This window comes from Oncorhynchus mykiss, chromosome 7 (assembly GCF_057628025.1).
Source record: "Oncorhynchus mykiss isolate SJ-2025 chromosome 7, ASM5762802v1, whole genome shotgun sequence".
Classification (NCBI taxonomy): Eukaryota; Metazoa; Chordata; class Actinopteri; order Salmoniformes; family Salmonidae; genus Oncorhynchus; species Oncorhynchus mykiss.
Genome location: NC_143028.1, coordinates 13,053,838 through 13,198,016, shown reverse-complemented (window position 1 = coordinate 13,198,016; position 144,179 = coordinate 13,053,838). Strand labels below are relative to the sequence as shown.

At 43.1% G+C, this 144,179-nt stretch overlaps 8 protein-coding genes and 1 long non-coding RNA gene across 13 annotated transcripts in view; 6 read left to right on the top strand and 3 right to left on the bottom strand.

Annotated features, from left to right (window-relative positions):
- Positions 1-33,231: 33,231 nt before the first annotated feature.
- Positions 33,232-34,068, bottom strand: LOC149982320 (uncharacterized). The gene is made up of 2 exons (XR_016497103.1): positions 33,895-34,068; positions 33,232-33,640 (listed from the first exon to the last, which is right to left on the bottom strand). It is a non-coding gene; the product is annotated as an uncharacterized LOC149982320 (long non-coding RNA).
- A 4,317-nt stretch (positions 34,069-38,385) lies between these two features.
- LOC110527433 (ras-related protein Rab-9A) lies at positions 38,386-51,893 on the top strand. The gene is made up of 4 exons (XM_021608698.3): positions 38,386-38,631; positions 45,056-45,216; positions 47,123-47,160; positions 47,699-51,893. Exon 4 carries the CDS (start codon positions 47,781-47,783, stop codon positions 48,384-48,386), a length of 606 nt encoding a protein of 201 aa, XP_021464373.2. The 5' UTR covers positions 38,386-38,631; positions 45,056-45,216; positions 47,123-47,160; positions 47,699-47,780; the 3' UTR covers positions 48,387-51,893.
- tceanc (transcription elongation factor A N-terminal and central domain containing) lies at positions 38,388-42,434 on the top strand. Of its 2 annotated transcripts, none has more exons than XM_090240324.1 (2): positions 38,388-38,631; positions 41,113-42,434. In XM_090240324.1, the coding sequence occupies exon 2, from the start codon at positions 41,124-41,126 to the stop codon at positions 42,252-42,254; it is 1,131 nt and encodes a 376-aa protein (XP_090096450.1). In that variant the 5' UTR covers positions 38,388-38,631; positions 41,113-41,123; the 3' UTR covers positions 42,255-42,434. The 2 variants fall into 2 exon arrangements, with proteins under 2 accessions (XP_090096450.1, XP_021464372.1); XM_021608697.3 differs by lacking the exon at positions 38,388-38,631 and adding an exon at positions 40,657-40,804.
- Positions 51,894-52,520: 627 nt separating the features above from the next.
- Positions 52,521-87,751, bottom strand: LOC110527431 (neuronal membrane glycoprotein M6-b). 4 transcript variants are annotated; one of them, XM_021608696.3, is made up of 7 exons: positions 87,580-87,751; positions 59,669-59,855; positions 59,292-59,451; positions 58,441-58,609; positions 57,865-57,938; positions 57,541-57,606; positions 52,521-55,688 (listed from the first exon to the last, which is right to left on the bottom strand). In XM_021608696.3, exons 1-7 carry the CDS (start codon positions 87,581-87,583, stop codon positions 55,545-55,547), a joined length of 804 nt encoding a protein of 267 aa, XP_021464371.1. In that variant the 5' UTR covers positions 87,584-87,751; the 3' UTR covers positions 52,521-55,544. The 4 variants fall into 4 exon arrangements, with proteins under 4 accessions (XP_021464371.1, XP_021464369.1, XP_090096451.1 ...); XM_021608694.3 differs by lacking the exon at positions 87,580-87,751 and adding an exon at positions 77,040-77,489; XM_090240325.1 differs by lacking the exon at positions 52,521-55,688 and adding an exon at positions 56,022-56,827 and having other exon boundaries at positions 87,580-87,722.
- An 833-nt stretch (positions 87,752-88,584) lies between these two features.
- Positions 88,585-90,750, bottom strand: LOC110527430 (gem-associated protein 8). The gene is made up of 4 exons (XM_021608692.3): positions 90,648-90,750; positions 90,327-90,372; positions 89,776-90,172; positions 88,585-89,567 (listed from the first exon to the last, which is right to left on the bottom strand). The coding sequence occupies exons 2-4, from the start codon at positions 90,327-90,329 to the stop codon at positions 89,308-89,310; spliced, it is 660 nt and encodes a 219-aa protein (XP_021464367.2). The 5' UTR covers positions 90,330-90,372; positions 90,648-90,750; the 3' UTR covers positions 88,585-89,307.
- Positions 90,751-92,619: 1,869 nt separating this feature from the next.
- On the top strand, positions 92,620-98,576 carry LOC110528804 (motile sperm domain-containing protein 2-like). The gene is made up of 9 exons (XM_090240323.1): positions 92,620-95,090; positions 95,409-95,452; positions 95,962-96,084; positions 96,251-96,348; positions 96,534-96,624; positions 96,714-96,810; positions 96,971-97,100; positions 97,250-97,352; positions 97,682-98,576. The coding sequence occupies exons 2-9, from the start codon at positions 95,450-95,452 to the stop codon at positions 97,691-97,693; spliced, it is 657 nt and encodes a 218-aa protein (XP_090096449.1). The 5' UTR covers positions 92,620-95,090; positions 95,409-95,449; the 3' UTR covers positions 97,694-98,576.
- A 1,298-nt stretch (positions 98,577-99,874) lies between these two features.
- LOC110527429 (ubiquitin C-terminal hydrolase PSMD14) lies at positions 99,875-114,852 on the top strand. Its single transcript, XM_021608691.3, has 11 exons — positions 99,875-100,054; positions 100,772-100,821; positions 102,631-102,702; positions 102,810-102,929; positions 103,051-103,121; positions 103,371-103,521; positions 113,231-113,338; positions 113,469-113,543; positions 113,828-113,953; positions 114,493-114,555; positions 114,670-114,852. Exons 2-11 carry the CDS (start codon positions 100,774-100,776, stop codon positions 114,766-114,768), a joined length of 933 nt encoding a protein of 310 aa, XP_021464366.1. The 5' UTR covers positions 99,875-100,054; positions 100,772-100,773; the 3' UTR covers positions 114,769-114,852.
- Positions 114,853-116,416: 1,564 nt separating this feature from the next.
- On the top strand, positions 116,417-120,348 carry LOC110527428 (T-box brain protein 1). Its single transcript, XM_021608690.3, has 6 exons — positions 116,417-116,989; positions 117,246-117,400; positions 117,497-117,618; positions 117,901-118,053; positions 118,196-118,257; positions 118,835-120,348. Exons 1-6 carry the CDS (start codon positions 116,460-116,462, stop codon positions 119,445-119,447), a joined length of 1,635 nt encoding a protein of 544 aa, XP_021464365.2. The 5' UTR covers positions 116,417-116,459; the 3' UTR covers positions 119,448-120,348.
- An 8,864-nt stretch (positions 120,349-129,212) lies between these two features.
- LOC110527425 (sodium-driven chloride bicarbonate exchanger) overlaps positions 129,213-144,179 on the top strand; it is a 37,240-nt gene continuing 22,273 nt past the window's right edge. Inside the window, exons 1-2 of the mRNA XM_090240321.1 lie at positions 129,213-129,654; positions 131,601-131,657. Of these exons, the coding sequence (XP_090096447.1) occupies positions 129,607-129,654; positions 131,601-131,657 (105 nt within the window). The 5' untranslated portion in view covers positions 129,213-129,606. The remainder of the gene's footprint in view (positions 129,655-131,600; positions 131,658-144,179) is intronic.

Genomic DNA, 144,179 nt, shown 5'->3' with positions numbered 1-144,179 from the left:
AACCCAGGAGTGAATGTGATGTTACGTCGTTGGCCCAAACATTGCTCAATGATATGTGTTCATGTTGATCTCTATCTAGGTCGAATATGTTTCAGTTGGTTCTGTCTGCTGCCTCTGGAGATGGTCAATAGTGTAGTGATGACGAATAGGGACACATAAAACTGTCTTTTTTTTTGTTGGCTCATTTTCTATGATTCATCTCTTGCCAGAGCCCTTGAGCCAAAAGGTTGATAGCTTTCTTATTCGCGTGTCAAGTCTGATGTCATCGTTCTCAGCATCTTATTTCGTTGACTAAGACACTAGAAAACTAGACTTGAAAACTAGACTTGTGTGGGCTGTTTGGATGACACAAGTGTTGAAAGACATGTATTGGACAGTATATTATTGGTCTCCGGAAATGTATACATACAACGGACTACAACGCCAGAGGCCATCCATGAGTCATGTGGCTGGAATCCGCAGGAGGGGGAAACAGCGCCACTGACTGTCCCACCACCGTTGTTATAGTTTTGTTGCTGAGCTGAGGAGCGTCGCACATCATAGTACTTTTTTTTTGCAGTACATACAGTACATATTGTGCTCTTCTATCAAGTGTACAATAATGTCAGAGGGGGAAAACTGTGTTTGTTGTTTGCATTACAAGAACTAGGGGTACTTTGCTGTTGTAATATCGTAAACGGACGTGGCTGTTTCACCGTTAAGGATTCCAGCTGTAAGTCACGCACACATGAGAAAGAAAACATTTTCCTTTCTATATTTGAGATGGAAACCCTTAGGAAAACTGTATACAATGACATCACGGTGTCCAAATGAATCTGGGGTTCTCTGCCAGAAGGAGGAGTCAACCACAGAAACCTCCGGATGCATTTGGCTGTGTGTGTTTGTGGGGGGTTCAAAGGTTAATGATGAGATAACTGTCAGTCTGGTTAATACGCATGACTCCTCCCTAACACCTTATAGGGAATGTGTTTGTTCTGAGCTTCCATTTTGAGCGCGAAGGCCGGTGTGGCTGCGATAGCGTCTTCTGGTACGTTGATTATGCAAACAGGTCAAGGTCAGTACAAACGCAGAATCTACAACAGCAGACACATTTCTCCAGCACAAGGTAACCAATCCAGGAAGTTGGTCCATAATCACGGGAGTGGGAACTAGCTGTAGTGGAGTGCATGCAGAGTCAAGGTGAACAGCACGGCTATGCTGTGAATATGGTTATTAGTGTATATGCAGTGAGGAAGCTGTTTTTTTTGCTTTCTGACTAAACCAGGTAGAATTGTGAGAAGGATTGTAGCATTGCAGCAAGTACATAATGTCTCACACACACACACACACATACATACACACACACACACACACACACACACAGGCTGTGTTGCATGAACGATTTTAAAAGGTGACATTAGCAGATATTTTTCTCATTAACTGTCAGGTTGTAGAGGTTTATTGAAGTTTCACATAAGTCTTGAAACAGGAGACAGGGGAGCCATTGGAAGACAAATAATTATGTAATTTATCTCCTAGTTCCTCTTTCTCATCTCTAGCTACATAAAGGGGATGTTTATGATTATATTCACACATTTATAGAGCCCCGCCCACTCTTCAAACACATGCACACACGCACTTAAGCACGGACACAAACGCACCAACACGCCATGGGTATGCCATGGCAAGGGACCAAGAGGGCCCATTGTCCTCATTACCTCAAATTAAGTCACCAACGGTAGGCTGTACGACAACCTCGGCGCCCAAATAAGGATGGGCCTCCAGACCCAGCTAGCACAGTGGATCTGGGTCGATTCCGGCTGAGAGTCATACTCGGCTGATGTCATGTGGCCCGAGTTTGGGCCACCTTCGGCAGTATTACTTATGGCTAGGATGTGGCGATTGAGTTCGGGGCCAATTCCGGTGTTCGTTATCTGTCCCAAATATATTACTTGGGACTCGGGCCGATTGAGGCTAGTCTCTGGCAGATGATTACACGGGCTGCTTTATATAATTAACATTTCATTATTTGTTTTTCCATATTTTGCTGGTTCGAGACCAGTGTCGGCTGTGCCCAGGAAACCCATGAGGCGATGCATAATTGGCCCAGCGTCGTCTGAGTTAGAGGGTTTGGCCGGCCGGGATGGCCTTGTCCCATCGCGCTGTAGCGACTCCCGTGGCGGGCCAGGTGCATGCACGCTGACACGGTCACACAGGTGTATGGTGTTTCCTCCAACTGAAATTTTTTTTGTTTTGTGGATGGGTATAATTTGTATGTACACAATGTATAATAGTAATATTTAAAATTAGTAAATTGGGTCATTTGTTTACATTTATTAAAGTTGCATTGGGCCGCTTCTGGGGGGATTCTGGTAAGATACCGGTAAAGTGGCTGAATTCTGGTAGATGGAAACGGCCCGATATACTTGGGCCGATTCTGGGCAGTCATTCATTTGGATTCCGGGCCGAGTCCGACATCTGATTCTGGGCCGATTCAATCAGTTCCGGCCCCCCCGGAACACAAATGAAGATGTTGGATTTGTCTTAGACTATGTTAATCTACAGTAAGGTCCTGCTAAGTCAATATTTATCCTGCTTTTATAAGCATAACCAAATTGATAATTGGTATATTTTGTTATCTAGGACAGCCTCTTATTACACTTAAGGACATGTACGTGCGCATGTGCACACAGAACGTACACACAACGTTTATGTACTAGTTTGCAGGCATCTTTTTCAGCCACATGCTGTTTTTTCTTAGGCGAGTGAATTCTATTATTGATCCACACAGACTTAGTGGGAATTGTCCATAGAGCTGGACCCGACTTAACCACAGAGGACATTCAAGGACATGTTCTCCTTAGAAATGTGTCTGTTGCTGAAATTAAGTTGGAGTTTGCAATTGTTTGAAACACACTGTATGTTAACTTTAATCCATAATGAATGGGGTTTGCTGACTTCATGCTTTTTATCAGGAGGATCAGTGAGAATTGTCTACTCTTGTCTGTCAGAAGGCCGGCCAGTTAATTAAAGTTAATTAAAGTTAAAGTTTTCAAAAGAACCTAAGAAATATGTTTACCAGCATTTGAAAACTGCATATACCCACAAGGCTGCTATATGGTGTGGCTGAAATAATGCACTCTCTCTCTCTCTCACTCTCACTCTCACTCTCTCGACAATCCTTCTGCTGCATGGGCCGGGCACCAATCACAGCCAGGTCTGGTTAAGCTTCCTCCGTTCTCACCAGAGGACTGAATGTTCTCTCTTCCTCCATCACAGATGAATGAGGCCTTTTGTCAGCTCTGTCTAAACAACAACAAGGAAGAGGTCAAGGATTTCACTTCCTCTCAGGGTATTTCAGCTGAACAGTTTAAAAGTAACAGGAGCTATTCGAATACAGTTTGGCAATTGCATTATATGATGTATGTTGTGTCCTCCACTGAAAATGAACACATTGAATGCTGCTTGTTTTAATAATACCCGAGAAGCAAAAGACACTCAAGTTCGAAAAGTCAATGTGGGGTCACATCAGGGTGATGGGGTGGAGTCACCCTCAAAGACGCCAGTGTCGTATGAGGCAAAACAGGAAGTTACACAGCAGTGGAGCTCCAAAATGGACTCTTTGTGTCTCTTTTTTTTTTCTTCCCTTATCACTGCCCATCTCCTCTCAGATCCTAGAGTGATTGCCTGGGCCTCAGTGCTGTCTCCATGGCAACAGACCAGCTAGTCCCCTCAGGATGTGTTGATGATGTACATCTCAATCTGATAGCTGTGATAGGCCTGGGGGCAGTAGAGTATTTTGCCTGACCTAGTGGAACAATCATTTCAGGTGTGAAACTGTCTGAATTCTCTTCAATATGAAATTATTGTTAGATCAGTGTAATAGGGTTGTTTGATAGGACAATTCAAGAATTTCCCATCTCTGATATACACCGAGTGTACAAAACATTAAGAACAGCTGCTCTTTCCATGACATACTGTAGACTGACCAGGTGAATCCAGGTGAAAGCTATGATCTCTTATCAATGTCACTTGTTAAATCCACTTCAATCAGTGTAGATGAAGGGGAGGAGAGTTAAAGGAGGACGTTTAAGCCTTGAGACAATTGAGACATGGATTGTGTCTGTGTGTTTTTCAGAGGTTCAATGGGCCAGACAGAAAATGTATGTGCCTTTGAACAGGGTATGGTAGTAGGTCCCAGGCGCAGCAGTTTGAGGGTGTCAAGAGCTGCAACGCTGCTGGGTATTTCTCGCTCAACAGTTTCCTGTGTGTGTCAAGAATGGTCCACCACCCAAAGGACATCCAGCCAACTTGACACAACTGTGGAAAGCATTGGAGTCAACATGGGCTTCAATCCCGAGTGGCACAGCGGTCTAAGGCACTGCATCTCAGTGCTAGATGAGTCACTAAAGTCCCTGGTTTGATTCCAGGCTGTATCACAAACAGTTGTGATTGGGAGTCCCTTAGGGCGGCGCACAATTGGCCCAGCGTCATCCAGGTTAGGGTTTGGCCGGGGTAGGTCATCATTGTAAATAAGAATTTGTTCATAACTGACTTGCCAAGTTAAATCCAAAAATGTAAATACAAATAATCCATGTGGAATGCTTTTGACACTTTGTAGAGTCCATTCACTGAAGAATTGAAGCTTGTTCTGAGGGCAAAAGTGGGTCTAGTCACTGTATACACCGTACACCATCGCAATATGTTAATTCACCTTGTTAGCAACATTACCATTAGGCCTATCTATGAGTCATTGACTATGAAATTGATAAGGCAATCTACTTTAGGCTGGAACTCATTCTCCCACGATACAGTAGCCATGTAGGCCAATCTGATATCAATGTAGATAAGAGTGGTTGACGGTGCCTGACTCCGTGCACCAGAGGAGGCTGGTGGGAGCAGTATGAAATGGTATCAAACATATGGGAACTACATGTTTAACTCCGTTCCATTTATTCCATTCCATCGCAAGGAGCCCATCCTCCTATAGCTCGTCCCACCAGCCTCCTCTGCCATACATGTATTCAGAACAGTTGTGAAACCAATGATTTACTTGATGTCAGGGTGTGGCTGATACTGAAATCTTTAGATTTGCAACTATTGGTGCTGCACTGATAAGGCATTGCTTAACTTCATGAAGATTGAACACAGGAGGTTGGTGGCACCTTAATTGGGGAGAACGGGCTCTTGGTAATGATTGGGGCGGAATAGGTGTAATGGTATCCAATACATCAATCCCATGATTTCCATGTGTTTGATTCCACTCCATTTACTCCGTTCCAGCCATTACTATGAGCTGTCCTCCCCTCAGCAGCCTCCTCTGTGTTTGAATAATGCACAAGGTGAATCAGATAGGATCTTTCCCATGTGGAAAACCTGCTAGCATGCACGTGTTCACGCTACATTTTCTACAAAACAGGACATTATCTGAATCCTGCCTGCTCATCAAGATTACATGGACACAAAGCGAGTAATGTGATTGAGTACTTTGTTTCTCTGAGAGGTTTTGTTGATTTGAGGTTGGTCCTCCTCTAGACTTCCTGAGCTCAGGTCTGTGTGACTGTGAGCTTGAGAAGCCCCTGTGGTTCCTCTTTGAGTGAATTTAAAACAATACATGTGTCTGAAGTTCTGTTGTCTCTGCACAAGGAAGTCGGCTTCAAGGAGCTGATTATACTTCCTGTTTTGGATGAGATTCTTTGGCCACCTAGCAGCCTACTGTTCTCCTTTTGGACCAGTTTCCTCCTTGTTTGGAATTTGGTATTTTATTAGGATCCCCATTAGCTGTTACAAAATCAGCAGCTACTCTTCCATGGGTCCACACGAAACATGACATAATACAGAACATTAATAGACAAGAACAGCTACATTTTTTTAAAGGCACATGGAGCCTACATATCAATGCATACACACAAATGATCTAGATCAAATAGGGGAGAGGCGTTGTGCCCTGAGGTGTTGCTTTATCTGTTTTTTGAAACCAGATTTGCTGTTTATTTGAGCAATATGAGATGGAACGGAGTTCCATGCAATAATGGCTCTATATAATACTGTACACTTTCTTGCGTTTGTTCTGTATTTTGGGGACTGTGAAAAGACCCCTGGTGGCATGTCTGGTGGGGTAAGTATGTGTGTCAGAGCTGTGTGTAAGTAAGTTGACTATGCAAAAAAGAAGAAGTGATGCAGTCATTCTCCCCTCAACTCTTCGCCGAGAGAGACTGGCATGTATAGTATTAATATCAGCCCTCTGATTACAATGAAGAGCAAGACGTGTCGCTCTGTTCTGGGCCAGCTGCAGCTTAACTAGGTCTTTCCTTACAGCACAGGACCACACGACTAGACAATAATCAAGATTAGACAAAACTAGAACCTGTGGGACTTGCTTTTTGGAGAGTACGTGTCAAAAAGGCAGAGCATCTCTTTATTACAGACAGACCTCTCCCCATCTTTACAACCATTGAGTCCATATGGTAAATATCACAAGGAAAACCACTACAGAGGTGTGGCTTGGTGACTCAGTCGGCTCATGCTGGGAGGAAGACACTGTTGAACGGCTGTGTAGTCGACTGAGCATTGGCCAACACTCTTCGGAACTTCAGATACTTAAGTCTCTTGTGACAGAGTGGGTCAAACATTATAACATTATAATCAAGTAGCTGGTTGTTGGTGCCGAGATAACAAATACTCAATTGCCCCACATGATAAAAAAAAATGGATTTGCAGGGACAAGAGTGGGTCAAAACAAATGGTGCACTCTAGGGTTGCCGATGACAGTACTGCGTGTACCACTACAAACGAGCGTCCAGCATGCATCTGTTAATGTATTCATTTAGCATGTGTTAATTAGTTTAAAAGAAAGTCAACAAGGGTTGCCCGGGGGAAAGGAATCCAAATACATTGAGCTTCGGCGGGTGAAACGGACATGTGTCTCCCTCTTCATCAGAGAGGTCTTTGGATGGACGTGTGCCTGCATTCTCCCAACCCCAGGGGCCGGCCTCTCGCCAAACTCTATGCCCACCCTCTTTGCTTGCTGGCCTGGCGCATGACCCTGTCTGGCACCTGGTCCCACGGGCCGGGCTCCAAACTCCCCCACGAACCCGTGTTCCCTTTTCCCAGCTCCCCCCATGCCCCACATCAACCTCATTCCAATGTAGGCACAGTGCCAGACTGTCCCCAACTACAATAGGCTACCCACTCAAGCATAGATAGAGAAAGGAGAATGCAGAGCGGACACAGTCGAGTTATGAAGGGTCCGGGCACTGAGAAAATGTTTCCTTGATTGGGTCTTTTGTATAATTACTTTTTCAATCCATTCATATTAAATCAATTTGGCTTGGGGGGGGGGGACAGAGAGAACAGGGAAGCATCCGGATAAGGTTCAGTGGAGTAGTATAATAGGAATACGGGAGGAACCGGGAATAAGGTGGAAGAGACAGAATAAGAACAGAGAATGAGGTGGAATAGAGGGAATAAAGTGGAGGAGAGGGAATGTCAGCCATGGAGCATCCTATAGGGAGGCGTTGCAACAGATATTTCAACCCAGGCACCTCATAGCACAAAGGAGATAGATGAGACAGAGGATCAGGTCTGACGGCCTGTCTGTCCCCCTGAAGATAGCTGATGCTGCACCTGTCTGTGCAGTCAGTTGAGTGGAGTGTTGGGAGGCCTCAGCCGTAGGCTACACAGACAGTGTTATAACTATTTCATCTTTCAAGTCCCCCCATGACTTCCGGAGATACATTTTCAATCAGAATAAGCTATTCTGATATTCTAGAGGTCGTATCAGTTGACAACTGAAGTCGACTTGAGTGGTCGGCCGCATACCGACTCATTGAGCCAAACATAATTGAAGCGTTTCAGGTCAACTTTGAGTGAATCCCAGAGAGCACAGCCTTTGCGGATTTCCCCCTTCGGTTCTATAATTAAACTGAGTGTACTTCTCTGTAGACTGGCTGGGGATACGCTCCTTGTTATGAACATTCATTTGCATCCAGTTCATACGGGAAATGTGAGGGGGGAAACAAGAGGATTATCTGAGAGAGAGCGACAGAGAGAGAGAGAGTTTGAAGAAAGAAAGAACGGCCTCCTTCCCTCCAAACAGCATTCTTCCAAACCTCCAGGTTCTCTCTCAGAGAGGTCAGACTTGGGGTTCCTTCCCAGAAGTGGTCCCACCCTCCACAGCTCTCCATAACAAAGCTCTGGAATACTGATTAGGATAATACTGAATTATAATGTATTTAAGGACAGGATCATACAAACATTTGGGTTATATTACTACACTACGTGTACTATGTGGAAAAGAGGAAGTGTGGACCAATGTTAAATCAAAACAAACATTCTACACTGACAGTGATCTCAACCATCTGGTGAGGATTTGTGATTTTGCAACATGTAGTTGCTACCGCACTAGACTGTCTTCACCCGACTCAATCCAGTTAAACTGGCTTGATTATGAAGGTTTCATCATGTGTTTCATGTCGATTTCATAATGTGTTTCTATGTTTGTGCACACCTATGGGCGTTTATTAGTCTGTTTGAATTCCCAGTAGCCATTTGCAGGTACTTTAGCAAGAGCTATACTCGGCCTTGTCTCAGGATAGTAAGTTGGTGGTCGGTCGTAGATATCCCTCTAGTGGTGTGGGGGCTGTGCTTTGGCAAAGTGGGTGGGGTTATATCCTGCCTGTTTGGCCCTGTCCGGGGGTATCGTCGGACGGGGACACAGTGACTCCTGACCCCTCCTGTCTCAGCCTCCAGTATTTATGCTGCAAAAGTTTGTGTCAGGGGGCTAGGGTCAGTCTGTTATATCTGGAGTATTTCTCCTATCTTATCTGGTGTCTTGTGTGAATTTAAGTATTTTCTCTCTCTGTCTCTCTCTGTCTCTGTCTGAGGACCTGAGCCCTAGGACCATGCCTCAGGACTACCTGGCCTGATGACTCCTTGCTGTCCCTAGTCCACCTGGTCGTGCTGCTGCTCCAGTTTAAACTGTTCTGTCTGCGGCTATGGAACCCTGACCTGTTCACCGGACGTGCTACCTTGTCCCAGACCTGCTGTTTTCAACTCTCTAGAGTTGACAACTGACATTTACTCCTGAGGTGCTGACCTGTTGCACCCTCTACAACCACTGTGATTATTATTATTTGACCCTGCTGGTCACCTATGAACATTTGAACATCTTGACCATGTTCTGTTATAACCTCCACCCGGCACAGCCAGAAGAGGACTGGCCACCCCTCAGAGCCTGGTTCCTCTCTAAGTTTCTTCCTAGGCTCCGGCCTTTCTAGGGAGTTTTTCCTAGCCACCATGCTTCTACACCTGCATTGCTTGCTGTTTGGGGTTTTAGGCTGTGTTTCTGTATAGCACTTTGTGACGTCAGCTGATGTACGAAGGGCTTTCTAAATACATTTGAGTGATTGAGCTAGTTTTTAGCAACAGCTAATATGTGCATGTTTCGTGTGTGTGTGTGTGTGTGTGTGTGTGTGTGTGTGTGTGTGTGTGTGTGTGTGTGTGTGTGTGTGTGTGTGTGTGTGTGTGTGTGTGTGTGTGTGTGTGTGTGTGTGTGTGTGTGTGTGCTTTTATTGGTTTGTTTGTTTGTTTGTTTTAGAGCCACAAGCATTCTGAGCCTGTGGGCTGGACTGGTCAGTTAGTCAGGAAGCCTTTTTCCTTTCAGGGAAGTCCCTCCCGTTCACACTTTTCACCTAATGTGTGTAATGGTTAACCTCTTGGCAGGCTGGGTCATACCAAAATTCCCTTAGGTGCTTTTACAGAGCCTTGTGTGGTGTTCCAGTAATGTAAGGTTGTACATCCAGGCTGTATCACATCCGGCCATGATTGGGAGTCCCATAGGGCGGTGCACAATTGGCCCAGCGTTGTCCAGGTTTGGCCGGGGTAGGCCGTCATTGTAAATATGAATTTGTTCTTAACTGACATGCCTAGTTAAATAAAAAAATAACAAAAAATCTAACATACTGATTTTATGAGGTACAACTAGCTTTCAGGGCAAGACCTCATCCAAGATGTCCATAAAAAAATAGATTGTGTAAAACAAATCTCCTTGAAGTTGAGTGCTTTTTGGTAACGGGGTTGAAAAGGCCTCAGTTACAGTATGTTGACACGAGATTCCAATAGCATCACAAAGAGGGTACTTTAAACAGCAGAGAGGTGCTAGACCAACACTGACCAATAGAATAGAATAAAACCGAATAGAATAGAATAGAATGAGAGCTGTGGAAGTGCATTGGCACTTTTATCGTCCCAGGGCCCAAGAGTGGACGTCAACATGTTTATGAGGACTCCGATCTCCATTTATTCTAACAGTCTCATGGCAGATATATAGATGAGATTAGCCAAGTCACAACAAGAGCCAAAACAATACAGTCTCTATCTGTCTCTATCAGATGGGCACTATGAGATATTGAAACAATAGTCTAATGTTATGGGCTAGCTGGCTGGTAGCCAGTCGCCTCTGACATTCCTGCATTGTGCAGTCAGATAGATGGAGATAGACCCACTGACCATCCATTCAGACCCATTAAGAACCCAATCAATTTGCACAGGGACGGGAAGAGCGCTGTTAAATGTGTCCACTCAGTGTCACATTCTGGTGGTGATGGCAGTATTGGGGTGGATGGGTACAGCTAGAAGGCTGCTAGAGCCCAGAGGGGTCATTGAGTCAGTTGAGTGTTCGGTTCAGTAATATAGGGCAACTGGTGTTGCTATAGCTACAATAGCAATGTAATTTCAGTCTGAATATAAGTGAAACAATTCCATGTTTAAACTGAAGCTAAGAGCCTTGTTTTCTACCATGTCTGGGAGTTTGGACGTTGGTGTCTGGAGGTTTACTATCTTTAGTTTTAATATGCTCCTCAAGAGTAGTCTTTAAATATACATGTCCCAGAGTGTTATTATCATCAAATATCGAGACAATGCCAAGTGGTTCTTATGAATATTTCAGATCTAATCAAGGGAATTCGGGCGTGTGTGTTAATTACTTTGCGCTCTTCCACTCATCTGAGCTGGTGTTCAAGCACTTCTATTTTGACATGGCATTCCTTTATGAAGTGTGAAGCGTTTCATCCTGTACCATGACAGATAGACCTACAGCAGGATGCAGGGAGGCACACTTCACACACCATAAATGTCACTCAAGATTCCAAACGTCCTGAGGGTTTAGAATTGGGTGGAAACAGACGGGTTACATAACAGACAGGCTGGATCCAAGAGCCTGAGGCATGGTATGTTAACTCTCCCTAAAGTCAAAATATCCCCCTTCAACTCAGCTATTCTGTGAATAGCATTATAATACATTACACAGTAACTTGGACGCTGTAATGTAAAGCGTTACCAAAGTGGAAAATCGTCACCCTTTTGAATGAACTGTTAACCCAAGTTGATGGGCCTTAGTTTTCAACAATATCATATGACTACCTACTTATACAGTATAGCCTGGCTAGGGCCTGGTGTTTTTCTGACCCATTTAAAAAATATATATATTTAACTAGGCAAGTCAGTTAAGAACAAATTCTTGTTTACAATGACAGCCTACCCCAGCCAAACCCTAATAATGCTGGGCCAATTGTGCGCCGCCCTATGGGACTCCCAATCACGGCCGGTTGTGATACAGCCTGGAATCGAACCAGGGTCTGTAGTGACATATCTAGCACTGAGATGCAGTGCCTTAGACCGCTGCGCCACTCTGGAGCCCAAATGACCTGACAGGAAGATAATTGTATTTAAGTCTATAGAAAGACCCTTTGTGAGGAGGAGCATCAGCTAAACATAGTACATCTAGTTATAGCTATAGCTAATCTGACGTTCACATTTTACCAAGCTTAATTTGACAGATGGAAGGGATGTCTATTTTCCACAAACACACACACACACAAAGGTGTTAATTGCAGTGACTGGAGGCCATTCACACCTATGACAAGGTGTGGAGGAGGAACCCTGTAGGAAACAAGGTGTGGAGAAAGGGAAAGGGGGATACCTAGTCAGTTGTACAACTGAATGCCTTTAACTGAAATGTGTCTTCCGCATTCAGCCCAACCCCTCTGAATCAGAGAGGTGCGGGGGGCTGCCTTAATTGACATCCACCTCTTTGCCAAGGAACCCTGTAGGAAAATAAGGTGTGGAGAAGGAACCCTGTAGGAAAATAAGGTGTGGAGAAGGAACCCTGTAGGAAAACAAGGTGTGGAGAAGGAACCCTGTAGGAAAACAAGGTGTGGAGAAGGAACCCTGTAGGAAAACAAGGTGTGGAGAAGGAACCCTGTAGGAAAACAAGGTGTGGAGGAGGAACCCTGTAGGAAAATAAGGTGTGGAGAAGGAACCCTGTAGGAAAACAGGGTGTGGAGAAGGAACCCTGTAGGAAAAACAATGTTGTAAAGAGATAAAAGAAGGGAAAGGTCAGAGGAAGTGATGTAATCTCCTTAGGCATAACGAGGACAAGCCTGTTTTCATGGGAACTGCTGTGAGAGTAGTACTGTTTTGGTTTGCCCTGGTAAGGTTCCAATCTTTTATGTCTCTGCCATCTTATTTCCTACCTCACAGGCCAAATGTGACACAAACATCCCTCCTTCCACCCCACACCCCCCTTGGCGCGGTGATACTTCTAGCACGGCCTTGGAGAAAATAATCCCATTGCAAATAGGAATCAAAATGCAGTTAAGGTTAGACTACACCTCAAAAGTGTCATTCAATGGATGTGCAAGTTTTCCCTCTACAGTGATAAAGGAGAACAGATGGCCTGTCATCAATATCAGTTCTAAGTTACTAGAGGCCCTGAGGTTTCCCTGACCATGTGACCGGACCAGGAAACCCAAACAGAAGTAACAAAGGAGAGATGGAGACTAACCAGGTGACATGAGACTAACGCTGACTCAGAAACTCACTGTGACTTTCTTCCCCCTATTGGAGATGTGGTTAATCTTCTTTCTCTGCTCAGTGTTTTATCTACTCAGTGTTTTCTCAGCTCAGTGTTTACTCTGGCCTGTGGCGAGGAGAGGAGAGCGGTCTCCTTGCCTAATGATCTACATCACAGTGGTTAGGTTATTAATAGCGGAGCGGTCATGGATGATGTCAGTGCAGTGGTGGAAAACATTGTGCTCTCTCTGCTGAGCGAGAGACTCAATGGGGATGGGGTATACGGCATTGGGCGTTGCCACGGCAACCTCAGTGGGCAAATTCATTTCCCAGGTCATCAGGGCAATTGAATTAAAATAAGTTGCTACGAGGGAGCATGTCATTTTGATGACATGAGCATACGGTACGCAAATCAACTATATTGGTCAGTCAGTATGCTGGTAGAATGTTCTGGACTCACAGGGCTCAGGAGTGCAAATCACTGTTGAGGAATTTCGAAGAGGAACTTCCCTCTGGCTTCCCTCCTCTGTTTTAGCTGTCTCTGGCCTAATCTGGGATAGTGTCCACTTTGTAGCAGGCTTTACTTACAATTTTTTTTTGACCGTTGGCATCTTATCATGCAAAGAGTTGGTTAAATAGCTATATATTATCATTGTGAATTCCTCAGGAGGGGAAGAGGGGGAGTACAACCAGATCAGTGTATGTCTTCTATTAAGAAAAACAATGGATAACCAATCCCATTATCAATTACAAACATTTTATTACAAAATATATTTTACAAAGGAAGTGATGGAAATTAGATTTAGTTGTTTAGCGAATAGTGAACAGATTTCATTGGGGTTGAATTAGTAGCCTATATCTTTATATGTATCAACCCGGTGTTGTCATGGAAATTGATATTGAGCCAACATACAACAGATGGCATGTGAAATCAGTGGCATCCTTTCAACACACTAGCTTGCAGGAGTGCGTTACTTTTTTAGGCCTAACTTAGTGGAAATAATTGGACAGTAGTTGTACCAAGGTTATTTTGCTGGACATGCTGGGTCAGTGTTTCCCATACCATTGTACTGTAGAGTCGAGGCTCTCCCTTCCACTACCTAGCTCTGTTCCCCCTGCCTAAAAGTATTTGACTTCAATTGTTTACAATTGAAAAGATCTGTGAATAAGAGGCCCTGGACGTTGGTGTGGGGGGCCTAGGAATGGAGAATGACTGTTGTTGTACAGTACCCAAAACGTCCAATTGTACAGCCCCCTCAATACACACACACATACACACACACTTTTGCCTGGCTCTGGACACATACCAGATATAATTACTAACATTCCACCCCAAATCCAGGCCTAAGTCTCAGGTTAAAGCTTCAGCAGGACTTCCACCATTCCACTGACGTCCTCATAGTCCCCTATATGGAAGTGGGAGACTTGTACAATTAAAGTTAGGTCAGCACAATACCTACAGTGGGGCAAAAACGTATTTAGTCAGCCACCAATTGTGCAAGTTTTTCCACTTAAAAAGATGAGAGAGGCCTGTAATTTTCATCATAGGTACACTTCAACTATGACAGACAAAATTGACAAGAAAAAATCCAGAAAATCACATTGTAGGATTTTTTATGAATTTATTTGCAAATTATGGTGGAAAATAAGTATTTGGTCAATAACAAAAGTTTATCTCAATACTTTGTTATATACCCTTTGTTGGCGATGACAGAGGTCAAATGTTTTCTGTAAGTCTTCACAAGGTTTTCACACACTGTTGCTGGTATTTTGGCCCATTCCTCCATGCAGATCTCCTCTAGAGCAGTGATGTTTTGGGGCTGTTGCTGGGCAACACGGACTTTCAACTCCCTCCAAAGATTGTCTATGGGGTTGAGATCTGGAGACTGGCTAGGCCACTCCAGGACCTTGAAATGCTTCTTACAAAGCCACTCCTTCATTGCCCGGGCGGTGTGTTTGGGATCATTGTCATGCTGAAAGACCCAGCCACGTTTCATCTTCAATGCCCTTGCTGATGGAAGGAGGTTTTCACTCAAAATCTCACGATACATGGCCCCATTCATTCTTTCCTTTACACGGATCAGTCGTCCTGGTCCCTTTGCAGAAAAACAGCCCCAAAGCATGATGTTTCCACCCCCATGCTTCACAGTAGGTATGGTGTTCTTTGTCCTCCAAACACGACGAGTTGAGTTTTTACCAAAAAGTTATATTTTGGTTTAATCTGACCATATGACATTCTCCCAATCTTCTTCTGGATCATCCAAATGCTCTCTAGCAAACTTCAGACGGGCCTGGACATGTACTGGCTTAAGCAGGGGGACACGTCTGGCACTGCAGGATTTGAGTCCCTGGCGGCATAGTGTGTTACTGATGGTAGGCTTTGTTACTTTGGTCCCAGCTCTCTGTAGGTCATTCACTAGGTCCCCCCGTGTGGTTCTGGGATTTTTTGCTCACTGTTCTTGTGATCATTTTGACCCCACGGGGTGAGATCTTGCGTGGAGCCCCAGATCGAGGGAGATTATCAGTGGTCTTGTATGTCTTCCATTTCCTAATAATTGCTCCCACAGTTGATTTCTTCAAACCAGGCTGCTTACCTATTGCAGATTCAGTCTTCCCAGCCTGGTGCAGGTCTACAATTTTGTTTCTGGTGTCCTTTGACAGCTCTTTGGTCTTGGCCATAGTGGATTTTGGAGTGTGACTGTTTGAGGTTGCAGACAGGTGTCTTTTATACTGATAAGTTCAAACAGGTTCCATTAATACAGGTAACGAGTGGAGGACAGAGGAGCTTCTTAAAGAAGAAGATACAGGTCTGTGAGAGCCAGAAATCTTGCTTGTTTGTAGGTGACCAAATACTTATTTTCCACCATAATTTGCAAATAAATTCATAAAAAATCCTACAATGTGATTTTCTGGATTTTTCCCCCTCATTTTGTCTGTCATAGTTGAAGTGTACCTACGATGAAAATTACAGGCCTCTCTCATCTTTTTAAGTAGGAGAACTTGCACAATTGGTGGCTGACTAAATACTTTTTTGCCCTACTATAAATGTGCATTACTGATGTGCATAGTTCCTTTTCAATCGTCCAATAAGATAACCACAAAGTACAGTACAGTGGGAATTATCAAGTAACTATTATGTGTCATGCTGTCAGTCCAGTCTCTCGTTTTACTGTATAATTGCTTTACATTTCTAGGAGTCTTCAAATCTAAATCTAATGCTTTCAATTCTTACTCCCTTCAAGGAAAGAATACAGTGAAAATACATCAATATATTATTTTCTCTGTCTCTCCTTGTACAGTATTAGCTTACCCATGGTGGGAAAGTCCAGCATGCCATTTTCTGATTGGGGGCACCAATGCCGAGGAAAACAGCCAACCAATGAAAGGACCCCCTGCAGGGACAGCTGCCGTGTCATTCAAATGAACTGAGGACATTTCTGCTCATCATGACTCTCTCTCTCTGTGTGTGTGTGTGTGTGTGTGTGTGTGTGTGTGTGTGTGTGTGTGTGTGTGTGTGTGTGTGTGTGTGTGTGTGTGTGTGTGTGTGTGTGTGTGTGTGTGTGTGTGTGTGTGTGTGTGTGTGTGTGTGTGTGTGTGTGTGTGTGTAAAAACAATGTGTGCGCGTGTGTGTAAGTGAAAAAGAGAGAGAGAGATGGAGAAAGAGTCAGGGGGAAGCATAGCGAATTTGACCGATTGAAAATTGATGCAGACAGTTTGTTTTTCCAACATAATGGAGCATGAACACAGTGATAAATGTCACTTTTCAACACTCTTTCAGTGTTCTTTCATCACTCTTTGTAGTGCCATCTGAGGCCACAGGCTCGTTCCCTTGTTTTCGGGGGTAGGCGTTCAAATGGGAATTTTCCTCTGGGAGGCCTGAGTGGAACACATTCATCACATGGGCTCCAATCTCTCTCTCTCTCTTCTCACTTCTGACTTTTGGTCTCTCTTTTCTCTTGCTCTTTTCCTCTCTCACCCCATGTAGCACATTTGGTTCCTTGAAAGATGTGGGAATTAAGCCATGAGTTTCCTGACCATTAAAATGTTTTTCTAAACGTTCTGAGAACGGAAGTGAAAATGTCAACTGTTCTGGGAGCGTACATATTTAGGTTGCATGTAGGTTCTGAGAACATTTTTCTATGGTTCACTGAAAGTTTTCCTGAGAAATTGTAGGTTATTTGACCTTTAATAACACTGCTAGCATAATTTGGGTTAACTGTTTTGAACTCCAAGCACAGATAGAAATTCAATATCGATTAGGCATTAATCATGCGAACACATTCATTTTTTTATTGTAGCATGTTGTCTGTGAGACTCAAATCTCTGATATTCTGTTCTCTAATCAGTCCACTGCGCCACCAGGATGGAGCTAGCAAACATGTTATTTTTTATATACATACAATCATGTTCATGTTTGCCTATTTAAACAGACTCTATATCAAAGGAAACAAGCACTCATAAACATCAACAAACCTGAACACAAGATAGAGGATAGAGAGAGTGTAATGAATACTCAGGGAGAAAAAGGTGTAGATTCACGCACAGATGTTTATTAGGCCTTCACAGAAGGCAGGAATTGTGGTCGCAGGCAGGCAATGGTCAAACACAGGTAGGAAGTCAAAAACAAACAATACCTCACAACCATACAAACAGAAAGAACTGAACTAAATAGGGAGCTGATGAGATCAGGTGAGAAACAAACAGGTGAAATCAATGAACAAAAATGAAAGACAGGAATATATTCCAGAACACAAAGAAACAGGGCTACGTTCAAGAACACAAAGAAAAAGAACACAAGGTTGACTAAGAAAAAGAAAAGCAGAACCTTACAGGGAGTTTTGTTGATGCTAAGAATGGAATGTATGTTTTTGAATAACATAAAGTGTTTTGAACGCTACTCGTGTTTTCTTAATGTTCGAAGAACATGCCTTTAAACAGAACAACAAGCAGGAAACGTTATACTTAAGTACTGGAATTCCCACAGAAGAACGTTGTTTCTTAATGTTCTCCGATTGTTCTGAGAACACGAGTTTAAATAGAATCACGAGGGCACATGTAGAAAACGTTATGCTGAAGGACTGAAATTCACACAGAAGAATGTTGTTTCTTAACGTTTCTTAGAACCATGAGGAAACCTGTAGTAAACGTCATGGGAAGGTTGTATGCAAAATAACTATAGGACAACCAAGCTCTAAGAAACATATGGTTCTCAGAACGTTATATGCTAGCTGGAGCTTTGCTCTTTCCAACTCCAACACTCCAACAATCAACTCCAACATTCATCTTCTGCACACCTGTTTAATTGCTCAATTGTAATTATTTCGCCACTATGGCCTATTTATTGCCTTACCTCCCTTATCTTACCTCATTTGCACACACTGTATATATACTTTTTTTCTCTATTGTGTTATTGACTGTATGTTTGTTTATTCCATGTGTAACTCTGTGTTGTTGTTTGTGTTGCACTGCTTTGCTTTATCTTGCCCAGGTCGCAGTTGTAAATGAGAACTTGTTCTCAACTAGCCTACCTGGTTAAATAGAGGTGAAATTTAAAAGATTAACTCTCTCTCTTCCCCCCTCTCTCTACTCTCTCTTCCCCTGTCTAGTTATTTAGAGTGTTAGCACACACACAGCCATATTAGGATGTGAAAGAACATGACCTTTTATCTGCACAGAAATGTCTCAATTCAGCTCCTTATCTCCCAGTACTCAGTGAAGATGATAACAGATCCTTCTGGCTGGGTACAAGAGCCAGCGCTGTGTTTCAGTGAGAGGGGAGGAGAAGAAAGGAGAGTGAGAGAGAGAGAGAGAGAGAGAGAGAAGAGAAAGCAAGTGAGCGAGATGGATAGATATTATTCCATTAGGCACTAATATTAGAAACCAAGGAAAAGAGATCACGGGAGGGGTCTGAGCCTGCATTTCATGCCAAAACCTTGTCTCCTTCCTTCTTCCCTCCCTCCTCTTCACAGATCTGATAAGACAGGTTAGGTCAAAGCAACATGGATGAAATTAGGTTGATCTAAACAGTGAGGAAACTCTCTTGTCATTGTACAAACAAACAACAATCCTACTATAATGCACTGTATACCATATCAACAGTGTTGTAACCCACAGCCCCAGAGATAAAACCTCTGCTGACATCGTTACAAGTAGGCTGAGTCACAAATGGCACCCTATTCCCTATATAGTGCACTACTCTTGAGGACACCGCCATGGTAGCCCACTGTCCCTAAAATGGACAGGTTGTACAGATCCGTTTGTTGACTTTCAGAATACTAAGGACAGCCCACATTCTTTAGCTCTGACTTCATTGTTTAAACCTACAGTGATTGGTTTAATGTTTAGACACGTGACCCCACTCTATACTAGCTTAGAGAAAAATCTTGGTGCGAAGTGTGCCACAGCAGCTGTTATTTTGTAGTGCAGTCGCAAGCAGCAGAGCATGTTTGGATTAGAGGGAGAGCATTTTACTGAAACCATGAGGCAGCATTTCATACCTGAAAGGATTGGATGGGTTTAACCTGTTAATGATGATGGTCTCTGGTACAATATTACTGAAATGGTGTACTGTGGCCATCACAAATGTTCTCTTGCATTCCATGAACATGTTATATTAACGAAGGTGCAACCAATCCTAGTCACTTTTATGCAGTAGCCTATCTTTATTCACAAACTCCTCTCCGTGCACACGACTGAAAAATAAACACAAAGGGAGAAGGAGGAGGAAGAAGAGGAGGAATGGAGGGAGAACTGAAAACACTAGCCCTCATGGCTGACCCTTGTCCACTTCTGCATTCACCACTGCAGAGGAAGTAGGAGCAATGACCTCCTTTCGCGACGATGAACGCCACGGGTCCTCTACTACCCAGAACCCCTTGTGCCTCCTGTCGCGGTGATGAACATCATGGGTCCTCTACTACCCAGAACCCCTTGTGTCACAGCAGGCGGTAGAGCTACAGGAAGTGTGAGCTAGGGGGTCATACTGGGTGAACACTTCAGATGGACTGACCACAGGGTACACAGAGATGTGTCCTTCATGTTTCCTGTTTGATGATTGTCAGCAAATGGACTATAGTTTGAGTTAGGTTAAAGGGTGGTGTTTTGCTGTGTTAGAGTGGATCGCAGGATTGCAATATTCTGAGGCCTGGACCCAGTAGTCATGTGATGAACACTATTTAATAAACCCTTAGTGCAGCTTCAAAGTTAGAACCCTCCCTCAGACAAGTCAGCAAGGTAATAGAGGAGGAAATGGCAGACGGAGACAGTGGAGTGTTTCTCGTGTGTCCTGTGCAGACGGGCTGATTCTCTCACATGGTCATGTGAAGAAAGGCTGGCTGGTGTATTGCACTGCCAGAATTTGGGTTCGCACAGGGAATAGTGTCAGACTAGCTCAGCGGAGTAGTGTGTAGTGTGTGTGTGTGTGTCCTATTGTACCTTGTACCATATCGCTTTTATTTTCACTCTCTTAAAACTTCGGTACAAAACTCTTGTCCTCGAGACACAGCCACAGTCTGTTAAAACAGGCCTGGAAAAGCAGGTGTGTGCGCTCTCTGGCTAAGCAGGGCCATTAATTGGTCAATTAAGAAACAGAGGGAAACCAAACCCAGCGGGACTTTGGCACTCGCGCACTTAAGTTGTGCCCCTCTGCCTTAAACCATCCTACCCCCTCCTATCCCTTAGGTCAGTCTGCCAGTAAAGACACAACTTCAAAGCTGTCGCTATTAATCTAGTTGACGGCTCCGAGTTAACTGAGGTCAAGAATCTTTCTTAGGTATGCAGTGACCTAACCTGAAGCCATGTTATGACATAAAACACACTGTAATTCTTGTGCTTTTTAAGATGCCAGATCCTGATAACGCAGGGTATGTTATTCTTAAATCCTTTAAGTCCTAGGCTGGGCAGATGCCCCTTGGTCAGGCTTGGGTTGATAGGCTACTAATGCTACGCTAACTAATGCTAAGTTCGTCTTCGTTTGATAAAAACCTGCTGTGGAATTTTGGCTCTCTGGAGCTTCCTTCCTTCCTCTCCGCCATTATGCTAAATATGGCCTGGGCTTGCCACATATGCTGAAATATGAAGCTGTGTGTGTGTGTGTGTGTGTGTGTGTGTGTGTGTGTGTGTGTGTGTGTGTGTGTGTGTGTGTGTGTGTGTGTGTGTGTGTGTGTGTGTGTGTGTGTGTGTGTGTGTGTGTGTGTGTGTGTTCACTATGTTTACCCCGCTGACTATGAGATATGACCCCAGCCACGTACTATGAAATGGATGACATTATCATTTCTTTCTCTTTTCCCCTCCTTTTTGTACCTCTGTCCTGCATTTTTACATGTTCTGTATAATGTAACTCTGTTATACTGGCCAGGGAGATAGTGAACCTTTGCACTGCTCAGAGAAAAATGTTCTGTTTTTTCCCTTTTCAACTGTGCAGCCAGCTGCTCTGTTTCACTAGCTTTCATTGTGTGAGTAGAGAACGTCAACAAGAAATAGACATGTTTTTATTTTGGGCAGAGTTTTCATTAGGAAAATGGAGAGTGTTGACTGGGTTTGGGGAAAAGGGACCCTTCAACTAGTCTTGTACAATGTGTGTCTGTCGTTGGATATTTAGACAGATACTACTTCTAAATTTGGTTGTGCATCAGCAGTTTTTCTTTTGTTATGTCAGTCACTGACAGTCACTCAATTAGCCTGGTCAGCTAACAATTTTTTGATTGGTAAGTTAGTCTAGCCAGCTATCTAAACTTAGTAGTAATCATGTAGTAATCATGGCTGAATACCAACCGCATGGCATGATTTGATTTGATTGATTTTACCTCCAGGAGGCCCACATTGATTTTATTAGTCACACTCGCTCAAAAAAACCTCAGATATCATTAACATGTCAGAAGTCGTGGTAAAATGTGTAGAATTGCAGATAATTGGCTTTAAAACTGCCAAAATTACTCTCTGCCCCATTGCAAAATGTGTAGAATGTCAGCAAACTTGCATTAAAACTGCAACATGCTCCTGTGGTTGGTGGTTGCATTAATATACACAGTGGGGCAGAAAAGTATTTAGTCAGCCGCCAATTGTGCAAGTTCTCCCACTTAAAAAGATGAGAGAGGCCTGTAATTTTCATCATAGGTACACTTCAACTATGACAGACAAAATGAGGAATCACATTGTAGGATTTTTTATGAATTTATTTGCAAATTATGGTGGAAAATAAGTATTTTGTCACCTACAAACAAGCAATATTCCTGGCTCTCACAGACCTGTAACTTCTTCTTTAAGAGGCTCCTCTGTCCTCCACTCGTTACCTGTATTAATGGCACCTGTTTGAACTTGTTATCAGTAAAAAAGACACCTGTCCACAACTTCAAACAGTCACACTCCAAACTACACTATGGCCAAGACCAAAGAGCTGTCAAAGGACACCAGAAACAAAATTGTAGACCTGCACCAGGCTGGGAAGACTGAATCTGCAATAGGTAAGCAGCTTGGTTTGAAGAAATCAACTGTGGGAGCAATTATTAGGAAATGGAAGACATACAAGACCACTGATAATCTCCCTCGATCTGGGTCTCCCCGCAAGATCTCACCCCGTGGGGTCAAAATTATCACAAGAACGGTGAGCAAAAATCCCAGAACCACGCGGGGGGACCTAGTGAATGAACTGCAGAGAGCTGGGACCAAAGTAACAAAGCCTACCATCAGTAACACACTACGCTGCCAGGGACTCAAATCCTGCAGTGCCAGACGTGTCCCCCTGCTTAAGCCAGTACATGTCCAGGCCCGTCTGAAGTTTGCTAGAGAGCATTTGGATGATCCAGAAGAAGATTTTTGGAGAATGTCATATGGTCAGATGAAACCAAAATATAACTTTTTGGTAAAAACTCAACTCGTCGTGTTTGGAGGACAAAGAATGCTGAGTTGCATCCAAAGAACACCATACCTACTGTGAAGCATGGGGGTGGAAACATCATGCTTTGGGGCTGTTTTTCTGCATAGGGACCAGGACGACTGATCCGTGTAAAGGAAAGAATGAATGGGGCCATGTATCGTGAGATTTTGAGTGAAAACCTCCTTCCATCAGCAAGGGCATTGAAGATGAAACGTGGCTGGGTCTTTCAGCATGACAATGATCCCAAACACACCGCCCGGGCAACGAAGGAGTGGCTTCGTAAGAAGCATTTCAAGGTCCTGGAGTGTCCTAGCCAGTCTCCAGATCTCAACCCCATAGACAATCTTTGGAGGGAGTTGAAAGTCTGTGTTGCCCAGCAACAGCCCCAAAACATCACTGCTCTAGAGGAGATCTGTATGGAGGAATGGGCCAAAATACAAGCAACAGTGTGTGAAATCCTTGTGAAGACTTACAGAAAACGTTTGACCTCTGTCATTGCCAACAAAGGGTATATAACAAAGTATTGAGATAAACTTTTGTTATTGACCAAATACATATTTTCCACTATAATTTGCAAATAAATTCATTAAAAAATCCTACAATGTGATTTTCTGGATTTTTCTTTCTCATTTTGTCTGTCATAGTTGAAGTGTACCTATGATGAAATTGACAGGCCTCTCTCATCTTTTTAAGTGGGAGAACTTGCACAATTGGTGGCTGACTAAATACTTTTTTGCCCCACTGTGTATATATATATATATATATATATATATATATATACAGTTGAAGTCGGAAGTTTACATACACTTAGGTTGGAGTAATAAAAACTTGTTTTCATCTACTCCACACATTTCTTGTTAACAAACTATAGTTTTGGCAAGTCGGTTAGGACATCTACTTTGTGCATGACACAAGTACTTTTTCCAACAATTGTTTACAGACAGATTATTTCACTTATAATTCACTGTATCACAGTTCCAGTGGGTGAGAAGTTTACATACACTAAGTTGACTGTGCCTTTAAACAGCTTGGAAAATTCCAGAAAATGATGTCATGGCTTTAGAAGATTCTGATAGGCTAATTGACAACATTTGAGTCAATTGGAGGTGCACCTGTGGATGCTTTTTAAGGCCTACCTTCAAACTCAGTGCCTCTTTGCTTGGCATCATGGGAAAATCAAAATAAATCAGCCAAGACCTCAGAAAAAAATGTGTAGACTTCCACAAGTCTGGTTCATCCTTGGGAGCAATTTTCAAACGCCTGAAGGTACCACATTCATCTGTACAAACAATTGTTGTGTCTTTGGCTATGCCGGATTAATTGATATGACATGCTATTCTATAAAATAATTTCTCCGTAATTAATATGACCTGATTGAGCTAATCATGTAAATGTAATTAACTAGAGAGTCGGGCACCACTAAATAATATTTATGGAGCTGTTATCTTCCGAATAATCTCTTAAAGACCTAGTAATATTTTACATCAATAGCAGTCAATATCAATCGTCATCTTAATTCAGTCTCATCTGAAAGTTGTAAATGATTTAATCTGCACGAACCCTGGCTAACAAGTTGAATCAGCAACACAAAATTGGGTTTAATTATTTATTTACTAAATACCTAACTAATCACACAGAATTACACATACACACAATTAATCATAACTTGATTACAAATTACGTCATAAAGGGAAACATCCCTAGCGGGCGGAACAGATATGACAGCTGGTTACACAAAAGAAAAGGGCTGGGTTGGAGTAAAAGAGCGGGAAGACTGAGGAACAAAGGGAAGAAGCTGGGCTATCGTAAATACCGTATCTTATGCATTCTAATTTACCGCCCATTTGGAAAAGGAAAATGCAATAAATATTTACTCTGAGCTGTGCTGCAGTAGGTTGGTGGTAGATGGAAGGCCGTGTTGCCAAACCAAGTCCTTTGTCCTTTGAATAATGTCTCTGGTGGTCAATTGGATAAGTTGTAGTAACGTCGTTGTGTGATAGACAGGATACTCTCTGTTCCTTCCTAACCCTTGTTTGCAGCAGCTGTTGCTAACTCAACGGCTAGGAGGTATCACTTCTATAGTGAATAAGAGTTCAAAGTTCATACCATTCTCAACCAAAGCTCATGCTGATGTTGGCTTCGTTCTGTAGTTATTATCTGAACCATTCTGACGTAGGACCGTCGTCCTCACATCATCGGAACAGGAAGTTATGTTGTCGTCAAGGGCTTATATAGGAAGGGAGAGGAGGGCGTGTTTGAAAAATTTTATAGCCCATGTCCCTTCACAGGGCGGGCCACTGATTGAGCAGCCCTATCTTATGAAAATCCAAATCTCTAATTTTAGAAGCTAAAATCACATTTCATCCCATCACAAATAATTTAATATTCAAACATTTAAATTGAACAACAATTCCATGTGAATCCGATAACTCTGATGTGTAGACTTTCCACTGTAGAGTTTATGTCATCTTATTATTGATGAGAATGTCTCAGATGACAACCGAACTGACATCATATTCATTAAGTACCACCGCATATGTTAAATTGTTCGGATTACCAGAATATAATTAATTTCCCCCCACCTACTGATGTTCCCAGAATCTCTATGTTAACCAAGTGTTTTGCAAATGTAACCTCAGTAGGGTAGAGAGAGGAAAAGGGGGGGAAGAGGTATTTATGACTGTCATAAACCTATCCCCCAGGCCAACGTCATGACACAATAGTATAAACACCATGGGACCACGCAGCCATCATACCACTCAGGATGGAGACACGTTCTGTCTCCTAGAGATGAACGTACTTTGGTGCAAAAAGTGCAAATGTGAAGATGCTGGAGGAAACATGTAGAAAAGTATCGATATCCACAGTAAAACGAGTCCTGCTATATCGACATAACCTTAAAGGCCGCTCAGCAGCCACTGCTCCAAAACCGCCATAAAAAAAGCCAGACTACGGTTTGTAACTGCACACGGGGACAAAGATCATACTTTTTTGGAGAAATGTCCTCTGGTCTGACGAAACAAAAATAGAACTGTTTGGCCATAATGACCATTGCTATGTTTGGAGGAAAAGGGGGAGGCTTGCAAGCCGAAGAACATCATCCCAAACGTGAAGCATGGGGGTGGCAGCATCATGTTGTGGGGGTGCGTTGCTGCAGGAGGGACTGGTGCACTTCACAAAATAGATGGCATCATGAGGGAGGAAAATTGAAATTGAAGCAACATCTCAAGACATCAGTCAGGAAGTCAAAGCTTGGTTGCTATTGAGTCTTCCAAATGGACATTGACCCCAAGCATACTTCCAAAGTTGTGGCAAAATGGCTTAAGGACAACAAAGTCAAGGTATTGGAGTGGCCATCACAAAGCCCTGATAAGAATCCTATAGAAAATTTGTGGGCAGAACTAAAAAAGTGTGTGCGAGCAAGGAGGCCTACAAACCTGACTCAGTTACACCAGCTCTGTCAGGAGGAATGAGCCAAAATTGAACCAACTTATTGTGGGAAGCTTGTGGAAGGCTACCCGAAACGTTTGACCCAAGTTAAACAATTTAAAGGCAGTGCTACCAAGTACTAATTGAGTGTATGTAAACTTCTGACCCACTGGGAATGTGATGAAAGAAATAGAAGATGAAATAAATCATTCTCTCCACTATTATTCTGACATTTCACATTCTTAAAATAAATGGTGATCCTAACTGACCTAAGACAGGGAATTTTTACTAGGATTAAATGTCAGGAATTGTGAAAAACTGAGTTTAAATGTATTTGGCTAAGGTGTATGTAAACTTCCGACTTCAACTGTACATACATACATTTCCATTTTTCTCTGCCCCACGGGCTTGGACCTGGGACTCTGGCCCCTGCATTAATCAGGCCCTGCTCATATGATCTGCCTCGTCTAACTAGTTTATATGCAGGCTACTATAGACCTGCATTAACACTTCTCCTTAAACATGAGATGTTGATTTCTCATTTGCTCATCTCAGTTCCTGTTTGGCAATGAGGTGAGGTTGCATGTGAAATGTTCACAGGGAAGTGAGTGAGAGAGGCTTCTCTAAATGAAACTTGTCACTTCTACGCGATTCCCTGAAATTAGCAAAGTGACAAACAACTGATGGTTGTGCCAATGAGGGGAGTGAACAGAGAGATCAGAGATCAGACAAAACTTCATAACTGGCTCTGGTGTTTACGGTTCCAGACACTGATCTCGGTCCATAGATATGCAAGAGAAGTGAGGATTGGTACAGTGGGCCTACATCCTACCAATACTGTACATCCAACCCATTGTCCCATCTACTCAAAACCAACCCCAACAACATGTCTGATTGTCTAAGTTTAACATGTGTTCTGTCTGTTTACTAGTCCTTTTTGGAGACAGATGGCCTTAACACTGGGTCAGAGGTTAAGTATCTATATATTTGTGAAAGAGCTTGAAGGGGTTACTGGTTGTAGAGGGTGAGACGTGAAGTGTCTTTGGATGTCCTCCTGAGTTGTTTTATAACCCCAGAGGGCTAAACTCCCCTTACCACACACCATACACACACACACACACACACACACACACACACACACACACACACACACACACACACACACACACACACAGCAGCTGTGTTTGGTAGGCCTGGTGCAGGAGTGGAACATCTTTGAGGGTCTTTCCTCAAGACACTGAAGGAAGAGAGAGTGAGAAGGCTCTCCTCTTTGTTTATGCCTTTGCCACATGAGCAAGCAGGAATATAATGTGCTCATAGAGTGGCTAGGAGGTGTGTGTGCGGATGGAGTTGCATTGAAGACAAGCCAAACAACTTCCTGTCATGTATTGTCATGTTGTGTCTTGTTTCTGTCCTTTCCCTTCACCCTGTCTCCCTCTGCTGGTCGTACTCGGTTACCGTTTCTTTCCCTCTTTCCCCCAGCTGTTCCTTGTCTTCTCTGACTACCTCATTCACCCCTTTTCCCACCTGTTCCCTTTTTCCCTCTGATTAGGTCCCTATATCTCTCTCTGTTTCTGCTCCTGTCTTTGTCGGATTCTTGTTTGTGTGTCTCATGCCTGAACCAGACTATCGTCGTGTTTGCTGCTACCTTGTCCTGTCCTGTCGGAATCTGCCTGTCCATCTGAGCCTACGTGTGTTTCATCATTAAAGAAACTCTGTTTTGTTAATTCGCTTTTGGGTCCTCATTCACGCACCGTAACAGAAGAATCCGACCAAGAATGGACCCAGCGACTTCGGATCCTCTCCACTCAGCCGTCGAGATCCAGGGAGCGATGCTAGGCAGACACGAGCAGGAATTGTCTGCTGCTCGACATGCCGTTGAGACCCTGGCCACCCAAGTCTCCAACCTCACAGAACAGGTTCACCATCTCCGCCTCGATCCACCGGCCACTTCCAGGGCTTTCGAATCTCCGGAGCCCAGAATCAATAACCCGCCGTGTTACTCTGGGGAGCCCACTGAATGCCGCTCGTTCCTCACCCAGTGTGATATTGTGTTTTCTCTCCAGCCCAACACTTACTCCAGGAGCACTGCTCGTGTCGCCTACGTCATATCTCTCCTTACTGGACGGGCTCGTGAGTGGGGCACGGCAATCTGGGAGGCAAGGGCTGAGTGTACTAACCAGTATCAGGACTTTAAGGAGGAGATGATACGGGTTTTTGATCAATCTGTTTTTGGGGAGGAGGCTTCCAGGGCCCTGTCTTCCCTATGTCAAGGTAATCGATCCATAACAGACTACTCTATTGAGTTTCGCACTCTTGCTGCCTCCAGTGGCTGGAACGAGCCGGCTTTGCTCGCTCGTTTTCTGGAGGGTCTCCGCGCAGAGGTAAAGGATGAGATTCTCTCCCGGGAGGTTCCTTCCAGCGTGGATTCCTTGATTGAACTCGCTATTCGCATTGAGCGACGGGTTGATCTTCGTCACCGAGCTCGTGGAAAGGAGCTCGCGTTCTCCGTTGCCCCCCTCTCCGCATCACTACCATCTTCCTCTGCCGGCTCGGGTGCTGAGCCTATGCAGCTGGGAGGTATCCGCATCTCGACTAAGGAGAGGGAACGGAGAATCACCAACCGCCTCTGTCTCTATTGCGGTTCTGCTGGTCATTTTGTCACTTCATGTCCAGTAAAAGCCAGAGCTCATCAGTAAGCGGAGGGCTACTGGTGAGCGCTACTACTCCTGTCTCTCCTTCAAGATCCTGCACTACCTTGTCGGTCCATCTACGCTGGACCGGTTCGTCAGCTTCCTGCAGTGCCTTAATAGACTCTGGGGCGGAGGGCTGTTTTATGGACGAGACCTGGGCTCGGGAACATGACATTCCTCTCAGACAGTTAAGGGAGTCCACGGCCTTATTCGCCCTGGATGGTAGTCCTCTCCCCAGGATTCAGCGTGAGACGCTACCTTTAACCCTCACTGTTTCTGGTAATCATAGCGAAACCATTTCTTTTTTAATTTTTCGTTCACCTTTTACACCTGTTGTTTTGGGCCATCCCTGGCTAGTTTGTCATAATCCTTCCATTAATTGGTCTAGTAATTCTATCCTCTCCTGGAACGTCTCTTGTCATGTGAAATGTTTAATGTCTGCTATCCCTCCTGTTTCCTCTGTCTCTTCTTCACAGGAGGAGCCTGGCGATTTGACAGGGGTGCCGGAGGAATATCACGATCTGCGCACGGTGTTCAGTCGGTCCAGGGCCACCTCTCTTCCTCCACACCGGTCGTATGATTGTAGTATTGATCTCCTTCCGGGAACCACTCCTCCCTGGGGTAGACTATACTCTCTGTCGGCTCCCGAACGTAAGGCTCTCGAAGATTATTTGTCTGTAGCTCTTGCCGCCGGTACCATAGTCCCCTCCTCCTCTCCCGCCGGAGCGGGGTTTTTTTTTGTTAAGAAGAAGGACGGGTCCCTGCGCCCCTGCATAGATTATCGAGGGCTGAATGACATAACAGTGAAGAATCGTTATCCGCTTCCTCTTATGTCTTCAGCCTTCGAGATCCTGCAGGGAGCCAGGTTTTTCACTAAGTTGGACCTTCGTAACGCTTACCATCTCGTGCGCATCAGGGAGGGGGACGAGTGGAAGACGGCGTTTAACACTCCGTTAGGGCACTTTGAATACCGGGTTCTTCCTTTCGGCCTCGCTAACGCTCCAGCTGTCTTTCAGGCATTAGTCAATGATGTCCTGAGAGACATGCTGAACATCTTTGTTTTCGTTTACCTTGACGATATCCTGATTTTTTTCACCGTCACTCCAGATTCATGTTCAGCACGTTCGACGTGTCCTCCAGCGCCTTTTAGAGAATTGTCTTTTTGTGAAGGCTGAGAAGTGCTCTTTTCATGCCTCCTCCGTCACATTTCTCGGTTCTGTTATTTCCGCTGAAGGCATTAAGATGGATCCCGCTAAGGTCCAAGCTGTCATTGATTGGCCCGTCCCTAAGTCACGCGTCGAGTTGCAGCGCTTTCTCGGCTTCGCGAATTTCTATCGTCGTTTCATCCGTAATTTCGGTCAGGTGGCAGCCCCTCTCACAGCCCTTACTTCTGTCAAGACGTGCTTTAAGTGGTCCGTTTCCGCCCAGGGAGCTTTTGATCTCCTCAAGAATCGTTTTACATCCGCACCTATCCTTGTTACACCTGACGTCTCTAGACAGTTCATTGTCGAGGTTGACGCGTCAGAGGTGGGCGTGGGAGCCATTCTTTCTCAGCACTCCTTCTCTGACGACAAGGTCCACCCTTGCGCGTATTTTTCTCATCGCCTGTCGCCGTCGGAACGTAACTATGATGTGGGAAACCGCGAACTGCTCGCCATCCGCTTAGCCCTAGGCGAATGGCGACAGTGGTTGGAGGGGGCGACCGTTCCTTTTGTCGTTTGGACTGACCATAGGAACCTTGAGTACATCCGTTCTGCCAAACGACTTAATGCGCGTCAGGCGCGCTGGGCGCTGTTTTTCGCTCGTTTCGAGTTCGTGATTTCTTATCGTCCGGGCTCTAAGAACACCAAGCCTGATGCTTTATCTCGTCTCTTCAGTTCTTCAGTAGCCTCCACTGACCCCGAGGGGATTCTCCCTGAGGGGCGTGTTGTCGGGTTGACTGTCTGGGGAATTGAGAGGCAGGTAAAGCAAGCACTCACTCAAACTCCGTCGCCGCGCGCTTGTCCCAGGAACCTTCTTTTCGTTCCCGTTCCTACTCGTCTGGCCGTTCTTCAGTGGGCTCACTCTGCCAAGTTAGCCGGCCACCCTGGCGTTCGGGGTACGCTTGCTTCCATTCGCCAGCGCTTTTGGTGGCCCACCCGGGAGCATGACACGCGTCGCTTCGTGGCTGCTTGTTCGGTCTGCGCGCAGACTAAGTCCGGTAACTCCCCTCCTGCCGGCCGTCTCAGGCCGCTTCCCATTCCCTCTCGACCGTGGTCTCACATCGCCTTAGATTTTGTCACCGGACTGCCTTCGTCAGCGGGGAAGACTGTTATTCTTACGGTTGTCGACAGGTTCTCTAAGGCGGCTCATTTTATTCCCCTTGCTAAGCTTCCTTCTGCTAAAGAGACGGCACAAATCATCATCGAGAATGTTTTCAGAATTCATGGCCTTCCGTCAGACGTCGTTTCGGACAGAGGTCCGCAATTCACGTCTCAATTTTGGAGGGAGTTTTGCCGTTTGATTGGGGCTTCCGTCAGTCTCTCTTCCGGCTTTCACCCCCAGTCTAACGGTCAAGCAGAACGGGCCAATCAGACTATTGGTCGCATCTTACGCAGTCTTTCTTTTCGCAACCCTGCGTCTTGGTCAGAACAGCTCCCCTGGGCAGAATACGCCCACAACTCGCTTCCTTCGTCTGCGACCGGGCTATCTCCTTTTCAGAGTAGCCTCGGGTACCAGCCTCCGCTGTTCTCATCTCAGTTCGCCGAGTCCAGCGTCCCCTCCGCTCAGGCTTTTGTCCAACGTTGCGAGCGCACCTGGAAGAGGGTCAGGTCTGCACTTTGCCGTTATAGGGCGCAGACTGTGAGGGCTGCTAATAAGCGTAGAACTAAGAGTCCTAGATATTGTCGCGGTCAGAGAGTTTGGCTCTCCACTCAGAACCTTCCCCTTAAGACCGCTTCTCGCAAGTTGACCCCGCGGTTCATTGGTCCGTTCCGTATCTCTCGGATCATTAATCCTGTCGCAGTTCGACTTCTTCTTCCGCGATATCTTCGTCGCGTCCACCCGGTCTTCCATGTCTCCTGTGTCAAGCCCGTTCTTCGCGCCCCCGCTCGTCTTCCCCCCCCCCCCCCCCATCCTTGTCGAGGGCGCACCCATCTACAGGGTCCGTAGGATTTTGGACATGCGTCCTCGGGGCCGTGGTCATCAGTACCTAGTAGATTGGGAGGGGTACGGTCCTGAGGAGAGGAGTTGGGTTCCCTCTCGGGACGTGCTGGACCGTGCGCTGATCGATGATTTCCTCCATTGCCGCCAGGTTTCCTCCTCGAGTGCGCCAGGAGGCGCTCGGTGAGTGGGGGGGTACTGTCATGTATTGTCATGTTGTGTCTTGTTTCTGTCCTTTCCCTTCACCCTGTCTCCCTCTGCTGGTCGTACTCGGTTACCGTTTCTTTCCCTCTTTCCCCCAGCTGTTCCTTGTCTTCTCTGACTACCTCATTCACCCCTTTTCCCACCTGTTCCCTTTTTCCCTCTGATTAGGTCCCTATATCTCTCTCTGTTTCTGCTTCTGTCTTTGTCGGATTCTTGTTTGTGTGTCTCATGCCTGAACCAGACTATCGTCGTGTTTGCTGCTACCTTGTCCTGTCCTGTCGGAATCTGCCTGTCCATCTGAGCCTACGTGTGTTTCATCATTAAAGAAACTCTGTTTTGTTAATTCGCTTTTGGGTCCTCATTCACGCACCGTAACACTTCCCCGCGACATACGCACAAAACAAAGCTCTTCCCTACTACACACATACTATAGCCCAATTGACGATTGACCCAAGAAACTACATCAAAAACTGAAGAACCAGTCCAACTGAACGCACTCTCCTCACCTTCTGTTTCTCCCTCTCTCTCATTCTCCCTTTTCTCTCCCTTCATACTCACTCCCCTTGTTTTTCAAAACACTCTTTTACCCCCTCCCTATTCACTATCTTTCTTCTCTTATTTCACTGTGCCCGCCCTGTTAAGTCACGTGACTGTCTACTGTTTTTTCCTTTCTTCTTCTTGCATGTTTGTCTATCATGCATGGATCTGCCTGTGGAGGGGGAGAGGGGAGGAGAGGGGGAGAGGAGGGGCGCTGGGAGTATAACAGGGGCCCAAGGAATGCACAGTTGGGAAATCTGCAGGGGAGGAAGAGTGGAGGAGGGGGGGCTGGGGGTGCTGAGAGATGGAGGGAGGGGGCAGTTGAGTAGCGTCCTACACACACCACAGACCAAAGAATCCTCACTGTGGGATATCTGGTTTTTATGCGAAATCAGGCAATGTAAATCATTACCATAAAACACAAGGGGTGGGGGGGGGGGGGGGGGTACATTCAGTCTTTGTCCTATCCTCTTGGGAAAAGTAATATATATACAGTTCCAGTCAAAAGGTTGGACACACCTACTCATTCAAGGGGTTTTCTTTATTTTTACTATTTTACATTGGAGAATAATAGTGAAGAGATCAAAACTATGGAACAACACATATGGAATCATGTAGCAACCAAAAACAAATCCAAATATATTTTAGATTCTTCAAAGTAGCCACCTTTTGACAGCTTTGCACACTCTTGGCATTCTTTCAAATAGCTTCACCTGGAATGCTTTTCCAACAGTCTTGAAGGAGTTCCCACATATGCTGAGCACTTGTTGGCTGCTTTTCCTTCACTCTGCGGTCCAACTTATCCCAAACCATCTCAATTGGATTAAGATCGGGTGATTGTGGAGGCCTGGTCATCTGATGCAGCACTACATCACTCTCCTTCATGGTCAAATAGTCCTTACACAGCCTGGAGGTGTGTTGGGTCATTGTCCTGTTGAAAAAACACAAGATAGTTCCAGTAAGCGCAAAACAGATGGGATGGCAAATCGATGCAGTAGCCATGCTGTGCCTTGAATTCTAAATAAATCACAGACAGTGTCACCAGCAAAGCACCCACACCTTCTCCTCCATGCTTCATGGTGGGAACCACACATGCGGAGGTCATCCGTTCACCTACTCTGCAAATCACGAAGACACTAAAAATGTCACATTTGGACTCATCAGATCAAAGGACAGTTTTCCCACCTGTCTAATTGCTTGTGTTTCTTGGCCCAAACAAGTCTCTTCTTCTTATTGGTGTCCTTTAATAGTGGTTTCTTTGCAGCAATTCGACCATGAAGGTTCACGCAGTCTCCTCTGAACAGTTGATGTTGAGATGAACGCTGAACTCTGTGAAGCATTTATTTAGGCTGCAATTTCTGAGGCTGGTAACTAATTAACTTAACCTCTGCAGCAGAGGGAACTCTGGGTCTTCTTTTCCTGTGGCGGTCCTCATGAGAGCCAGTTTCATCTTAGCGCTTGATAGTTTTTTAAGTAATTGTTTTTTTTTTACCCCTTTTTCTCCCCAATTTCGTGGTATCCAATTGTTTAGGAGCTACTATCTTGTCTTATTGCTACAACTCCCATACGGGTTCGGGAGAGACGAAGGTTGAAAGTCATGCAATACACAAAGTCCTCCGATACACAACCAAGCCGCACTGCTTCTTAACACAGCGCCATCCAACCCAGAAGCCAGCCTCACCAATGTGTCGGAGGAAACACAGTGCACCTGGAAACACACTGCGCCCGGCCTGCCACAGGAGTCGCTGGAGCGTGATGAGACAAGGATTTTCCTACCGGCCAAACCCTCCCTAACCGGGCAACGCTAGGCCAATTGTGCGGTCGCGGCCGGTTACGACAGAGCCTGGGCGCGAACCCAGAGTCTCTGGTGGCACAGCTGGCGCTGCAGTACAGCACCCAGGAGGCCTGCACGACTGCACTTGAGGAAACGTTCAAAGTTCTTGACATTTTCCGAATTGACTGACCTTCATGTCTTGAAGTAATGGTGGACTGTTGTTTCTCTTTGCTTATTTGAGCTGTTCTTGCCATAATTTGAACTTGGTCTTTTACCAAATAGGGCTATCTTCTGTATACCAACCCTCCCTTTGTCACAACACAACTGATTGGCTCAAACGCATTAAGAAGGAAAGAAATTCCACAAATTAACTTTTAACAAGGCACACCTGTTAATTGAAATGCATTCCAGGTGACTACCTCATGAAGCTGGTTGAAAGAATGGCAAGTGTGTGCAAAGCTGTCATCAAAGCAAAGGGTGGCTACTTTAAACAATCTAAAATAAAAATATATTTGGATTTGTTTTTGGTTACTACATGATTCCATATGTGTTATTTCATAGTTTTGATGTCTTCACTATTACTCAACAATGTAAAAAAAATAGTAAAAATAAAGAAAATCCCTTGAATGAGTAGGTGTGTCCAAACTTTTGACAGGTACTGTGTATACAGACAGCTACTTTTCAATCGGTATATTCTACAGTCGTCATAAACAGCTTCATGCATCGAATGCAAATATAATATTATCCAAGAGCTCCTGCAAAATATTAATTTTGTAACACCTTTATGTGTGCAAATTCTAATATGTTCAAGTACACTGCCCACAAAAAGTATTTGAAGTCCAAAAAACACACCCCCTACCTATACATATCATGACTATAAAATGTGCTTGCATTCTAAAGTGACTAGAGTAACGGGCCAATTCAAACCGTAATACAACAACCATGTTACTTATAGTGGAATAGTTTATGACACACAGGGTGTGACCTTACAAAACAAAGTGCCACTGTCAGACTTCTTATCAGACCATGGTTATCCATCACACCTGTGTACACACAGTTAAATAAGTAAATGTGTTACCACAACTGATAAAGTTCCTTCTATGTCACACCCTTCCCTTGGAATACATATGAGGCTAGACTTCCTGTTCTCTTCAAGTTAGGAGAAGTGAAGGTTGTGTAGTAAGAATAACGGTTTAGAGCGTTGGACCAGTAACCGAAAGGTCGCTGATTCGAATCCCAGAGTCTACTAGGTGAAAAAAATATGTTGATGTGTCCTTGAGCAAGGCACTTAGCCCTAATTGCTCCTATAAGAGTGTCTGCTATATGACTAAAATGTAATGAATGTAAGCGATTGAGTGTGGGAAAAGTATTGATGCAATTTGCAGCAACAGTAGACTGTGTGTCTGTTGAAACAATAAGGATGCCTGTGGTCTCACTACGGTTGGAGTATGCCAAATAAACATATGCCTGATAGTGTTGGTGAACACAATACACACAGTACCAGTCAGATTCCGCCACTAAAGCATTTCATTCATACCACATCACAGTGACCATGAATCAACCGTAAACCTCCAGATACATCATATGACGAGCAGGGTCAGGCATTGGAGGCATTACCTTTTTTTTGTACAATATTTTATACATTTCTTCAAACAATATAAAACAAACACACGCAAACAGACGCATACGAACATCAACGACATCACACCTACTGACACACAAACCCCCCATCTCCAGCACCCACATCAACCTCTGCCACATGGTCTGAAACGGTGCCATTTTGTTTCTCTCTAACGCCCACGCACTTTCAACATTTAGATAATAAAGCATTTGACCTTTCCATTTTATTAACGATGAAGGATTTGGTTGATTTCCAATTTTTAAGTATACGTTTTTTCAAGATGATTGACGAGAAAAGTATTATCCAAGCCCTCAGGCATTGGAGTCATTACCAACTTAATTTGCAGGCCCTTTTGGACTTATATGTAGATAGATATCTCTAGGCATTGTGGGATGACGTGGGCGATTGTGACTACAAGGACCCTGGTGGGCTGTGGCTTCCCGTGAGACCAATCATCTCTCCGATGTGAGTTCATGGGAAAACAATGTGATGAGTCACCACAGTGGCAAATCGTAAATACACTGTACAGCCAATCCGGTGGACATGTGTTAAAAACCACAGCAGTGGCTGAGCAGAAACATCATCAATTTTTCCTTCCCAGAAAATACCTTACTGTGATCCGAGGCCTACGGTGAGCAGGAGGGATCAAAATACGTAATTCAAACAATGTGAGAGTGGCAGAGATAAGTACTTTCGCTAGTAAGTGCAATCATTCCCATTCACTTGACAATGGAAAGGCAGTAAGCACCTGTATATGTGCATTCAGTCAAGAGAGTAATGGAATATGTTAATCAAGTGTGCAGCACACTTGAAATTAGTCATACTTTCACCCAGATTTCCCATGGACTGTTTTGATATCGTCATCTGAAATATGGAACATGCTGTAGAGCAGGGGTACTCAACTCTTACACTACGAGGTCCTGGTTTTCTGTTCTACCTGGTAATGAATTGCACACACCTGGTGTCACAGGTACAAATCAGTCCCTGATTAGAGGGGAACAATGAAACAATGCAGTGGAACTGGCTTTGAGTTCCAGAGTTGAGTTTGAGGGCTGTAAGAGCCCCAATGCAGCTTAATACAAGCGGAAAGCAGACACAGTAGTAATAAATAAATAAAACACAACACACTGTACCAGTTACTGCACGGTCGGAACTAGAAGCACAATTATTTCGCTACACTCACATTAACATCTGCTAACCATGTGTATGTGACCAATGAAATTTGATTTGATTTAACAACAACAAAGTAGGACAGGAGACATCTCTTTCTCAGATACTTCTAGATTAAAAACAATAATGTCTCTTATCAGACTAACTGAAACGTCACCCCAGCTCAGACATAACAGTCCATAGTTTAGTCTCGCTGGCTGTTTGTGGAGTCTCATATACTGAGGCATGGGAGTTTGGGTGCGGGGGGGTCAAACATACAGTAACAGATAGGCGGTCCAATAGTATCCTGAGGTGATGTACTCATGTCTCGTGAGACTCTTTGTTAGTAAACACACAGATGCGTAGAGTTCAGGCTAGGCGAGCAATAGTGAATCCCGTGGGATAACTAAATATGTCACACACACTAACCCACCCCCTCCCCATCCCTGTTGTCTGTCTGCTCTCAAGGTCACTGTGCGTGCGTTTGTGCGCGTGTGTGTTGGCCGGGATAGTCAGCCTCCCTCTCCCTTCCGGTACACTGTGTTGACTGCAATACTGACTGAATCCATCTCTCCAGTCTCTCCTAACAGACTGATGCAGAGATGATGCAGTTATAGCACTGCTGTAAGTGAGTCTAACGTGAACTGGCTTAACAGACATCGTGACACATTCATCATAGACGCAATCCCTTCACTAAATTTGATTAACAAATAACATACATCCTTTTCAGAATAAGTGGCATTTTTAAAAAAAAGTATGACTACTGTAAGAGTACTTAGCAAGATGGCAGCAGGGGGAAATGAAACATTTATGGGAGGTACCTTGGTGCAGGCAATGGTAATATTTGGGTGTAAGGGATGGGGGCTTGGGGTCTTGGGGACTGGCCACATTCCTTTTCTACCTGCTCATTCTGTATGAGAATCTTCATACTTTAAAACAAGTTCCCTCCTTATGAGGTGTCAAGCAGAGACATTGGATGTGGTTGTGTGCGATGGAGGAGGAGACAACGTGACAAAGCAGATTACGCCATCACGTCTATCTGATCAAATCAGAAGGCAGAGAGCGCCTCCTTGTGGCCATAACACATCTGAGCGTCATCATCATCACTACGATCTGGTAAAATTCCATTCCCATGTACAAGGAACGCACCGAGTACAGGGAGGACGGACTGCGGCAGCGGGCCAAGCAAGTCATTCAATAAGATCCAAAGGAGCCTGGTGCGAGTTTTTAGGAAGTCCTGTCATTCCTGGTTGCAGTTAGATCAGCACACTGGGGCCAGTCATTGTTGTGGTAGACCTACAGCTGGTTTTCCCCTTGACTAATCAACAGACCATCCTGACTCCACCCATCTCCTTCCCCATATTGTAGCATGATAAGGGTGAGTTTTAAAGTTTTCTGAGAATTACGTTTTATTCCCCACTGATCCTTTGTATTTAAAAAATATATATTCATACACAACCTCTGTATACCTGTCTACCTGCTGTAAACAGTACAAAAGGCCTAAACATATAGGAGTGGCAAGATTTTGTGAGAAGATTATGAGTATTGTAACTATCACCTGCAAGTAGGCTTTCAGAGAAAAGGTGAAACTCTCCCTTAGTTTATTGAAAAGGTCACCTTGTATTCATCAAATTAAAAATAGAGCTAAATCCCCACAACACAAGAGCTCACTATACCAATGACATGTTCCCAATACCTTTAGTCTGCTTACCTTCTATGGCCAATGGGTGTAGCGCTAGAGCAGGGATTCCCAAATTTGGTCCTGGGGCACCCCCTTGGGGCACCTTTTGGTTTTGCCCTAGCACTACACAGTTGATTCAAATAACCAACTCATCATCAAGCTTTTAATATTTGAATTAACTGTGTAGTGCTATGGCCAAAACCAAAACGTGCACCCAGGGAGGGCCCCAGGACCGAGTTTGGGAATTGCTGCTATAGAGCATAACTGCATGAATATAAAAAATATATTTTTCTTCAATGCAAACGACGATGTCATGGCAAAACAATGTAAAATGTTGAAGTCAGTGTGTTTTTGTTACTTTTATTGATTTATTATACTATTTTCGTTTTTGTTCTTTTACATTTTTTTGAAGTCAGTGTTTACATGCAACCCATTCTCTGTTAACGGACTAAATGCATTGTGCACAGCTGCTTATGTAATATAGACCAGGTAAGTTATACCATTAAACACACTGCCCATGCAATAATAAAGGTTAAATAAAATAAATAAAATAAAAATTATAACATTTGAATAATATAATATATGCCACATTCACACAGTCAGTGTGTTAAACTTTATCCTGGATAACTTAACAAGATAAATGTTTGTGTTGCATTTGTATTGGCAGACAAATACGGGTAGGTCTATAGTTAGAGCAGTAGGCCTTACTAAGGTGTGACATTCTACAGGTTTACTTAAACCTGTACGATGTCACACAAACATTTACCTTCCTTCTTTATGTCATACCAAACAGAGTATAGCTCAAATCCTATTCATCTAACACCGATCCTCATGCCTATTCTACTTTAGCCATTCTACCATTTGCTTGGCGGCAAACTTGCTAGCCACAATTTCACAACCCAAATGGCATGTGCCCATTTCCACAGTTCTCCCTCAACTTGCTAACTTTATTACATAACATGAAGTTATTCCATTTCACAACTGACAGACTTGCCTCCTCTTGCTTGTAAACTTCCTTTACTTAGCTTTCATCCATTGGCTGCATTGCAGAAAAAGTAACTGGTTTTAGCACTATTGCTTGAGCGCATGCTCCAACATGTCATCTACTGTCCATGAACAACTCCACAACAAAGCAACAAACACTATTATGGCTGACCAAGGTGTGACCTCAAAATAATACTTTAAAACAATGTGATGTGGGTAGATATGGCTTTATTTATATAATATGAATTATTATTATTTATTTTCTACCTAATACATTTTTCCACCTAGCCTACAATATATTTTATATAATGGAAATGTAAACGTACATGGCAAAATGTCACATGGACATTATTACAATCAAAGAAAATATTGACAAGATAGTCTAGTGAACGCTCTAACAATGGAAATGTTCCTCAGACTTGGTAGCAGGCAGGAGGAGTCACGATCAGGTGGGACCATTCTAGCCAATGAGAGGGCAGATACACGCGTGTGACCAGGCAAAACTCCAAAAATAAAATCGTTGTTTTTTTGCCGAAATTCCATGTGCGTCCACTAATATCAATACATTCGTAACAAAATAACAATTACGAAACTTATATTCACTCAATTAAGATTCACGTAGCAAATTATATATTAATTATTTTGTTTTCGCAAATTCAACACTCTCATTGACCTCCATACAAAAATGTCTCACCTCACGTATTATTTTCGTAGACAGATTTTGGGCGGAGTAAATCCTCTCGCGTCGCCTCTTCCTCTGTGCTACAATGTTGCAACAAGAGACAGTTGGACCCCGCAAAACAAAACAAATATGGCGGCTGACGGCTTAAGAACTGCAATTCGATTCGAGTTGTAGGCTGCGCTGTAATTTTCGAACCGAAAAGGGGTATGAATAACGTTTAGTGCTTTTAAATTATATTTGGTGTGATAGAATTTAGCTAACATATTGCATCAAAGCTTCCGTTTCCCAACATACATGTTAGTGTAGCCCGCCCTGAAGTGCATTAGCTGCATTTTAGAATCTGGTTTCAAAATTCTGTTCAAATGTGTCTGCCACACTTCAAAGCATTGCATAAAAAGATGTATTAACTGCAGAAATGTTTGTAGACCCAAGGGTTTCGGATGACAATATCATGACCCTACAAAAGATGTAGCCTAAATGGCATTTACATATTAATGTCTTTCTCCCGCCAGTCTCTAAGAATATGACCACCATGGACACAAAACAGATCACTCATCATGCTCTTCAAATGGACAAATTTAACAGGGCAGGTAACTATGGCAACATTATGCCTCTCCTCACCGCCCTTGTTAATGCCTGTGTGACTTGTGAGCAGCTGCAAGGCACAGACATTGTCAGGGTCCTTTACAGACTCCTCAAAACCTGCTCAGACAATTCAGTGAAAAAAACAGCCAAGCACCTGTTGTCAAAATGGAAGAAACTCTACAGTCACCCCTATCATATCTCAAAGGAGAATGGAAGTGAAGAAGAATTCACTGTCATTGGAGAGAGTATGCTGGCTGATAAAGCGTGTCTGGCAGGCAGAGGTGGCCTAGCTGCTGGTGATGCTAGTAAACCAGTGGAGTTGGGTGTGGTTTTCCATACTGGGTCAGAGGACAGAACACTCAAAAATGGGACCAAGTGTGGGAGAGCTAAGGGAGAAGGGTTGTCATTGTGGCAGGCAGCTGGTGATTTGTCTTCGGGGTCAATTTTGCCCACCCTCTCAAAGCAGTCAGAACCTCCTGCCACCACTTCCCTGGATACCCCTCCCCTCTGTAAGGATTCCTCTGATTCGGGTTTGAGGACAAAGTGCATCCAGCTTCTCCATGGTGCCCTCGATCCAGAAACTTCCAAGGAAGCAGAGGGGAAGACTGCAGATCTGGCCCGCGTCATAGAGGTGCACATCCACGCGCTGCACCGTGCAAACCAGGCCAAATACAAGGCCTGCATCAGGAGTAAGGTCGCCAACCTAAGGAACCCCAAAAACGGCCACCTTCGGTGTGGTCTCCTGGGCGGCAGCCTGGGGCCGGAAGTCTTCGCCGGGATGTCTTTGGAGGAGATGGCCAACGAGGAGCTCCAGCGGCTGAGGGAGGAGTACTCATCGCGGGGGGTGAGTGAGAGGCAGCTACCCCAGGGGGTGGAGGGGACGCCCACCCAGAAGCTGCGGTGCAGGCGGTGCGAGGGGTCGGACTGCAGAGTGACGCAGGTGTCCCGGAGCACTCTGTTTCTGCCGGCGTGGGTCCGCCAGGCCACCGCAGACCAGGATGCCATGACCTTTGTGACCTGTAGCAGGTGTGGGGAGCAGTGGTACCACAGCGGCTGGGTGTGCCTCTGATAGGCCATCCTCACCACACTACATGTAAAATGCCTGCTTTGTTTTTGTTGAGATTCTGTTGAAATGGCTTTACCCTATCAAACTGAATAATGTCATGTTTTAATCACAGAAATAAAGGTACATTTTACCACATGATTATGCAATACATTGTCATTAAACTTGCTGCACTACATACTGTAATACAAATGTGGTTCTCTTTCTTTTACTATTTATTTCTCAATCTGGCATTAATATGTACTGTGTGTTTAGCATGGGGTCTTTCTGTGTGTGAGAACAGAAGATGTTGACATTTCTGTTGAGCTGCAGATTAAGACCCATGTGGCCTTCCTGTGGCCACGTGACCCTGTGAGCAGCACAAGGAGCATGTGACCCATTAATCAGCCCAAGATACAGCTCTGGCAGGGTCATGTCTAGAAGGGATACAGTTTATGTCAAAAGTTGATTTTTACTTTAGCTAACCCTTTTCCTGACCTAAACTGAATTATCCTAACCTGCTGCGTAAATTCTCCTAACCTGCTACGAAAAGTCAATTTTGAGATAAACCGCCCTCCGGCCGGAGGTTTGCTGATCTCCCATGATCCCTCACTTTCTAGCCCACAGCCAGTGCTAATGACTCAGGATCCCATCATTGTGATGACAGTGAAGTCTTAGAATTCCAAAAAGATCCATGCTAGTTGGACAAAGTTGGCTAAATTAGCTATTCTCTGTAGGCAGTGATAGTGGTTCGGGAATATATGGAATGGTAGCAGTATTTTGTTTTACATAAGATTATAATAAATGGTTATATTGTTAAATAATCAAATAAAATAAAAATGTATTTGTCACATACACATGGTTAGCAGATGTTAATGCGAGTGTAGCGAAATGCTTGTGCTTCTAGTTCCGACAATGCAGTAATAACCAACGAGTAATCTAACCTAACAATTCCACAACTACTACAGAACGGCATAGGCAAGATGCAGTAGATGATATAGAGTACAGTATATACATATGAGATGAGTAATGTAGGGTATATAAACATAAAGTGGCATTGTTTAAAGTGCTAGTGATACATTTTTACATCAATTTCCATCAATTAATATACCCGTTATATTAATGAATGTTAAAGTTATATTAAATGGGTATATATTTCATTGAAATGGCCATTGAACAGTAGGAATTATTGTATATGACTTGTTCTCATCAGTGTTTTTGTAATGCGTCTGTACATTAGAGATATCTGTATCGGAGTCATTGGAGATAACATTCTGTTTTATCAACTGAATTAAGTTTGTGTTTCACTATCAGTATGTCATGTGTATTTTCAAGGAGTGTCTTTTCCAAAGTCCATGCAGTTCCCTATCTTATTGATAGTCTCCCTGTTTATAGCCTTTAACTTTTCAATCATTGTCTGGTGACTTTCTTTGAGAGACACACACATGCATGCTCAGGCAGTATGTGTGTAATGCACATGGTGATACTTACAAACATAGACACACCTTTACAATCATTCACATTCACACTGTTTAATACATTGTGTGTGCAGGCTTTTCTGCCCACTCCCACACTGATAATATTACAATAGATAAACGTTATCAAGTGGAAAGTCCACATTCTCATATCTTTCAAAGAGCATACTATTGCTGATACTGTACATTGAGGTACAGCATAATGAAATGTAGGGGAGAGTGGGGTAAGTTGGTTGAAAAGGGGTAAGTTGAGCCACCCTTGTTTCTAGGCAAACCATACACAAAATTTATATTTTTACCAAATATTTAGGGAGAGGCCATCCTTTCATGGAGTCTGTTAAGGAAGAAACTTGGAAAAAGTGGCAGGCAAGTTATTTGCAAAAAACAGATTTTCACCAAGTTATAGGAATTTGTGTTAGAGGTTTCATGATTATTGTATCTAAACCAAAGTAGATCATTTTAAGATTGTTCTATACATCAGTTGTGGTCAATATGAGGTCCTAAACCTAGTATGAAATTGCATTATTGTAGCTGTGTGGGCTAAAATAGTCAAATGTTTGCCTTGGGGTAAGTTGAGCCAATGGCAAGTTGAGTAAATTGAAGTGTTTTGTTCCCAGGCGTAATGCAAGGCATTATCGCTGGCATATGAGATAACAACAGGGCCTGGTCTGGTAAAAGTGTAAAATAATAATAATAATTGTTGTTTGTTAGGTGTTAAGCCTGTGTTAAAATATGCTTAAAATTATGAAAGGATACAAAGTTATTGTGATTCTGTTGAATTGTGTTTGGGAAATAAATATAGACATGGTTTTAAACATTTGTATGCGGCTTAACTTACCTTCTCCCGGGGCTCAACTTACCCCATACTACAATTTATCCTCTTAAAATCTGATTTTAAACCAAACCCTAACCTTAACTACACCGCTAACGTTATGCTTAACCTAAATTAATATTTAGACTTTTGTGGCCAATTATGACTTTGTGGTTGTGCTTTGTAAACCGTATTCTTGGCACAACGGGGCTTGGCTATCCTTGACAAAGTGCAGTGTTTGAGTGATTGACTGTGTCATCGACTAAAATATTGCTATAACATATGTTGTAATTAAAAAACTATCCATTGCATTGTAAGATCTGACATGTGTATGCAACTCCTGGGCAGAGGAAAGCGGCCATTGTATAGAACGTTACAGGGACGTCATTACAATATTGCCAGAGATGTTTTGTATGGGAATTGCAATGGCCACATTCAAATGCCATGACGCATCAGTGTTTAGAATGTCAATTTTCTGCTATACTTTTTCAGTAGTGAAAGCACCATTACACACACATTAATAGCTTCCTTTATCCATTTAGCCCACAGTAGGCGTGACAAACGATCGGTCATATGAGCGTCAGTAGCGCTCGAGCAGTCCTGCCCAGTAGCGCCAAGTCACCGGGAAACCTCGGCCGCTCGTAAGGATTTTGCAAAGGGATGGAGCGGTATGGCGACGCCGACGTACATTATAAACATCAAGGTACAGTTGCAACCAATTGATACTTTTCGTAGCTAGATATTTCAGACTTTCACATTTAATGGAAATTCTATTTGTTTACCAGTTAGCCTAGCCAGCTACATGAAGCCAGCTGATGTTTAGGCTTCGCGCATGATCTCACAGACTACGTGGTTCATGGCAAGCGAGCAGTTCGAGACAACTGGGAACTGAAAAAAGAACGAGGTCAAATCAGTCAGTGATCTTCAGGTCGGAATGTCGGAGCTCTAAGAAAGATGCCCAAGTCTCCGAATTGTAATTCCGAGTTGGATGACCGTTCAAACGATTTTGTTCTCCAGTCAGAGCTCGTTTTTGCCTAGTTGTCTTGAACGCATTGAAGTCAAGGATGTCCGAGTTCCCAGTTGTTTTTGAACGCGTATATTCATTAGCAGTCTTTATTCCTAATGTTTGTTTGTTATTTAGACCGTGGGAGTCCGCTATACTTACTCCATATGACAGTCTTGTTGTGTACCTGCTAATCAGCCTACTACCAAAGCAAGTTTGTTTCCAATAGCCTATACCGTCACAGAGCTATAGCCTACGTCCCTTTTCAGATCATCCTAGCGATGGATATGTCTTCACTTTTATCTAAGTGTGTCATCAAACAAAGCACAAACATTCCAAGCTTCTGCGCATGTTCTATCCAACCAAGTTCTCTGTTGGCTAGTGATGGAAGTTATGCTGGGGATAGGACCAGAGTGTCTTGTTCTACAAATCTATGGTAGGATATTTGAATAGGGCTCTTTGTTGAATAGATAGAGCATTACCATAGTTACATAAAGGTTACAAAAAATACCATTGATTACAATGCTGATAATGCTCAAACATTTTTTTTATTTAATTCGAACCTGAACAGGAGGCCTACTTCCCCTTTAAATCTTGTGACTGGTGAGAGCCAGTGCTGATATGGGCACATGACTCTCTCTCTCTCTCTGTGTGTGTTTTTCAGTGAACCACAGCTGCAGAAAGGCAGCATAACAAAGGTGCAGTCAGTCAGTGTCCTCCCTTGTCCAGATATATTCCAGCACATTAATTTCACTGTAGTTGGCTGAGGCAGCTAACAATAGGCAAGAGTCTTTAACCAATTTGACTAACAAGATGTGCGTCTGTTACCTATGTCTCTGACCTATTTGGGCTGATTAGCCCATTTCACTACCCTTTTGGATGTTATTATATCATTATGGAAATGGATAGAGGGCTAGAGAAGATTTCTTAAGTAGTTAACTCCATTGACTAAAGGTCAGTGGTGCAAGTCATTTCAATTTAACGGCACATTGTTTGTCACAGTATTTGTGGCTGCTGAACACTACCTCAATCAGAGACAAGGCATTGATCGATTATGTGATGGATAGCCATTGAGGTGGTGATAAGCTCAGATTTCTCTACTCATTCTAACCCCTTCATCACCAACCAGATAACAGTTGGAGCCCCGTTAAAATCGTCACTCTGGAAAAGGGCTTCATCAGGTCTCACAGATGTTAGGAATTGGATGATCGGATTTTCTATTTCTTCTCTTTTTAAAAAGAAACTTGAAATATAATTAATAGAATTGCAAGTGGGTTGACCCACTTGGTCTCTTGGACTAATTGGGGTCTTTGTTTGTTAAAGGATAACATTCGTCTTTACTTTCTCAGCAGCCTGCAATGTTAGTCATTGCTTAACCCTTCAGTGTGTTACTGTATTAACAACCAAGGCCTACAACAACCTGGAATTTTAATACCCATACCAGACATCCGTCAGACTAATAGAGTTGAAATGAACGACATTCACTCAAAGTACAGGAACTTAAAGTCCTCATTAAATGCACGCCATGGAATCCTTTGACATGTTCATGTAGTTCATCATCGTCATGGTATTAACCTAACATCATACCTTCTGTTTTTTCTAACAGGTGCTGAATTAGGCTATGGTTTGCCCTGATACATAACGGTAAGAAATGACGTGTTAAGAATGTATTACTGTCACTGTCTCTTCTTGTGTCCTTACACAATGCTTTCTATACTCTACTGTGCTGCTGTATTGTAGTAGACTAAGCTAAGTTTTAGGCCTAGTTTAGGCCTAGGTCTGCTGTACTGTACAGTCGGCCAAACTCACCCCACGTGTTTAATGCATCATGTCTGCTCTGAAGCCAAGCATTATGCAGACAAAACGTTCTTGTGGTGTGTGGCCTGTGGCCACAGCTTTGCTCATGTGATTCTCTAAGAGATGGTCACCTGATCATTGTCCATGTGACACATGCTGAGAATATTACAACTCCTACAACAGTTAATGTTGGCAGGAAAATGTTATGTCTTCATTGGTTAAGATATCAACTACTAGACTGTATAACATTGTGACTGATTTGACTTTAGCTGACTACAGATGAGGTTGTTAATCTGTGTCACATGTTATTTTATTTTCTGACTGTTAACAGAGCAATCAATCAGTTGATTGATTAAACTGAATGACTATGTCATCTATTTGTCAGGTAACAGCAGCGCTTCCCAGACCCCCCCCCCCCCCCCCCCCCAAGCCAGCTACTCCACCAACCCTTCAGCCCAGGCCCAGCCATGACAGCCAAGTCGTCCCTGCTCAAGGTGATCCTCCTTGGGGACGGAGGCGTGGGCAAGTCCTCCCTCATGAACCGCTACGTCACCAACAAGTTTGACACGCATCTCTTCCACACCATTGGCGTGGAGTTCCTAAACAAGGAGCTGGAGGTGGACGGGCGCACCGTGACGCTCCAAATCTGGGACACGGCGGGCCAGGAGCGCTTCCGCTCCCTCCGGACACCTTTCTACCGTGGCTCCGACTGTTGTCTCCTAACCTTCAGCGTGGATGACAACCAGAGCTTCCACAATCTCAACAACTGGAAGAAGGAGTTTGCCTACTACGCTGATGTCAAGGAACCTGAGAAGTTCCCATTCGTGATCCTGGGTAATAAGTTGGATGTGCCAGAGAGGCAGGTTTCGGGCGAGGACGCACGCCAGTGGTGCCGCGACAACGGCGGCCACCCGTACTTTGAGACGAGCGCCAAGGACTCGACCAACGTGGCGGCCGTGTTTGAGGAGGCGGTGAGGAGGGTGCTGGCGCAGGAGGAACGGGGGGAGCACCTCATCCCGACGGACACAGTGGACCTGCACAGGAAGCCGCGCTCTGGCGCCTCCTGCTGCTGAGGAGATGTAGGGTTGATTACCTTTATTTGACTCTTAAAGGCCCAATGCAGCTGTTTATTTCAATTTGAAATGCAAAAAAAATATTTCTCAAGCAAGAATTTTGCTAAGACTGGGAAAACTAGCTGTTTATTGGAAGAGGTTTGGAACAGTTTTTGTTATTGGTATATTAACCAGTCTACCGAACAGTGATGTCACCATTGAAAGCTGAAACTCCCATCCATGCAAACCTGCTGATTATAATGTCCTGTGTAGATTGTATTTTCAACCACCAACTATCAGGAAATAAACTGATCAAATTTTTTCACAATTTTACAGTGTTTGTTTCATCAGCTGTTTATACAATATGGTATGAAACACAGGAAAATTAGAATTTTGACTGCACTGGGCCTTCAAAGAGACAGCCTTCAAAGAGATCATTGTATTTGAACTTCTGCTGCCCAACTCTGGCCGTAACTTGTGAGTTCTGATGATACCAACGGCCACTTGGTTCAAGTTCTCCTTTTTAACTGTGGTTAATGCTTTTGTTCTGCTCTGTGCTCCTCCCTTGGTTTACCCGACTGCATGTGCACGCATACACACAGCCTGTTCATGGCATTATACACACCCAACCCACTTAGGCTATATAAGTTTTATCATACACTGGAGTGCTCATAGTTGGGCCTGCTATTTGACATTCCTTTGCGCTGGCGAGTGTGTTTTATCAGTGACTACTATGATCAAGAGATTACTTTGTTCTGCGCTTGTCCTCCAGCAATCAAGTAATGACTAAATATTTACATTTTTAGTCATAGCAGACACCCTTATCCAGAGCAACTTACAGAGTGAGTGCTTACATTTTATGTACTTTTTCATACTGGTCCCCCGTGGGAATCAAATTCACAACACTGCTGTTGCAAGCGCCCTGCTCTACCAATTGAGCCACATGGGAAATACTACATTGTCATCCCATCTATTAAATGGGCTGAATGTGCCAAATGTATATTAATATTGTTGATTGTTTAAAATAATCGTATTTTGTATTAACGTTAGTGGTGGTAGTCAGTACACAGACTGACTGAACTACAGTATGTGTTGGGGGGAAAAACCAGAGGGTTCTGTCCAGTCTACATCATTGTACAAATGGAAAGAAAATTTCAGTCAAACCCATTTCTCTGATTATTCTCACTTGATGGGCTGATTTTAGATTTTAAACCCACTCAACCCAGCCATGCAAATTTTGGCTGTATGAATTCGAAGCCGTTCATTGGCTGGATTGCGTGCTCTATAGAGACCAACGTATGTCCAGCCTTCATAATGACCAAAATAGCTTTAACATGTTTAATCTCATCCAATTTCCAGATAAACTGTCAAAAGCCTTTTTATAGCCATGTTAATGTGTGTTCGTTAGGAATGTCAGGGCACTGAATGAAGCATGTAGATTGGTCTTTTAGCTACAAAAACATTAGCTTTAATTTATTTAAATGTATTTAGTCACTCACTACGTGAACTAGTGCACCTGATGCCTCAGGACGTAAGTGCATTAGCTAGCCTAACTGTTTTCGGAGAGTTTGGAAATGAGGCTTTTTAATGTTATGTTGCCTGGACCTGGACTAACCATTTAGGAATTGAGCAGCAAATCCCGGGCCAATGCGCCACAATTTATTATAGTAGGCTATAGGCTGACTTGTGCCATCATGAGTTCTGTGTACTATAGCCCCAAAGAAACCAGTCGTAAATGCATACCAGTTGTTTCTATGTTTTGCTGTAAAACAAGAACAACCATGACACACTAAAAACTGTAGGCCTATTATACTTTTCTTTTTATGTAAAAAAAATATTGTTGGTTATTTGTCAAAAGACCCCCAATAACAGTGATGTTACCAGTATTCAAATGCGAACCAGTAATTTCTACAGCAGGGTTCCCCAATTGGTAGCCCACGGCACACCAAGTTTTCTGAGCATATACAGTACCAGTCAAAGGTTTGGAGACACCTACTCATTCAAGGGTTTCTCTTTATTATCTACATTGTAGAATAATAGTGAAGACATCAAAACGATGAAATAACACATATGGAATCATGCAGTAACCAAAAAAAGTGTTTAATAAATCAAAATATATTTGAGGTTCTTCAAAGTAGGCACCCTTTGCCTCGATGACAACTTTGGACACTTGGAATTCTCTCAACCACCTTTCCAACAGTTTTGAAGGAGTTCCCACATATGCTGAGCACATGTTGGCTGCTTTTCCTTCACTCTGTAGTCCAACTAGATCATCCGTTCACCTACTCTGCGTCTCACAAAGACACAGTGGTTGGAACCAAAAATCTAAAATTTGGACTCATCAGACATATTTCCACCGTTCTAATGTCCATTGCTCATGTTTCTTGGCCCATGCAAGTCTCTTCTGATTGTCCTTTAGTAGTGGTTTCTTTGCAGCAATTTGACCATGAAGGCCTGATTCACACCATCTCCTCTGAACAGTTGATGTTGAGATGTCTGTTATTTGAACTTTGTGAAGCATTTGGGCTGTAATTTCTGAGGCTGGTAACTCTAATTAACTTATCCTCTGCAGCAGAAGTAACTCTGGGTCTTCCTTTCCTGTGGCGGTCCTCATGAGAGCCAGTGCTTGATGGTTTTTGCGACTGCACTTGAAGAAACTTTCAAAGTTCTTTAAATTTTACAGATTGACTGACCTTCATGTCTTAAAGTAATGATGGACTGTTGTTTCTCTTTGCTTATTTGATCTGTTCGTTCCACAATATGGACTGGGTCTTTTACTAAATAGGGTTATCTTCTGTATACCATCCCTACCTTGTCAAAACACAACTGACTGGCTCAAATGTATTAAGGAAAGAAATTCCACAAATTAACTTTTCACAAGTCTTAATTCTTAATTGAATTGCATTCCGTGTGACTACCTCATGAAGCTGGTTGAGAGAATGCCAAGAGTGTGCAAAGCTGTCAGAGGCAAAGAGTGGCTACTTTGAACAATCTAAAATATATTTGGATTTGTTTAACACTTTGTTTACATGATTCCATGTGATATTTCAAAGTTTGGTGTCTTCACTATTATTCTAGGATGTAGAAAATAGTAAAAATAATGAAAAAACCTTGAACGAGTAGGTGTCTCCAAACTTTTGACCGATACTGTGTATAATATATGTATAGTTATTGTTTTATTGTTGCATGTAAGACTGTAAAAACACTGGCAAATCAGCTCCAAGTGATTTTTATTTTGTAAGTCTTCCAAAGTATTCCCACGCATTATAGAAAGATGCATGTAATCGTATACAAATGTAAGCAAGGTTTGAAATGTAGGGTTTCGTCAAATATTCGATCTTTGGACTTTGGTCAATTTGCAGTCTAAAAATAATTTCTTTTCTGGCCCCCTGACCATCCGCTCAAGAACAAAAATTGTCCTGTTCCAGTGTCTTGCATTAAAACATGAACCACCCTGAAACACTATCAATACAGTCTTAAAATGTTTGTGTGTGTGTTGAAATAAAAAGTTGGCCATTTTTTAACCTATGTTGAAGTAATGTGCTCCATCTGTGGAGTGTGTTTGGTCTTCCACTGACCACTGTACTGTCGGTCAACTGTAGGCCAAATACACTGCTATCCTAATTTGTGCGGACCCCCTTCTTGGGGTGTAGTGGAAAGTTGCCCCTAGATGCAGATCTTGGGTCAGGTATGTATTTCCCCCACTAATGGTTACATTTATGATTTGGGGAGGGGGAGTGGATCCTAGATCTGTACCTAGGGGAAACTTCACCGCGGCGCTTTCCTTGGTTTTAACCAATAGCTTTGGACTACCATTTTAGGAACGGAACAATGCTAAATTTTTCCACCAGGTGGACTCAGCATCTCACAAAACTCTACAAAGACAACACCCCAAGGTTGTCCCATCACTGTGGTTGAGGTTGAGCACTGGGGCACAACATTTTGGAATGTTCAGATAGAAATAGGCTATGTAGAACAAACATGCCTCTCTGATACATAGAATAAGGAATCACATCAGCTATATAAATGGCATTTCTATCTGCAACATTCTACAATGTTTGGCAACTGAACTGTTCAAAGCATATATATCATTCATCCCATTGTGTGTGTTTAACAGGAAGTCCAAACTTGTAAGAAAGCGACAGAAAGCAGCTCTTTCACGATAAAATATCGGTTTTACTAGAGAAGGTTACAAAAATCATCACTATACAGGAGTCATATAACTATTTAAAACTTTAAAAAGAAAAACAATGAAACAACTACAGGGTCTACAATGTCATCAAGGTACAATGGATATCTTTTAAAAAAAAGAGTTGAGTGGGGGCAAACGCTGCCTACCATAGTTGTCAGTACAATTGACTACACATCACCTGAAAAACTGCAAAGACACAGTCATGTCGCCTTCATGCAATAACGAGGAAACGACAACACACCCTGACTGACACGCATCTTATATGAAACAGCACATGCCCTTGCCTACATCAACCTGGTGGCAAAGCACACTGTATTATATCAAACATAACACACATGGGAATATAGTCCTTTTTTCAGTATTTAGACGTTTGCACACGTGGACAATACCGACATGCCTTTTCATATGAAAGTTAAATAAATCATCGTTTCACTGGTGTGAGGAAGATAACTTGGGACTATAAGGTTCTACTTGCAAAAAGATGATTCTGAGATAATTGGCTTTACAGCTTCGAGCCCTCGTTGGTTTGAATGGGGTCAGCCATTTTTTTTATCTTGTATTCTTTTGAATTAGTTTGAACTTACCCCAATTCATGTTATTTAGAGTATACTGTATGTAGGTAGAGAACATTGAACAGAACAAGGCTGTGTCACTAACTCAATTTAGACTAAAATGCAGATAACTTATAGTCCGAAGCACTTGAACTACTCAGTGATCATTATTATAGAATAGGTCATGATAATCAAATGATATCTGGGGCGGGGGAAAAGAAGATTCATGACTTGTTATATTGTAAACATCCAAACGGCATCTGTTCATATAACAGGCCTAAAAGTATGACAGATGAGTCACTTTCATTTGGCTTGCCAATGTAAAATAATTACAAATAATGTCAAAGACAAGTTATTCATTACTTTAGCCCAGGGAAAGATTCAGCTGCCTAAAACTGATAAAAAAAAACATTGAAAACCATTTTGTACATTTTTTTTCTTCACATTTCAAAATGTATACAATACAAGCACCACTGCCATCATGACTGTATTTGCTTCCTTCTCACAACATACCGTTTTAAAAGATGTCACATTACTATTATATTTAATGCAGAACAAGTCATTGGATGCTAAACATATACTCCAAAAGGAAACATTTACATATTGATAATCAAAGGTAAAATAGCATGGTAAAACATTGACCGTGCTCTCCACATTCAGGAGATGTCAGTCAATAGAACTTCCTTTGGGGCGGTCCGTATATTTACAGGTGAACTTCACCCCTTTAAGGGTTTACTTGTCTTGAGGAAAGTGAATGTATGATTCCAAAAACCGGGAGGAGAAAGAAATCCACCCTTCACAGTTGTGTACAATGAACACAATGAACAAACATTGGGCCTTTTGTTATGTTCACTTCAGCTGTGGCATTGCCATGTAACAAGTGTGTGCTTAATCAGTGAAGTGTTAGCCTGGTCCCAGAGCTTTTTTTCGCTGTCTTGCCAACTCCTATGGTCATTATCATGCCAAACATAGGAGCTATAAAGCACAAACAGATCTGGGACCAGGCTAGTGGAGTTTTTATTTTGGTTTAGTACCTGAGGTATGTATAATGTATCACTTACAAACAGAACAAGGCAATCTGACCTTGAGTGTTGGTTAGTCCTGTGGGTTTAGAAGCAATGCCGTTTCCAGAGAAAAACTGCCATACAGAGGGCTAGGTGGAGGTTCACTAGCCTGGTCCAAGATCAGTCTGTGCTGTCTTGCCAATTCCTATGGTCATAATAACACGACAATGACCATAGGAGTTGGCAAGACAGCACAAACAGATCTGGGACCAGGCTAGATGTTTCCCTTGCGGGTCAAGGTAATGCGTTAACACTGCAGACAGCTGCTGACAGAACTGCTGCTTTAGGCCAACAGTCACATTAGTGAATGTGTCCAATCCGGTTAGGGTACAGCACACGTTTTTCTCCTCAGGCCAAAATGAAGAATTACTTAACAGAAATTGCTGGGTGTCAACAAAGGATTGGGAAAGTTAACGTAATAGTAGGACTATATTCTATGAGAGGCACCCTGAGATGCTGTGTATGTAATGTTTACATGGGTTTTGGAAGTCTACTTTACTTCTTTATATTTTTGATACAAGCATTACCATAAAAAAAGCAAAAAACTAAATCAGGTAAAACAGGGTTGCGATAAGATAACCAAAGGAGAAAAATACCAGAAATAAGAGAAGACCAGTAGTATATAAAAAAAAAAAAACATTCATACATACACATTCGCACAATATATTCATATATATAAAACACCAAAGAAACAGGACATTTTGTGGCACGCTTCCTCAGGAGTTGTGCAGACAGTGACCTTGTTGTGAGGCGGTTATTCGCTGTGTTAGTGCTGGGCTGTGATTGACTCAGAGCAGTTAGGCTATGGCAGCAGGGTTGCGCTCAGTAACGGTCCAATCGAGAGCAAACGGGAAGAGGTACCACCTAACCTGAGCTCATCCAATAGGAACTTCTCATATACCTGTTCGTTTGCTCCTGTTTGGACAAAGGACATGATTCAGATTTGAGAAAAGTGTGCTCAACTCAGACTTGACTCAACTTGTCCATTGATGTTAATGGAAGACATGGGCTGCATTTCATTTACACAGGCAGTCCAATTCTGATCCAATTCAGTCCAATTCTGATTCTATTATCCATTATATCCAATTCCAATTCTATTTTGTTCACTAATTGGTATTTTGACCAATCAGATAAGCTCTGAAAAAGAGTTGATGTGAAAAGATATGATTGGTCATAGGACCAATTAGTGGGAAAAAATAACAGATTTGTGCTCCCTGTGTAAACGTAGCCAAAGTGTGAAAATTTGAGTTGAGTGAACATATCTCAAGTCAGAACACCGCCCATAGTGAAGGAGACCCAGGTGTTGGTTTTACCCAGAAGGGGGTTGGAGGTTAGGTTTGAGGAAGTGTGTGAAGGGGTGGTTGGCCGGTTCTTATGAGTAAGAGGAGTTGAGACCCTCCTTGGAGCCACCTTCCTCCACGTCGTCGTCCTTTGTCTTGATGTCCTGGTACTCGTTCTGGTTGCAGGAGCTCCTCAGGTAGGCCCAGTTTGCCGACAGGATCATCAGATAGTGGATCTGTGTGGGGAGGGGGGAAACAGAGAGAAGAGAGGAAGGGAGAACAGAAATAGGGAGGGAGGGAGGGAGGGAGGGAGTGAGGGAAAGTGCACAGGGTGGTGGCCAGTGAGAGGGTTAGTTAGCCAAAGCGAACTATATAAGTAGAAGACACATATCATGTTGACCAGTCTACCAGATGTCAAATGAGACATATTAGCATTGCTTCTGTACAATGTCAGTATTTTTTGGTTAGGTTGGCTAGGTTAGTATTACTAAATGACAAAAAAACAAGTCAGTGGGGATTAATTTTATCCAAACAGTCACTATCCTAAAAAGAGAAGACAATGGTCTTGGTTTTCCTTCACATTTTATGTTTATTTAGCATAAACTAAAAAGGCACAACGTCTTTCATAACAAATACCACAAAAAGAGACTAGCCTAAACAGGCTAAAAAAGACTAACTTCAAGCTAGACAGTTGGAATTTGGGGGAAAGATATTGAAGTCTCATTGAAAAGAAAACTATATCCTTCGATTAGAATAACTACAGAATATTGTAGTAATCTGAAGCTAGATACAGCAACACAAATATTCCCTTCTTCTTACACTGGCGTTGTCCCTTTTGTATTGCTAATCTATCCGTCCTCAATGCTCTGTGCCTGCTCTACTTGAATGAACGGGTCAGCCTAGCCATCGCCTTGACTGGTGGTCCCACATGGTGCTGTACTCATACTGTACTGGATCAGTACTTCTAGGCACATATCCTGTCTGGAGAGAGAATGTGAGGGACCTCAGCCATGTTTGCTAATCATGCACTCACTAGTCCCTCAGTGTGGTTCAAAAGGCGTGTGTGGCAATAGGCTTGGACGCAAAGGCACATAGATCTATCTGTATTACGTTGACAGTCGCACACATTTTCTCTACATGCTGCAGTACATACTCTCCTCCCCACCATCTCGCTCTTTCTTTCTCTTCATCTTTCTTTCTTTCTTCCTTCCTTTTTTTAACTATCTTTCTTTTTTTTTTGCTCTCTCACTTTCAATCATTTCTCTCATTCTCGCGCTCTCTAATACGGCTCGGAGAACTTTGTGGAGTGGCGGTTGCCGTGGCTCATAAACTTGAGAACAGCGTAGTTATACGTGGTGGCCATCATGTAGATCAGCTGGGAGGGAGAGATGAGAAGACAGACTGGGGTGAGAAACAAAGTCAATGACCAGGAGGCCTTTGGGTGGTCAGTGCTGTTCTTGGGGTGGCATCTCGCTAGATTGTGCAGTACTGTACCTTCATATTGCATGGATCTACATCTACAATCAAAGTTAGACTGCCACAGCGCACACAATTTCAGATGGCCGTCTATGTGCTGAATCTTCTCACACGCACTAATGAGCAATCCAAGTTTGGTAGAGTAGCTGAAAGACCTTATTAAGCCCTGTTGCCTCAGTGGAGAGCATGGCCTCATGACCCCATTACTGAGTTCAACTAGCCATCACATAATGACAACCACACCGATGGGATAAAACAACTGAATTATTTGCAAAAAAAATGTATGTACAAATCATTAGCTCCACCTATGAAGACATGCAGTTCTTGTTCTATCATCTCTGGTACAAAATACTGTATGGTCAGAGTCTTGTGAGGCATTCCTCTTAATTGGCCACAAAGTAAATGTGTGTTAGGCCAGATGAAAGAGCTCCTGGCTATGTCAGTGTGTGTCCAGCCAGAAGCTATAGGGCAGACTTACACCCTCATGAAAACTGAGTCAGAACCATGAAGCGTGGAGGAGGGATTACCATGGCAACAGATCAGTGTACCATGGCAACGCATGCAAATTATTCAAACATGGGGAATTTGGGATATAGGGCATCCAAAGCTTACCAATGCAATGAGGGTGGCGCCTGCCCCAGCACACGCAACAATGTACAGGTGGAAAGACAGGTAGAACTGGAAAACATGGAGACCGATCTCTGGTTAGTGATGATACTTTGATTGACACAATCAGCCTCTGTATAATTGCAATACAGTGATGAAGAATGTTCTATTTTTGCGCTTTTGACAAATGTATAAAACATGTTTGTTTTTTTCCCCCAAAAAAGTAGTGAATAGGAAGGTTTATATGATATTCCTATTATATGAGGTTCATGAAGGTTCATATGATGTGCATAAAGATTTACAGGAGGAGGAGGGGGTTGCCGTTCTTACCTCACTGGTGCTACAGATGTCTCCTAGTGTAGATCCGCAGGCTTTTCCGGGTGTCGCATTCCATGGAATAATACCTAGACAATCAGGAACAAGATATATCAGTTAGGACCAACAGACAGGCCCTATTCAGCGCAGTGGTCAATCACTTCACTTGTACAACATTTGTTGGAAAAAACAGTTGAGTTGACCTCATGTGATAGTAAATGTTAACTGTTTATAACATCTGCCATTTAAGTGGACAGATGGTGATGGCGCACTGCTTCAGGGTGATGGTAATAGTTATAAACATGTCATAGATATCGATGCCGTAAATGACTTAAACACCCTATAGATATTGACATGTAAAGGCTAAGTGTTATCAGCACCCGTAGCGAAGGCATAATGTTAATAGGATACATCCTACCACTGCCAAGTGGATGTATGTCACACATTAGGCCCTTATGCAGGGCTATATCGGGATGTGACAAATCTATACATGGGCGTGTTCTGCTGGATGCTATAGGCAGAACTCCATACTCCAACCAGGTTGAAATGTTACTACACGGACCAGTGTGTGTGTTACTTAGTGACACTCACCGTACTGCCTGACGTCCACACAGATGGAGTCAGGATCGGTGATGTTGGCCATGGGGGACTTCATGGCAGCACAGGTAGTCCACATGTTGTAGAAGAGGAAGACGGGAATGGCTGAGAAGCCAAAGATCCCCAGGAAGGCCAGGCCCAGGATATACGTAAGGAACACAAACTGATGAAGAGGGAGAGGAGCTAGTGACATAATCACCCTCGTCGTAATCCCCATCGTTGTCGTCGTCATCATCATCATATAAGCATTTCACAACACCCGCAATAACATCTGCTAAAAATGTGTACGTGACCAATGCAATTTGATCATCATCGTCAGTTATCATCATCATCATCCTCATCATCCTCCTCGTTGTCTTGATCATCATCAACCTTGATATTGAAATCTACTGCTATGCCTAACATAACACTGTACTATGTATAAGTATCCATCAGTACGACCTAATGACAGAGGATATTTATAACCAAGCTCGTCATCATCTTCATCACCATATCGTCATCCACATGTCCCTGATACATGACACAATTCTGGTTAGAAGGGTGGGAAGATAAAAACGTTTCATCCGACGTTAGCTTGACGACACTCAGGAGGATACAACCGTCCTCATAGCAGCCTTAAAGGCTGATGTTACTGAACATCTGCAGCGATTACACTCATCAGGCTAGAGAGTACAAACTGTGCCAGTTACCCTCCAGGGTGTGTGTGTACAGCTGTATGTGTGTAAACGCATGCACGTCATGAACGTCATGTGTGCGGTTGTACGTGTGTGCGCATGTATGCATGCACGTGACTGTATGTGTGTGTGTATGTATTCATGAGTGCAATGTGTGTATTCATGTCTCACCGTGGCTGTGATGCAGCGGCCACACACGGTGGTCTTGAACTGGCTCTGCAGCTCCTTCTTGACGGCGCTGGTGGTGTAGAAGCCCTCAGCCAGCAGGATGATCCCATAAACAAAGAAGAAGGAGGCAATGCCGTAGATGACGTACTGCATGGTCTGGATCCTGCTCGGACGGATACAGTAAACAATGTGAAAACGGGCACATTCATATTGAATAACCTGGATAAGACTTGTTCAAAGACATATACCTTAACAATCTGTAAAGGTTGACATATAGGTAAAGACATATAGGAGATGCAACAGAAAAAATTAGTTCCCTTTCTCTCACACACACACACTCTACCACCCGACCCCCCCGACACACACAATACACAACTTACACGATGGTGAGGGTGGCGTGGTCAGTGGTGATCTGAGAGAAGTGATTCTCCAGCATGGTCAGTGTGCCGGTCAGCGCCACGTGACCACACCCGCAGAACAGAGCCACGCCCGAGAAACAGAGGATGGTGGCCACCAGCGAGGCGTAGGGCACGCCGCCCAGACACTTGATGCAGCATTCGAAGCAACCTGCAGGGGGAGACAGAGAGCACCTTGCTTAGCTACACAGTTGGTCAATGTTTTTTGTTGTTGAGCTACATTAGCCTATAACTTGCTACATTATAATGTAGGCATACATTGGAACTATACTATGTAGGTTTTTTGTCCTGGAGAGCAACCGTCACTGCTTAATTAATCATGAATTAGTGAATTCATAAATGCTAAATGTGATCCGATTTAGCACCCCATGTCATATTTGACTGAGAAAGGGATTCTGTGTGGAGTAAACAATACTTTGACAGAAACAACCAAGTCACATTTACAGTAAAGTTGACAGATACAGTAGTGTCACTGTCTCCAACCAAGAGCCACAAGATGTCTTCTCTTCATTCATCTTACCATATCGGAACCATTTTCACTTCATCATTGCAACTTTACCAGTTAGAATTGGCACGCTCTGGCTCCCAGGAGTGTTAAATATTACATGTGCTCCGTAGTACAAGCTCCTATCTTCCAATCTACTCCCCCCAAAAAATCCCTTTCCTTTGTCTTCATAGAGAAACATTCACAAAGCACTTTTGACCAATGGCATGAATAATGCACCGTCTAATTCTAAATGAATCCCTTTTAACCAATGGCATAAATAATGCACAGTCTAATTCTAAATAAATGATTGCTACTTATTGTCAGAGCAGTGGTTTCTGGGCCACAGGCAAACAGACCTGGGCTGTGTTCATTAGGCACCAAACGGAAGAAAACAGACAAACAGGGAGGGACTACCTGAACTTGTTTTCATTTTCAGCTTGTTTTCGTTTTCCGTTGCAACGCGTTTTCCTATGGTGTGCCCTAATGAATACCACCCAGATGTGTGGAACTGCCGATAGGTCAAATCCTCCCCAAGATCTCCTATTGGATGTTCATAGAACGTATACAGAACCAATGCTAACCAGTGGTAGCAACACGAGATTCTATCATTAACCTTTGACTTCACATATTGCTAGATTAGATCACTGACCAGTCCTCTGTGCACAGCACCCAGTCATACCATCTAATGGACACTACTAGTTCAACCAAGGCAGGATGAGAGAGTTATGAGGGTTATGCTATATTGAATGATACTGTGTCATATGGTGAGTCAACGGTACAATGCTTTGCCTACGGCAGCTACAAAACCAAAACTCTACAGTGTAACCATGACTTCTATTCTTTTTTGTTTTGTTTCAAGACCATTCAATCTGACGTGGCATTGGCAGTGCACAGTGATAAGCTCACAAAGAGTTACGGGCAGGGTTGTAATGAAGGACCATTGTGGGAGGCAGTAGAGCGGGTTTGACAGTGCCATGGTTGCTGGTTCCTCGGAGAAGGAGGCAACAGCAGTGTTGTTAGAGGGGAAAAGAGAGAACGAAGGAACCAAAAATGAGAAGAAAAAAACCATTGCACTGAAGACAAGTGTTCAGGCTTATGTAACTGCGCATTATAAATAGCTCTGCATTGCAAATGTTGGAAGTTACTCTGGGAAGATTTTGCACTCCCTTACATGTGCCACTGTTTCCATGACAACCTGCTCCAATTGGCATCTCTCACACTAATTACAGACCGGCAAATTTCTTCAGGAGTGTTATGGCTCTTTCTTTTACAGTTATTCCTCCAAATAAACAAATCCATTGTGATTTCATATTTTCAATTTTGGAGGATGTACCCATAGTTTATTTTTTAAATTCAATTTATGAGGCTGAAATGAATGTCGGGACAGACTTCTCACTGAAAAGAAGGGGCCTATAGGCTATTTCTATAGTGACGGGTGACCGTTTCTATAGTGACGGGTGACAGAGTTGACTGTTAATGACATCCACATGCCAACATCAATGGAATCCCATAATATCCGGCAAAGCATTTAGTCGCCCTCATTAGTGTTGCTTCCAACTGACGATTCACAGGACTATGGACTACAACGTCAACTGGATATGAACAGTTTGTTACAGGCATTGAGATAAGAGTGCTACAGAATCTTGTCTGCATGCTATGCCTAATAGTAATACTTCCAGACAGCACTAAGGTTGGCTTATCCAGAAAACACAAGGGGTTAAACCTAGCAGGCAGCTGCTGCTGAGGGGGAAGCTGAAACTCAAAGATGAGGCGTTAGTCGGTTGCATAGTACGAAGACAGAGAAAGTGTTGCGTAATGGATCTCTATCCCATTAATGTTAATGAAGTACCAAGGCAAGGCATGGATGGATGCGAATGGGGCACTAACTACCCTACCATCTCAGCAGAGAAACTGGCTAAACGACCAGAACTCAAAGCAGGTTTGTCGAAATTGGACAAACAGGTCGGGCCCCCCCTGAGTCTTGTGCCCCCTTGTCAAATGGAATGTTCCACTACTACTCCACTTCCTGCTTTAAACGAGGGGCCTCATCCAGGGCTAGGCTGCTTGTGGCGATGCCAGCTGAGCTGAGCGTTTATCATCACAGTTAAAGTGCACTAATGGGAAACAGAAAGGCATGAGCGGACGGCCGCGGCGGAGCAGAACGGAAATCGATGGGCTATTCATTAAAGGAGAATTTAGGTGACAGAGCGAGGTCGAGTCCATCTCTCTCACTCTGCCCTGCTCTCTCTGGGGTGAAATATGAGAACTACAGGGCCCCAGTAGAGCTGGCACAAAGCTATATGGACATATAGACACAAGGCTATATGTCTGTATGCCCAGTAGACATATAGACAGAGGCCTCAGACCAGACACAAGGCTGTCTAGTTCTCCACCTTCAATGATTCCCATGTTGTTTGGGTGGAATCTGACACTATAATAAAACCAACCTTAAACCCATTCAGAATGACAGAGTATGAAATACTATGGGTATATTTACAATTATAAACTGGATGGTTAGAGGCATGAATGCTGATTGGCTGACTGCCGGGTATAACAAAACATTTATTTTTACTGCTCTTATTACATTGGTAACTAGTTTATAATAGTAATAAGACACCTCAGGGGTTTGTGATATATGGCCAATATACCACGGCTAAGGGCTGTATCCAGGCACTCCATGTTGCGTTGTGCATAAGAACAGCCCTTGGCCATATATATACCCCCACCCCCCCTCCCTATGAGCCTATGAGGCTCAGTTGGAGAATTACAGTGGCAAAATAGGAAACTGTCTTTCGTTTGCCTATTTTTCTGCCAGCAGCGAGAGAATAGCAAGGCCCTCCAAGGGCTCTCTCACCAACCTCTTTCAGTACAGTGGTTTTGCTGTCAAGAAGTTCAGCCCACTGCTTTGTGATGCCAGAGAGAGAGAGAGACAGACTGCCAGAGAGAGAGAGAAAAAAAATCAGAGAGATAGCGAATGGGGCAGAGAGAGAGAAAGCAAGATGGAGAGAGAAAAACAGAGAGAGAGAGGAAGCAAATGGGAGAGAGAGAGAGAACATGTAAGATGAAGTGAGAACGAGAGAGAGAGTAAGCAAAGAGCATTTTTTGGCCCGGGGGCCAGTGAATAGTGGTTGCCATGGCAGCATGTTACCCACGACCCAGTTGAGCAGGGCCTGAAGCTAGCTGACTACATCCCTCCGCGGCTCCTCGCTTTCCTTCCCACGCGTACACAGCAAAAGGACGTGAACTCCCCCTCGGGGTTCAGAGTAGAGGGTTCAGGGATGGGGACATGACTCTCAACCTCAACCTGGTTTGACTGTGGTTCAAGCAAAGTGAGACTGAACAGGTAGAGGAGAATGTGCGTGGTCCAAAAGTGGTCTGAGCACTCTTGTCAGCCGGTCCCAATTCACTCTCTACCCCTTTCATTTGGCACTTCAATTCAGATCTGTAAGATGGAAGCAATATATGCTTATACCTATCCAGACCCTTCAGATCTGCAAACATCAAACAGGTAAGGACGGTGAAGGAGCGTAATGGGACCAGCTGTGAGAGTACACTAAAGCTGTTGTGACCGCGTTTAGAGAGCGACAACAGACAGAGAGAACTGTGGCTGTGTGACTACACCTACATCCATTATTCAGTAGCCAGGGGATTGGTTTTGGTTTTATCCCATTTGGAAAATGGGCCATCCCCAGCCAGAGGAAACGCCACTTTAATGTTCATACGTTGATGGGTAAAAAAACTAAAGTCCTGCAAAAGGACATATCTATTTAAAATAGCTACTGCACTTGATACTTTTCCGAAGGCTTTTCCTCCAAATTATGAGTCACATTATGACACGACTAAATATTATGAGACGTTACAGTAACACAGCAAATGTACAACATATTTTTCAACTCTACATTGACTAGTTTTAGCGTCTAATAAAGTCGGTTCTCTTGCCTCAGGGACTATTCCAGTTTAGAAGCTCCGTATTCATTACAGGACAGCTTCCGCTTGCATTGCATTGTGGGAAGATCTCCTCTCTACAGCAGGGGGAAAAAATGGCCGCTTCAATGAGGCGTTGATGAAAGAGAAACCCCATCTGTTTAAAAAGTGAACAGGCTTGAGATAGAAAACAGGTTCATGATTTGAGATGATTAGAATTTTGGTAAATGATGACTAATACTTTCAGCATGTTCGGATATTTTAGGCTACTCTGTGTTTCTCATGTAGGTTATATCCTTATTCTACAACTGCCAGTCACAATAATATAGACCAAATAAATATTGTGAAATCCAACGGTTTTAACGACACAGCATGTTTCGGGCTATTTCTGTCGGATAAGGACGGTACAGTTAGAGGATCACATGTGAAAAGTGACCTCCATCAAACTTCTGCCATATCCAGAGAACCTTTCCCTCTGAACCTACTAATCTGGTCTACATCCTATAGCCAAGTCCTTACCCTGGTCCAGCATTAATATGAAGGACACTGGGCAACAAGGTCAGTATCTGCTCACGCATAATTAAGTGTAATGAAGTATACAGCTTTTAAATCCCCCCTCAGCACTTGTCTACTACACTCCTATAATTTGATCAATCCTTCACCCCAGCAGTGATCCCTAACCGTGTGGACTTTCTGTAGCCTTCGCTCTTTAGCTGTCTGTCTCCCTGCCTGCCTGACTCCCTGCCTGCCTGTCCACCCCCATCAGCCAGTGTACTGGTATGGGAAATCTGGGATAAACCTAGCCAGCTGTGCAGGGGACTCCCATCATACACTTATGCACACAGAGAACTAGCTCTATTCAGTCAGGCACATATACATGACATACAGTGTACATCATGTACAATATAGCTAGCTTGCACATTAAGTTTCTTGGAAGTTGTGGGAATGTACATTTTTGGTTTCCCATTGATTCTGGGAACAAAGCCATACGTTTCCTGGCCGGTAAAGCTGAGAACATTCAGTCTATTCTGGGAACATGCATTTGTATATTACAGGGAGGTTGAGAACATTTTACTATTGTTACCTGAAAGTTTTATTAATTAATTTGCTTAGGCATTAATCATGAAAACACATTCATTGTTTATTGTGGCATGGCATCAGTGAGATTTGAGTTTATGATCTTCTGTTCTATCCATGGAATTAGTCCACTGCGCCACCAGGATGGAGCTAGCATGCCATGTTATTTTTTTTAAACTCAAAGCTGTTCATTTTAGTCTATTCAAACAGACCCCATTTCAAAGGAAACATGCACTCATTAAGATCAGATGTGGCCAATTAGTGGGTGCGGCCAACACACCTGAAAATACTTAATAAGACAGAGGATAGAGAGAGTTTTGTTGAGGCTGAGAATAGAATGTTAATATTTTTTTAATAATATTCTTTGAACGTTACTAGCATTTTCTTGCGGTTTTTATGGAACGTTTTCCTAATGTTCTGAGAACATAGCTTTAAGTAGAACCATGAGGAAACCTGCAGAAAAAGTTATGCTAAAGTACAAAAAGTCCCACTAAAAAACATTGTTTCTTAGCGTTCTTGGAACAATTTGAGAACGTTACTTTAAATAGAACCCTGAGGAAACCTGCAGGAAACGTTAGACTGAAATTCCCACCTAAGAAACACATGGTTCTCAGAACATTATGTGCTAGCTGGGTATCCTGCACCATTCCCAGAACATTATGGGAAGGTTGAATGCAAAATAACCATAGGACAACCATGCTCTCACCAAGCTCTAAGAAGCATATGGTTCTCAGAATGTTATGTGATAGCTGGGGAATCACGTAAACACACACACAAGCAACACTGAACCATGCATGAGAGCACAAGCAGTTCCGGACAACTGTGTGATCACACTCTCCGTAGGTGATGTGAGTATCTATTTTAAACAGGTTAACATTCACAAGATCGCAGGGCCAGACGTATTGGAGCAAGTGTCTTCACTGATATTACCAACTTTGCCTGTCCCAGTCTGTTATACCCACATGTTTCGATCAAACCACCATCGTCCCGGTGCTCAAGAACGCCAAGTTACACATGCCTCTCCCTAATGTCAATATGCCTAGTAATTCTTGTCTTATTTCACTGTAGAGCCTCCAGCCCTGCTCAATATGCCCCCCCCCCCTCCCCTCCCCCCCCCACACACACACACATGCTGTGACCACACCTGGTATAAATGGTGTCTCTAGAGACAAAACCTCTCTCATAACCACTCAATGCCTAGGCTTACCTCCACTGTACTCACATCCTACCATACCCTTGTCTGTATATTATGCCTTGAATGTATTCTTCTGCGCCCAGAAAACTGTTCCTTTTACTCTCTGTTCCGAACATACTAGACGGCCAGTTCTTATAGCCTTTAGCCGTACTCTTATCCTACTCCGCTTCTGTTCCTCTGGTGATGTAGAGGTTAACCCAGGCCCTGTAGCACCCAGCATCACTCCCATTCCCCAGGCGCTCTCATTTGTTGACTTCTGTAACCGTAAAAGCATTGGTTTCATGCATGTTAACATTAGAAGCCTCCTCCCTAAGTTTATTTTATTCACTGCTTTAGCACACTCCACCAACCCGGATGTCCTAGCCATGTCTGACTCCTGGCTTAGGAAGGCAACCAAAAAGTCCTGAAATTTCTATTCCTAACTATAACATTTTCTGACAAGATAGAACTGCCAAAGGGGGCAGAGTTGCAATCTACTGCAGAGATAGACCTGGATAGTATGACAGAACTATGCAGGCTGTTCCCAAACAATTCGAGCTTCTACTTTAAAAAATCCACTTTCCAGAAACAAGTATCTCACCGTTGCCGCTTGTTATAGACCCCCCTCAGCCCCCAGTTGTGCCCTGGACACCATATGTGAATTGATCGCCCCCCATCTATCTTCAGTGTTAGGTGACCTAAACTGGGACATGCTTAACACCCCGTCATCCTACAATCTAAGCTAGATGCCCTCAATCTCACACAAATTATCAAGGAACCTACCAGGTACAACCCTAAATCCGTAACCACGGGAACCCTCTTTGATACCATCCTGACCAACTTGCCCTCTAAATACACCTCTGCTGTCTTCAACCAGGATCTCAGCGATCACTGCCTCATTGCCTGCGTGCGTAATGGGTCCGCGGTCAAACGACCACCCCTCATCACTGTCAAATGTTCCCTAAAACACTTCAGTGAGCAGACCTTTCTAATCAACCTGGCCCGGGTATCCTGGAAGTATATTGACCTCATCCCATCAGTAGAGGATGCCTGGTTGCTCTTCAAAAGTGCTTTCCTCTCCATTTTAAATAAGCATGCCCCAATCAAAAAATGTAGAACTAAGAACAGATATAGCCCTTGTTTCACCCCAGACTTGACTGCCCTTGACCAGCACAAAAACATCCTGTGGCGTTCTGCATTAGCATCGAATAGCCCCAGCGATATGCAACTTTTCAGAGAAGTCAGAAACCAATGTACACAGTCAGTTAGGAAAGCTAAGGCTAGCTTTTTCAAACAGAAATTTGCTTCCTGTAGCACTAATTCCCCCAAAATTTGGGACACTGTAAAGTCCATGGAGAATAAGAGCACCTCCTACTAGCTGCCCACTGCACTGAGGCTAGGAAACACTGTCACCACCAATAAATCTACAATAATCGATAATTCCAATAAGCATCTTTCCACGGCTGGCCACACTTCCACCTGGCTACCCCTACCCTGGCCAACATCTCAGCACCCCCTGCAGCAACTTCTCTGGATCCCTACAAATCAGCTGGGCTAGACAATCTGGACCCTTTCTTTCTAAAATTATCTGGCAAAATTGTTGCAACCCCTATTACTAGCCTATTCAACCTCTCTTTCGAAAGGCAAGTTAATAAACAGATCACCGACCATTTCGAATCTCACTGAACCTTCTCCACTATGCAATCTGGTTTCCGAGCTGGTCATGGGTGAACATCAGCCACGCTCAAGGTCCTAAACGATATCATAACGCCATCGATAAAAGACAGTACTGTGCAGCCGTCTTCATCAACCTGGCTAAGGCTTTCGACTCTGTCAATCACCGCATACTTATCGGCAGACTCAATAGCCTTGGCTTCTCAAATAACTGCCTTGCCTGGTTCACCAACTACTTCTCAGATAGAGTTCAGTGTGTCAAATCGGAGGGCCTGTTGTCCGGACCTCTGGCAGTCTCTATGGGGGTGCCACAGGGTTCAATTCTTGGGCCGACTATTTTCTCTGTATATATCAATGTCGCTCTTGCTGCTGGTGATTCTCTGATCCACCTCTACGCAGACGACACCATTCTGTATACAGTGCCTTGCGAAAGTATTCGGCCCCCTTGAACTTTGCGACCTTTTGCCACATTTCAGGCTTCAAACATAAAGATATAAAACTGTATTTTTTTGTGAAGAATCAACAACAAGTGGGACACAATCATGAAGTGGAACAACATTTATTGGATATTTCAAACTTTTTTAACAAATCAAAAACTGAAAAATTGGGCGTGCAAAATTATTCAGCCCCCTTAAGTTAATACTTTGTAGCGCCACCTTTTGCTGCGATTACAGCTGTAAGTCGCTTGGGGTATGTCTCTATCAGTTTTGCACATCGAGAGACTGACATTTTTTCCCATTCCTCCTTGCAAAACAGCTCAAGCTCAGTGAGGTTGGATGGAGAGCATTTGTGAACAGCAGTTTTCAGTTCTTTCCACAGATTCTCGATTGGATTCAGGTCTGGACTTTGACTTGGCCATTCTAACACCTGGATATGTTTATTTTTGAACCATTCCATTGTAGATTTTGCTTTATGTTTTGGATCATTGTCTTGTTGGAAGACAAATCTCCGTCCCAGTCTCAGGTCTTTTGCAGACTCCATCAGGTTTTCTTCCAGAATGGTCCTGTATTTGGCTCCATCCATCTTCCCATCAATTTTAACCATCTTCCCTGTCCCTGCTGAAGAAAAGCAGGCCCAAACCATGATGCTGCCACCACCATGTTTGACAGTGGGGATGGTGTGTTCAGGGTGATGAGCTGTGTTGCTTTTACGCCAAACATAACGTTTTGCATTGTTGCCAAAAAGTTCAATTTTGGTTTCATCTGACCAGAGCACCTTCTTCCACGTGTTTGGTGTGTCTCCCAGGTGGCTTGTGGCAAACTTTAAACAACACTTTTTATGGATATCTTTAAGAAATGCCTTTCTTCTTGCCATTCTTCCATAAAGGCCAGATTTGTGCAATATACGACTGATTGTTGTCCTATGGACAGAGTCTCCCACCTCAGCTGTAGATCTTTGCAGTTCATCCAGAGTGATCATGGGCCTCTTGGCTGCATCTCTGATCAGTCTTCTCCTTGTATGAGCTGAAAGTTTAGAGGGACGGCCAGGTCTTGGTAGATTTGCAGTGGTCTGATACTCCTTCCATTTCAATATTATCGCTTGCACAGCGCTCCTTGGGATGTTTAAAGCTTGGGAAATCTTTTTGTATCCAAATCCGGCTTTAAACTTCTTCACAACAGTATCTCGTACCTTCCTGGTGTGTTCCTTGTTCTTCATGATGCTCTCTGCGCTTTTAACGGACCTCTGAGACTATCACAGTGCAGGTGCATTTATACGGAGACTTGATTAAACACAGGTGGATTGTATTTATCATCATTAGTCATTTAGGTCAACATTGGATCATTCAGAGATCCTCATTGAACTTCTGGAGAGAGTTTGCTGCACTGAAAGTAAAGGGGCTGAATAATTTTGCACGCCCAATTTTTCAGTTTTTGACTTGTTAAAAAAGTTTGAAATATCCAATAAATGTCGTTCCACTTCATGATTGTGTCCCACTTGTTGTTGATTCTTCACAAAAAAATACAGTTTTATATCTTTATGTTTGAAGCCTGAAATGTGGCAAAAGGTCGCAAAGTTCAAGGGGGCCGAATACTTTCGCAAGGCACTGTACATCTGGGCCTTCTTTCACTGTGCTAACAAACCTCCAAACGAGCATCAATGCCATACAACCTCCAACTGCTAACCTCCAACTGCTTTTAAAATGCTAGTAAAACTAAATGCATGCTCTTCAACCGATTGCTGCCCGCACCCTCCCGCCCGACTAGCATCACTACTCTGGATGGTTCTAATCTAGAATATGTGGACAACTACAAATACCTAGGTGTCTGGTTAGACTGTAAACTCTCCTTCCAGACTCACATTAAGCATCTCCAAACCAAAATTAAATCTAGAATCGGCTTCCTATTTCGCAACAAAGCCTCCTTCACTCATGCTGCAAGGACATACCCTTGTAAAACTGACTATCCTACCGATCCTCGACTTCGGCGATGTAATTTACAAAATAGCCCCCAACACTCTACTCAGCAAACTGGATGTAGTCTATCACAGTGCCATCCGTTTTATGACCAAATCCCCATATACTACCCACCACTGCGACCTCTATGCGCTCGTTGGCTGGCCCTCGCTTCATATTCATCACCAAACCCACTGGCTCCAGGTCATCTTTAAGTATTTTCTAGGTAAAGCCCAGCCTTATCTCAGCTCACTGGTCTCCATAGCAGCACCCACCCATAGCACGCGCTCCAGCAGGTATATTTCACTGGTCACCCCCAAAGCCAATTGTTCCTTTGGCCGCCTTTCCTTCCAGTTCTCTGCTGCCAATGACTGGAACGAATTGCAAAAATTTATTTCTTTTAAATTTAAATTAAATAAGTTTTAAATCACTGAAGCTGGAGACTCATATCTCCCTCAATAACTTTAAGCATCAGCTGTCAGAGCAGCTCACAGCTCATCGCCTCTATGGTCTATTTACTGCCTATCTCCCTACTATACAGATACAAGTGAACCAGAGTCTAAAGAGAATGGTTTTACTAACAATTTGGGAATAACACATAGTATCATGCAGCCCATTTCCATAGAATAGATTTCCATTCAATGTTCCCATTAATACGCCAAATCCTCTTTGTCTTTCGCTCCATTTCCCAAATCTTTGTAGTCGCTGGGTAAAATCACATTAGCTGTCTCTCTTTATGATCCTGGATGTATTGATGTCATCGTTAATGATGACGAGAGTTAAATTGGGCACACTGAGGTTTATGGGATGTGAGTAGAGCGAGCAGATTGGGCATCAGTAGGCGATGGAAGAGGGCCAGGGAGACTGGCTTGCATAGGAACAATGCATGCTGCGCCAACCTGCCACTCAGTGCTATTCATATACCCACATAGAGCATACTGTAGACAAAATGAACACACAGCATAAACATACTAACATCCACACAGACACATACAAAGGACTAAAACATACATCATTTAATTCACACAGACTAAGGAGTTGCATGTGGATACACTCCCACTAAAATACACATATTATGCATGCATGAACACACACACACACACACACGCACTCCCCAGGTGGAGGCTGACAGCGTGTGTGTGTGTCAGAGAGAGCAAGAGAGAAACAGCTGAAGGGCTTGGAGATTAATTAAGATAGTGGAGATGAGAGAGAGATGACAGTGTGGGGGTGACGAAGGGATGTAGCAAGCTGAATGAAAGAGCAATAGGAGACGAAAGAGAGAGCGACAAGGAGAGAAATTAGAAGAGACTGGGTAGAATAAATGAACAGAGAAAAATATAGAAAGGGGAAGATGGGGAGAGAGAGAGAGGGAGAGCGAGAGAACGAGAGCGAGAGAGCGAGAGAGAGAAAAAAAAACATATAGCCAGCAGCATGAAAATCCTACCAAGTGAAAGCATCACTCATAGGAGAACCCTTTTTGGTTCCAGATAGAACCCTTCTAGATAGCACCTTTTTTTCCTGAGAGACCTGCCGATGACAACCGTGACATGAGAGAGATACCAAGCCAACACACGAAGAACTTGGAAGCCTGCTCACACCTCCCTCACCCCTTCTCATTCCCACCTCCGCCTCCCCCACGTTCATCAAACAGGCCTGAAGGGTTAGGGACCTTTATATACACAGGGCCTCAGCTGGACCTTTCCGGACCCTTCTGTGAGCTGAATGACTGTGTGGGTGAGTGTTTGTCTTGAACATGCCCTTATAGCACCTCCTTGGCTACATACAGTATGTTGTCATGGAGATAGCAGAACGCCACCCTAGACACTCTGTGACATCGCGCCCCGCTCACGCCGATAGAGGCAGAGTCTCATCAAGAAAACAAAGACACCTAAGAAGTTAGTTCTCCATTGATAATCTTAATGAGACTCATAATCAACATTGGTCACAATATTTCACATAGGCCCACTCTCAACACTGTCATCACCATTGAATGTGTCTCAATCAGTACTTTTACATGCATAGTAATAATTGTATATTAAACTGATTATGGCAGTAGGCAGATTAGGCAATAGTCATTCAAACACCTTCCTCTGCTTATCTTAATTGGGGTAAGGTCAAAATCGAAGTAAGCATACGGCTATGGTTTTCTGAGCAATTTAGCTAATTATTAGGATATGTAAACAACTTAAAAATCGGCGTTCCAGTTGTGTATTTGATCTGTGCATATGCTAGCATCAGCCGAGCGAGCCTCTCTCTTTAACTCGAGTGAAGTGAGTTCGGGACAACTGAATGTATGCGTCTCAAAGTATACTGAACAAAAATATAAATCGGAACGTGGGCAGGTGTGCAGCCAGGGGTGGGCATAGGCCCACCCACTTGGGAGCCAGGCTCACCCACTGGAGAGCTAGGCCCAGCCAATCAGAATGAGTTTTTCCCCCACAAAAAGGCTTTATATTACAGACAGAAATACTTCTCAGCATCAACAACCCCCGCCCCCCTCTTTTATTCTATGAAACATGGGACCAACACTTTACATGTTGCGTTTATATTTTTGTTCAGTGTAGTTTTCACATACAAACTTTATATGTCCAAATAAAAAAAGAAATGGCCGCTGTGGTAGAACGTTTATTTTGATTGTCGATGTTCTGCATTTATCCCATCAGTCCCATCAGGTAGTCTGGTTTCAGATGTATCCATGTAAACAGGATTATTAGGGAAATCATTCTTCTTCCAAAGCATGTAAACGTTTAAATCAAACTATTATATTAATCTGACTTTCCACAAAAATTGCATTATTGTGTGCATGTAACAGCATTCAATGTAACCAGGGAATTTCACACACACACACACCACCTACAGTGCTACATTCCAATGGCATTCCGTACACTCGCATTAACATCTGCTAACCATGTGTATGTGACCAATATAATTTGATTTGATGGCATCCACTTATCCTGCAGTTGGATACATTGCATTGAGAATCTTTACACAGAGGTTCAGTACAGTAGAGGGACTAGTACAAGGGAGCATAGCGCTGCGAGTGTTCTGCCTGCGTTAAGCTTGAACGGTAGTGAGAAAAATGCTCTACGACTCATATATTATACAGAACCCATCAGCTCTCCACTGTTGCGCCCTATCGCCGTGGTGATGATGATGTAATCCCTCACGGTTGTGATCTGAAGATGTGGATGGCAACGCAGCGACGCGTTACGTAAGAGAGAACATACTACCCCCCTGCCCCCTCCCTACTTTCCTGTGCGATACAGGGAGAATAGGAGGTGTATGCCTGGCTAAGTCAGTGTGACATCATAGAGAGAAAGAGAAGAAGAGGGGGAGGGAGAGACGGAGGTGAACTGACCGAGCGGCAAATGGTGGCAGAGAGTGAGCGGAAGAGGAGGGAATAGGAAAGGCCAAAGGAGAGAGAGAGAGAGAGAGAGAGAGAGAGAGAGAGAGAGAGAGAGAGAGAGAGAGAGAGAGAGAGAGAGAGAGAGAGAGAGAGAGAGAGAGAGAGAGAGAGAGAGAGAGAGAGAGAGAGAGAGAGAGAGAGAGAGAGAGAGAGAGAGAGAGAGAGAGAGAGAGAGAGAGAGAGAGAGAGAGAGAGAGAGAGAGAGAGAGAGAGAGAGAGAGAATAACTAACTATCCTGTATTATACAAAAGGGTCAGAGAGGAGTCCCTGTACTGAGGCACCACAGGTCCAGATAGTAGGGATGTAGCCTATAATAATTTAAACTCTCTCTCACAGCCTCTACTATATTGGAGTACAATTAAGCCCAACTGAAACAGATATGTTTCATAGACTCCATTGCAAGGGGCTGGGATGTCAGGTCACATCTTTGATCAGATTACATTAGAAATTGTGACGGATGCCTCAGCTGAGGTGTTAGGCCTACAAGAACGCTTTGGTTAGATACCTCGAGGCTGTCTGGTTGCCTGAATCTACAGCTGTTACTGTGCAACTGATGTTGTTGGATCCCCAATGGAGGCGAGGCACTTGAAACATGCAAGACACAAGCTTCTTACATGACATGGTAGAGCTTCAACTGCTTGCCCTTGTCCCTATAAATCTCTTCCATCTTAGAGATGCTGAGGATTATGGTGCAACGTCAACAGTTGTAGAATATACTCCAGCTGTAGATCGTGAAGACATTGCCAGCCACACAGCCCCTTCCCTCACTGGGAATGCCATCCACAGCCATACCCCTAACCAAACCATAGGATATCATGTTACATTTCTTTTGTAGAGATAAGCTACATATCCTGTAGAACGTTAGTTCCGCAAGTGTCATGTAAGATGATTCACCACAGGAGAACTTCATAAGGAGATGTTATACAGTATTGGGGAAGCTACTCTGAAAATACAACTTACTAAGCTACCAACTACTTCAAACTGAAGTTAAACGACACTAAAGCTACCCTTTAAGGAAAACATAGTTGACTTATCTAAAGTTACGTTGAAATTGTAGTTCACTACCTCCAAACTACTTTTTGATCAATTATAATATCTAAATCTGAAATGTCATAGACTAGAAGATGCAAAAACAGACCACTGTGGAGTCAGATGTTAACATCACGTGTGATGTGGCCTATTACACACAAAAACCCTTTTAAGTGAGAATTAGGCAGGTCTGATGCTGAAAAAGCAAGGATGCTATAGCCTACTTCACCCATATTTTAATTTAGCAAAAACAGTAGTGTGTAGTTCCAGTAGTTAGCTACACTGCAATATGCATGGCAAAACAGTAATTAACTACTGAAAACACTGTCAAGATCTGAATTGAGTTCCAACTACCACCAAGCTGCTGCAAAATCTACATGTATAGTTCCTTACTCCCAAACACGGATTTGGTTAGTGTTAGTAATTATGGTTAGGTCAATGTAGGCTTTTTGTTGGCTATGGAAAGCCCTATGACATACAGTATGTAGCATTTATCCCTACTGAATGTAAATCTCTATGTAAAACATGTTCAAACGTAACCACATCTGAACAACGCATTGAATGGATGGGGGATGGGGAGAAAGCCTTGGTGTATGTTGTACACTCTTAGAAGAAAAAAAAAGGTGCCATCTAGAACCTAAAAGTGTTCTTCGGCTGTCCCCATAAGAGAACCCTTTGAAGAACCCTTGTTGGTTCCAGGTATAACCCTTTTGGTTAATTGGTTCCAAATAAGTCCATTTCTACCTGGAACCAAAAATGGTTTTTACCTGGAACCTAAAAGGGTTCTCCTATGAGGACACCCTAAGAACGCTTTTGGAACACTTCTTTCCCTGAAGAGTGTAGGGTTAAATGTCTAGAAACAGAAGGGTGGATGGATGGGGTGGCAGGGTAAAGGAGCAGCCCTGAGGACACAGCTTTAGCTGCTACATAACACTGCCCCCTAAGAACTGATTTAGGATCAGATTTGTGCATTCAACTCCTGACCTCAGCCACAGGGAGGTAATATAACCAGCTGCTGTTAGATTTAGTAGGCTGTAGCGCCAAGGGATAGCCTGTATAAAACACATTGATTGAAATAGTGATCGTAAAATAGTGTAGCCTAATTGAGGTGATGGACAATTCAGCCTGTTATCTGATTACCGAGAGGTAATGACAAGGGTGTTATTTTGCCCCAATAGCCTATATCAAAAACAAATGTAATCCCTATGTACATTCCTATACATTGGGCAAATTGAGTCGGCCCCACCCCCTGCTTGGTAAATGGACAAAGGCAACGACAACCCATCATATATCGGAAACAATATTATGTCTTGCCTAAAGGCTACCATTTATAATTTGTCATTCCATGAACAATGGTGGGCAAAAGCTGCCGTTTTTACGAGTGTTATCATGTGAAACGAGAGGACCGAGCTCGGTATGTGTCAAGTGGATCGGGACCCCAGTTTATGTGTCGCTGATCCCTTATTCACAGAGGGATGTGTTTTTTTAATTTTTTTTTATCAACATCACACACGGGTCGTCAACACACGGGCGCCCTGCGCTGCATCCATTCTCTTATACTCGAACAAAAGACCCAAATCCTAATTTCTCTATTCCATAAACCAAAGATAACAATGACAGTCACATTGAGGACCACGTCTATGGCAAAATCCCTTTGTGAAACGGTTATTTCGCAATGATGACAGCAGTGGTCCATGCACCTGCCCATTAGCCCACACCAATACGCTCACCTGAGACAAAAAAATACAAAGAAGACAACCCCGCCTTTGATGGGCCACCCGACAAATTTATAATTTTCACATTATTGAAAAGCAGGGTAATGGTGATTCTACATGGCTGCAGCAAAGCCAAGCAAATTGGCATTAACTCTGCTCCATAAAACCGAGAGCGCGCCTTCCGCCCTCCCCTCTATCTTGGTCGCGCAAAACATGTCCAAATAAAAATCAACGTCGATGGGACACAAAAAAAACATGAATGTTATTTAATATTCTTTGTCATTTGCAAAAGGCTCTTAATTAACAAAACAGATGCCCCACGGTGCCGGAGGAGAAAACAGCGCTTTTGTGTCACGTGAAGCGAAGCCATTGCAAGTAGGTTAAATCGCGCAGTAGTCAAACAGTGCGGTTGAAACGCGCAAAAATGCTACGTATCACAACTACGACCATTCCGTACCTTTGCTTTCTTCCCTCTCCTCTTGGTTTTCCTCTGTGGTAGACTCCATGACTGGCTTCGTCCCATCCATTTTGGAATCTTTTCCTTTGAATACTTTTTCTCCCTGTCTTTTGGATTCTGACTTTGCTCTCTCTTTCTCTCTCCCTCCCTCCCTCCCTCACCCTCTCTCCCTCCCTCACCCTCTCTCCCTTGCAAGCTTAGCTCCTCTGTATATACTAGGCTACAATCCCATTTCAAGATTCAAAGGTCTTGTCCGATTTTGCACAGATTAGTGGTCCCTAAACGATGCCAGCTAACGCTTTGGCTGTATGTCACTTGCAATCCCAATTCGGCGATGGATAAAAACGTTGATCACGGTAGATTTTTGAGCGCCCACCCTATTTTATAGTATAGAATGAACTCAACCACATGACCCATCCCTGCCTCCAGGCACATAGCATCCCTACACTTGTGGAAAAAACGGTTCCAACAGGGTTCTTTAGCTGTCCCCATATGATAAATCGTTTTTTTATTCCAGGTATAAACCTTTGGGTTCCATGTAGAGCCCTCTGTAAATGGAATCCAAAAGGGTTCTACCTGCAACCAAAAAGGGTTATTCAAAGGGTTTTCCGGACAGCCGAAGAACCCTTCAAGGTTCTATATAAGGTTCTATATAGCACATTTGTTTCTAAGAGTGTACAGCTATATCACACAGGTGAGAGAAAGAAAACAAGAGAAAGATAGAGAAAAAAGGAGAGATATACAGATAGTGAGGTGGTCACCCCCCTAAAGTCAGGGTTATAGGTTACTGCACCACAGGCTGTATCTGTTAGCACACACATGCACCAATGTGCAAACTCACAGTACTGACACACAAAAATACACACACGTCAACGCTCACATATGCACTTGCACTAACGCACAGAAGCTATCACACAAAAACACACGCACACACACCGCCCACTCTCCATCTGGTGACTAGAGGGCTAGAAAGAGAGAGTGGGTGATCTACAGAGAGTAGAGAATAGGAGAGAGGGAGAAGAGGGAGGTGAGGAGAGAGGGAAAAGAAGGGGGAGATGAGGAGAGAGGGAGAAGAGGAGAAAGGGAAAAGAAGAGGGAGATGAGGGAGATGAGGAGAGAGGGAGAAGAGGGAGATGAGGGAGGTGAGGAGAGAGGGAGATGCAAGAAAAGAGGAGAGAGGGTGAAGAGGGAGATGCTGGAGAAGAGGAGAAAGGGAGATGTGGGAGAAGAGGAGAGAGTGAGAAGAGGGAGAAGAGGGAGAAGAGGGAGATGCGGGAGAACAGGAGAGAGTGAGAAGAGAGGGAGATGAGGAGAGAGGGAGAAGAGGGAGATGTGGGAGAAGAGGAGAGAGTGAGAAGAGGTAGATGAGGAGAGAGGGAGAAGATGGAGATGAGGAGAGAGGGAGAAGAGGGAGATGAGGAGAGAGGGAGAAGACGAGAAAGGGAGATGTGGGAGAAGAGGAGAAAGGGAGATGTGGGAGAAGAGGAGAGGAGAGAGTGAGAAGAGGGAGATGTGGGAAAAGAGGAGAGAGGGAGAAGAGGGAGATGAGGAGATGCGGGAGAAGAGAGTGAGAAGAGGGAGATGCGGGAGAACAGGAGAGAGTGAGAAGAGAGGGAGATGAGGAGAGAGGGAGAAGGAGATACTGAGAGAGAGAGAGAATATAATACAGAATAGTCTAGGCTTTATTTGATCTGTAGTTCTGGTGTATAGGCCTACAGTTTGGGGGATGGTTACAGACTTCCCCATCCTAACAAAATATAAGATAATTAATGCTGGACAATAAAATTACAAAGAAAAAACTACATATTCATATTTAATTTGAATTCATTTGCTCTGTGTACTATTGTTCAGCTCGTTTTCTAATACACACACATCCTCAAACAAAGGGACGCCATCTGCCCCGAATCCTCTTAAATAAGGTATTAATTCTGATGCACGTGGCCTAATGCAGCTCAAATGCTTGCTGTCTAGCTGGACAAAGCCTCGTGCACTGTCAGTTGTAGCAGAGCCACACAACTGTCCAGGAAAGGGGCTTTCAGAGCACAAACAGGTGTTTTACAGAATGTCATCAGGAGTCAGACTCTGAGGGTCCAATATGTGGTGGAAAAATCTTCACATGGAGGCTCAGGCTGAGCTGAGCACTGGGCAGTGCAGTTCAACACTATAGCTCCTGAAGGTTGAATATCGTCACACACACATGCACACATAGACACCCCCCCCCCACACACACACACACCATTCAATGGTCATAGAGGGGGAGCAAACAGCAAACCTCCTGGGTGAACCTCAGGGTCCATTTCCCCCCACATCCAATAATCCCTTATGCTGGGTCACAGATTAAGCACTTGTCCAGAAGATGAGATACAGTGGGCCCTGGCACTCTCTCCTTCTGCACACATAATACACACACACACACACACACACACACACACACACACACACACACACACACACACACACACACACACACACACGCACTCTTTGAGGTTCGGATCCAATCTGTTCCAATTTAAGAGATATAACAGGTCAAGCCAATACTGTATATCCTCTCTGGAAATCTCCTGCAGAGTTAGACATTGGGCTTTGGTCAAGTAGAGTAGATATCAGCCCCAATCATAGAATCCTTGACCATAGTGTCAAACCAAAAACAGCTGTTCTAGTTATTATATTTCTATGGTTAGTCTGTGGTTGGGAGGGTCATTGGGGAATGTAGGGATTTAATATCCCTGTATATTAATCCTCTGTAGCCATATGACTGCATCCTGTATACTGACTGAATTATCCACTAAGGACTAACAAATGCGGTCTAGACAGGCCAATAACTAACTCTCTCTGTCGCTCTCTCTTTAGATCAGGCCACCCTGATCACTAATCTTTGCTGACTCATTTTATGTCCCAGAAAATGCACTGAACCAAAGATGTCAGCCACATGGCTTCCCTTTATAAAAGAGCTCAACAATGGAATCGTGCCTTTAATTCCTCAGAGGATATCACTACTTACTTTCCTATGACCACAAAATAATAGTTAAAAAAAAACCTCTGAATATGAATTAAGGAGCGGGACCGGGACGCCTCTCCTTCCTCATTACTGTGGAACAGAGAGGAACTAGAGCCGCTGGAGCCACAATGGGGTCGTCACTCTCCCAGTAATGAGGCCATTACGGCTCCATTATGCCCTCCGATGTGGAGTTAATGGGGAGAAAGGAACAGCCTGGCCTCCCTTTGATGTCCCTGGAAACAACACTGCAGTTATGTCCTCTAATTCTGTCCCACTCCCAAAGCACCTCCATTTTGGAAATCGGTTTACAAAACTTAACCAATTCCATTAAAGGATATGTAATGTGTGTCTGACTTGGCAAAATGGATCGGTCCGATCTTCTACAAGTCAACATGTGAGTCAATTCAAATATCGACTCAACAGAGAGATTATGTCAGCCCAAGGTGGATGTCAATCGCTGTTGCTATGGTGACATGTCAACATGACGACAGTCATAGCTGATTGAAATCTATGAATCTAATGATGCGATCGGTTCCGAGGACACGTCTTCTGTGTTCTCTCCGACAGCTGAAGTCAACGAAGTGCAAATCTTTGAAATCCCGAGCTAAATACGGATGGCTGTAAAGAGCGCCTAGTCAAGTTTGGAAAATAAACGGCATTAGATATAATCAGCCCTGTGGGTGGATGTTCTGTCTTGGTCATCAGCAGGTCAACTAATGGCATCATCTACAGACCTTCTCCCCAGAGTTAGTGGATGGCCACCCTGACAGAGGCTTTGGAACACGTTTGGTCATGTTTGGTCATGTTTTTTTGTTTACGCCTCAAGCTGTCTCTGTCTCCTTCCCTCTCAGAGTTATATAAAGCCCCCGAGGACCTGCTCCCCTCCACCGCTTGCGGGGCTCTCCATCCATTAGAGAAAAGAAGGAGAGAAAACAGGATTTTCTCAATGCACCAAGAACACCAAGCACACCACCCCTAGAGGCATTCTGCATGCATCTGTATCATCCCAAATGGCACCCTATTCCCTATTTAATGGTTCTCTAAAAGTAGTGAACTACTGTATATTGGGAATAGGGTGCAATTTGAGACACACCCATGTTCTTGAACAAGTTCCCATGATTCTCATGACCCCCATTCGGTCACCCTACTCCAGCCTACTGCGTTTCCACCAATGGGCTGCCCTTGTCTGACCCCTGAACCCTCTCTGAACCGTCGTCTGAGTCTCGTATCCTACTCACCTGGGATAGCAGCAACCTGTCCAGTGATGATATGCGTGTCTATATACTGCCTATCGGGTGGGGATGGAGTTTCATCGATACACAGACGACTGATCAAACACCAGCAACCAAAAAAGCTAACTAATACAGACACACACACATATAAACACACATACACATTATCTGGGAGTGGGCATTAGGAGCCTCCTGCTGAAGCTTCATCTAATCCTGGCTGTTTTAATTGACTTTGCTCCCTGTAAAAGGGAAACGTTGGCTGGGAGAGTGCCTATGGGTGTTCTGATTAAGTCAACCACAGCTGGGACTAGGGGGACATGGAGGGCTGTAACACAGCAGCGACTCCTAATTCTGCTCCCCTGGTTAGACGGGGCAGAGAGGACAGGGCACACGGGACGTAATCTGTCAGGATGACCCACTTTCCCACCAGGCCATTCTCTGCACGCTCTCGCCCCGCCCCTACGCTGGCGGTCACTAAGGAGACGCCTAGCTCCCTCTCATCAGGGACTCTGAACGTGGATGCTGGAGAGAGTTCATCCTTAGTAACTAAATATCAACCCCCCGTTGATATTTAGTTAGTTGTAGGTTCTGGCGGCACCTTTCCCAATCCTGCTGACAACCTTATCTGCTCATACTCACTCCCCACACAGATTAACTAGAGCACACACATACAGATCCACTCACACATGTACATCCATGCAAACTCTGCCGGTCGCGTCTGACTTGGCTCTCAGACGCTGCCTAACTGAAAACTCCTGCAACTCTAGTTTCCTCACCTTAACTCTGGCTAAACTATACGGTGTGGGCCGACAATTTGCTGAGCCAGCATCCATCCCTAGACATATAGGGATGTGAGGGGAGTTACATAGGGAAGGGGAGTCATATAGGGATGTGAGGGGAGTTACATAGGGAAGGGGAGTCATATAGGGATGTGAGGGGAGTTACATAGGGAAGGGGAGTCATATAGGGAGGGGAGTTACATAGGGAAGGGGAGTCATATAGGGAGGGGAGTTACATAGGGAAGGGGAGTCATATAGGGAGGGGAGTTACATAGGGAAGGGGAGTCATATAGGGAGGGGAGTTACATACGTAGGGGAGTCATATAGGGATGTGAGGGGAGTTACATAGGGAAGGGGAGTCATATAGGGAGGGGAGTTACATACGTAGGGGAGTCATATAGGGAGGGGAGTTACATACGTAGGGGAGTCATATAGGGATGTGAGGGGAGTTACATAGGGAAGGGGAGTCATATAGGGAGGGGAGGGGAGTTACATAGGGAAGGGGAGTCATATAGGGAGGGGAGTTACATATGTAGGGGAGTCATATAGGGGGGAGGGGAGTTACATACGTAGGGGAGTCATATAGGGAGGGGAGTTACATACGTAGGGGAGTCATATAGGGATGTGAGGGGAGTTACATAGGGAAGGGGAGTCATATAGGGAGGGGAGTTACATATGTAGGGGAGTCATATAGGGAGGGGAGGGGAGTTACATATGTAGGGGAGTCATATAGGGAGGGGAGTTACATACGTAGGGGAGTCATATAGGGAGGGGAGGGGAGTTACATAGGGAAGGGGAGTCATATAGGGAGGGGAGGGGAGTTACATACGTAGGGGAGTCATATAGGGAGGGGAGGGGAGTTACATACGTAGGGGAGTCATATAGGGAGGGGAGTTACATACGTAGGGGAGTCATATAGGGGGGAGGGGAGTTACATAGGGAAGGGGAGTCATATAGGGAGGGGAGGGGAGTTACATACGTAGGGGAGTCATATAGGGAGGGGAGGGGAGTTACATTGGGAAGGGGAGTCATATAGGGAGGGGAGTTACATACGTAGGGGAGTCATATAGGGATGTGAGGGGAGTTACATAGGGAAGGGGAGTCATATAGGGAGGGGAGTTACATACGTAGGGGAGTCATATAGGGATGTGAGGGGAGTTACATAGGGAAGGGGAGTCATATAGGGAGGGGAGTTACATATGTAGGGGAGTCATATAGGGAGGGGAGGGGAGTTACATATGTAGGGGAGTCATATAGGGAGGGGAGTTACATACGTAGGGGAGTCATATAGGGAGGGGAGGGGAGTTACATAGGGAAGGGGAGTCATATAGGGAGGGGAGGGGAGTTACATACGTAGGGGAGTCATATAGGGAGGGGAGGGGAGTTACATACGTATGGGAGTCATATAGGGAGGGGAGTTACATACGTAGGGGAGTCATATAGGGGGAAGGGGAGTTACATACGTAGGGGAGTCATAGGGAGGGGAGGGGAGTTACATAGGGAAGGGGAGTCATATGGGGAGGGGAGTTACATACGTAGGGGAGTCATATAGGGAGAGGAGTTACATACGTAGGGGAGTCATATAGGAAAGGGAGGGGAGTTACATACGTAGGGGAGTCATATAGGGAGGGGAGTTACATATGTAGGGGAGTCATATAGGGGGGAGGGGAGTTACATACGTAGGGGAGTCATATAGGGAGGGGAGTTACATACGTAGGGGAGTCATATAGGGATGTGAGGGGAGTTACATAGGGAAGGGGAGTCATATAGGGAGGGGAGTTACATATGTAGGGGAGTCATATAGGGAGGGGAGTTACATACGTAGGGGAGTCATATAGGGAGAGGAGTTACATACGTAGGGGAGTCATATAGGGAGGGGAGGGGAGTTACATACGTAGGGGAGTCATATAGGGGGGAGGGGAGTTACATACGTAGGGGAGTCATATAGGGAGGGGAGGGGAGTTACATACGTAGGGGAGTCATATAGGGAGGGGAGGGGAGTTACATACGTAGGGGAGTCATATAGGGAGGGGAGTTACATACGTAGGGGAGTCATATAGGGAGGGGAGGGGAGTTACATACGTAGGGGAGTCATATAGGGAGGGGAGTTACATACGTAGGGGAGTCATATAGGGGGGAGGGGAGTTACATAGGGAAGGGGAGTCATATAGGGAGGGGAGGGGAGTTACATACGTAGGGGAGTCATATAGGGAGAGGAGTTACATACGTAGGGGAGTCATATAGGAAAGGGAGGGGAGTTACATACGTAGGGGAGTCATATAGGGAGAGGAGTTACATACGTAGGGGAGTCATATAGGAAAGGGAGGGGAGTTACATACGTAGGGGAGTCATATAGGGAGGGGAGTTACATACGTAGGGGAGTCATATAGGGAGAGGAGTTACATACGTAGGGGAGTCATATAGGAAAGGGAGGGGAGTTACATACGTAGGGGAGTCATATGGGGAGGGGAGTTACATACGTAGGGGAGTCATATAGGGAGGGGAGGGGAGTTACATACGTAGGGGAGTCATATAGGGAGGGGAGTTACATACGTAGGGGAGTCATATAGGGAGAGGAGTTACATACGTAGGGGAGTCATATAGGAAAGGGAGGGGAGTTACATACGTAGGGGAGTCATATGGGGAGGGGAGGGGAGGGGAGTTACATACGTAGGGGAGTCATATAGGGAGGGGAGAGGAGTTACATACGTAGGGGAGTCATATAGGGAGGGGAGGGGAGTTACATACGTAGGGGAGTCATATAGGGGGGAGGGGAGTTACATACGTAGGGGAGTCATATAGGGAGGGGAGTTACATACGTAGGGGAGTCATATAGGGAGGGGAGGGGAGTTACATACGTAGGGGAGTCATATAGGGGGGAGGGGAGTTACATACGTAGGGGAGTCATATGGGGAGGGGAGTTACATACGTAGGGGAGTCATATAGGGAGGGGAGTTACATACGTAGGGGAGTCATATAGGGAGGGGAGTTACATACGTAGGGGAGTCATATAGGGAGAGGAGTTACATACGTAGGGGAGTCATATAGGGAGGTGAGGGGAGTTACATACGTAGGGGAGTCATAAAAGGAGGGGAGGGGAGTTTGCAGGTTCAAGAGACTTCAAGACAAACACTGAGATCCCAGGAATGGAGACACATTGGGATAAAAGTGTCTGAATAACTCAGGGGACAGGTCACAACTCTCCTCTCGAGAAGCAACCACTGTTTGATAAAACAGATCATTAATGCATTTTGCTTTCCCGTCTATCTCGTACAACATCTTCTAGTCAGAGAGCTCAAAAGCCAAGGAGCTGAGGATGGAAATTGAGGCGGGACTGTGGGGTCTCCCTTAACAACTCACAATATCTCACCACTGTCTTTGCTGACATGCTTAACCCAGCCCTCCTACCCCGCCCCCCACTGTTTTATCTGACTAGCCCCATAATCCCTCTGGCCCAGATACTGCAGGCAGCTCAACATGATGTCACATCACATCCCCACAGCAGGTACCCCCCCCCCTTCCCCATTTCATATATTCGCCAGGAAGCCAGGGTCACATGACCAGGGCCTCTGCTTCAAAACAACCCGCACCCCCACCACCCAGGAAAATGTTAAAATGTTGCACCTGCACCTAGCCTGTCGCTCCAATGGAATCCTTTACAGCGATCACTCAGAGGCCAATAATAAGTATTGTTGCAGGAGAGAGAACGTACAGGCCTCGGAGGTTAGTATCGTCATCATTATGGTTCCCATGTAGATGGAAATAAAGATTGACAGGGCTACAAATGGGCATGCTCGGCCTGTGTATGTGTGTGTGTATGTTCGCGCACATGAGTGTCCCCAGATCACACGTAACAGGATTGAGATGGTGCCTTTAAACTCCCAGCATACATAGGTGTCGCTATGGCAACAAGTCATCTCAACGATCCCTCCATCTTCCATCTCAGAGACCAGAGAAACCAATGGTTGCATGAAAGTCTCAGAAATGACTCCTACCACAGGCATGGCTACAGTAGCCAGACAGCCTATGGCAGTCATGGAGATTTCTTTACAGTGAGAAGTGGAGTAAAAGAGGAAAGAGAGAGGAGTAAAGACCTCCGCTCCAGTCCTCTGTTTATCCAAATATCCTACGTTAGTTCACCTAGGGTGTGTGTGTGTGTATGTGCTTGTGTTCGTCAAGTGTGTGTTTAAGAGGCTCTTCGCTGCTCAACTCACAATCAACAGCAGGCAGCCTAGTGGTTAGAGCGTTGGGCCAGTAACTGAAAGGTTGCTAGATCAAATCCCCGAGCTGACAAGGTACATATCTGTCATTCTGCCCCTGAACAAGGCAGTTAACCCACTGTCATTGTAAATAAGAATTTGTTCTTAAATGACTTGCCTAGTTAAATAGACAATGGCCATTTTTTTACCAGGTAAGTTGACTGAGAACACATTCTCATTTCCACAGTACCTGTGGAATAGTTTCAGGGTATGAAGCAGTAACTCAACAGCTTCCTAACCAACCAGAGAGGAGAGAGAGAGATGGTGTCTTGTTGGAGAGGTTGGCTAACGTCACTGCCTCCCTGGGTCAGAGTGTTAAAGGCTGCTGTTGCTAGAGAGCACAGCCAGTGTCATGCAAATCTGTCACGATCAGCCATAACAGACCAAGGCTGAAACAATGACACGACATGGCTAGAAACAAAGCTATCTGGGTTCCATTCAACAGAGAGGGCAGTGACAAATAAGTGAGATCCTCATGGGTAGTCAGTCAGTGTAGAGCGCGATAGTTCCCTTTTGATTATTCAGTCCGTGTCACAAGTCAAACTCATTCATTGCATTTATAACTCAGCGCTCACACAGCAACGAGAATATCCCCAGGCTCTGTTGGGGCAGAGAGTAGTCTGCCATCAGACTCCATGGATACACGGCGGAGAATGTACAGTATTCAATGAATTATTCCAAGGCCACAGCTGAGACAGATCACTTGAATTCTTTCCCATCCATTTGGGCTACAACAGGGGCCAGGACACACGAGGACGTGCACCCAGATTCACACAGACACGATCTGTCACCGCATGCACTTAATGTGTTAGTGTAAACAGAAAAAGCTGATATAATATCAAATATAATACAGAATACAAAACAATAAAAAACGATTTAGTAACTGTAGGCCACTACATTCTGTAAACCTATTAGTTTATTGGATTATTATTTTTTATTGTTGTTGCGTAAAATCAGTCAAATCACAGAACGTGCTCAGCATTAGCCTGTAGACTAGATTAGGCAAATGAACTATGAGAGCGCAGTTCAGATGATAGAATTTATACTTGACACCATGAATGAAATCCATTTAACATCGCCTTAGTCAATTGATCGTGCTTGTAGGCCCCGCCTACTAAATCGAGCACTCTAACCTGTTGAACACTATTGCTATGACATTAAAAACGTACCCAAGCATGAAGAAGTAAAAAAAAAAGACAACATGTGTAGGCATGTCTTTTCCAGTTGAAGAAACGAAAAGGAAAGTATTTGGGTATGAATAATTGCACCTACCCATTGTGTTACTTTCGTAGAACTTCAGTGCTTGGCGGATGCGATGTATCAAAAAGTTATGCAAGCAGGGAGCTGTTTCGTGCAGGGTAGCAGGTCGCGCGCTGGAGCACCAGTGCACGAACGCTCTCCCCGAATTCAATGCACCCCATCCCGTAGGGACTGGGGAAGGGTGAGTGACGTCGATGCTGGGCCTTGGGCCTTTTTTAGTCAATAGAAAAGCTTACTAATGTCTGCAACAAAATTGCATTCAACATATTTTGATCTCTACTATGACATTCTTGATGTATTTTTATTAATTTACTTAACCTTTATTTAACTAGGCAAGTCAGTTAAGAACAAAGTATTTTTTCAATGACGACCTACCCCGCCAAAACCGGACAATGCTGGGCCAATTGTGCGCAGCCCAATGGGACTCCCAATCACTGCCAGATGTGATCTCACCTGGATAGTAATGTTATTTATTTTTATTTGGGGGGGGTATTTTTGTGAAATGTAATAAACTTGAAGGGGACAAGAGAAGTAAATTCAGTGTTTATGGTACGGGAGGAAATTATCTATAAAATATCACATTTGACCTCTTGGCTTGGCAACCATGGCCAGTGGGCTAAGAGTGAAATGGCAGGTGACGGAAGACCTCTGCAACTCCTACCCTGACACAGAATGCCACCAATGGTTTGTTGCACCATGACCCCAATGTAAATGTCAAGCGTGTGTAGACCTAACTCTGGTTCTGTGTGCTGGCCTATTTTCTAGCAGTTGGACCACCTGGTTTCCTGTGACAGTAAGACTAAGGTTAGGTGAAGTTACATTTAAAAAAAAATCAGGCCAAAACCATCACTACAACTATGCCAGAATCCACTCAGTGGCTGGATTCTCATATATAACAGAACACAGACCCCATTAAATCAATGTACCAAGATTCAATTTACAGGGCCATAAATGATCATTAGCCTCACTGACACAGAATTTGACATTTCAAATCTGATAACGTATTTAGAGTTTCAATTCATCACAAACATTCTTTATTCAAAACTAGATTAACAAGCTTACGATTTTGATATGAAACAGACACACAGGAAGGAACCAACACATTGTTCTACCTGAGCACGCTGAGGCAGATGCAACCCATCCGAATGTTGAGAAAGAAGCAGACAAACATTGAGTCGGAGGCTATTAAGCAGCGTCTGAAGATGATATCAAAACAATCTAGTGAAACCAAATTAGCAGCAATCTTTCTTCATTTAGGGTTGAATTAACTAGGAATGAAATCCCCCCCCCCAAAAATAAAAACTACCTCAACAATAAGAGGATCATAGATTGAAGGCTACCTGGACATGAAACCATGCTTGTTGACCGAACAGGTGGCCTGAAAAAGAGATTCACTTTTGAGTCTGTAAACTCAATTTGCTGGGGAGCTTTAACATTTATGCAAATAGTGTATACCTGTCCTCTTCTTCTTTTCATTGTGAAACCAGAAGAACGGAAATAACTGGCTAAGAACGACAGAAACAAAATTCCCCCAAAAAATGTTGGTTGACATAAGATGTTATGGTGAGAGGGGAATGTTTAGGCACTTGTGATCAGGTTGCAGGGAGTACCTCTCCGTTTCAATCAGTTTCCTCCCTACTGAACATGACCCAGTTTCTCAGCTCTATGTTTCAGGGGGTTGTCTCGACTGGAACTGTGTCGGTGGGCTCCATTGGAAGAAGATGGACGTCCGTAGTGGAGCTACAGTTTTAGAGGGATGACGGGCCAGTATTTGGGCTGTTTCTTGTCACAGTTTCTGTCGAAGGTGAGCTGCATGGCCGTCTCCATACCCTGGATCTTTGCCGCGTCTTCCCCGTACAGCTTCTTCATCTCAGCGCCTCGGCGCTCGCCCGGCCGCTCAGAGGGGGGCAGCGACCTGCTGTGCCAGGATATTCTGTGCAGGTCTTGGTCGGCCAACACGTAATTATCCTGCTGCTCCGCCTCCAGCTGCTGCTGCTTCTCTGTGGGGCGGAACACAAGACACAAGGCTTTTAAAGTCAGCCTCAGAATACTTCATAATTCATGACATGTAATTCATTCATTAAATGTAGTTGTATTGGTGCATTAAGTTGTCTGCTTATACAGCAATATGACGATAGAGTTATTAACACTCATTGTGGAACTTTTAAAAGTAGAGACTGGCTGGCTGACTGACACACACACACTCACTGAGCTCCTCCTTGTGCCGCTCAGTCTGGGCAAAATACTGGCGCAGCTCCTCTGTGATCTCCATGTTGCTGACATCACATTCGATCTCGCTGTCCGAGCCACTTTCTCCGCCCCCCTCCTCGTCATCTGTGCCCCCCTCCAAATCCTCTTCCACATGGTCCTTAGCAGCGACCGTCTTCTCTGCCCTCCTCCCCACACTCTCTCCCCCATGCCAGTCTGCATAGCGTTGGGGGGCAGTGGGGTACTGTTGGGGGTAACCTGGCCTGTAGGCAGCCTCCCAGGCTTTTCTGTAGGCCTGCCTGTGTCTCTGGTGCCAGTTCATAGCCTGCTGGTAATGCTGCCAGTAGTGGCCATACACAGGGTGGGCAAACCAGGAGTAGATGCTACCATGGTCCTCCTGTCCAGGACAACAGAGGATGGATGACATTGTTATCACCATGATTCATTGATAACATCCAACCAACATACATTGTTTCATCAACGTTCACGTGCAAAACTAACCGAAATGTGCAGAACTAGGCTAACCAAAAAGGTCCAATGTGGTACCTTACCATGGTGGTGCTTCTCCTGCAGCGTGGTTTAGATCGCAGCTAGTGTCTGTAAAGGGAAATGCATTGTGGTCATAATACACCTCATTTCAAAACAAGTACAAGCTAACGTTAGCTGGCTAGCATAGGAGCTCCAGGGAAGCCATAGCAAGCAAGTTATCAGCAGCGAACAACGATATCAATCCAAAGATGGAGGCAGCTGGCAGTTAGACACACGCCAGAAATAAAACAGATACATCCTCAAACATCAATAGCTATAACATTATTATAGACGGGATCTCATTGTGAATAAATGCACGATACATAACGTATATAGTTAGTTACCTTCATTTAGTGCAGTACACCCAAGCGATGACAAACGCACGCGCTGCATACAGCAACCAAGAACCAGGAGAAAAAATCTCCCAGAAGCCTTTGAATTAAAAAATATATATATATATATATATATATTTAGTTCACGACTACATGGTGCCACCTAGTGGATAGTAGTTAAAACGAATACATATATAGCAAGTTTGTTATTTGAGTGTATCGCTATGGCAATACCCAAAACGTGCAGTAATGGGGGGCCCCAAGACCAAGTTTGGTAAAACTCTGGTCTAGAGAAGTTCACCTGTCAATTGGCAGTGGCACACACACACAGGTGCCGAATATTTTCTATATGTAATTTGTGCGTCATGCATGTGCTCTGCTACAGCTGTAGTCAAAATTAAATTGTTTGTTTTTGTTGTCATTATAATGTTTGAGCGTTCAGTGTTGACTACATAATATGTTGAAAACTATCCAACCTCATACTGTACAATCATTGCATCCATTTTGCCTTTACCAATCAAAGTGGCAGGGTCAGACTGTCGAAATGGAATTGTGGCTTTTAAGCATTTTGTGTCAGTTTGTCTGTTAGTTGTCTGTAACAGCTGACATTGAAACATCATGATTTACTTCCTCCCAGACAGCGCGTCAGCCAACTGGTTTTGGTTTCTTGTCTTCTGAGCACGAGAGATGCAAGATCGGCTTTATCAGAGCAGGTAAGCCTAATAATAAAAATAGTCAAAGTTGACAAGCTATTTGTAAAAGTTGTAGAATTTGCGATATTTTGAAACATTTCTTCTCAAACAGGACATTCAAAAGAAAACAGGAAACAAGAAAACGATCTCGTATCGAATATGTAGTCCCGGGACAGCTGTTTGTGTATAGAGTAGGATAAAGTAGGATTGCGCAACACCAGCAAACATTTCTCCAGAGAACACTGAAATCCATGTGCATTTACACATTTCCAAGTGTATATCAACCCAGGTGTGTGTGTGTGTGTGTGTGTGTGTGTGTGTGTTCAGTACATGCCACTGTTTTGATGCTGCATAGTTGTCCATACCAATCATAAATCGAGTATTTTAACCTGAATCTATCACACATTTTTTTTTTAAAGACAGAAGCAGTGCACTGCAGCTCAACTGAATTCAATGTACCACACAAACGCACAGAGTAATAATACTGAGTGTCATCCATTTTCCCACAGACTCATCAGACAAGTATGACTCCGGGGATGTGGACAGGTTATGGGAAGGATGATGTTTTGGTTGACGGTTATCTGGAGTGGCGCCACTTTGTGGTGGAGGACACCTTGAAGATGATCGATGAGAGTCTTCAGTGGAGAAAATAATTCAAACTGAATGGTGGATTGACCTTTGCTTATACATTATACAGGGACTTGATGTCAACCAGTGGCCTTGTCCCATAATGTATAGCTGTATTAATGAACATATAGCTCCAACAAATAACAGTAGAATAGCTTGGCTAGGACACATACCCTGTTATTGTGCATTCTGCAAATTGCTGACATACTTCCACTAGTTGAACATGATGGTGTTGATAAGATGTTTCCCGATTTGAAATGTCTTTATGTAATGAATAGTGCTATATACAGTGCCTTGCGAAAGTATTCGGCCCCCTTGAACTTTGCGACCTTTTGCCACATTTCAGGCTTCAAACATAAAGATATAAAACTGTATTTTTTTGTGAAGAATCAACAACAAGTGGGACACAATCATGAAGTGGAACGACATTTATTGGATATTTCAAACTTTTTTAACAAATCAAAAACTGAAAAATTGGGCGTGCAAAATTATTCAGCCCCTTTACTTTCAGTGCAGCAAACTCTCTCCAGAAGTTCAGTGAGGATCTCTGAATGATCCAATGTTGACCTAAATGACTAATGATGATAAATACAATCCACCTGTGTGTAATCAAGTCTCTGTATAAATGCACCTGCACTGTGATAGTCTCAGAGGTCCGTTAAAAGCGCAGAGAGCATCATGAAGAACAAGGAACACACCAGGCAGGTCCGAGATACTGTTGTGAAGAAGTTTAAAGCCGGATTTGGACACAAAAAGATTTCCCAAGCTTTAAACATCCCAAGGAGCACTGTGCAAGCGATAATATTGAAATGGAAGGAGTATCAGACCACTGCAAATCTACCAAGACCTGGCCGTCCCTCTAAACTTTCAGCTCATACAAGGAGAAGACTGATCAGAGATGCAGCCAAGAGGCCCATGATCACTCTGGATGAATTGCAGAGATCTACAGCTGAGGTGGGAGACTGTCCATAGGACAACAATCAGTCGTATATTGCACAAATCTGGCCTTTATGGAAGAGTGGCAAGAAGAAATCAATTTCTTAAAGATATCCATAAAAAGTGTCGTTTAAAGTTTGCCACAAGCCACCTGGGAGACACAACAAACATGTGGAAGAAAGTGCTCTGGTCAGATGAAACCAAAATTGAACTTTTTGGCAACAATGCAAAACGTTATGTTTGGCGTAAAAGCAACACAGCTGAACACACCATCCCCACTGTCAAACATGGTGGTGGCAGCATCATGGTTTGGGCCTGCTTTTCTTCAGCAGGGACAGGGAAGATGGTTAAAATTGATGGGAAGATGGATGGAGCCAAATACAGGACCATTCTGGAAGAGAACCTGATGGAGTCTGCAAAAGACCTGAGACTGGGACGGAGATTTGTCTTCCAACAAGACAATGATCCAAAACATAAAGCAAAATCTACAATGGAATGGTTCAATAATAAACATATCCAGGTGTTAGAATGGCCAAGTCAAAGTCCAGACCTGAATCCAATCGAGAATCTGTGGAAAGAACTGAAAACTGCTGTTCAAATGCTCTCCATCCAACCTCACTGAGCTCGAGCTGTTTTGCAAGGAGGAATGGGAAAGAATTTCAGTCTCTCGATGTGCAAAACTGATAGACATACCCCAAGCGACTTACAGCTGTAATCGCAGCAAAAGGTGGCGCTACAAAGTATTAACTTAAGGGGGCTGAATAATTTTGCACGCCCAATTTTTCAGTTTTTGATTTGTTAAAAAAGTTTCACTTCATGATTGTGTCCCACTTGTTGTTGATTCTTCACAAAAAAATAGTTTTATATCTTTATGTTTGAAGCCTGAAATGTGGCAAAAGGTCGCAAAGTTCAAGGGGGCCGAATACTTTCGCAAGGCACTGTAAGTATAATATTTATTATTATTATTATTATAGACAGCATTGATAGTCCAGTTTGATTCATTTTTTAATATCCCTTTCTCTTCCAGACATCATGAAAGCTCTGTTCAAAAGTCTCTATTTGAGTCTGGCATGCATTATCTCCACGGCTATGTTAAAGAGGGCAACAAACTGTGTGTATTTAAAAAAAAAAAAGAATAATAATTAAACACTGACATTCAAGAAGGTTCTGTTGTGAAAATGTTGTTTCTGAGACCTAATTTATGGCCACCCTCATCATTTTATCTCTTGGAAAAGCCTCATCCTCTGGGGTGCTGTGATCATTTTCCCATGCATCTCACTATTCAGATTCTAGTTTCCTGATGCCAATCTCAATCCTAATTTGAAATCTTGAGTTTTTGTATGGTGGATTACAGGTAGTCTTTTTGAGCTATTTGGGTATCTGCCTTGAAATCCACTGAGGTTTGCTTGTATGTTGTCTGGTTCATGGTTAAGTTGCACATGAAGGATGTGAAGATGTTGACGGAGAAGAAAATGTACTTGGCCTTCTGGTTGGAGAGCTACGCCCGACGGGAACCGGGGATTCCCCTCACAGTGATCTTTGACATGTCCGAAGCGGGTTTAAGCTGCGTTGTAAGATGTCTGCTCTCCTCTCATTCCCCTCTAGCTGATTTGTTTTGTGGAACTTGGTATCAATGTCCAAACATTGTGTTAACAAGTCACTGAGTGGATCTTTACACACTAATGCTTGTCTTTGGTTTCCTTTTCAACTACCGTTGGGAAGACACCAAGGTAAACCTGAACTTTCCTCACCTATTCTATACTCATCCATGTTCTGTTATTTATTTTCCATATTATGTACTGTGCATGACAAGCAGAAACATGTGGTAGATGGCAAGCTCTGAAATACTAGATGCTGACTATTAATTGTATTCTAACATTTTTCTCTCTGAGTGGTTTCTTAGGAGCCTAAGACGGCATAAACAGTAGCATTGTCTGGAGTACATTGAGACAAAGTATTCTCCGTTGCCCAATCTGGGTCATGCCTTAGCTTGGGGCTCAAAATATGTCAGGAGACATACAGTACAGCTATGTGCTTTCAAAACAAGTTTATCCTCACATGCCGGGTTGAAAGATTTATTAGTTTATTTGTTGAAAATATTTGAACAATAAGAATTCTCTCTTTTCTTTTCTCTTGTAGGACATGGATTTGATCAAATATATAATCAATTGCTTCCAGGTGTATTACCCTAGATTGTTTTGTAAGTATCCCTTTCTTCTGGTGGGCTTCCAACACAGGAGGCTGCTGAGGGGAGGACTGCTCATAGTAATGGCTGGAATGGAGTAAATGGAATGGTAACAAACGCATGGAAGCCATGGGTTCGATACCATTCCATCAATTCCCTTCCAGCCATTACTATGAGCTTGTCCTCCCCAATTAAGCTGCCACCAGCCGCCTATGGCTTCCACCTGGTGCATTTGTTCCCATAGTGGAAAAGGACTCAGTGAATCCAATTGCATGCCCTTATTGCCTACAGAGAATGTAAAATGTGTTATTTACGTGTTCTATTTCATTTCAGCCAAAACAAAATGCTCAAGTACGAGATGCCATGGATCATGAATGGTGAGTCACTTAAAGAAGAAAATGCTATGCTTCCACTCAATGGCACTGCTGCAGTCAATACTACTAACTACTAACTACACCCCCCCCCCCCCTCTGAGTCAAGATGCCACTGACAAGCTGAAGTTTGACATCCAGAACTATGTTGAGGAACTGTGTAACTTACCACTCAATGGCCACAATAACCCCCATACATCCAAATATCTACTGAGCACATGCAGATGTTAAAACATCTGTGTATGCCCATTGGCTAACATGACAACATGCGTGCCCGTTACTTTCAGTACAGTGCATATGATGCACAAGACAGACACATGACTGACATACAAGAGTCATACATCCATGTTCTCATGTAAAGCTACTGTGTATGTGCACACGCACGTACTTGCATGTATACAAACAACACACTTTGCCAGAATTCATCACCAGTACGTTATACTACATTGATAAATAATTGATGTAATACAAATGCATTGCATTTACTATGGAGTTCTTTTCTCATTTTCTCCCAGTACCCAATCAAATTCAGTTACCCACCATTGCCTGATGACGTCTTCCAGAACCCCACACCAGAGACTGGACAAGAGGATGACACAGAGTCAAAGGATGATGACCAGGAGGCCAAGGACACTCTGGTGCAGAGCTCTCCTACACTCAGAACCAGAAATGTTGTCCTTCATTCCCCTTACGACACTCCTTGGTTTTAATACTGAGCTTTGTTACACTTTCGAATCATCAGTGCATTGAATGATATCAACAACAGTAACATTAGTGTCTTTTATTTCTATTTGTCTGAGGCAGGTATACTTGGCACAGGATGGGGACAATGATGGCTCCATCAGATGGAAAGGATCCCGTAGGCCAACCATCACTTTCAAAGGCAACTTACACTATATCAGGTTAGCTTTGGATTCTGTGTATTTGCCCTGATACACACAGTATAGTGTAAACACTTCCAAAACGAATTGAGTCACACAGTTTCCAACCACAGACCTCACACTACCTTTCAAGGTTATGAGGCCACTGTTTACACTGAGGCTGCTAGACGGAGATGATATGTGACTCCCACACTCTCTCTTTCCAGTCCTGATGATTTGTGCTTTGGCCACAGAGAGGGTGAGAAGAGATGTCTGATCATGCTTAGTAATGTCACCAAAAACCAAGTGGCCTTCAAGGTCAGTTCTCATGTTGCTCTTTTTAAGTGTGTGATTGCATCACTACAATGTACTCGTATGAGAGCACCCTTGTTTGTGTTTTGCCGCAGGTGCGGACCACAGCCCCAGAGAAGTACAGGGTGAAGCCAAGCAGTAGCAGTTGTGGGGCGGGCGAGAGTATGGAAATCACTGTGTCCCTGCATGGAGGTACGACATATCGTAGCCCTAATTCTTCCATCTCCTCTGTCGCTATGTAATACAAACCCATCATTCAGGTTTTGAGAAGGTCAAGGACTAGCCCATGTGGAATTGTTGCTGTCCTCTGATTGTTTGTGGTCAAATTCCGTCCTCTCTGATTGGCTCTTAGGGTTCCTGTGTTCTCCTCAGGATCGCTTCTTAATCATGGCTGCTGAGATGGAGCCACGTAGCGGTGGGGGGAGCACAGACCTCGCCCAGTTCTGGAAGGGTGTCCCAGAGGCTAAAATAATGGAGCACAGGTAGCATCATCCATTGTACACACATAGAACACAACTCAAAGCAGTTTTTATGAGTACTGGTTTGTTGACTGTCACTAAAAGCAACAAGGCCTCGAGGACGCATGTGTAGGGACTGTTCACCAATGGTCTTCTACTTTCTTTACCTTGAGGCTGCGGTGTCGCATGCTGGAGGGCATCAAGTCGGCACTCAGCCCTTTGACTGACAGGTCTCACAAAATGGAGATCAATGGCTACCAAGACAAGCACACCATGGTGAGTTGTGACCTCAGGCGACAGACACTGACACACACACATCCTTATTATGCAAATGTATCAGTAGGACAATTTCATATTTACTATTATCTTTGCCTGCTGAAATGCTTTTCAATCTATCAAGTCCATCTGAAGTCAGTCTGTGGTCTGAAAAAGGTCCGATACTTCACCTGGGTCGTGTTCCACATGGAAGGGAAAATGTCTTTAAATGTTTTGCAGCTGAAGACAAGGGCAGGTAGTCCCACCATGTTTCGGTCTGTTTTCTTCCATTTGGTGCCAAATTAAAAATATGCCCGGGTTGCTGTTGGTGCCCTCTGTTCCTCTCCCAGGTCTTTCAGTAGATGGCCAGCAGCTCCAGGCTGGAACAGAAGATGGACTGCTGCCTGTGGTGGCAGAAGCTCTTGACTGTACTGGTGACTGCACTGACGGCCTTGGGCTTCTCCGCCCTCTACATACAGTACACTGGGGAGTGGCCATTTTGAAACTTTCCTACAGTGGAGGAAGAAGACCAAAGACCAGTTACAGTGGAGTCAGGATGAAAGTGGATTTCTGATTGGAGCAGAAATATGAGGAACTACTCGCAATCCAATCTATGGCTTTTGGACACTGAATTTAATTATATTTCCACACTATCAGGTTGGAATAATACTGTGAAATTATGAAAGTAATAATAATGCCCTTTTAGTGTAAGAGCTGTTTGAGTGGGTGATGGCTAGAAGGGATCTAGATTTTGTCAAATTAACGTTAGACTTGACTTTTCGTAGCAGGTTAGGAAAATTAGGTTATGGTTGGAAACATTTTACATTAATTTGACAAAAGCTGGAGCCCTTCTCGACATGACCGTTTTGATGGTATGGAGTTTTAGCCTGCCTGGTGACCATGTTTTCAGTTCAAATCACAGTAAGGTACTTAATTGTTACCCAGAAAATGATTTGATATTGAGATAAAAACAGCTGCATTGGACCTTTTTAACCTATCTTCTGAATTATGTCTAACTAGAACTATTTACTATGGGTTTATATGAATGGAAGACCAGGGATATAATTTTATAGCCAACATGTCATCTTGGTGTTTTCACAGTGTAATTTACGTTAGTTGTTACATTGTAACAGTCCTGTAGCATTTTCCCCCCATTCAGCTGAAGAAGCAGAACCAGCCAACTACCTACATGCACTCTATGAAATAAACACATTTATTGATTTGATTAAAAGATAATAACACTCACTCACTTCTCTCCCATTGTCACCAATGCAAAATAATTGTGCTCTGATGCACATTCTGAGATATTTACGGAAGTAATCAATGGGTTGTTGTTTTTTAAACCACCTGTCTGTCACTATGCAGTCCACATCCAACTCACTTCAAGGGATTGGGAGTGACACGTTCATACATTTTTCTGAACGAAATAGGCAACGTTGTTTTTAATTGGTCTACTCTACTGCACAGTGTGTGGTTGGCATCTCTTGGCGGAGGACCCCCGCCTTGAGCAGATGGCGCCGGGGTGACCTTTCACCTCCGCTGATGTGACAGGCGTTCTGGAGGGAGGTGTAGATGGAGAGAAGAAACAAACGTTCTTCTGCCAACACCTCCACTGATTAGCTGGGGACATGGCGGCTTGGTGATACACCTCAGACAAAGATAGACGATTTAATGGCTGACACGCATTCCGTGTGACAGATGTGGTCACAAGGTGTTTTTTTCTCTCACTGGTAGTTTGCTTGTGTAATTATCTTGACTGTTATTGTACTAATTGAGTGTGATTCACTATTTGACTCCCCCTTTGATGCTGAGGTACGGCCTTCCAAGAACAGATGTAGAGATCTACAGCAACTGGCACATTAGATAAAGTATGTGTGATTGTTAAGTGGTGATCGTAATGCCCCCATCTTCTATTTGTCATTGTTGACCATGGTTCTGTAGCTTAAACCATTTTCTTATACATCTATTGGACACTTTGGAGACTAATGAACTGTAATATCAGCCATTGGTCGGTCTTGGCTTGAAACCAAAGAACATGTTCCACAACTGTTTTGTGATGTGTCCTCATTCTGTGTAGGTTTTGTCTGCCTGCCACCCAAATGTTGGTTATACTAGAAATCCATAAAGAGAAGAGTATGTGAGCCATTTTGGGGGTGTAGTAAGAAGCTAATTACAATGTGTCAAAACCCCCAGGGATGGAAATGGGGGGACCAACAGTTATATATTGTGTGAGATGGGAAGCAGAACAAAAACAGCTTTTAGTCATTGCACGACAAACAAGCTACAGATCTCAGGGGAATATAATCGTATGATTTGACAATTATAGCAGGCTGCACTAGGATGCCCACATTGGTAGCTAGGGACAATGGCAATAATACATTCTCCCAAAGGTTGGAACAGGTTTGTTAGCCTAGTTTGTATCACACTAATATTTGGTGCTTTGAGCATCAATTTGGGTCTGTATTAAATGCACAAACTGCTTTACGAGCTGGTGCAGCTTAAGGGACACGGAGTCAGCTGCATTCAGCTCCCCCTTGCTTCTAGAAAGCGACCTACAGCAGAATGTTGCGGAGGGTGGAAGTGATCATCAAGGCGCCGGAAGTACCCAATGTTCTGACGAATTTGTTTTGAATGAGGAATTCTGGCTGATTCATTGTAGCAAGCTAGACTTCAATAGTTATCACACGCGAGTATTCTTTCCAACATTTTTACAGACTGAATAGGTAAGATCGCACTCCCACAAATGTTTAGATCACTTCCCTAGCAGAAAATAATCCACGCTGAAGAAGTTGCTATCTAGTTAGTTCGGGTTTTCGACTCTCGTGCAACGAAAGAGCTAACGTTACCGCTAGCAAGCGAGCTAAGGCAGTTTATCTGGTTAACGTTAGCAAACTTAGTCAAACATGTTTGATAGTTGACAGGGACCACTGTTTATTAAGAATTTGATGTTATATCGCGCTTTAACATTTATTTTATTTGTTCTGGTGGATAACATTAATTTAGACAGCTAGATTAGCCAACTACCTATAATATGTAGCTAACGCTAACTGTCAACGTCGTTAGTTAGCGTAGTGACTTGACCGTCATTAACATTAAATTGTCTCATCACAAATTTCTGAATCTAGTTATATAACAGGCAGGAAAAATAACTAGATGGTACTGTCTGAAAGCAGACGTTCCAGATTAATCAGGAAAATCAGCTAGCTACCTGTGAAACAGATGGGGTTGTCACAAAATTATATTATCTGAGAGCTAACGTTACCTGTCATACTATGCCATCCTGTAATTCCATCCTGCTCTTTTTACTGCCTTTTGGTTAAATAGATTAACAACTGTTTTGTAGTTTACTATCTAACAACATTGCACATTGTTTAGAAAGTAATTGGGTTGAAGATGATAAATAGGGTTGACATTCATTGCTGTTTTTTTCCCCTCAACAGAAATGGATAGGCTGCTGAGGCTTGGAGGAGGAATGCCTGGACTGGGTCAGGTGTGTTTTCAGCCATGACTTATCTCGCACCCTGTCGCTATGGAATGCCTTCACACCGTGTCTCATTAATTCAATAATGAATCAGAGCTCTAATATTGGGCTATATCTATCCTAGCCTCACTACAGCACCTATCTTATCCCTGATCACCAAACAGGGAGTGATTCTGACTTGAAATGGGTGGAATAGACAGAAGCGACTACAAATGAAAAGTGAGAGGCTGTAGCCAGGGTAGACCTTGTTGTTCTTATCCACAGACTGAAAAGGACCTGGCACAGCTTAGCTGTCTTAAATATTGTAAGTATTAGACTTATGTAGTCTATAGGCCACAAAATCATGTGTTATAAAAATGCCCAACTTATATATATATTTTTTATTTAACCTTTATTTAACTAGTCAGTTGAGAACAAATTCTTATTTACAATGACTGCTTACCCAGGCCAAACCTGGATGACGCTGGGCCCTATGGGACTCCCAATCACGAGTCTGGATTCGAACCAGGGGCTGTTGCCTCTTGCACTGAGATGCTGAGCCTTAGACCACTGCGCCACTCGGGAGCCAATTGCCTCACTCAATAACCTCTGCAAAGTTGAATAGTTTTCTAGCTATAGCCTATTAGCTCTACACATTCTTTTTCATGTGAACTGAATAGTGAGAATAGATTGTCAAGGCATTCTGTTCAATATGTATTAACAAATTCTAAGTAGCCTAATCGAAAGTAAAGAATTATGGTGTAGGCTGACTAACCACTGCAGTGTCTCCCTTGCACTATTATCGAGCATGCTTTGTTGGAACATGTTTTTAGAGTAGTGTAGCCCTCCCTGCCCAATCAAAAGGGCCAGAGGCGCTCTTTGGTGAGAAAAATAAAAAGAGCCCACTTTGTTGTGTTCGTAGCGGCCAAGCCTTGCAAGGCGAGGCCAATGAGGAGCTTACTCCCGACTGGCGTTGAATTTGCCAATTAACACCTCCAGTAAGTGGCCGCCTTGGCACCCTACAGAGGTGTTAAAAATAGGGGGGGGTGTCTTCTTTTAACCTCTTCCTCTCTGACATGCAGGGTTTCAGATCACCGTTTAAATTACAAAATTACTTTCAGGATATTGAACATACACTGAGTGTACAAAACATTAGGAACACATGCTCTTTCCATGACAGACTGACCAAGTGAAAGCTATGATCCCTAATTTATGTGACTTGCTAAATCCACTTAAATCAGTGTAGATGAAGGGGATGAGATGGGTTAAAGAAGGATTTTTAAGCCTTGAGACAATTGAGACATGGATTGTGGATGTGTGCCATTGAGGGTGAATGGGCAAGACAAAATATTTAAGTGCTTTTGAATGGGGTATGGTAGTAGGTGCCAGATACACTAGTTTGAGTGTGTCAAGAACTGCAATGCTGCTGGGTTTTTCACTGGCTAGTGGCTAGGCTAATGTCAATTTGAAGGTGGTGTTTATTGTCAACAAAAATATGTTACAGGTAGACAAAACAATATGACGTAGAAGCATAAAGTAAACAGCATAGTTGGTCAATTTCCGCAACAACTAAGAGCGTTGAAGCACGAGGCTCAACTTCCCCGTGGACGTGCGCAGACACTGTGAGAGAGCGAAGTCTTGCATCTCACTCATCTCAATATCTGCGGTGCCGCTCGTGGCAACATCATTTTGCTGAGTCTCCCTTTAAACAATGATCATCAGTTTGTCAGTAATATAATACTAATATATCATAAACTGCAGTGAAGCTGTATTTTGTCATCCTTAACCAGCTCTGTGTGATAGTCAACTATAGCCTAAAAGCTGTTATTTTCCCCTCAGGGCCCACCTACAGATGCCCCCGCCGTAGACACTGCAGAGCAGGTGTACATCTCCTCACTGGCACTGCTCAAGGTAAGAAGGAAATTAACAGTAGTTGCCATTTATAATTTATACCAACTCGTTACATGTGTGTCCATGGCAGTCGTCTATGTCTCACCATGTATTTCCATCTCCTTCAGATGCTGAAGCACGGGCGTGCCGGTGTGCCCATGGAGGTCATGGGTTTGATGCTGGGCGAGTTTGTGGACGACTACACTGTGCGAGTGATTGACGTGTTCGCCATGCCGCAGTCAGGAACTGTACGTTTTCCCAGTCATTTCCCCTAACAGACCTCGCAGGACAATGTTGAGTAACTCTATAGTTATGCGTGTGATGTTTTCTCCACCGGTGTTTGCGTAATAGCACTTCTCTCTCCGACAGGGTGTCAGTGTGGAGGCCGTGGACCCCGTCTTCCAAGCTAAAATGTTGGATATGCTTAAGCAGACGGGCAGGTAAATGCATATGGACTTATTAATACAAAAATGATTAGTTAGTACGCCACTCGATTTGGCATAGCATCTCCAGGACAAAGTCACACACATGCTCTACACTCCAGGATACACTTAAAAACAGAAAAATGTCATTTGTAACAATAAAACAAAAAAAGAAATGTGTAAAATAGACACAAAGAAAGGCATCTGTGCAGTAATAGTGTTGAACTAAAATAATTGAGGTGGTTGTGTGGTGGCTCCTCCAACTAGACCAGAGATGGTGGTGGGCTGGTACCACAGTCACCCCGGGTTTGGCTGCTGGCTGTCCGGCGTTGACATCAACACCCAGCAGAGTTTCGAGGCCCTGTCGGAGAGAGCCGTGGCCGTGGTGGTGGACCCCATCCAGAGCGTCAAAGGAAAGGTATGTCCAACAACCACAGGCATGCAAACTCGTCACATTTCAACGATATTCTACGTTTTGCAACCTGGCTGCAAAATAATGCTGTGATTATAGTTGATAAGACGGATGTATGTTTCAATAGTGCAAATAACTTTGTGTGTAATAAATGTTAGCTAGCTACATTAGCATCTAGGTTGGCATGCTAGCATTACCACACGCTTGCCTCGGCTAACTTTGCATTGCTCGGGCTTACTTCACTTTACTCTCTGTGTGTAACAACCTACTGGAACACAAACAACAACAGTTACACATGGAATAAACAAACGTACAGTCAATAACACAATAGAAAAGTCTATATACAGTGTGTGCAAATGAGGCAAGATTAGGGAGGTAAGGCAATAAATAGGCCGTAGTGGCGAATTAATTACAATTTAGCAATTAAACACTGGAGTGATGAATGTGCAAGTAGAGATGCTGGGTACAAAAAAACAAAATGGGGATGAGGCAATTGGATGGGCTATTTACAGATGGGCGATGTACAGGTGCAATGATCTGTGAGCTGCTCTGACAGCTGATGCTTAAAGTTAGTGAGGGACATATGAGTCTCCAGCTTCAGTGATTTTTTTTTTTTTTTGCAATTCGTTCCAGTTATTGGCAGCAGAGAACTGGAAGGAAAGGCGGCAAAAAGATGAATTGGCTTTGGGGGTAACCAGTGAAATATACCTGCTGGAGCACGTGCTACGGGTGGGTGCTGCTTTGGTGACCAGTGAGCTGAGATAAGGCGGGGCTTTACCTAGCAAAGACTTATAGATGACCTGGAACCAGTGGTGGGTAGTATATACAGGTCACAGTGGTTGGTAGTATATGGGGCTTTGGTGACTAAACAGATGGCACTGTGATAGACCACATCCAATTTGCTGAGTAGAGTGTTGGAGGCTATTTTGTAAATGACATAGCTGAAGTCGAGGATCAGTAGGATAGTCAGTTTGACCAGGGTATGTTTGGCAGCATGAGTGAAGGATGCTTTGTTGCGAAATTGGAAGCCGATTCAAGATTTAATTTTGGATTAGAGATGCTTAATGTGAGTCTGGAAGGAGAGTTTAATCTAACCAGACCCCTAGGTATTTGTAGGTGTCCACATATTCTAAGTCAGAACCGTGCAGAGTAATGATGCTGGGTGGGCGGGCAGGTGTGGGCAGCCATCGGTTGAGGAGCATGCGTTTAGTTTTACTTGCATTCAAGAGCAGTTGGAGGCCACGGAAGGAGAGTTGTATGGCATTGAAACACGTCTGGAGTTTAGTTAACACAGTGTCCAAAGAAGGGCCAGAAGTATACCGAATGGTGTCGTCTGTGTAAAAGTAGGTGGATCAGAGAATCACCAAGTAGCAAGAGCGACATCATTGATGTATTCAGAGAAAAGAGTCGGCCTGAGAATTGAACCCTGTGGCACCCCCATAGAGACTGCAAGAGGTCTGGACAACAAGCCCTCCAATTTGACACACTGAACTCTGTCTGAGAAGACTGCCTCGCCTGGTGAACCAGGCGAGGCAGTCATTTGAGAAACCAAGGCTGTTGAGTCCGCCCATAAGAATGTGGTGATTGACAGAGTCGAAAACCTTGGCCAGGTCGATGAATACGGCTGCACAGTAATGTCTCTTATTGATGGTGGTTATGATATCGTTTAGTACCTTGAGCGTGGCTGAGGTGCACCCATGAACAGCTCTGGAACCAGATTGCATAGCGTAGAAGGTACGGTGGGATTCGAAATGGTCGGTGATCTGTTTGTTTACTTGGCTTTCGAAGACCTTAGAAAGGCAGGGTAGGATAGATAGATATAGGTCTGTAACAGTTTGGGTCTAGAGTGTCTGTCTCCCCCTTTGAAGAGGGGGGATGACTGCAGCAGCTTTCCAATCTTTGGGGATCTCAGACGACTCGAGACATACATACTTTTTTAAAGAATATACCTTTTATTATTATTCCCCGCAAACCCTACCACCGATTCCCCCAATTGGAGTAAACTAATAAACACTTTGGCTTTTACCTTCAATTTATACATCTTATACACATTTTACAGACACAGTCTACCTTACAATAGTTATTTTTTGTTTGTTTTTAGTCCTTCCTGTAATTTCTGATGTCCATCCAGTTTGATTTCTATTTAACTATTTGTGCTATTTCACAAAAGTTCTGAACCTATATACATTTTACAGACCCCGTATGTTTTACATTGTTTATCTTGTTATTAGTCCCACCCTTCAGCTCTACTCACCCCCCCCCCCCCCCCCCCCCATCTATCTCTCAACACCACCCACTTCGGATCGCGACCCGTCATATATTTTTCAACTGTGCTGTGATGCCTCACAAAATAATTGAACCTTTCTATTCTCATAGCTTCCACAGATTGTAAACCAAAAACAAACATCTTTGCTCAAATAATTATTATATTATTGATTGATTATGGCTTTTCAAATCACCCAGTATTGCTATCTGTAGCGTTAGTTCTAGACCAATGTTGCAATTCTTCAGCCATTCCTGGACCTGTGACCAAAAACAAGCTAGATCTGGACAATACCAAAATTATCTAATGACTCTGCCTCCTCACAGCAGAATCTGCAGAGCTGGGAAGATTGTATATAACATTCTATTAGTTGCAATAATTTTGTATAGTAATTTAAATTGAAAAATTTGAAGTTTTGAATCGGGCGTTGTTTTGCGTATCAATTCATAAACCATGTGCCATGGAATGGGTACATCGAAACTCTCTTCCCAATTATTTTGCTATTTATATGGCACAGCTGTCAGTTTTTTGGTCCTTAAATGAAATTGGTATATGTTTTTATTTATCACACTTTTCTTTAACCATTTATGTTCTTTAATACAGGGCCGACATACAAGTTTCTTACTTTTTTCCCTTTCTACTTTGGGTAGAGCAGACATTTCCATATGTCTGTGTTAGCTGCATGTGTGACAACTCCACCAGTCCTATTTATTATATCATTCACTAAAATTATATCTTTTTAAAAATTTATTCGAAAAATAGTTTTTTAAAATCAATTATTATATTAGTATTTAACCACAATATTTGTTGTATTATTTGTTCTGTCTTTTCAGGTGGATTAAACTGAAATTGCAACCAAATTTCTAAGGCTTGTTTAAAAAACAAAGATATTTTTGGAGATTATTTCCTTTTCAAACAACCGAAAGTGAGCAGGTGTAATCTGAATAAAGGGGAAAAGGCCATTCTTGAACAGGATGAGACATTCGTACCAATTTACTAGAGAACCAGTTTGGATTTAAGTATAACTTTTGTATGACTGATGCCTTTAGTGAGAGGTCTAATGCTTTAATATTTAATCATTTCTGCCCTCCAAATTCATGTTTGTTTATTAAATAGGTCCTTTTCATTTTATTTGGCTTGCCATTCCAAATAAAATTGAATATTTTTTGTTCATATAATTTAAAAATCAGGTCACTAGGTGTAGACAAAACCATAAGCAAATAGGTAAACTGTGATATGACTAAAGAGTTAATCAGGGTGATTTTCCCACACATAGACAGGTATTTTCCTTTCCATGGTAACAAGATCTTATCTATTTTTGCTAACTTTCTATAAAAATGTATTTGTGTGAGATCATTTCTTTCTTTTGGGATTTGCATACCGAGTATGTCCACATCTCCGTCAGACCATTTAATTAGTAAACTACATGGTGATCCAATTTGGTGATCCAATAATTTGGTTTTAATCCAGAGAGGATAGAAAAAGTATCTAGATCCTCTATGAGGCCGTGGAGAGATTCTAATTGTGGTTTTAAAAGAAAACATGAATCATCAGCGTACAATGACACCTTAGTTTTTAAACCACGGATTTGTAATCCCTTAATATTATTGTTTGATCTAATCTTAACAGCTAACATTTTGATGGCAATAATAAATAGATGTGCCGAAAGTGGACAACCTTGTTTTACACCTCTAGATAGTTTAAACTTTCTGAGATGTAGCCATTTACTATTTTATACCTAGGGTTACTATACATACCTTTTTAACCCATTTTATAAGAGACTCCCCAAAATTGAAATATTCTAGGTATTTATATATAAACTCCAGTCGTACTTTATCAAAAGCCTTTTCAAATTCAGCTATGAGAACCAGGCCTGGTGTCCCCGATATTTCATAGTATTCTATTGTTTCCCGTACTTGTCTTATACACTGCTCAAAAAAATAAAGGGAACACTAAAATAACACATCCTAGATCTGAATTAATGAAATATTCTTATTAAATACTTTTTTCTTTACATAGTTGAATGTGCTGACAACAAAATCACACAAATCATCAATTGAAATCAAATTTATCAACCCATGGAGGTCTGGATTTGGAGTCACACTCAAAATTAAAGTGGAAAACCACACTACAGGCTGATCCAACTTTGATGTAATGTCCTTAAAACAAATCAAAATGAGGCTCAGTAGTGTGTGTGGCCTCCACGTGCCTGTATGACCTCCCTACAACGCCTGGGCATGCTCCTGAGAAGGTGGCGGATGGTCTCCTGAGGGATCTCCTCCCAGACCTGGACTAAAGCATCCGCCGACTCCTGGACAGTCTGTGGTGCAACAGTCTGTTGGTGGATGGAGCGAGACATGATGTCCCAGATGTGCTCAATTGGATTCAGGTCTGGGGAACGGGCGGGCCAGTCCATAGCATCAATGCCTTCCTCTTGCAGGAACTGCTGACACACTCCAGCCACATGAGGTCTAGCATTGTCTTGCATTAGGAGAAACCCAGGGCCAACCGCACCAGCATATGGTCTCACAAGGGGTCTGAGGATCTCATCTCGGTACCTAATGGCAGTCAGGCTACCTCTGGCGAGCACATGGAGGGCTGTGCGGCTCCCCAAAGAAATGCCACCCCACACCATGACTGACCCACCTCCAAACTGGTCATGCTGGAGGATGTTGCAGGCAGCAGAACGTTCTCCACGGCGTCTCCAGACTCTGTCACGTCTGTCACATGTGCTCAGTGTGAACCTGCTTTCATCTGTGAAGAACACAGGGCGCCAGTGGCGAATTTGACAATCTTGGTGTTCTCTGGCAAATGCCAAACGTCCTGCACGGTGTTGGGCTGTAAGCACAACCCCCACCTGTGGACATCGGGCCCTCATACCACCCTCATGGAGTCTATTTCTGACTGTTTGAGCAGACACATGCACATTTGTGGCCTGCTGGAGGTCATTTTGCAGGGCTCTGGCAGTGCTCCTCCTGCTCCTCCTTGCACAAAGGCGGAGGTAGCGGTCCTGCTGCTGGGTTGTTGCCCTCCTACGGCCTCCTCCACATCTCCTGATGTACTGGCCTGTCTCCTGGTAGCGCCTCCATGCTCTGGACACTACGCAGACACAGCAAACCTTCTTGCCACATCTCGCATTGATGTGCTGTCCTGGATGAGCTGCACTACCTGAGCCACATGTGTGAGTTGTAGACTCTGTCTCATGCTACCACTAGAGTGAAAGCCAGCATTCAAAAGTGATCAAAACATCAGCCAGGAAGCATAGAAACCGAGAAGTGGTCTGTGGTCACCACCTGCAGAACCACTCCTTTATTGTGGGTGTCTTGCTAATTGCCTATAATTTCCACCCACCTGTTGTCTTCCATTTGCACAACAGCATGTGAAATGTATTGTCAATCAGTGTTGCTTCCTAAGTGGACAGTTTGATTTCACAGAAGTGTGATTGACTTGGAGTTACATTGTGTTGTTTAAGTGTTCCCTTTATTATTTTTAACAGTGTATTATCTCCAATGTATTGTCCATGTAAAAAACCTGTCTGATTAGGATGAATAATATCTGACAATACTTTTTAAATTCTATGTGCCAAGCATTTAGCTAGGATTTTTGCATCACAACACTAAAGTGTAAGATGTCTCCAATTTCTTAAATGGACTGGATCTTTATATATACCACTTGGGTTCTGTTTCAGTAATGATGATATCACCTTCTGGTGGCGTGTCTGATAATCTACCATTTATATAGGAGTGGTTAAAACATGCCAATAATGGTCCTCTGAGTATATCAAAAAAAGTTTTGTATACTTCCACTGGTATGCCATCCAGCCCTAGAGTTTTCCCGTCCTTAAAGGCCCCAATTACATCAAGCAGTTCCTCCTCTGTAATTTGGCCTTCACATGAGTCTTTCTGTACAGATGTTAATTTTACATTATTATTAGGGAACAAATCCATACAATTAGTTTCAGTTAGTGGAGATGGAGGAGCCTGAACCGAAAACATATTCTTAAAGTACTTTACTTCCTCTTTCAAAATATAATTTGGTGAATCATGCGTGACTCCATCATTTGTAACAAGTTGTAATATATATTTTTTGGTAACATTTCTATATTGATGATTGACAAAGAATTTGGTGCATTTTTCCCCCATATTCCATCCAGTTCACTTTATTATTATAATATATTACACTGGATCTTTCTTGAATAAATTCCTCCATTTATTTTAGTTTTTCCTCTAACTTATTCTGTGCCTCTATGGTACAGTTTTTATTGCTATCTAACTCTACTGTTAGTCCTTCAATTTCCTTTGTTAATATGGACTCTTTTGATCTAAATTGCTTTTGTTTTATAGATGAGTACTGAATTGCATGGCCTCTAAAGGCACATTTAAAAGTGTCCCACACAATAAGGGGATATGCTGTACCTATGTTATGTCTGAAAAAGTCAGTTATAAATTCTTCTGTCCTAGTTCTAAACAATTTATCATCTAAAAGGCATTGATTACATTTCCAATAACCTCGCCCACGTGGAAATTCTGTAAGACTAATATATATGCCAATTATGTGATGATCCGACCTCATTCTATCCCCTATCAACACTTTTTTAAACTTTTGGTGCCAGAGAGATTGGCATAAGAAAGTAGTCAAGGCGACTAGCTTGATTAAGCCTCTGCCGTGTATATCTCACTAGGTCAGGGTATTTAAGTCTCCATATATCCACTAATTCCAATATATCCATGACATTCATGATTTCCTTAAGTGCCTGAGGGTGATTTATTTTCTGGTCCATAGAGGTATTTAAGACCGTATTAAAATCTCCCACCATAATAATAGAGTCTAGTGTTGCTTGTAGAGTTGATAGATTCTTATATATATTTTTAAAGAAGCTTGGATCATCATTATTCGGACCGTATAGGTTAATAAGCCATATCTGTTTATTGTCCAATAACATATTTAAAATAATCCATATCTACCTTGATAATCTGTTTGGACAGATTACCCAGGCCAGCTTTGATTTACAACCTGCTAGCAATATTTTTTGGAGTACCAAGAAATGTATTGGTGAATATGAATCATCCATTGAACTGCATCCATCTATTCTACCAATAATGCCTTACTGTATGCCATGGAATTCTGAGTCAAATATAACCTATTTTTAAAACCTCTTATAAAGTTGGTTTTGAAGCATAAACTGAATTTTATATTTTTCATATTATGGTTGTCTGTTTGTTTCATATCTGCAAAGTAGTTCAAACACTGTCAGTTTCTCTTTAAATTCTGTTTGGTGCCTAACATGTGGTGTGTGAGAGAGAGAGAGAGAAGGTGTGAGTGTAGGCTATGTGTATAAAGCTGTCTGAACAGTAGGCTTAAAGATGGTTTCATATAGGCCTAGAGTGTTTTCCCCTTACTGCCACAATGGAAATAAATGCAGATCATTATGCAGTTGTATCCCTTACTGCATTCCTCCTGCCCGATCACAGGTAGGCCTTTGGGTATGAACAAATCAGCTATTTTCTGCAGTAGCCTTTTCTATCAGACAGTAAAAAAGTGTGACGCGAAATTCAATGTGTTGTATTGAGTAGAGTGAAGTATTGAGTAGAGGTGCTGCACAAAAATCTGATAGTCACACGTATAGAAAATGGGAACAGGCGTTTACACAGATTTTTTTTCACGTGTTTCTGTGCAAAAAAAAGATTTCTCACCTTTTTTGGGCCTTCATCAGTTTGCATCCCTGAACCACCATGATTTATTCAGCAATGTTCTCGTTGAATTTGTATGCAAATTGTGTGACAGGTTGACTTTCTCGTGGCTGCAAACTTCCATCAATCCAATAATAAAATCAAGTGATTGATTGGGTGGAAACTTAAATCGTTTGAGATTTTAGCTAACAGCGTTCTGCCCGTGTAGCCATCTAAGGTTGTTTACTCTTACATCTCCTGGGATTGAGATGTCTTCATCTAGAACTGATCATACACCCCCATCCCCACCACCCTCCTTTCCTTGTTATGTTTCTTTCTCTCTCTTCCACCCTCACGGGCCCCATATGGCACTTCCTCCATCTCCTCCTGCCTCTGTGCTCCGGGGAGCTGTCTATTATCACCTCCACGGAGCTGTCTGTGGGTGTGAGAGCCAATTCCATCTCAATGTGTGATCTCCGCTCAGAGGAGAGTGCACCACTAGAAATGAAAGTTAGCTCTCCAATGTTTTACATTAGAAATGGTTTCTAAGCACAGGCAATCTCATAAAGATATTTAATTAGATTGCTATTAGGAGTAGTGTGTTGACCGAGGGGATGGTTTAAAACCTTTTTAGTCTTAATAATATTTTGCCACCCAAGCGTGAGAGAGAATATTAAAATATATACATTACATTTTTTTACAAACCTACAAATACCAGGGCACATTTGCTAATCCTCGTTTTGAAATATGTGTTTTTAGCAGGTTTCACCCCTCTGCCTTAGAGGAAAGGGTGTCTCCCGGCCAAGTCTTGCTGGTGAAAGATGTAGCCTACTCTTGATATGCTCAGAACATGGCAGTGTCTTGCTTCCCTGTCACGTTCACCGTCTCCCGTCACTCTGTCCGCCACTCGGAATATTGTTGTACACAATGCATTATGGTCCATTGAATGAGCAGCCAATATAACCACATAGATGGAACATAACAATAAAGCCAGTCGTTTCACGGCGCTCGGGCACCTTCCCTTCGTGTGACCCATTTCCTCACAAGACACGCTAACCTAGGGTTAATTTGGAGCGATGCAGGTAATAAAAGTTGAGTACTTAATCTTTGGCTAATGCAGCCAAGACCAGTGAGAGAAAAGAGCTAAATGTGTTTTAATACACTAATTTCCTATGCTTTGTAGTAAAAGGATTTCACAGTGATTTATGGACGCAGGTCTCAAGGTGACATCTACTAAACAAGGCATGAGTAAGTCAGGACCGCCATAAACCCATCGTCCTCATCAATGTTTTAACATGAATGTAACCATGAGCTACTCATCTGTCATGCTTTCACACATAACCGCAGATGGCAGAGCCTCTCATAGCATGGTGGCATATCTTTGCCTTGCTGTGACTATGCAATGTCTACTCACCTGGAAGGATGCAACTTAGGGCCTAGTAATAGGATGTGATTAGGGACATGTACGGCACTCAGGCAGAGCCGTGGTTTTGGTGTCGTTTACACACATCTGGTTACAGCAGTTAGTGAACATCAGATCAGGGACGGTACCATCTCTCTCCGTCCCCGGTCATCTACTCTCCCTTTCACAGTATTCTCACACACTAACGTTACCCTCATGGCTTAGATCCAAAGCACAGTGTTGTACTTACTTGGCATTCTTTCAATTTTTGGGGTTATTTATTTTATTTTTCTGCTCAGGAATTGAAATGGAATTGACACGGACACCGTTCCTCTACTCTCTGTGAGATAACACGTGGTTCCTTTTTGTTATTTTGGGCAGGTTGTTATCGATGCGTTCCGGCTGATCAATGCCAACATGATGGTTCTGGGACACGAGCCCAGGCAAACCACCTCCAACCTGGGGCATCTGAACAAGCCCTCCATCCAGGTAAGACCATGGAGCCGTTGACCAGCACGCCTCTGACCAGCACGCATCTGAACACCTCTGTGTTTTTTTAACATGCACGTGAATGTAGAGTGTCTGTTCTTATTTCAATCATCTGTTGTCCTCCTCCAAGGCTCTGATCCATGGACTGAACAGGCATTACTACTCCATCACCATCAACTACAGGAAAAATGAACTCGAGCAAAAGGTGTGAAGAGTTTCTGAAAATCTACTATACATGTCAAAATGACATTTTTTTAAGGGGAGTATAGAATATCAGAAAAAGATGAGGACTGTTGACTGTCGTAGTTGAATGAGTTAGTTATAATTACACCGCTGAGAGTGACATTTCATAATATGCCTACCGTATGTACTCCTGCCTGAATGACAGGTGATGTCATCTTCTGTGCGACCGTTAAACATATGTACACGGTGCCTCTATCCTCTCTTGGTTGCATGTGCCACATGAACATATGATCCTTGACCTCCCAGATGCTGTTGAACCTGCACAAGAAGAGCTGGATGGAGGGCCTGACCCTGCAGGACTACAGCGAGCACTGCAAGCTCAACGAGAACATCGTCAAGGAGATGCTGGAGCTGGCCAAGAACTACAACAAGGTGAGCAGGCAGGGATCAGAAGGGGAAAGTGGGAGGGCCTGGAAGTATTTTGAGACCAGGGGTCTGCGTGGGCAAACTGCATGAGTTCTCCCAGGTGGTGTTCATTAGTATTCAAATAGAATAAAATGGACTGAAACAGGGAGGGTCTACCTGGACTTGTCCAATCAGAAACACTCCTTTTCAAGATATAGGTAATTGTGTAATGAGATACCTGATGGGTTGGATGATTCTATTCTCATCTTTCGTCTTGAAAAAGCGTAAACTAAAAACGTGGAAATCAATCAATGCACCATCATTAACAAAGGAAAATGGAATGATTTATTATTTAAATATTGAAAGTTAGCGGTCTGGCCAGGTGTGATGCAACTGATGTTTGTATGATTGTATGTTCTGTGTTTCTTATAAGGTCAAATCAAATAAAACACACTTTTTCATATTCTGTTGCAAAATGTTTTATTCTTTACATGCCATAATGAACAAGACCCAGCTTTAAATGTTAATGTCTGAGTGAGAATCAATGTCCCCGTGTTCTACCCCAGGCGGTTGAAGAAGAGGATAAGATGACCCCTGAGCAGCTGGCCATCAAGAATGTCGGAAAGCAGGTATCCGTCCTCGCTGTAACCTGAATACGACATCTGTTTTGCGATCATCATAAATGCCCATGGATAATCTTTGCAATGACCTTCCTTAACCTGTTAACTGCGTTCTTCTCGCAGGATCCCAAGAGGCACCTGGAGGAGCACGTCGACGTCCTGATGACGTCCAACATTGTTCAGTGCCTAGCCGCCATGTTGGATACTGTGGTCTTTCAGTGAAGCCTCCCCTCCCCCAGCATTTAACTGTTCATATTCTAACTCTTTGTGTTTTGTTTTATAAAAAATAAATGTGTATGAAAGGTAGACCGTGGACTTGTATCTATAATATACAGAACAGTAGCATGGGTGATGTGTTGCTGTTCGACTGGTTGGTCTCAGATGGGTCTGAGAGAAAGTTTTGGTTCGTATATACAGAATGGCTGCATCTGAAATGGCACACTAATCCTTATGTAGTTCCCTGGGTCCTGGTCAAATGTATTGCATGTGCAGTTGAAGTCGGAAGTTTACATACACTGAGGTTGGAGTCATTAAAACCTGTTTTTCAACCACTCCACAAATGTCTTGTTAACAAACTGTTTTGGCAAGTCGGTTAGGACATCGGCTTTGTGCATGACACAAGTCATTTTTCCAACAATTGTTTACAGATTATTTCACTTATCATTCACTGTATCACAATTCCAGTGGGTCAGAAGTTTACATACACTTAAGTCTACTGTGCCTTTAAACAGCTTGGAAAACTCTCTTTCCTTGACATCGTGGGGAAATCAGCCAAGACCTCGAAAAAATATTGTAGACCTCCACAAGTCTGATTCATCCTTGGGAGCAGTTTCCAAATGCCTGAAGGTACCACATTCATCTGTACAAACAACAGTATGCAAGTATAAACACCATGGGACCACGCAGCCATCATACCGCTCAGGAAGGAGACTCGTTCTGTCTCCTAGAGATGAACATACTTTGGAACTGAAAAAGTGTGTGCGAGCTACCAAATACTAATTGAGTATTCTGACCCACTGGGAATGTGATGAAAGAAATAAAAGATTTAAATAAATCATTCTCTACTATTATTCTGACATTTCACATTAAAATAAAGTGGTGATCTTAACTGACCTAAGACAGGGAATTTTTACTTGGATTAAATGTCAGGAATTGTGAAAAACTGAGTTTAAATGTATTTGACTGAGGTGAATGTAAACTTCCGACTTCAACTGTATATAGTGAATAGGGTGCCACTTCCACCCTGTGAATCTTGCCTAGCTGCCAGCTGTAACTAGCTGTCATTTTTTCAATTAGTTATGCCATAGTTGACACTTCTGACACTCCTTGGAGCCTTGTTTTCCAATAACATTAAAATGACCCTACCCATTTGATGTGAGGTGATGCCCACTTTCAAGATTTAGTAATATTTCCTGATTTAAAAAAATGTCAATGAAATATGAATGTTGTCATTAACTATAAACATGTTTAAATATATAATCTACCTGCCACATGGTACTAGAGGTGTAAAAACAGCAGTATTTTGTTCGTCCAGCAAAACGAACATGATCAGAGAGATTTCTATAACTTATAAATATAACTGTTTGTACAGGCTACTTCTAAAACCTTATCCCTATTCTGTAATGTAAAGAGTAACAACTGTAGATGTTTTATTAGTTTCGTTCCAAGAGTATTTAGAGTTCATAGTCCCTACATGTGATACGCGTAACCTTAACCAAATTGGTTTTTGTGTTGCGCGTAATTCTCCTTGCGCTGCTCCAATATCTTCGCATCTCAACATCCAACGCCCAATAATATGGATAGCGACTACCACAGGTCTGAACTCGCTACCCAGTACCACCCTATGCTCTCCTCAAGTGAAGGGCTGAACTGAAAAGAGGAACCTAACACGTTCTAATAAAGAAACCACAGGGATGACAAATCTGTCAGACGCAGACGACTTTATCGACTCGGAGGACTCATTTGGTGACGGCGACAAGGGAAGCAGTAGGCAGTCTGCTCAAGAGACCGTCTGCGACAATCGTCATAACTTCCATGGATCTACAGAGGGACCGTATCCCTCGTCTCAGCCCAGCCCCAGCCAAGCTCAGTCCGCGTCTGCTGCCTCGCCTGGTACCATGTTCCCACACCGGACACTGCACGGAGCCACCTACCCTGCCCTCGCCATCACCAGTTCGGGTCACTACATGGCACACCATCCTGTGGTCACGCAAGGCTCATATAATAGCCTCTTGACCACTACGTCACCTCAAGGCTTCCCAGCGCCCGGATATTTTTACGCCCAGCCATACGGGCATGGCCACCAAGGAGGTGCTTTCCACAAGACCTCAGCAATGCAAACCGGGATGGTTTTTGGTAAAGCGCAAGTTTATCTCTGCAATAGGGCTCTGTGGCTCACGTTTCACAGGCACCAAACAGAGATGATCATCACTAAACAGGGGCGGTGAGTATTGACCCGTTCACTTTCTCGCTTGCCTTGCATAATGTTAGCTAATGTCAACATAGTGGGCAAACTGCCGTACTTATTTGGACGAAGTAAAATTGACCTGTTTATTGAAAACGCCTGGGGTTTATTAACAAAATATGGCCACAGCAATAGTCCCAATTAGAATGAATTTCGTTGTCTCATTAAGTAAAGTTTTAGCGGGCTTTAGGAAGTTGTAAAGGAAATAAAACTATATATTTGTTTATTCTTCCAGACGAATGTTTCCATTCCTGAGCTTTAATATATCTGGACTTGATCCGACGGCAAATTACAATATTTTTGTGGACGTCAGTCTCGCGGACCCTAATCACTGGCGGTTCCAAGGAGGACAGTGGGTACCCTGCGGTAAAGCTGAGTCAAATGGGACAGGCAAGTGATTTTACTTTTCTTGTCCCCCTTCTATCCTCTCCAAGTGAGGTTTTCTGACAAAGAAAGTGAGTAATGTCTTCAATAATCAATTTATAGGGAACAAGGCCTACATGCATCCAGACTCTCCGAACACCGGCGCGCACTGGATGCGTCAAGAAATTTCTTTTGGAAAACTGAAGTTGGCAAATAATAAAGGGGCATTGGAAAGTGCAGGGCAGGTACGTTTAATATAATCCTTATTTCGTACAGGCTCATATATATACGGTGAAAGAGGTCTTGAAAATATTCTATATTCAAGTCTAGAGACGTTTCATTGAGAGATTGTCTATAAAAAATTTGTTTATGTATTTATCAACCATATTGTATGAAATAATTCAGAATTTATTTGTCTTTTTCTTTTTTTTCTTAATTTTTTTACACAAATCTTCAAATTGTGCTTTGTCTCTAGAGATGATCACATATGCCGCAATTAACACCTGTTTTTCATGTCCTCTGTTCAGATGGTTGTCGTTCAGTCCCTCCATAGGTACCAACCCCGTCTTAATGTGGTAGAGGTGCACGAGGATGGGGCCGAGAACGCCAGTCAACCCAGACAGTCATTTACGTTCCCCGAGACGCAATTCGTTGCAGTCACAGCATACCAGAACACAGACGTAAGGAAATTCGTTCTTTCAAATATTGATTCATTTTTTAAATTGGGGCTAGGCAAATAATTTCATATTAGGGTAAAAGTGGTTCACAAATTGACATTAGACTAGGCTAGGCCATTTTAATGTTTTTATTTTCTTCTTTCAGATAACACAGCTGAAAATAGACCATAATCCTTTCGCAAAAGGTTTTCGGGACAATTATGACAAGTAAGTAAAAAATATATTAGCCTAGCCATTGTTTTGTTTTTTAATATCCTTACATATTTAAATATTATTCTATTGAAATTATTCATATCACAAATTGTGACTAAAATATTAACACATTTAATGTAGTTTGTTCCGAAATTAGAATATGCTTTACGCACGACTTTTCCCCATTTATTTGTGACGTTGCTGTCACTCCTAAAACAACCATATGTTTTTTAAATGATTCTTCAATACCAGCTTTAAAGGTAAGGACTACATTATGATGTAAACGAGCTTGAAATGCATTATGGATTTGGATACGCGCATATTTTTGTTCAATTGGATGTTTATGCGTTTGTGTGTCAGAATTCATGTGGACAGACAAGTTCAATTTTCTTGCCAATTTTATCTTCAAATATTTAGTGTTTTAAGAAACTATTGGAGATGAATTAGGCTTAATGGTGTAAGACGTCCGTTAATTATTTTTAAAATAATTGCATGCCATTGTTACTTCACCCTTGTGGAAGAGTTTTATTTTAGGTATTTCTCATTTGTATTATTTTCCAATTTCCTAATTGATTGTTTTCAATGTCTCTAGAATCTACACAGGCTACGATAGTGACCGGTTGACGCCATCGCCGAGTGACTCGACCTACGCCCAGTTTGTGCCCGGTGCCAGATATGCACTTGCTAATTCTTTCCTTCAGCACCAATTCGTCAGCACTTATGCCAAGTCCTGTTTCCGCCCTAGCGCAGGAGCTACGTCTGGACTAGACTATAACGTCCCCTTAACTAACAACATGCTGTCACCGCAAACCAGCGAGGAGGACACGATGGCGGCATCCCCGAGATGGTTTGTGACACCGACCAACAACAGACTGGACTATGCCTCCCGCACAAATGACGCGACTGGAAACACGGCAACTTTGCTGTCATATGCAACAGCTGGAAAGGCACTACAGCTGTCCGCAACGGACAGTTCGGGTAGAGCCCTTACTTATTACGCAGAACCAACGGATTTTGCGCCTACCTCACCCCAGTATTGCGGTGCGCCTAGCCCGGCTCTGTCCTGCTGGACTAATGGACACGCTATTGGTACTGCGGACTTTGATGAGGTCCTCTCACTTTCAAAGGAGAGTTTGCCAACGAGTGTCTCTGAAGACGCAAAACCACAAGATATCTCGGAGTCTAGTTGGATAGAGACATCATAAACTGAATTGAAGAGATATCCCATCCTAGGTTATTGGCACCAGTCGAAATAGTCATCTGGAAATCGTTCATTCGTTTTTTCATTAGACTGCATTTTTGGATTAGCCTACAGTGGGCTGTGGATATGACTGAAGTATTAAAATGTTAACGACAAAATGGTCTATTTAAGCTATAATAATGTATCTATATAACATTAGCTGTAGTCCCACTCTAGATGTTTTCATTGAATCCTGTTTTCTAATTTGACTGATTTGATTGATTGATTTTGATTTGTTGAATACATTTCTGGAACGTGTTCATGTCTTAGCCTGCGTTGAGTTTCCTTGGCATTATGTTTTATTGTGCTGGCTTTAGTAGGCTATATATGATCCACAATGTCTTTACTAGCGCAAAAAAACAAGGTTCTGAGTTATAACAACTGTACTAAAAGTAAGTAGCACAATGCTTCAAAACACAATGGACATATTAATAAATCAACGCCCAACGCAAAAAAATGCGAAGAGGGAATTTGTTGTAGTCTTATAGGATAGGATGTACACTAATTAATTATCTAAAAATGAAGTAAAAATATAAATTCGATTAAAAGCAGATGGAGAAGTTGCAATTCCTTCTCTCTTTAAATGTGTTTATACCAGGTATGATGGTTTATCAGTGCTGTTGCTGCTTTGCTTGCAGATGCGTGAACAATGGAACAAACCGAAGATGAAAGATATTCATAAGAGGACCACAATGGACATAAGTAATCTGAACTTGTTTTTTAATCCTTGATAATGTTTAACGTGTGTATTGTTGTACTCACATAGCTGATTCAACATCTGTATTTTACATTTGTCAAATAACTTTCATTTATTCGGCGACTATTGACGTTTTCTTTAAAAATAAAATATTTTTGTGTTAAAGTAACTGCCCAGTGTTTCCAGATTTCTATGAAATATGACCTATAATTTACAATATGAGTAAAACACTTTTCCTACCAAAAGATAATTAAATATGTTGAAAATAAGCTTTTCGGTGTTTGAATGATATGGGCGTACCCCAATAACAATGATGTGGGCATATTGCTGGGGGTGTAAACAGGTCATTAAAAATATTAATCACAAGTCAACCGCTGATTGGCCAACACAGCCAGTGAGCCAACCTGACTTCACATTATATGTTGAAATAGTAAGCATTTTTTGAGATGGGTTTTTTCTCAAATGCGTTGGCGTCAAATACGAGTATAGGACGAGTCAACAACATTATTTGAGAATGAACTAACAAACAATGAACTTTTAAGTGCTATTTTTACTGGACAGTTACTTTAACCTTCATTGAGGTATTTACAGAAAATTAATCTCGGTTAAACCAGAACAAAAAATCTTGCGCAATTTGCTCAACTGTGTTTACATATTTACATATAACGTAAATTATTTGCAAAGAGCTACCTATTGGTTGTTTATGATACTTTCCAAGTGGAAATGTACGAATGGCTATATAAATACATTTGATTTGATTTGAAAACTCGGCCAAATTGAAAGTTTCCGAGTTGTCTTTCCAGTAGTCTTTCTATGAGAGATTAACACATAGTAGTCATGGCCCAATCCCAAACCAGGGACTGTTTACATAGCAGGTTTGGATAACTAATCTGGCAGGTTAGGATAAATCACGTGGCAGGTTGGAATTAACATAACAGGCTAGGAAAATCGTTGCCTAAAATGACATACCCAAATCTAACTGCCTGTAGCTCCGACCCTGAAACAAGGATATGAATATTACTGATACAATTTGAAAGGAAACACTTTGAAGTTTGTGAAAATCTGAAAGGAATGTAGGAGAATATAACACATTTGATCTGGTAAAAGATAATACAAAGAAAGAAAAAAAAGCGTTTTTGTACCTTCATCTTTGAAAAGCAAGAGAACGGGCATAATGAATTATTCTAGCACAGGCACAATTTAGACTTTGGCCACTAGATGACAGCACTGTATGTGCAAAGTTTTGAGTGATCCAGTGAAATCTTGCATATCTATTCAAAAGGTTGAATCAAGACTACCCAAATGTGCCTAATTGGTTTATTCATACATTTTCAAGTTCATAAGTGTGCACTCTCCTCAAACAATAAGATCAAGAAAGCACGAAATGAGGGAAAGGTTGCTTACTTGGTCAGAGGACGAGGCTTCATCAACGGTTCAGAAATCCATATTCCTCCCTAAAATCTCACCAGAAGAAACAGATTGATGGTTTCGCCCATGGTATTGTAATGAAACAGCATTTCCGCAGTTATAAACCCAGGGTCGTTACAGTATTCTCATTTTCCTTGTATTGTTTAACTTTACATAACAAGGTGACTATTTTTCGGAATACTCAGGTACTTCAATTTATTAGTTTGTTCTTGTATGACCAGAAGGCCTATTTTGTTTACAAACTTACGAAGAAGCTGTATTAATTGTTTATGTATACAGTAACTAAGATACTGTTTTAAAGGGCATACAGGTCTGCTCTGACTTTACACGGTTATTGCTCTATTTAGTTATTAATACTTATTTCCATGTGAAAAAGGTCTTAGGAACATGTATATGTAAAACATGTTTTATTCAAAAAATTGTATGATCAGTTTTTGTATGCACTTAAAATAGTAGGTACCCTTTTATTTAAATTATTATTTTGTATTTTATTTCTCAGAATAGTTCCTGATTACACTAAAGAGGGGTTTTAGTCTCTCTTACTACAAGAACCCTTGGTTTGGTCTTAATTTTCTGTTGAGTTGAATTTCAAAAGCTGGATAACATCTAGCTCAAAGTTGATAGAATAAGCTATTTTCACTTTATGTTGATTTAAATGGTGCAGATCTTGGTTCCTTTATCGCTTACGTTCACTGCTCCTACGTTTGACTCATCCTACTACAGTGCGCAAGACCTTATTTTTATTTGCTAAACAATTTCGAACAGATTTTTGCTTTTTTCACGAGTCTCACTCAATTTTGGCTGATGCCAACTTCTGGAGGTCACAGTGGGGCAACGATATTTGGCTTTCCCATGGATCTGAACGCTCCGCCGGTGTCACTACAATGAAAAACACCTTTGGTGGTAATATTCTATACTCGGAATGTGACCCCTTTGGTCACTTTATTTGTCTTGTGATCAGTTACAATGACATTACACTCATTACTGTAAACTTCTACGGGTACACCAAACATGAGAATGATCAGTTACAATGACATTACGCTCATTACTGTAAACTTCTACAGGTACAACACCAAACATGAGAATGATGAGTTGATTAAATCTATAGAGAAATGTATAATTCATTGGTTATCTAAATTTCCGAATTCGTTATTATTGATAGGAGGGGACTTTAACATTACTATAGATAATCCAACTGATAGATGGCCCTCAGGTAGGCCAACCAATCAGAATTTGGGTTTAATACTTTTTATGGTAATGTTTGATCTTACTGATATATGGAGAGAGAGGTTTCTGGCCGACAGATCATTCACTTGGAGTAACAAAACAGATTCCAGACAATCCAGAATAGATTTTTGATTTATATCCAAATGTATTGATAGTGAGTGTGTTACTACAAATATTTGTACTACTCCCCTCACAGACCAAAGGGCCATTTACATTGATATCAAAATATTTACCTCTGATACTATCCTTGGTAGAGCATCCTACTGGAAGCTAAATAGCTCATTATTAAATAATGATATAGTTAAATTTGAGGTTAAAGATCTGCTTTAACACTTTTGGGAAAGGGCTTGTGAAGAAAAATCTTATTGCAAGAACTGGGAGCTCTTTAAATTTGAGGTGTCCAAATAGCTTATAAAATATGGTAGTAATCTTGCTAAGACCAGAAGAGCTGAGGAGGAAAAGGTGATCATTAAGATAACTTCCCTTTCTCAGAGATCCCCAGCCGACCTCTCGGAGGAGGAGAAGATGGAACTAATTGAGTCACAAAATAAACTGGATAACATATATACACATTAAAAGCAGACAGAGCCTTTATTAGATCTAGGAAAAAATGGATTGAGGAGGGAGAACAGAATTCATCCTATTTCTTTAGACTTGAGAAAGTTCACTCTAAAAATAACACTATCTATAAGTTAAACATTGATGGTGTTATTACAGATGACCAAAAATTAATCGCTAAATACTGTAGCAATTTCTACAGAAAATTGTATAGCTCTATGTACTGTCAGGAAGCCACAGATATGTTTTTTGACTCACTGAATAATGTTCACTCTATCAGTGATATAGAATCTAAACAATGTGATGAACCCATCAAAGTTGAAGAGATTATAGAGTCTATCAAACATCTAAAGAACAATAAATCACCAGGTGTTGATGGAATTACATCAGAATTTTACAAATTATTTTCTGAACAAGTAGCTCCCTTCCTATTTGAAGTCTTTTTTAGAGAGTATTAAAAACAATGTTCTCCCTCCTACAATGAGTCAGGGGTTAATAACACTGATACCTAAGCCTAAAAAAGAAGTGTTGCTCATCGATAACTGGCGTCCAATTTGTCTTCTTAATAATGACTATAAGATATTAGCCTTACTACTTGCTTACTTACTTACTACTAAAAATAATTAAGGAAGTCCTGGATGCAATCATTGATGAAACACAGTCTGGCTTTATGAGGAACAGACATATTTCTAACAATGTCAGACTGGTAATAGACATACTTGACTTCGCAGACCTAATAACCGAGGATCTCTTCATATTGTTTTTAGATTTTAATAAAGCATTTGATACAGTAGAGCATCAGTTCCTCTTCCACTCCCTTGAGAGACTTGGCTTTGGGTTTTTTTTCTGTAAGGCTATTAAGACTCTATACAAATGGTAACAGCTCAAATTGAAATATGGCACCTCAGCTAGATTTAAGTTAAAGAGAGGAATTAGGCAAGGTTGTCCTATCTCTCCGTACCTGTTTTTATTAATCATCCAACTTCTTACAAATTCTTTAAATAATAGTCCTGTACAAGGTATTTCCATAGCTGGTAAATAAATTATTATTAGGCAGCTGGCTGACGATACTACACTTTTTCTGAAAGATGCTAACCAAATTCCCATATCGATCAATGTGATCTTTACATTAATAAATGTGAACTCGGCTGTCAAAGATTGTGTGACACCTTCAAATGATGGTATTCCAGTAAAAGAAGAACTTACATATTTAGGCATAACCATTACAAAGGATAAAAAGTCTAGAGTCTTACTAAATTTTTACCCTCTTATTAAAAAAACCTAGAATAAGCTAAATCAATGGCTACAGAGGGACTTATCTTTAAAATGTAGAGTCCTAATAACCAAGGCTGAAGGTATCTCTAGACTAACATATGGCGCTCTATCTTTATATCTTGACAGTAAAATAAGCAAGGAGATAGACCAGATGCTTTTCAACTGTCTTTGGAGAAACCGTACCCATTACATTATGAAAACTGTTGTAATAAACACTTATGAGAATGGTGGGCTGAATTTTCTGGACTTTACTACCTTAAATAATACTTTTAAGATCAATTGGATAAAACAATTCCTAAGAAGACCCACTTCTAAGTGGAATTGTATTCCTCATCATGTCTTCTCTACTTTTGGTGGCATTAACTTCATGTTGGTTTGCAATTATAATATTGACAAAGTTCCAGTGAAACTTTCTCCTTTTCATCGGCAGGTTTTCTTGTCATGGTCCTTAATTTATAAGCATAATTTTTCTCCACACAGATATTATATATGGAATAATCAGGATATATTGTATAAAAATAGTTCCTTGTTTTTAGAATATTGGTTCCGAAATAACATCCTATTGGTGAGCCAACTGGTAAATGCAGAGGGTCTTTTACTCAGTTATAAGGAGTTCTTATCACGTTACAAGGTCCCTGTAACACCTAAAGATTTTGAAATTGTTATAGATGCCATTCCCTCAGGTGTTGCTATGTTATTCAGGAACGTGTCAAGACCGGACCCTCAGAGCCGACCTTCTATTGACCCTGTTGACTCATCAGTAGGAAATATTTGTTTCTCTTTTGGTCCATTCAACAACAGAGCGATACGATCCTTGTTTCAGTAGGATGTTGTATCTATCTATACCTTATGTCATGCCTTATTGGAATGGATTTTTTGATAATATCTGTTGGAAAAAAGTTTGGATGTTGCCACACACATACCTATGTCAACTAAAATGTCTCCTTTTGTAATGACCACCCAGAAACAGTGTTGCATCATTTTTGGCATTGTATTCATGTAAGAAAACTGTGGCAAGACATCAGTAGATTTATAATTGAACACATTTATGAAGATCTTACACTATTGTGGAGAGGTGTACTGCTTGGATCCTTTACCTATGATAGAAATAAACTGAAACATTTTTATGTAATTCATTTCATTATTCTTTTGGCCACATTTCATATTCACAAATGTAAATTTACAAACAAAAAAAAACACATTTTCTTACCTTACCTTGAACTGTATTTTAAGACAATTAAATACTCTACTAACAAAAAGCTGTTAGGATTATATGTCCCTTAAGGTCCTTGTGTAATGTGATATTCTACCCCCTTGCCCAATTGTCCATTGTATATTATTCATATATACTTGTTTTGCCACGTGTACTTCCTGTATTGATTTGTTGTAAAAAAACGTTTTTTAATTAAATAAAAACTGCACCAAACACATTAGCTAGATGTAAAGTTGGCCGACTACAACCTGCAAAAACGTCCAAATTAATTACAGATTTAAAAAATATTCTCACTATTTTGAGGAAGTATTGACTTTGTTCCTATGGTGACCCATGGGGGACAAACATCATTAACTGCCACATCGAACCACACCCCCAAGATTGAAACGTAGTTTTTTAATGAGCAACAGAAACACATTCGGGAATCTGAGGGGTGAGTATCCAAAAATGTAATGGTATGCTGTCAAACAAGGCTCCAAAAAAGCTAAAGGGGCTCTATAAAGATTTGCTATGTATTCTCCTAAGGCCCATTGCTACTAGAGCAGTCCTTTCCCATACCAGCCGTCTGACTGACTTCCTAAAGCAAGGCCACTGGAGAGGCCCATTGGAAACATCAATCTACCATCCACTGCTCAGCCTGTGATGAAGATGTCAGGTGAGAATCAAAATTTGACTGGTTTAGGCTACACTTATACTGTTTAATTGCCTATAAAAAGAACAAATCTTTTTTGGTAATCATCTTTAATTGCATATCCTAACTTTGGGTTTCTCACCAGGTCATGGCTTCAGTTGTTCAGACATCTTCAAATTAGGGCTGGGCGGTATACAGTATTTTAAGTTATACCGGTATTGATGCAGGGACCGGTTTGGTTTTTACTTGACCTTCTATACCGGTATTTGAATGTATGGGTTGTTAAATGTGATACGCCATGTGTAATGTACATTTTTAGTGTTTACTTCGCTACTTGAGTCATCGCTCTCCGCTTTCTCTCTGTGCCACTTTCCACACAGATCTGGCCACGCCCCCTGTCACTCAAGGAGCGCATTTGATGTTCCTCAACCATGAGACACTTGCGTTCAGTCTGCATGATGAATGCAGCACATGCTACAATGTTGATGACAACAACGCTGTTTTCACTTTGCTTCTTAATATAAATCCACTAGCGTTCTATAACGACACTATTAGTTTGTGTTTCTTACATCCGCAAACTGCTAGTTTGTCTTTTCTTAGCAAGTTGCCCTAAATCTTGTGAGATGCTAATTGTTAGCCGCTAATGCTAATAGCTAGCTAGCTAATAAATGTACCGAGTTAGAGCAAACGTAGCTAGCTAATACATCCTGACAATACCAGTGATGGTGTAGACCTAAATCAGCATGTTGTTTGTGCAACAGTGTCTTCTAAATCAAAGAGGAATATGCAAAGCAAGAATATGTTAGCTACATGAAGTAGCCAAGAGAACATGCAACGTAGCCAAAATGTATAGGGTCCCCTGGGAAACACTTATCAAAACTTTAATTCCTACCCCGTCACAACTCATCCCTGGCATTTTAATTCGTTGTCATCTCAAACAACGCTCTATTTAAAGTGCCCACTATTATATTCTAACTATAGAAATAGAATAGTCATTGTATTTCCATGATTCCAACAGTTTTGCTCTAATTCACAAGTCAAATCTCAATTGCAACATTTGGTTAAAAATAAATACTAGATTATTTGCCCATATCATGCAGCCCTACGTGGCAGTGTGGAAATTACTTTGGAGAACTGAAATGGCTCAAGGTGGAAATAGGAGTCACTCTGATTAAGTTGGGGTTTACCCACAAAATTGTCCATAACTCTGTCTCCAAATATCTAGGGTTGGACCAATATGCACTTTAAGCACGTTGACATGCAAATACAGGCCCAGCCTTACTCAGACATTTTAAGACCTTTGCACTATCCTGCTGATTTTTTTTGTAAATATTCTGTAAATATCCGTAGCTTTTTTCCGTTGTTGTGTTTCCCATGTTAATATGTGATCTTGTTATATGAACTATGACTGCTGCGAAATGGAATTGCCTCTTGAGGACATTAAAGTTGTCTGAACCTGTAATTATTTCATCCGTATAAATGACACATCAGTACTTCACCAGAAGGAGCTCTGCTAACTTTGATCCCTGCAGATTTCAGTGGCCCATGGGGAAAAACGAATGTGTGTATTTTGCTGCAGTTCTGTGGAACAGTTTCCCAAGCTACCTAAAAACTCATCAGAGAACAGCTTTAAGGTGTCACAAACAAACCAAAAATATTTGAGAAACACCATGGCGGTTTGATTAGGGGTATTCTCCCACGAGGTAACTCGTAAACGGGCTCCTCTGTGCTGTAGATGTCGTTGTTGTAAATGGATTGCTGTAAATTGATTTTGTTGCTTTTAATTGCATCGAGTGCATGTGCAGTGTTGGTCTTTCCCACCTGTCATCTTGCTGAACAATGAGGACCACTATGGAAATAAGCCATCGGGTTTCATTGTGTTTTTATCCTCAATTATTTTTTGATGTATGTAATGTTTTCTCCTGCTGGAGCAGCCTACTGCTTTTGATTATCCAATACATTTGATCAATCAGTTGATCAACAACTTTATCTTGAGTTGTACCATAGAAATATCATTTAATTGAAACGGGTATTCATTTCAATCTAATATCTCGATGTAATTGGAGATGTGTTTTTTCTATTGATAGTTGTTTTATATTTGTAATATATTCCTGCTTGATTAATGTTGATCATTGCATTTTAAAGAAAATGAGCTGGCTACTGAAAATTACGCCAATTTATTAATCAAATTGCTCAGTTTGATATGACGCATCATCCCATTAAACACTAGGTGGCACCAATGTAACGTTTTTCAAAGGATGTCAGTCAACGACTTCACAAATGGGTAAATGAATCAATGTGCTGTATATCCCATCGCACTGCGCACACATGTGGGCCATGATATAAATGGTTCATGGTTATCTGCATGTATTTTACAATTTATGAAGTAGGCCATTCGATTACGGTCCCAAATTTCCCTCGTCAATTGCAATAGAGCAAATTAATTACTGTATAGGCTAATTTCATGGGTCAGGCATCAATCCTAGGATCCTTCCTTAACCCCATAATACGGACAAAACCAAAATAGACAACAATTAAATATGGTAGCCTACGTGCTTTTGTGTGTGGTTAATTTGGATTACAATAGGACCATGGTATAATGGCGTATAATAGCCTACCTAATTCTATAGTGTCCCAAATTAACAGAAATATCTGTCAACATAGCAACTAGAGCATACCTCTGTTTTATCCTGAACTTCTCCAGTGTTGTGCGCTCATATCCTGTTCTATTGAATGCAAAGCGTCCTAAAACAATATTCTGTGGATCATTTTTAAGAATAGGTCGACATGTGTGCAATCTTGGGGCAACGCGCGCCACTGTGGACGAAATCTATATCGTGCGGCGCTTCATTGCCTCACGTGTGCTCCAACTCGTCATGGAGCGCAAATTGCACTCTCCAAGCTTGAGCGCGTGAATGGGAAATCGCTACCCCATGACTAAATTATGTAGGACTGGACGAGGAGGATGCTTACCTTCATTTGAGAAAATCGGCCCAGTTTATATAAGGGTTCACCCTGATATAGCCCGGCAACACTAGATAGAATAATACATTAGGAGCGTATCAAGTCTACAGAGAAAGCGAGGAAAGGAAAACATGGACCTAACGGACCAAGGAGCACAAATGGAGCCGCTACTGCCCTCGGTAAGGATGTCCCATAGACAACCTACAATAGGCAACCATTGTGTTCTCACTGAAAATGGATTTCATATCGTTGATTGAGAATGTCTTGATGTGGGGATTGAACACACCTGCGTAGATCAGCCTATGTGTGCAATACATTTGAAATAAATCATAGATAGTCTATGTATGTTATTACATCGGTTATTTTATAGCATTAGAACATTACAGAACTGTAGTAGGCCTAATATAGGTAAGTAGGTTATAACCTAGTTTTATAGACCGGTTTGCCAAGACAACTGTTTTATCGACAATATCGAGACATCGTAATATTTGTGATGATCGCTTCACTCTGGACCATCCTGGATCTTTTATTTGTGCTGGACCAATAGACCTGCATTAATACTGTCATCAACGTGGGCTAATAAAACTCCACAATGTTGATGTTTTTATTGCATAGTCTACTACATCAAGTACCTATAGAATACTGTAATTAGCCTGATTTAGAAAGATATGGTCGTAGTTATTTACCAATTACTAATGCCTCATTTTTCTTTTTATCCACTAATTTCTCCTCTAATGCCATAGCTGACACATTTTGTTATTGATAAAGGATGATGTAGGCCCATGCCTTGTTGATGCACCTACTGACAGTGGAGGCTGCTGAGGGGAAGACGGCTCACACTAATGGCTGGAACAGAGCAAATGGAATGGCATTAAACCGTGTGTTTGATCTATTTGATACCATTCCACCTATTCCGCTCCGGCCATTACCACGAGCCCGTCCTCCCCAATTAAAGTGCCACCAACCTCCTGTGCCTACTGTGGTTCCAGTTCAATTGGTCCCCTGCTGGATTACCTTACGTTGGAGCCGATTAGAATGTCTGTCATCTTGTTCATCCGGACTCAGAGTCCGACACATCCCAACTGATAACCAAATACTTCATAGAAGCACTATGGTGAAGTCCTACTCAGTCTGTCTGCCAATCAGTGGTTATGATGCGAAGGAGAGAAGGAAAAGAAGCCATTTAAGAGCTTTGGGACAGAGCCAGGTCCTATAATTGTGGACAGCGGTAAATTCACGGGCCCCATGTTGTTACGGTAGTTTACTACTAGACAGTAGATGTCGGCTCATCTGATATCTGATTGGACCCATTAGGATCTATAGGTGTATTATTAAGGAAAGCCACCGACAGACACCACTCATCAATAAGAACCAGAGTTTTTTTTTTCTCTCTCTCTCTCACCCTATAGGACATACTCTTTCTATGGTCAATCCACGGTCATAGACAAGACTGATGAATCGTAATCTATACATGTTGAATAGAGACCACGCCCAGTGGTGTCCAAAGACTGTGCCTGTTTCAGCGGTCAGGTCCTGTTTAGCATTCCGGTGATGGCTTGTTGAGAAATGGCCGCCATGCTGGATTCTCGCCTCAAAGCCAGGGAGAGGAGAAATATGGCTTTTGCTCAAACACTGTGGAAAACATTGTTTCCCTTTATGCATAGGTCATTATAAAACGAAAAACCAAACATGACATTGAAAAACTACATTGATAAAACAGGTCGCCCGTGCGAGCCTACTTACCCAGTGCTGTGGATTGACCACGGGTTGAATATAACATGGGATGCTTTTGGCCACTGACTCACAATGCAGAGTGCAGTGCCCTGTCATCATAACTCTTGGCTGCCTAGCTGTAGCGTGTGTCCTGAATCCCAATGCGTTGCCATAGTTGCTGAAGGTTGTGTGTGGGTATGTGAGGTGATAGTAGGAGCGAGTATTATGTGGAAATCCTCAGTGTATGACAAACAAAAATGGCATGTAAACTTGTATTAGAAACCTGGGGACCGGCAGTGATTGCATAGCACTCAATGACTTCCAGTGTGACGATGCATAGCTAAGCAAGACTGGATTATGCATGGAAACAATGTCCTGTGGATTGATGTTATACTGACCTTGTTACTTACAGGAAATGAGCCCCCAGAGCCATCAGAGCCCTCAGGCACCTCAAGGAGACACGAATGTGGTGAGTACTTCTGCTTTCATACCAAGCCAAGCATGCAGGATAAGTCCTACTACTTTTGCTCAGTGATTCCTTTTGATTTCCACTACAGATAAAGCCACTTCATGCAGCAAATGTGTAGGCATCCATTTCAAACGGTCTTGGTTATGAATATCACTGAAAATCCATCTGGGCAAGCTTTCGAAGTCCTGAGTCAGACTTGAGATAAGAGCTCCCAACCAAGACTTTCACAGAAATCATTCATTGACGTCAATGGGAGACTTCAGCAAAAACTCGAGTCGAGCGCTCCGATTCCACATCAGAAATACATGGTATATATTGGGTAGAGAGAGTGTGTTGGGAGTTAGGGCTGGAGACAGGAGATGGAGAGGGTGTGATGTAGTAAAGATGGGTCTGAATGTTGAGTCCTAAACCTGGGCACAGTGAGCCTGGCTGGTCTTCTGGCTGGAGTGGATCTAGTGTGAACAGACGGGGGAGGTCTGTAGAGAAGAGTGGGTATAGCAGGCAGAGCTAGGCCTGTTCTCTTGGACATAATGTTCTTGGATCAGTGGGACATCTCTGTCTGACTGGGTGATCCGACTGTGCAGAGCCAGCCCCACTGTAGTGAGCTAAGTGACTGGACCGACTGTGCAGAGCCAGCCACACTGTAGCGAGCTAAGTGCCTGGACCGACTGTGCAGAGCCAGCCCCACTGTAGCGAGCTAAGTGCCTGGACCGACTGTGCAGAGCCAGCCCCACTGTAGTGAGCTAAGTGACTGGACCGACTGTGCAGAGCCGGCCCCACTGTAGCGAGCTAAGTGACTGGACCGACTGTGCAGAGCCAGCCCCACTGTAGCGAGCTAAGTGACTGGACCGACTGTGCAGAGCCGGCCCCACTGTAGCGAGCTAAGTGACTGGACCGACTGTGCAGAGCCAGCCCCACTGTAGCGAGCTAAGTGACTGGACCGACTGTGCAGAGCCAGCCCCACTGTAGCGAGCTAAGTGACTGGACCGACTGTGCAGAGCCGGCCCCACTGTAGCGAGCTAAGTGACTGGACCGACTGTGCAGAGCCAGCCCCACTGTAGCGAGCTAAGTGACTGGACCGACTGTGCAGAGCCAGCCCCACTGTAGCGAGCTAAGTGACTGGACCGACTGTGCAGAGCCAGCCCCACTGTAGCGAGCTAAGTGCCTGGACCGACTGTGCAGAGCCAGCCTCACTGTAGCGAGCTAAGTGCCTGGACCGACTGTGCAGAGCCAGCCCCACTGTAGTGAGCTAAGTGCCTGGACCGACTGTGCTGAGCCAGCCCCACTGTAGTGAGCTAAGTGCCTGGACCGACTGTGTGCCTTTGGATGTTTAATTATAGCAGAGAGAGGGGGAGGAAGAGAGAGAGGGGGAGGGGGTGAGGGAGTGAAGACACAGCTATTAGAGATGCTAGTGCCTTTCCTTCATATTTCTGTTAGTTTCCCCAACAATCATATTTATCATCCGTGCCTAAATTGTTATTGATCCAGTATTACTGCCACTCAGAATGTATGTCATTAGGTAGTGTAGCAGAAGAATCGCTTGAAGCGCTGGGTCCATTTCCAGTACAGCATGTTTCTGCCACAGTGTTCTGCTGACCATGCAGCACAGACTGAGTACAGTAGTGTCCTAGGCAGGACACACACACACACACACACACACACACACACACACACACACACACAGAGGATGACTGCAGAGTAGAACCGCCTCATAGCATGTCCCTGTGGATTTGGGATGGATCAGATGTGGCAGGTGCAGCGGTGAGGAGTCCTAGGGCTTTTCTCTTCAAACCTCACAGAAGAAGGGTCTGTGTGTGTGTTTTGCTTACCGTGACTTAGCTACAAGCTTCTCTTAGATAAGAGGGCCACAACACCACACAGCCCAGCATCAGTGATGTCAGCAGCTCGCTAATCTCACAGGGGATTGGTGGACGGATGCTTGTCAGAAAACATCGGAGCCCGTCTGGATCAGAGCTGGGCAGTCTGAGCGCTTGTTTGTGTTGCAAAGCTGCTGTCAGGAGGAGGCTGGCTGGCATGGGGAAGAGGAACCGGTGAGAAGAGCCTGGCTCGACCTTTCTGCCAATATCTCCAGCCGACAAACACAGACTCTGTCCAGGGCTTGGATTCTGAGCTTCCATCTTGCGGTCTCTCGACCACTGTACATCCAAGGGGAAATCTCGGGCATCCTTGCCCACACTGACGCGCCATGTTATCGGGGAGCTTGGATCCCAACTCTAATGGATTTAACTGCCAGGTACGCCTCTGGGTTTAGCCTGTGCCACCTGAGGGAGGTTGGCACATAGGGGTGGCACAAAGAATGGGATGGAAATGCTGGTGATGATCAGGTGGCCTAAACTATTGGTTGTTGCATCACAACATTGTTTGTGTTCATGTAAGAATATATCCTGATTGGAGTTTTAGCTCATATTTGGGGTTATGAAAATATACCACTGCAGACTTATCATGCACACATTCACGTCATCATTTCTCAACAGTGACATTGGACAGAAACACTATACAACATTATTGATGGATAGCAAACGGGCCATTTGACCCTTTCCTGGACACTCTGGCGGATTAACATTGAAGTCACTACAGGGCAGAGTGAATGGCCTCCAGTTCAGTAGTATAGTGTTGGTTAATGCGATGCTTGATCACTGCTGTTGTTCTGCAGTAGAGGCTAGCGGTGCTGCTGATCTCCATGCATAGGAAAAGGTTCTGAGGAGCTACTGACAGATGGGACTCGAGCACTCTCATTTTGCGAGTTGGGGGAGATCGAGCTAGAGATTATACCCACTGCCATGAACCCGACTGATCTTTGAGAGAAGCCAGAGGAAACCAAATGACCTAAACTGTTTGTGTTTGTCTCTGTCTTTGTCCATTTATGGCTGCTTCAGAAGTATTGCTGTTTGTTGATGTCTTTTAGGCTTTGGATTAAACTGTGTTGATGTCACAAAGTGAATAGGACGTCTGTGATAGATAGGTATGGCTTTGAGAAGCTCTCCTGGGATGCTGATGCTGAGCACACTGCCATTGCCACGGTAACGACGGCCATCTGTAGGGATCAGACGCGTGACGACGTCTGCCCTTATCCAATCCCATGGCTCTGGTGTAAGGGGCTCCGCCCATGCTAATCCACTAGCTGCAGCTATATAGAATCCCCCGGCTTGAAACACATGTACAGTACTCTCATCCACATTAGACTGATCTACAGTCAGTAATCCTCTATCCCGTAGTTGAGGCTTTGTGAAAAGTCACATGCTATATGCTTCTGACCTGTATAGGTGTTGTTGGTCAAAATAATAAGTAGAGATATTCTTTAATGTATACCTCATGGCCTAGATATCCTATGAAGGTAAACGTTGATCATCTCTGCAGGTTCCGTGCGTCACAGAACTCCCTGAGAGACATATGAGGAACGTGGAAATTGGGTCACAAGGCTGGTGTGTGTGTCCTGGAAGGCTGTATTCTCACCGAAACGGCTTCCTGGAAACGGCTCGTGTGAAATCTCCGGGTTGAATTTTCCCCTAGGTACAGATTTAGGATCAGCGTCCCCTCCCCCAATCCTAACCTTAACCATTAGTGGGGGAAAAGCGTAGCTGACCTCAGGTCAGCGTCGAGGGGCAACTTCACCCTACACCCGTGTGAACAGATAGGTCTGTGATTTTTACTGGCAAAGATATGGGTACATAACCCAGGCACACCTTTCGGTCAACATTAGGAGACATCCTCTGTGTTTATTGTTTCTTAATGAGTTCCATAATACTTCCTCCCCCTGAAAGATAACATCAGCAGACCATCTCCTCTAGTGCAGCAGCCAATCGTATTGTTCTCTCTGCCAGCGGTCGACCTGAAGTCCCAGGATGTCATTTTGATTTGTAGGTGGTTTACATTTTAAACAAAGACTTTGTTCACAACCGGGATGTGCAACCCTGGCCCTGGGGTTCCAGACTGTGTGTTAGCAGGCCTTTGTTCCAGCCCTGCATTAAACACTTCTGATTCAACTGGTTACAGTGGGTGCATTATCAAACCAGTTCTTGTTCGAACTCAAGAAAACGATGTATTTCCTGTGCTGAAAATCACCGTCTCCTTGAATGCGGTCATTCGAAAATAAAATGCTCAAGGAAAAGGAAATCTCAAGCGAGGTTCTTGAGTGGGTCTCAAAGGAAGGAATGGCGTCCAGCAGTGTGTGTGGGAGGTAAAGACGAGAAAGGAAGTCGTTTTTAAGCTGCCAGTCATTTTTAAGGGAACTGGAAGTGTTGGGTGCAGTTTATTTCAGAACACATCAGTTGCTAGTTGAGAGACCTCTACACACCATGCTCTTTGTTGAAAGCCACCTGACCATCTGTCGGTTTGATGAGAACATGTCATTATCACAAAATTGAACATGAAGAGAATGCTACGGTTCGTACTGTCCAAGGTGTAGGACCTGACCTAACATGAGGGGAATGCAGGTGCTATCGCTACACACACAGGGACCAGCTGGTGTGTGTGTGTGTGTGCGTGTGCGTGTGCGTGTGCGTGTGCGTGTGCGCGCGTGCGTGCGTGCGTTGTTGCAACTGTGCCTGTTTGCGTGCGTGTGTGTTTGTGCTCACTCGGGTTCTGAAGAAAAATATAAACAAAAATATACATGTAACAATTTAAAAGATTTTACTGAGATACAGTTCATATTATTATTATGATTATATATATATATATATTAACCAGGCAAGTCAGTTAAGAGCAAATTCTTATTTACAATGACAGCCTACCCCGGCCAAACCCGGACGATTGGGACTCACAATCACGGCCGGATGTGATACAGCCTGGAATCGAACCAGGGACTGTAGGGACGCCACTTGCACTGAGATGCAGTGCCTTAGACCGTTGTGCCACTTAGGAGTCCTTAGGAAATCAGACAATTGAAATATATGCATTAGGCCATAATCTATAGATTTCACATGACTGGGCGGGGGTGCAGCCATGAGTGAGCCTGGGAGGGCATAGGCCTAGCCAATCAGAATGAGTTTTTCCCACAACAAGGTGCACCTGTGTAATGATCATGCTGTTTAATCACCTTCTTGATATGCCACACCTGTCAGGTGGATAGATTATCTTGGCAAATGGTAAATGTTCACTAACAGCGATGTAAACAAATGTGTGCACAAAATTTGAGAGAAATAAGCTATTTGTGCATATGGAAAATCTCTGGGATTTCTTTACATCTGCTCATGAAACATAAGACCAGTGTATACTACCTCATTTGTCATCACCTCCAAGCCTCCCGTGCTCCTTCATGGGTCGTCCTTTTAACCAGTAGCAGTTAGGACAGCTTATCTAGAGTTTTGATTAGATGGTATATGCTGTAGCTACAAAGTTACTTTTTCGTAGCAGGTTAGGAGCACTTACGCAGCAGGTTAGGAGAATTACCCTAACCTTAACCCTTATGCTAACCCTAAACTTAACCCTTACCCTAACCATTACCCTAACCCTTATTCTCAACCTAACCATAACCTAACCAAGCATTTGCTTATCAACAGATAGAAAACCCAATTAGGACCCAATTAGGTTAAGAAAAGGGTTAGGGTGAGCTAAAATGCTCTCCTAACCTGCTACGAAAAGTAACTTCCGGTGGTAGCTGTACTCCATTGAGGTCAGTTAGCTTCCTCGTGGTCCGACTCCTCTCAGGAAACACAGACTGACTTTGTTGATTCCTAAGGTCACAGTCACACTCACTCCATAATAGTCCATTGATGTCAGATTTCAGAACTCATCAGAATGAGTGGTGACTGGTGGGGATACAGACTACTAGGTTATCCTGGGTCAGTTGTCGTGTCCCAGGGTTGGGGGCTGATTTGGGTCAGTGGTGTATTGTATTGATAGGCTAGCTGGCTGGGGGAATGAAAGCACCACCTGTGAAACTGTAATTCTATTCCGGGCCACCTGCTGTTTGTAATCCGTAGAGGGATTTTGGTTTCGGAGGCTTTTGGCTTGATTCTCGTTTTTTGTTGCTTCGTCACTGTCACGGAAAAAAATCTACAAAAAGTATGATTTGACAGACAAAACCCGGTAATCAAGTTACTGGAGTAAATAAAACAATTGTGTCAATATTCACTTTTGTACCTTTTCACTTCGTAAAGAACGGGTGTCCTTGATGGTTTGGATTCATGGCAGGAAACCTGTTTACAGTTTTTTAGTTGAGATGTTTTCTTGTCACATACGCCGGATCGGTCCTGCGATAGACTAGCGCCCTGTCCAGCGGGAATACTTGTACATCAATCTGCCTCACGCTACAGAAACAGGAGATAGACTCCTGCCTAATGGGCTTTTCTGGCTCGGACAAAGCTTACTTACTAAATAGACGACCGATTCCCATCCCATCTCTACCGCCAAATCTGCATATCTATGTAAATATAAGCGTATTGGACGCAGTCCAGATTAAAGGGGAGATTGTTGTAAACTTCAAGGAAATAGTAGGATAAAGCTCTTCCTTGTCCCTGTTCTGTTCAGGGCTCTATGTTCAGGGCTCTATGTTCAGGGCTCTATGTTCAGGGCTCTATGTTCAGGGCTCTATGTTCAGGGCTCTATGTCCAGGGCTCTATGTCCAGGGCTCTATGTTCAGGGCTATGTCCCAAATGTCCCTACACTGCACAGATGATACATACAGTTAGTCAGCTTGATAGGAAAGAGCAGAGTGCATCAGTGAGCAACACGTGTTGGGACATGGGGGGAGGCTGCTGTAGCCCTGAACTGAATACCAAACAACTGTACGCGTTTCTCCTCCTCTGTCTCTTTCTGTCTCACAGAGAGCCGCTTTAGGATAAGAATAAGACTACACTTTCAGTAAATAGTCAAATGACACAAAACAAATCATGGACAATTGCTGATGGGAAATCAGAAAATGTAGCTACACGCTGTTTCTACTGCATCTCTGTGGAGTGCATAGAGAACAGGAGAATAAGCCTGGGAACGGCCTTGGTGTTTAGTAAACAGAGAGGAGGAGGGAGAGAAGCCAATGGCAGGCATCTTTCCAAGGTCAACCTTGAACTCGCCAAACGTGGAAATCAGACAGACGTCAAGCTCCTCGTCCTCCTTTGGTTTTCAGTCCCGGGCGACAGCAGCTTCCCCTTCCCCCTACATGATGTCAAGCTCCTCGTCCTCCTTTGGTTTTCAGTCCCGGGCTACAGCAGCTTCCCCTTCCCCCTACATGATGTCAAGCTCCTCGTCCTCCTTTGGTTTTCAGTCCCGGGCTACAGCAGCTTCCCCTTCCCACTACATGATGTCAAGCTCCTCGCCCTGCTTTGGTTTTCAGTCCCAGGCTACAGCAGCTGTCCCCTACATGTGTTTCTCTGCTCATTCCCATCATGCTGACTAACTGCCTGCAGAACTAGGCCTGGATATGCGTTTGTTAGCGTGTGCATGGTGTGTGCTCATTTCTCTGTGCATTTATGCGTGTGTGTGCGTGCGTGCATGGAGAGCAACTCCCACCTCGCGCTGGCTGCTCTGATGTCGTCACCAGGCAGAGGGCATGATAGGAGCTGATTTAGTCAGTGCTGTGTATGTCTCTTTCCAGGGTTAGATCCTGGGATATACACACCTATGGCAAAAGGTTAGCATTTGTGGGGAGATTAAATCTTTGGCGGGAAGCTCTCTCTGCCGCTCTTACATCAGTGTTCTGCAGCCTGCAGGAGATCCTGTCCCCACACCAGGCTATTAATAGATAGAGACAGAAACCTGCTGCAGGCCGGAGATGCTGTTTCATTTGTCAAACTGAACAGAAGACACGGAACACCACTCCGTCCTCCTATAGTGGTCCCGGCACAGAGAAAGACAGTTGGCGTTCTAGGATTTATTGACCGCTTTTCTCATCATGTTGATCTAACGAGACTTCAACATCAATTCATGAGCAAGTCTCTGTTAAGATGGTTTTGTGGGATCAGTGGTAGTCCTCTCCATTCTAACTCTCTCGGATCAGGAAGTGAATTGAAATTTGATTCATTAATAAAATGAGTATCATGTAAGTTGAGTGAATGACACTTCTACTTCTGAAATGAACTGAGATTCATCTCCTGAATTCACTGAATGGAAATTGAATTGACACTCAACCCTGAAGAGGATAACAAATATTTGATCAGACCCAGAATTTAGAACAAGACGTTCTCGTAGGTTATTTCATTGTTGTTATATCAGACCAAACATTTTTCTCACGGGCTAGCAGCCAGGGAGCAGGAGGTGGGGGATTTCATTATGGTGTCACTGAGAACGAGGGGATTTCCCAGGGGGCCGTGGGTCCTCCTGGGGATAGAAGCAGCAGGGTCTGCCCCTGGTCACCCTTCACATTTCTCCAAGGGTGGTCTCTCGCGCTCCACACTCTGCTATGACAGCCATACTGCCTGATAAATCGAATGGGTATACATGACAGTTTTGCCCTACACCATTGAATAAACAAAAATATGTATTTGACTTTTTAAATTCCGTGCCCGACACCAAAGGGACTCTGGTTAGGATGTCTTTCTTTCTTTCATACTTTCATTCTTTCATTCATTCCTCTTTTGATGCTTCTTCCCACAGCCTCTATACTAGAGATCTCAGTCAGACTGTTTCAGCTGTGTATGTGGAAACAGCTTTGCTTGTGTCCGACTTCTAAGATAATCATTGAGCACACTGACACTGCCCACATGATGGGTCAGTGGCCCATTCCTTGAAGCAAGATGTAAATGACTTGACGTCCAATATCACATTCACAAACAAACCAGCGCTGAAAATGTTTGTATACTTTCTATTGGTAATTCCTTGATCTCCATCTGTCTAGGAGAAATCACCCTCCTGAGACTGAGACTGTCTAATGTGATGTCTAAGCCCACCCGGCCACAACCCACCCATCCCCACCACCATCTGTCCAGAACATTCCCATGATCCTCTAGGCTCAGTCACATGGGCGTCCATGTGTGGGTGCCTCCTCCCTCCAGCAACCTGGCCTGGGCTAGCCTAATCTTCTTCAGCATCCAGGACTGGCAGTGTAGGACGTCTTTGATTGGTCTGTAGCCACAGTCATCCAGTCACGGGATGCGTATGTAATGGAATAGTATTCCCTGTATAGTGCACTGCTTTTGACCAGCATTCTAAATGGAATGCAGAAAATACAGTCTTTTGTTATACTGTCCAGATTGATCTGAACTGCATAGACGCTTCACATTTGACTTCTGTGGTATCATTTTGTTATGTTAATAGTCTCTGGTATCTTACCTTTGGAAGCTGTGGCATAGAGCCAGTGTCCAGGGGCAGGTTCTGAGGTGCTTCCACCAGCTGCAGGCCTGAAAACATCAACGAGTTCTAGAATTAAGCAACGTGATAGGAATAATACAACCACTATTATCTGTAGCTCATTTCCATGCCTGTTGTATTACTAATACACTGCTGTCGTATCTACACGTCTAACCAAAGTGCTGTAGATTCACTGTCTCCCAATCACGTTGAGTGCTGATTACATTCTAGTCTGATTAGATTGTCAAATGATGCAATATGGAAAAGCTCAGCAGTGACCGGAAATGATTTGAGTGTAGCATTGACTTGTGCTCAGAGATGATTGTGAATGAAGTGTGGCTGATTACCAAAGGGAATTAACTAGCATTACTCGGCATCTGTGAGTATAGCCCTGCCTCTCATATTTTACCAGCTTACCGCTGGCACCCAGAACCTCCTATGTCACCTCATGTTATTTGGCAAAAAGATTAATTGTGTCCCACTTGTTGTTGATTCTTCACAAAAAAATACAGTTTTATATCTTTATGTTTGAAGCCTGAAATGTGGCAAAAGGTTGCAAAGTTCAAGGGGGCCGAATACTTTCGCAAGGCACTGTATATACAGTTGAAGTCGGAAGTTTACTTACACCGTAGCAAAATACATCTAAACTCAGTTTTTCACAATTCCTGACATTTAATCTTGGTAAAAATTCAATGTCTTAGGTCAGTTAGGATCACCACTTTATTTTAAGAATGTGAAATGTCAGAATAATAGTAGAGAGAATGATTTATTTCAGCTTTTTTTTCTTTCATCACATTCCCAGTGGGTCAGAAGTTTATAGACACGCAATTAGTATTTGGTAGCATTGCCTTTAAATTGTTTGACTTGGGTCAAACATTTTGGGTAGCCTTCCACAAGCTTCCCACAATAAGTTGGGTGAATTTTGGCCTATTCCTCCTGACAGAGCTGGTGTAACTGAGTCAGGTTTGTAGGCCTCCTTGCTCGCGCATGCTTTTTCAGTTCTGCCCACAAATGTTCTATATGATTGAGGTCAGGGCTTTGTGATGGCCACTTCAATACATTGACTTTGTTGTCCTTAAGCCATTTCGCCGCAACTTTGGAAGTATGCTTGGGATCATTGTCCATTTGTAAGACCAATTTGCGACCAAGCTTTTACTTTTGGACTTGAGATATTGCTTTAATATATCCACATACATTTCCCTGCCTCATGATACCATGTATTTTGTGAAGTGCACCAGTCCCTCCTGCAGCAAAGCACCCCTACAACATGATGCTGCCACCCCCGTGCTTCATGGTTGAGATAGTGTTCTTCAGCTTGCAATCCTCCCCCTTTTTCCTCCAAACATAACGATGGTCATTATGGCCAAACAGTTCTATTGTTGTTTCATCAGACCAGACGACATTTCTCCAGAAAGTATGATCTTTGTCCCCATGTGCAGCTGCAAACCGTAGTCTGGCTTATTTTTAATGGTGGTTTTGGAGCAGTGGCTTCCTCCTTGCTGAGTGGGCTTTCAGGTTACTCTGATATAGGACTCGTTTTATTGTGATATAGATACTTTTGTACCGGTTTCCTCCAGCATCTTCACAAGGTCCTTTGCTGTTGTTCTGGGATTGATTTGCACTTCTCACACCAAAGTACGTTCATCTCTAGGAGACAGAACCCGTCTCCTTCCTGAGCGGTATGACGGCTGAGTGGTCCCATGGTGTATATACAGTGGGGAGAACAAGTATTTGATATACTGCCGATTTTGCTGGTTTTCCTACTTACAAAGCATGTAGAGGTCTGTAATTTGTATCATAGGTAGACCTCTACGTGCTTTGTAAGTCTACTACTACTACTACTACTACTGTCTACTATTGTTTTTCTGAGGTGTTGGCTGATTTATTTTGATTTTCCCATGATGTCAAGCAAAGGGGCACTGAGTTCAAAGGTAGGCCTTGAAATACATCCACAGGTACACCTCCAATTGACTCAAATTATGTCAATTAGCCTATCAGAAGCTTCTGAAGCCATGACATAATTTTCTGGAATTTTCCAAGCTGTTTAAAGGCAAGGTCAACTTCAAGTGTATGTAAACTTCTGACCCACTGGAATTGTGATACAGTGATACATTTGAGTGAAATAATCTGTCAGTTAACAATTGTTGGAAAAATGACTTGTGTCGTGCACAAAGTGGATGTCCTAACCGAGTTGCCAAAACTATAGTTTGTTAACAAGATGTTTGTGGAATTGTTGAGAAACGAGTTTTAATGACTCCAACCTAAGTGTCTGTAAACTTCCGACTTCAATTGTATGTGCGTGGGGTCGAGGGTCTCAGAGGGTTGATGGGGTGTGTGTGTGTGTATATGTATGTGTGTTTGTGTGTGTGTGTGTGTGTGTGTGTGTGTGTGTATTTTAAAAAAGCCAGACTACACACACACACACCATCAACCCTCTGAGAACCCTTGACCCCATAACCCTCCTACAACAATCCTAGCCATTTTCAGGATGGTCTGTTGGGTCAACAACAGTGTTCCTCTCGGCAGCTGTGTGAGAGTCAGTATATACCTGACCACACGCATGAGGAAGCATCCTTGTAAAAAAACAACAAACGGGACTAAAACAATAAAGCTATCTGGGTAGTCAGGGAACATGAATTCATAAAAATTGTGATTGGCCACATTAGTTGCCATGGTGACTGTCTGATGAAGTTAGCCTCATGAAGCTGCTGTGTTTATTTAAGGATTCATCCTCTTGCAGCAGGAGGAAGGCAGGACGCCAGAGGCCTGTTATATAAGAGTTGTGGCTTTAAAAAAAATTCTAATGTGGTTCTATGTACAGAATGGTCACTGGGACAAATTCCCCACTGGTGTGTTTGGCCCGTGAAAAAAACACCACTCTGAGCTTTTTCTGTGAAAATCTCTTGATGTGCAAAAGAATGGTTCTCTTTATACTGTAAATACATGTGCATATTAAGTCGTTCTGACCATGATAGTTTGTTGGTGATGTGGACACCAAGGAACTTGAAACTCTCGACCCGCTCCACTACAGCCCCGTCGATGTTAATGGGGGCCTTATCGGCCCGACTTCATCTCTCTCTCTCTTCTCTCACCGCTCCCCTCTCTCTCCCCTCTCTCTCTTTCACTCTCCCTCTATCTTTATCTCTCTCTCTCTCCCTTCTCTCTCTCTCTCTTCTCTCACCGCTCCCCTCTCTCCCCTCTCTTTCGCTCTCTCTTTATATCTCTCTCTCTCCTCTCTCTCTCTCTCCTCTCTCTTTCTCTCTTCTCTCACCTCTCCCC

Bases quoted from the DNA above. Each gene is read 5' to 3' on its own strand.
- tceanc (XM_090240324.1), top strand. From the start codon at position 41,124: ATGACCACCATGGACACAAAACAGATCACTCATCATGCTCTTCAAATG.
- LOC110527433 (XM_021608698.3), top strand. From the start codon at position 47,781: ATGACAGCCAAGTCGTCCCTGCTCAAGGTGATCCTCCTTGGGGACGGA.
- LOC110527431 (XM_021608694.3), bottom strand. From the start codon at position 77,109: ATGGATGGGACGAAGCCAGTCATGGAGTCTACCACAGAGGAAAACCAA. The intron at 59,856-77,039 runs GTACGGAATGGT...CTCCCCCTGCAG, and splicing joins GGAGAGGGAAGAAAGCAAAG to GTTGCTTCGAATGCTGCATC. The intron at 57,607-57,864 runs GTAAGAACGGCA...CATGTTTTCCAG, and splicing joins ACATCTGTAGCACCAGTGAG to TTCTACCTGTCTTTCCACCT.
- LOC110527430 (XM_021608692.3), bottom strand. The intron at 89,568-89,775 runs GTGAGTGTGTGT...TCCGCCCCACAG, and splicing joins GCGGCACAAGGAGGAGCTCA to AGAAGCAGCAGCAGCTGGAG.
- LOC110528804 (XM_090240323.1), top strand. The intron at 96,085-96,250 runs GTGCAGAGCTCT...TGTCTGAGGCAG, and splicing joins AGGAGGCCAAGGACACTCTG to GTATACTTGGCACAGGATGG. The intron at 97,101-97,249 runs GTAGCATCATCC...CTTTACCTTGAG, and splicing joins GCTAAAATAATGGAGCACAG to GCTGCGGTGTCGCATGCTGG.
- LOC110527429 (XM_021608691.3), top strand. From the start codon at position 100,774: ATGGATAGGCTGCTGAGGCTTGGAGGAGGAATGCCTGGACTGGGTCAG. The intron at 102,703-102,809 runs GTAAGAAGGAAA...CATCTCCTTCAG, and splicing joins CCTCACTGGCACTGCTCAAG to ATGCTGAAGCACGGGCGTGC. The intron at 113,954-114,492 runs GTGAGCAGGCAG...GTTCTACCCCAG, and splicing joins TGGCCAAGAACTACAACAAG to GCGGTTGAAGAAGAGGATAA.
- LOC110527428 (XM_021608690.3), top strand. From the start codon at position 116,460: ATGACAAATCTGTCAGACGCAGACGACTTTATCGACTCGGAGGACTCA. The intron at 116,990-117,245 runs GTGAGTATTGAC...TTATTCTTCCAG, and splicing joins ATCATCACTAAACAGGGGCG to ACGAATGTTTCCATTCCTGA. The intron at 117,401-117,496 runs GCAAGTGATTTT...ATCAATTTATAG, and splicing joins AGCTGAGTCAAATGGGACAG to GGAACAAGGCCTACATGCAT.